The sequence below is a fragment of the Carcharhinus amblyrhynchos genome, unplaced genomic scaffold (assembly GCF_965287045.1).
Source record: "Carcharhinus amblyrhynchos unplaced genomic scaffold, sCarAmb.v2.hapA scaffold_92, whole genome shotgun sequence".
Lineage (NCBI taxonomy): Eukaryota > Metazoa > Chordata > Chondrichthyes > Carcharhiniformes > Carcharhinidae > Carcharhinus > Carcharhinus amblyrhynchos.
The window spans coordinates 1,262-123,772 of NW_027649832.1; the positions used below are offsets into that span (position 1 = coordinate 1,262).

Below are 122,511 nucleotides of genomic sequence, written 5' to 3' on the forward strand. Positions count from 1 at the left end.
TGCTGACTGACGGGTGTGTGTGTTTTGTTGTGCCTGTTGGGGGTGTGGGGGTGATGACTGACGGGTGTTTGTGTGTTGTTGTGCCTGTTGCACGTGTGGAGGGGGATTGACTGACGGGTGTGTGTGTGTTGTTGTGCCTGTTGGGTGTGTGTGTGTGGCGTTGTGCCTGTTGCGTGTCTGGGGGATGCTGACTGACGGATATGTGTTGTTGTGCCTGTTGGGTGTGTGTGTGTGTGGCGTTGTGCCTGTTGGGTGTGTGTGTGGCATTGTGCCTGTTGTGTGTGTGTGTGTGGCGCTGTGCCTGTTGGGGTGCGTGTGTGGCGCTGTGCCTGTTGGGTGTGTGTGTGGCATTGTGCCTGTTGTGTGTGTGTGTGTGGCGCTGTGCCTGTTGGGGGTGCGTGTGTGGGCGCTGTGCCTGTTGGGTGTGTGTGTGTGTGGCGCTGTGCCTGTTGGGTGTGTGTGTGTGTGTGGCGCTGTGCCTGTTGGGTGTGTGTGTGGCGTTGTGCCTGTTGGGTGTGTGTGTGTGGCGTTGTGCCTGTTGGGGGTGTGTGTGTGTGTGGCGCTGTGCCTGTTGGGGGTGTGTGTGTGGCGCTGTGCCTGTTGGGTGTGTGTGTGTGGCATTGTGCCTGTTGGGTGTGTGTGTGTGGCGTTGTGCCTGTTGGGGGTGTGTGTGTGGCGTTGTGCCTGTTGGGGGTGCGTGTGTGTGCATTGTGCCTGTTGGGGGTGTGTGTGTGGCGTTGTGCCTGTTGGGGGTGCGTGTGTGGCATTGTGCCTGTTGGGGGTGCGTGTGTGGCGTTGTGTTGGGGGTGTGTGTGTGGCGTTGTGCCTGTTGGGTGTGTGGGGATGCTGACTGACGGGTGTGTGTGTGTTGTTGTGCCTGTTGGGTGTGTAGGGGGGCTGACTGACAGGTGTGTGTGTTTGTTGTGCCTATTGGGGGTGTGGGGGTGATGACTGACGGGTGTTTGTGTTGTGCCTGTTGGGTGTGTGGGGGCTGCTGACTGACGGGTGTGTGTGTGTTGTTGTGCCTGTTGCACGTGTGGAGGGGGATTGACTGACGGGTGTGTGTGTGTTGTTGTGCCTGTTGGGTGTGTGTGTGTGGCGTTGTGCCTGTTGCGTGTCTGGGGGATGCTGACTGACGGATATGTGTTGTTGTGCCTGTTGGGTGTGTGTGTGTGGCGTTGTGCCTGTTGGGTGTGTGTGTGGCGTTGTGCCTGTTGGGTGTGTGTGTGTGTGTGGCGTTGTGCCTGTTGGGTGTGTGTGTGTGTGTGGCGTTGTGCCTGTTGGGGTGTGTGTGTGTGTGGCATTGTGCCTGTTGGGTGTGTGTGTGTGGCATTGTGCCTGTTGGGTGTGTGTGTGTGTGTGGCATTGTGCCTGTTGGGGGTGTGTGTGTGGCGCTGTGCCTGTTGGGTGTGTGTGTGGCGCTGTGCCTGTTGGGTGTGGTGTGTGGCGCTGTGCCTGTTGTGTGTGTGTGTGTGGCATTGTGCCTGTTGGGTGTGTGTGTGTGGCGTTGTGCCTGTTGTGTGTGTGTGTGGTGTTGTGCCTGTTGGGTGTGTGTGTGTGGCATTGTGCCTGTTGGGGGTGTGTGTGTGGCGCTGTGCCTGTTGGGTGTGTGTGTGGCGCTGTGCCTGTTGGGTGTGTGTGTGGCGCTGTGCCTGTTGTGTGTGTGTGTGTGGCATTGTGCCTGTTGGGTGTGTGTGTGTGGCGTTGTGCCTGTTGTGTGTGTGTGTGTGTGTGGTGTTGTGCCTGTTGGGTGTGTGTGTGTGGCGTTGTGCCTGTTGGGTGTGTGTGTGTGTGGCGTTGTGCCTGTTGGGTGTGTGTGTGTGGCGTTGTGCCTGTTGTGTGTGTGTGTGTGGCGTTGTGCCTGTTGGGTGTGTGTGTGTGTGTGGCGCTGTGCCTGTTGGGTGTGTGTGTGTGGCGTTGTGCCTGTTGGGTGTGTGTGTGTGTGGCGTTGTGCTGTTGGGTGTGTGTGTGTGGCGTTGTGCCTGTTGTGTGTGTGTGTGTGGCGTTGTGCCTGTTGTGTGTGTGTGTGTGGCATTGTGCCTGTTGGGTGTGTGTGTGTGGCGCTGTGCCTGTTGGGTGTGTGTGTGTGCGTTGTGCCTGTTGTGTGTGTGTGTGTGGCGTTGTGCCTGTTGTGTGTGTGTGTGTGGCGTGTGCCTGTTGGGTGTGTGTGTGTGTGTGGCGCTGTGCCTGTTGGGTGTGTGTGTGTGGCGTTGTGCCTGTTGTGTGTGTGTGTGTGGCGTTGTGCCTGTTGGGTGTGTGTGTGTGTGTGCGTTGTGCCTGTTGGGTGTGTGTGTGTGGCGTTGTGCCTGTTGTGTGTGTGTGTGTGGCGTTGTGCCTGTTGGGTGTGTGTGTGTGGCATTGTGCCTGTTGGGGGTGTGTGTGTGGCATTGTGCCTGTTGGGTGTGTGTGTGTGGCGTTGTGCCTGTGTGTGTGTGTGTGTGGCGTTGTGCCTGTTGGGTGTGTGTGTGTGGCATTGTGCCTGTTGGGGGTGTGTGTGTGGCGTTGTGCCTGTTGGGTGTGTGTGTGTGGCATTGTGCCTGTTGGGTGTGTGTGTGTGGCATTGTGCCTGTTGGGGGTGTGTGTGTGTGGCGTTGTGCCTGTTGGGTGTGTGTGGGGGATGCTGACTGACGGGTAGGTGTTGTTGAGGTGCTGTTGAGTGTCGTTGGCCGTGTATCACAACGAATGCACACGAGGGGTTTTCAGCTGAGCTGTGTGGATGTTCCTGTGTCTTGGTGCGCCCATTGACGTTTCCTGTCTCTCCTTGTGATTGTAGCTGTCACCCTGCGTACAGGACAGTGCCACTAAAGCAGGCAGAAGAGCCAGACGGGTCTCCGCAGGTTTCTCCGACGATTCTCTCGCTACGGACAGTGGCGTCTTCGAGGCGTTAAATAGAAGGTGATGAAATGATTTCCGTGTGGGTGGGAGAGACTGTGATCTCTTCCAAGTTCTGTGAATGGAACCTGTACATCGTAGGGTCTGGGAGTGCCACCAGACAGCCAACCCACCCTGTTAAAGTTTATTTGTTAGTCACGCTTACGTTAACGCTGCAATGAAGTTACTGTGAAAGTCCACTGCTGCACCCGGTGGACGTTTATAATGTGTTTGAGTGACGGTTTTAGGTAAATAGTGGTTGTCTCTCTCTCTCTGTGACGTTGTTAGTAGATACAACTCTTTTCTTTCATTTATTTGTGGGACACGGGTGTCGCTGGTTGGCCAACATTTATTGCCCATCCCTAGTTGCCCTTGGGGGGGCGGTGGAGAGCCAGCCACCTCGCTGTGGCTCTGGAGTCCCATGTAGGCCAGGCTGGGTAAGGATGGCAGATTTCCTTCCCTAAAGGACATTAGTGAACCAGCTGGGTATTTCCCACAGTGGTTTCGTGGGCATCAGTGGATTCTTAATTCCAGATTTTTTATTAATTGGTTTCAAATTTCACCATTTGCCGTGGTGGGATTCGAACCCGGGCCCCCCGGTGAGTTTCTGGATGAATGGTCTAGCGATAACACCACTCGGCCATCACCTCCCCCTCTTCCGCCCGTTCCATTCAGTTCCTGACGCGAGGTGACGGGTATCCCAGTAGCTGTGACAATAATAAATCAGCAGGGTTGGGAGACTCCAGTGGGACCTGTTTCGCCGGCTGCCCCACTGGGTGCCATGGCCTCTCCGTGTCTGGGGCAGCCAGGTTTCACCCATAGCGCCCCACTCTTGGGGAGTTGGCAGTCCCAAATCAGCTGGAGTGAAAGGGTTGTGGAGAGGGAGGGGGGGGTGGTGTTAATTGAGGCACCTCGGAGGTCGGGCGTGGGTAAGGGGAGGTGCCCCCGAGCATTGCCACCTTGCCAGTGCCAGACTGTGCCCCCTTGATGCTGGCCAGCGATGGGGGGGGGTCGGCAGACAGGGGGCCACTGCCGATCTCGGCACTGACAGATCAATGCGCGTGCAGTGGTCCCTCGGCACAACACTGCCGGCCTCTCCAGCTCTCCCCTCTCCAGCTTTTCAATGGGATTTATCCCGGTGCATTCTGCAGTGGGAGATTCATTTTGAAACGATTGCTGAAAAAAAAAACCCAGCAGGGATTTACTCTGGATTTTACTCAAATTCGACACTTAAGAATTTTGTTTCGAGAGAGAGAATTGCCCTCTGCGTTCTCATTGAGCCAAGGCTAACTGGAGACCTGCATGGTGTAAACACACCTCTGTAATAACAGCGCAATGTGCAAGGTTGCTTTATAATTTGTACTCTCGTATTTTTACTCGCAGGCCTGACGATGCAGACGAAGCTCTCTACGACAACAGTTCCACCACGTTTGACCCACCGCAGATTAAAATGGGACTTGTGTAAGTGTCCGTACTGGGATTGAAAGTGAAAAAGTAAAGTTTAGTTCTGGTCACAAGTAAGGCTTACGTTAACACTGCAGTGAAGTTACTGTGAAATATCCCCCCCGCCCGTCGCCATACTCTGGTGCCCGTTCGGGTCACACTGAGGGAGAATTTAGCATGGCCAATGCACCCTAACCAGCACGTCTTTCGGACTGTGGGAGGAAACCGGAGCACCCGGAGGAAACCCACGCAGACACGGGGAGAATGTGTGGACTGCACATACACACACACACACACACACACACACAGTGACCCAAGCTGGGAATTGAACCCGGGTCCCTGGCGCTTTGAGGCACTGTGCTGCCCCTTACTTAAGAACATAAGAACATAAGAAATAGGAGCAGGAGTAGGCCATCTAGCCCTTCGAGCCTGCCCCGCCATTCAATAAGATCATGGCTGATCAGTCGTGGCTCAGTTCCACATTCCCGCCCTCTCCCCATAACCCTTAATCCCCTCTCTTATCAAAAACCCATCAACCCGCGTCTTAAAAATATTTAGCGAGGCAGCCTCCACCACTTCAACGGGCAGAGAATTCCAGAGATTCACCACCCTTTGAGTGAAGAAGTTCCTCCTCAACTCCGTTCTAAACCGCCCCCCCTTTATCTTGAGGCTGTGCCCTCTAGTCCTGCTGTCTTTTTTGAGCGGGAAGAGCCTCTCCACCTCTATCCTATCCATCCCATTCATCATCTTATATGTCTCAATGAGATCTCCCCTCATTCTTCTAAACTCTAACGAGTACAAGCCTAGTTTATTCAGCCTCTCCTCATAGCTCAACCCCCTCAACTCCGGTATCAGCCTAGTAAACCTCCTCTGCACTCCCTCCAAGGCCAATTTACTTAATTGCTTACCTGGAGATTTTAGCCCATCTCTCCTTTTTGCTATCACTGGGAGGTGTATTTTCTTGAGATGAATCCTCAGGAATATCATGGCAACAGTTGAATAGCAATAGCTGGCTTAACAACACGTTTAGCAGTATGTGTGAAAATAGCAGTCAGTGGTCATGCAAACTCTCGACGATTTGAAAGGCGATGAAAATTAATGGGAAGGGTAACACAGCACGTTTCCAGTTCTTCAAGTGTAGGCACTCAGCAACGCACAGTTGTGCATCAGTAGCAGCGTACGTACAATCTGTGGGGCGGCACAGTGGTTAGCACTGCTGCCTCACGGTGCCAGGGACCCGGGTTCGATACAGACAGTGACTGACCCAAGCCGGGAATCGAACCCGGGTCCCTGGCGCTCGTGAGGCAGCAGTGCCGACCACCGTGCCGCCTGTGTTGAAGGCTGCATGTCCTCCCCGTGTCTGCGCGGGTTTCCTCTGGTTTCGTCCCGCAATCCAAAAGATGTGTAGGTTCGGTTGACTGGCCATGTCAAATCGACCCCAGCGTCAGGGGGATTAATGGGAGATATGCGGGAGTTACTGGAATAGGGCCTGGGTGGGATTGCGGTCATTGCAGACGCGATGGAGCGAATGGCCTCCTCCTGCACTGTAGGGACTCTGTTCTACACGACTGGACTAATAATCCAGAAAACATAAACTCATAGCCTCTCATCGTAACTCATGGATTAACTACCTGGCAATAATATCCTGATGATAGTAATTTATTATAAATGTGACCACACTTCTAATCTACTTCATTGACTGCCAAGCAAGCGCTTTGGGACATCCTTAAGTTGTGAAAGGTGCTATGTAAATGCAAGCCTCCCTTGGCATGTACGCTAACAGCATTTTTGTTTGATCTGAAGGTACGATCACCGAGATGAGTGCCTGATCATTCACGTTCTCCAGTTACGGAATCTGGGTGCCCTACAGGCGAAAGATGGGAACAAAGTGTAAGTTGGAAATTACGGCGGTGAAACCAAACCCTGACTCGCCGCCAGTTTTCTTTTCTGCGATGTCCTAACTGCGTTAGAGGTTGTGGGTGTTACGCCAAAAGAGGAGAAACAAGGTTTGCACACGTGGATTCAAACAGACGTTTTATTAAAGAGCTGCTCGTTCCAGCAGCGTACACAACTGAAAATAAGACAGCAGTCTAAGCACGCACCCTAATAACACCACCATCAAATCACGTAGCATAAGAAATAGGAGCGGGAGTAGGCCGTCTAGCCCTCCGAGCCTGCCCCGCCATTCAATAAGATCGTGGCTGATCTGAAGTGGATCAGTTCCACTTACCCACTTTCTCCCCATAACCCTTAATCCCCTTGCCTACCAAAAACCTATCTACCCGTGACTTAAATATATTTAGCGAGGCAGCCTCCACCACTTCAACGAGCAGAGAATTCCAGAGATTCACCACCCTTTGAGTGAAGAAGTTCCTCCTCAACTCTGATCTAAACTGCCCCCCCCCCCCCGACTTATTTTGAGGCTGTGCCCTCTAGTCCTGCTGTCTTTTCTAAGCGGGAAGAACCTCTCCACCTCTACCCTATCCATCCCCTTCATTATCTTGTAAGTCTCTATAAGATCCCTTACCGTCTCGTAATCATGCACCCCTTTTAAATATCTAACACTAATGTGATAACTTTCACTTTGTTAACTATCAGCATCAGATTGAGCAGGGGAGTAGACGAGAAATGAAAGAGGACCTTTTATGTGATGAGGGAACACTGATATTAGCTTAACATCCAGTGGAAAAGGCGTGGGCTGGGATCAGATGCCCAATTTGATGCTCCTTTAAAGTCATCAGGCCATTCAATGGGGTACTAACCCAGTTTGGCTCCGATTAGTGCCAGGAGCGGCACGGCGGGCACAGCGGTTAGCGCTGTTGCCTCACAGCGCCAGGCACCCGGGTTGGATTCCCGGCTTGGATTCACGCTGTCTGTGTGGAGTCTGCACATTGTCCCCATGTCTGCGTGGGTTTCCCAGTCCAAAGTCCAATGACGTGCTGGTTAGATGCATTGGCCGTGCTAAATTCTCCCTCAGTGTAACCAAACAGGCGCCAAAGTGTGGAGATTAAGGGATTTTCACAGTAACTTCATTGCAGCGTTAATGTAAGCCTCCTTGTGACTAATAAATAGAAATAAAGGTGGTGGCGTTAGACTAAAATTGTCCCTTAAAACTCGGACTACGCGTTAAACATGAATGCTTCTGTTCTCCTTTGCAGGTATATAAGGATCTCGCTGCTTCCGCTCGACCCAGGCACGACATATACCCTCTGCTCCAAGGCTGTAGACCTTCAGGCACTTCTAACATTCAGTGAATCGTTTCAGGTGCCCGTGTCGCCCAGCATGCTGAGGTTAAAGACTCTGCGGCTGGATATATGCTCCACTGATCAGCAAGCACAGGAAGAGTTATTGGTAGGTGCCGATTGCCCTGTCCCTGCTATTGATGTCCTTGTTCACGTTGCAAAATCGAGGTGTGAACTGGTTTCCCTTTCACATTGAAGCCAGCTCTGAGTAGCGGAGGCGAGCTGCCCACACTCCTCCAGCAGGTCCCGTTCACCTCTGGTCCCTGGCTTCCAGTGTATTGCAACCTTGCGGCCGTCCTCAGTCAGGACGTGAATTCACGTTTTAAGCGCTCCGTGGGCCCAGCGATGATAGAGCAGCGGCTGCGTATTAGTGTGTGACTTGCGGGGGGTAGTGATATTTCCAGGTGCTGTCCCTGTCCTTTCTGGGTGGTGGAAGCTACGGGGTTGAACGAGGCTGCAGTAGGAGCCTTGTCGAGTGCTGTAGACAGCGCAGACTGTACACTGCGGAAGGGGCAGTCGGATGTTCAGGCCAGTGGCTGAAGTGCTGACCAAGCAGGTGGTTCTGTTCTGGTTGGGGGTTTTTTTTTAATTCATTATTGGACACGGGCGTCGCTGGCTGGCCAGCATTTACTGCCGCCTTCTTGAGCCGCTACAGTCCACGCGCTGTGGGTCGGCCCACGACGCCCTCGGGGAGGGAAGTTCAACCCAGCCACTGCGAAGGGACGGCGATGTAATTCCAAATCGGGATGCTGCGTGGCATGGAGGGGAACTTGCAGGTGTTCCCATGTATCTGCTAGCCCGTCTTGAGAGCTCCTTGTGTCTTTGTTAGCCTCCGCACCCTAGATGACCAGCCTGCCGAACCGTGTCAAATGCCCCTCCCAAGACCTGGGCTCGAACCTGGTCCAGCGGGAGGGCGGGGGCGGGGGGGGGGGGGGTGGGGGGTGCGATACAACTGAGCCGTTATCGTGTCGAGCTTCTCGGACTGCGATAACGCAGCAGCGTAACGTGAGCGAGGCTCAGAATAGTTCTCCCAAGCCTCGATACGTCGGTGCGTCTAATCTCTAAATGTCTTTCTTTTGACTAGGGGGTTGTTCAGATAAGTCTGGCTGATTTTGAAAGGCTGAGTGGAATGTTGTTACAGTGGTACCAGTTGCTCACCTTCAGTGGTATGGGAACAATTGCCAAGTCCAAGAGCAGAGCTACTGAGAAGCTGACAGACAGCGAAATGAAGGTGAAGACTTATGTGCCAACTTATTGCAAAGCACGCCAGCTGCTGTGTTGAGCAGCTATTTACAAATGTAAAGTTTAAAGCCTTATTTGTTAGTCACAATGAGGCTCGTGTTAACACTGCAGCGGAGTTACTGTGACAGTTCCCCTCGAGGCCACCCTCCGGCGCCCGTTCGGGTCAACGCACCCTAACCAGCACGTCTTTGGGACTGTCGGAGGAAACCCGCGCAGACACGGGGAGAATGTGCGAACTCCACACAGACCCAAGCCGGGAATCGAACCCGGGTCCCTGGCGCTGTGGGGCAGCGGCGCTGACCACTGTGCCGCTGATAGTTCACGGCGCTGAAAAGTCAAGTCAAACACCAGCTCCGACCGATGTGAACCTGCTCTACAAACTGGTCGTTTGAGCAATGTTTCCCCCCCCCCTACCCTTTGTTATTCGGGCAGTTTTTTTTCCCTTAGTAGCTTAGAATCTCTACAGTACAGAAAGAGGCCATTCGGCGCATCGAGTCTGCACTGACCACAATCCTACCCCCATATCCCGACATATTTACCCACTAATCTCTCTAACCTACGCATCCCAGGACCCTAAGGAGTAATTTAGCCAATCAACCTAACCCGCACATCTTTGGACTGAGAGGGGAAACCGGAGTACCCGGAGGAAACCCACGCAGACATGGGGAGAATGTGCAAACTCCGCACAGGCAGTGACCCGAGCCGGGAATCGAACCCGGGCCCCTGGCGCTGTGAAGCAGCAGTGCTAACCCACTGTGCTACCGTGCCGCCCGAAAACAGTTTGGGCATCACTGCTGAGGGTGGCATTTGTTACCCATTCCTTGTGGCAGCGAACCAGCTGCTCGAACCATTACCAGCTTAGTGCAACTTGAAATGGTTTGATCCAAAACTCAAGAACACGGTTAAGTTGGTGTGGGCCTTGTGTTACGAATGGGCCAGACTGGGTAGGAATGGTATGTTTCCTTCTCTGAAGCACATTAGTGACCAGCTGAGAGACACTTTTCCTGGGTACCAGTTTTTATGTAGAATTTACAGCACAGAAACGGTTCATTCCGAGTTTATATTCCACTGGTCAGCACTGCTGCCTCACAGCGCCAGGGGCCCGGGTTCGATTCCCGGCTTAGGTCTGTGTGAAGTTTGCGTGTTCTCCCCGTATCTGCGTGGGTTTCCTCCGGGTGCTCCGGTTTCCTCCCACAGTCTGAAAGACGTGCTGGGTTAGGTGCATTGACCCGAACGGGCGCCGGAGTGTGGCAACTAGGGGAATTTCACAGTAACTTCATTGCAGTGTTAATGTAAGCCTACATGTGACGAATAAATAAACTTTACTTTGAGCTCTCTTCCATACTTATTTATCTAAACCTGCAAGCAAACCCTTCTGCTCTTTCCCCCTCACCACCTTCACTATATTCCCTTTAACTAGAGTCAAACTTGCAATTCTATCTGTGGAATTTGAATTGATATTCTCTGGATTATTAGTCTAGGCATCTTGATTGCTAGCTCAGTAACATAGCCACCACATTATAGAGCCTTCCGGCAATGTTTTTGGATGGCTAAAGCTTAGTTCGTAAGGTGTTTCACATGCCATTCATTTAACCATGAAAGCAAACCAAACGGAAAGCCATTCAGCCTGACCCTGTATGTACTTGCTCTTCGACTAAATACTAAGTGTTAAATTAAGGGTGGCACAGTGGTTCGCACTGCTGCCTCACTGCTCTAGGGGCCCAGGTTCGATTCCCGGCCTGGGTCACTGTCTGTGTGGAGTTTGCGCATTCTCCCCGTGCCTGCGTGGGTTTGCTCCAGCTTCCTCCCACAGTCCAGAGATGTGCGGGTTAGGTTGATTGGCCACGCTTGATTGTCCTGGGATGCGTCGGTTCGAGGGGTTAGCGGGGTAAATGCGTGCGGTTGTGGGGATAGTGTCAGTGCAGAGTTTATGGGCTGAATGGCCTCGTGCTGCACTGTAGGGATTCTGTGGTACTCCTGCCACTGCCAGCCCTGATCTCCAATCCCACCCCCCCCCGCCCCCCAGTCCTGATCGCCCCCTCACTCCCTCCTCCACTGCCAATTGCAGAGTGACGTTGCGTGGATGAACATGCTGACGTGTTGGTTTTTATCCGCTGCAGGACGCGGTATCCATGCTTTTAGCAAGGACAACAGCCCAGCTGGAGGCGGTGGAGAAACAGTTAGCAGAGGAGAGGGTGAAGTTGGAATGTACGGAGGAGGAAATCCAGGAAGAAATGAAGGAAGAGAAAGCGGAAGCCGTGTCAGAAAGGTACTTTGAAACGGTGGGGGCTCGCAGCCGATCAAGCATCAATCTAACTGTCTTTGCGGAGTCTGCACATTCTCCCCGTGTCTGCGTGGGTTTCCTCCCACAGTCCAAAGGTGTGCGGGTTAGGTTGATTGACCGTGCTAAATTGTCCCTTAGTGTCTAGGGGGACTCACAGGGTAACTATGTGGGGTTGTGTGGATGGAGGTTGGTACAGACTGGATGGGCCAAATGGCCTCCTTCTGCACTGTGGATATTCTATAATTCTATAGCTTCTGTGTCAGACTCCCACACAAGAGTGATCTGGGACATCCTGAGAAGGGTGCCGTTTAAATAAAACTCTGATTCTAAAACTGAAAGGCCCGATGTAGACCTCAGTGATTTAACTGGATCCAAGACTCAATAACGCAACTGGTCGAAATCGCAATTAGTGTGGACTCCAGCGATCCAGGAATTCTCTCAGTTCAGACAGCCGCATGTCTGTCAGCACTGAGCTGACTTGTCTTTGTACAGTGGAACAGTTTAAACGGTGGGATAATTTCGACGGGTTACGGAACGACTTTCTGCCGTCAGGTTAAGGACATAAGAAAGAGGAGCAGGAGTCGGCCATCTAGCCCTTCGAGCCTGCCCCACCATTCAATAAGATCATGGCTGATCTGAACTGGATCAGTTCCACTTTCCCGCTCTCTCCCCATAACCCTTAATTCCCTTGTCTGTCAAAAACCTATCTACCCACGTCTTAAATATATTCAGCGAGGCAGCCTCCACCACTTCAACGGGCAGAGAATTCCAGAGATTCACCACCCTTTGGGTGAAGAAGTTCCTCCTCAACTCTGTTCTAAACCGCCCCCTCCACTTATCTTGAGGCTGTGCCCTCTAGTCCTACTGTCCTTTCTGAGTGGGAAGAATCTCTCTACCTTTACCCTATCCATCCCCTTCATCATCTTATCTGTCTCTATAAGATCTCCCCTCAGCCTTCTAAACTCCAACGAGTACAGACCCAGTCTATTTAGTCTCTCTTCATAGTCCAACCCCCTCAACTCCGGTATCAGCCTAGTAAACCTCCTCTGCACTCCCTCCGAGGCCAAAATATCCTTGCGCAAGTGCGGCGCCCAAAACTGCACACAGTACTCCAGCTGCGGCCTCACCAATGCCCTATACAGCTACAGCAAGACCTCCCTACTTTTATATTCAATCCCCTTCGCTATGAAGGCCAGCATCCCATTCGCCTTCCTGACCACCTGCTGCACCTGCAGGCTGGGTTTTTGCGACAAACTAACTCGACCAATAATTCAGAGCCACCCAGCAGATCCATTCAGTTTGACCCTCCCTCCGCCTGTAATAACACAACAGTGTTTGAAACCAGCGATAATTTCAGAAAGTGCAACCCATTGAGATCATCTCTGGGGAGAAGGTGCCACTTAACTGTTCCTTTAATGTTCCTTCTATTCTTCTGAGCTTATTTTTACTGAGGGGAGGAGAACGAGTGTCAGTCTGGAGGAGGATGTTGACTTTAATAGGAATTAAGTGAGGGATGGAGGGTGGGGATTATGAGGAGTGATGAATTTCTCACTGGAATAGTGAAAACTGAAGGGTGATACAGTTGCTGCTTTTGTTTTGGATTCTAAAGGGATGAGATAATCTAGACCGTGCCGAGCTGTTCCACCTTCCTCTGGAACCGTAGAACGCGAGGACACGGACTGTATTTCAGGGTTAATCTGCAAGGCCAGTCAGTGGAAATCCAGCCCAATGATTCAGTGAGCAATGTGCTCCCTCGCACACTGGGCGACGTTTTTAGTTTGGACCCATTCAAATACAAATTAATTTGATTTCCGAACGCTCTGGGATGTTGTATTGCAAGCAATACACGGTAGCACAGTGGTCAGCACTGTTGCCTCACAGCTCCAGGGACCTGGGTTCGAATCCCGGCTCGGGTCACTGTCTGTGCGGAGTTGGCGCATCCTCCCCGTGTCTGCGTGGGTTTCCTCCCACAGTCCGAAAGATGTGCGGGTTAGGTTGATTGGCCACGTTAAGATTGCCCCTTAGTGTCCCGGGGTGTGTAGGTTGGAGGGATTAGTGGGTAAATGTGTGGGGGTATGGGGATGGGGCCTGGGTGGGATTGTGGTCGGTGCAGACTCGATGGGCCTCTTTCTGCACTGTATCATTCGATTTGAGACACGTGAGGCAGGGATTTACGGCCTGGTCAACGAAAATCTCTGTTGTCGGAGCCTCGGAGTCAGCACGGGCGAGGTGGTAGAACTCGAATAGTAGTTGGCAGCATGCCTGGGGTGGGGGAGCAGGTGAGAGTACTGGTATGGGTTCCTGAAGCTGCCCAGGAGCGGGGGGAGCTCCTTGGCTCATGTCTGGGTCTGTTTTAGTGCCATTGTTTCTAAGTTGTCTTACAGTTCCACAATAACCCTGTAGGAATTACAGCAAGCACCATGCTGACAGCTCAATCTTATTGGGGGATTGAACCAGTGACCTTGCCATTATTAGCGCCACGCTGTAACCATCTGAGCTAACCAGCCACCTCCAGGTTCTGTTTCAGACTAACTTAGAACATAGAAGCCTACAGTGCAGAAAGAGGCCCTTTGGCCCATTGAGTCTACACCGACCACAATCCCACCTCCCCCCCCCGATACCCCTACACATTTACCCGCTAATCCCTCTAACCTACGCATCTCAGGACACTAAGGGGCAATTTTAGCACGGCCAATCAACCTAACCCGCACATTTTTGGACTGTGGGAGGAAACCCACGCAGACACGGGGAGAATGTGCAAACTCCGCACAGACAGTGACCCGAGCCGGGAATCGAACCCAGGTCCCTGGCGCTGTGAGACTGCAGTACTGACCACTGTGCCGCCCTACTGGTGAAGATTGATTGCTATCATTGGCCAACAACGCCATTGCTGGTGCACCATGGGACTGCCAATATGGTAGGGAGTGAATTAGATGGAGCTTGGTCTTTATATATCTAATCATTGTGAGGAGTGACAACACAGTTCTTGAGTGTTCTTAACCCCGCATCAATCTTTTTGGCCCCTTTTTAATCGGGTTGTCAGTTTATTGACACAGTGTGCGGCTTTTGTTGACAAGTGCTAACCTTTACCCAAGTGCCACTTACGTTGTGTTGATTTGCCTTTCCCCAGGAGCTGGCAGGCAGAGTCCGTGGACAGTGGCTGCAGCAACAGTGCTCAGCTCAGCCCCCAGTATCCTGCGGTGGAGCAGCTGAGTGGCGTGGATGGAAATGGGAGCCAGCTGCAAGAGTTTGCAGAGCAAGTGAGCCAGTTTACCTCCATCAGAATGAGAGTCCCACGAATGAAGGTAGCCATCTGCCTTGACAGCCCTTTATGGTTTGGTTACATCCATTTAGGATCTGTGCACCGTTCGCGGCAGTGTTATACAGACGGTCTCCAAGCCAAATATGACAGTGGCACTGCTGCCTCACAGCGCCAGGGACCTGGGGTTCGATTCCCGGCTTGGATCACTATCTGTGTGGAGTTTGCATGTTCTCCCCGTGTCTGCGTGGGTTTCCTCCGGGTGCTCCGGTTTCCTCCCACAGTCTGAAAGACGCGCTGGTTAGAACCGTATAACCCTACAGTGCAGAAAGAGGCCCTTCGGCCCATCGAGTCTGTACTGAACACAACCCCACCCAGGCCCTACCCACTAATCCCTCTAACATCCCTGGACACCAAGGGGCAATTTCCTACCACGGCCAATCAGCCTAACCCGCACATCTTTGGACTGTGGGAGGAAACCGGAGTACCCGGAGGAAACCCACGCAGACACGAGGAGAATGTGCAGACTCCACACAGACAGTGTCCCGAGCCAGGAATCGAACCCAGGACCCTGGAGCTGTGAAGCAGCAGTGCTAACCACTGTGCTACCCAGGCGAGGTGCATTGACCTGAACAGGCGCCGGGGTGTGGAGACTAGGGGAACTTCACAGTAATTTCATTGCAGTGTTAATATAAGCCTTACTTGTGACTAATAAATAAACTTCACTGTACAATGGGGCGAAGGGCCTTTGTTGCGCTGTAAAACTCTCCGACTCGCTGGCTCCTCTGGTAATGAAACAGCGTGTACAATCTCTAACTGCACCTGAATAACATCTAGGTGTGGACTGGCAAGAAACAGGGTTAATACTAGGAAATAGCTAGTCTGAACAAAGAAAGTCCCCATTCACTTCCCCATGACTTTCAGCTCAGCACCTTCATTGTGTCGCCTCTGTCCCAAAACCCCACCCTTCCTTTCACCACCACCATCGGTATCACTGGGCAGGGCCCAACCAAACGCAGAACAGCCCCAGGGACCCAGGTTAAATCCCGGCCTTGGGTGACTGTGTGGAGCTTGACCATTCTCCCCGTATCTGCCTGGGTTTCCTTCGGGTGCTCTGGTTTCCTCCCACCGTCCGAAGTTTATTTATTATTAGTCACGAGTAGGCTTACCTTAACACTGCAATGAAGTTACTGTGATGTACTGGTTAAGATTGGCCACGCTAAATTGCCCTTTAGTGTCCCAAGATGTGTAGGTTAGGGGAATTAGTGGGATGAGTATGTGGGGTAATGGGGATAGGCCTGGGTAAGATGTTCCATTGGAGTCAGTGCAGACCCGATGGGCCGAATGGCCTCCTTCTGTACTGTAGGGATTCTATGATTCAACTTCTCTGAAGACTGGATCACCTTCTTAACCATCAAAGTCTCTTCACCAGTTACAAGATTCTGGTTGGAAGTGTGATGGGATTCTCACCTGGATAACAACAAGTGTGGAGCTTTGCACCATCCAGGGCCAAGCCTTTTGTTTGACTGGTGTCCATTGCCTCTGGACGCTATCCATCACTGCTGCACTGGGACGGAAGGATTAATGATCTGCAAGATTTATGGCAGCAACTTGGGCAGATTAACAGCACCTCCTGTAGCACCAAGAATAGCAAATTATTGTGGTAACGCCACCAATTCCAAATTCCTCCCCCCACCAAGTCCCTCATGTCAAGCAGTGGAGACCTTGGTTTTATGTCTCTTCTGGATGAGAGGCACCTCCAGCAGTACAGCACTCCCTCAGTGAATGTGACGAAGTGTCAGTTTAGATTCTGTGCCCCAGGTTATTTATTGATCACAAATAAGCTTACTTTTAACTCTGCAATGAAGCTACTGTGAAAAATCCCCTGGTCGCCACACTCCGGCGCCTGTTCGGGTACACTGCGGGAGAATTTAGCACGGCCAGTGCGCCTAACCAGCACGTCTTTCAGACTGTGGGAGGAAACCGGAGCCACCTGGGGGAAACCCACGCAGACACGGGGAGAATGTGCGGACTCCACACAGGCAGTGACCCGAGCCGGGAATCGAACCCGGGTCCCTGGCGCTGTGAGGCAGCAGTGCTAACCCGCCGTGCCGCCATCAAGTCTGAGAATAAGACCTCCGGACCAAGAGATGTGAGAGAGAAGCAGAGTGAATTGCCATCCGTGTTATTCTGCGACCAAAATGTTTTGGCGTTGAAATGTTTAAATCTACGCTTCTGAAATCACAAGGAGGCTTATGTTTCCGATCGATTTAATCGAGTCCTTACCCAGGTTTCAGATGCTGATGTTGGCATTAGGAATGGGGAGAGTTGTAAGTTCTTTGTTCGCAGGATGTGTTAAAATGTGTGACAGCTCTAATTTATATTCATTATATTGTCTTTAATTAACTACATGAATGGTGCAGGGAATGGTTACACTCATTGGCTCCACTGCTTAGCTGCATCGACCTGAACAGGCGCCGGAGTGTGGCGACTAGGGGAGTTTCACAGTAACTTCATTGCAGTGTTAATGTAAGCCTTACTTGTGACTAATAAGTAAACCTTTACTCGGTCATTGTTTAATGAAGCCAGAGGCTTCAGAAGGCATTTGGAAAAAGAAGCCAGTTTTGTTCCCCTTCTGGATAGTTTCACTGCACAAGTCATTAACCTGAAGTGCGTGATTTTGGAACTTGCTGTACAGTTACAATCAGAGGCAGCAACATGGAATGGAGAAGGCATGGTGTTCATTCCCACTGTCGTTATTGAGTAAGGGGAAAACTGACTGGACTGTAATTTCTGACAGGTTGACAAGGAGACCAACACCGAAGAGCCTTTCCCTGACGAGGTTATGATTCGGCCGAAAGAGAGGGGCGGCCGTCGCTCACGCGGTTCTCCGTTTGTGCGCAGTAGCACCATCGTCCGCTCACAGACCTTCTCGCCAGGAGCACGGAGTCAGTATGTCTGCAGGGTAAGTAGCAGCATAACACCCACTGTGATACCAGAAACACCACGATCCACTCGCTGCACTATGAACTGATAGATACCCATTATTATCCCTAATCGTAGAACCCCAGTTCAAAAGGAGACCATTCAGCCCATCGAGTCTGTACTGACCACACTCCCACCCAGGCCTTATTCCTGCAACCCCACATATTTACTCTAGCTAGTCCCCCTGCCAATGGGGAAATTTAGAATGGCCAATCCACCTAACCCGCACACCTTTGGACTGAAACCGGTGTCTCATCAGAAGTAACTCTTCAAATGCAGGCAATAAAAAATAGAACAAAACTTACCCCAACTTATAAATCAAAGAAAGGGTTTAATAAAGAAACACCATTACTCCAAACTTGGGGCCTCACCCTGGGCCACTCCAAGCTCCCCACAATTCCAAACAGGTTCTTATTTATAGTGAGTCAGCTGACTATCACATCATTCTGTAATTGGTTCCATGGTTTACTGGGTCAGCTGACCCTCACAGCTTGGTCACATTACATCCGATACAAGGTTGTCACCGGTTACATTCGAACAACCGGAGCACCCGGAGGAAAGCCCACACAGACACGGAGAGAATGTGCAAACTCCACACGGACAGTGTGCCCTTACTCTGAGGGAATTAATGATGTTCTCGCAATCTGCCAAGATTACCCTGCAGCCTCCAAGGATTAAAAGATTAATCTCTTGGGACACTGCTGTGAGCAGCCCTGGCAGGGGGAGAATATCATGAGGACGTTAAACTTTTTTATAACCTTTTCTTTAATCACTTTTTTGTTTGTGTTAATTCTACAAATATTGTCCTGGATCTCCGAGGAACGGCAGTCATGGTCGGATTTCCTTTCCACTCGGAAGCTCCCTGACTCAATCCCGCTCCACATTCTTTCTAGGGAAAACACATCCTTCAGGAGATAGGGATGTATAACTTCCCGCTCACTTTATTGATCCCCATATAATTTAGCGTCCAATTTACTGCAACAGTTTAATAGGTGCATGGACACAACGATCACCCAGATGTGAGTGCCTGTGCGCAATCTAACCTCAATGTATTATCGGATGAAGATTACAAGTTAGGTTCAGGAAATATGATCAACACATCAGCTGAGGTTGCTGCGTTACGGTACAGTGAAATTGCACAGGTACGAATAACTGCATTTTCCTCACCGCAGCTATATCGAAGTGACAGTGACAGCTCCACACTTCCAAAAAGGTCCCCGTTCATCCGGAACGCGTTGGAGAGACGCACTCTGCGCTACAAGCAGGTAAGCGGCATGGATAATTCCAAGGCAGAAGGCACTTGTGGGATGGAAGCACCCATCAAAACCACTGGAATGGACAGCAGGAACTCCTCTTCGACGCAGTCTATCAGGGTCTCTTATAGAAAATCTCATTTATTCCTTATCTTTACACCTCGTTAGATTCTCACGTCCAATAGTGCGTCCTTTATTAGCTTGAATATTAAAGAATGAAAGAAGCTGCTTACAATATTTTAACTTGAGATGTTCTAGTGCGCTGTCCAAACACACAATCTTGGTTATGTCACAGTGGACTCAGAAAGATGGATTAACACTGGAGTGTTTTGGGAGGTGAGAGGGGCTTAATTTTAAACTCCGAGGAGAGAATCTGTGTACCTAAAGAGTCGGAGTTGGGGTTATAATAATGACATTCGGAGAGACCTGCAGTTCCTGAGAGCTTGCCTCCACGCTGTTTTAAATGTAATTCGATCTGAGATTGCCACAACAGAGTCTTAACCTCCGTGCCATCAGTATCCGTGAAATCTGAGTTGGTTATTTTGGATTTTAGTCGGTTTGGGAATTTAATAAAAAGTGCATGAAGAATGGGAGGGAAGTCCCATCACCAGTCATGACTCAGTTGGTAGCTGTAGGTTCAGTTCCCGCTGCAGGGACTTGAGCACATAAACCTAGGCTGGCACTCCTGTGTAGGATGTGGAGATGCTGGCATTGGACTGGGGTAAACACAGTAAGAAGTCTCACAATACCAGGTTAAAGTCCAATAGACTTATTTGGTGTTGTGAGACTTCTTACTGTGTTTACTCCCGCGCAGTACGGAGGGAATACTTGAAATGCAGTCATAGAATCATTACGGTGCAGAATGAGGCCATTCTGCCCATTGAGTCTGCACTGACCACAGTCCCACCCAGACCCCATCCCCCGAAACCCCACATATTTACTCTTGCTAATCACTTGATACTAGGGTCCATTTAGCATGGCCAACAAACCTTAACCACACATCTTTCAACTGTGGGAGGAAACCCACGCAGACACGGGGAGAATGTGCAAACTCCACACAGACAGTGACCCGAGGCCGGAATTGAACCCGGGTCCCTGGCCCTGTGAGGCAGCAGTGCTGACCACTGTGCCACCGTGCCGCAGTCACTCTGCCCTCTCAGATGTACGTGGAAGATGCCGTTATACTATCCTGAAAAAGAGTGGGCCATTATTTATCCAAAAAGAAGCAATGTGGCCCTTATCTGGTTACTATTTGAAGGAGCTTCCTCCACTTAATTTGGCTGCGGCGCCACACACATCACGACAGCACTTCAGAGGTACCTGATTGGCTTTTTAAACGCATTGAGAATCCGGTGGTCACGAAAGGCGCTACATAAATGTAATTATTTTTCCCCTTGGCACCAACAAGTTGGCTGCTATCGATTTAATTTTCTGAGGGGCGTTTGTAAGTAGCACATGTGCTAAAAGGAGCAGGGAGGAGACAAATACCAACACGTGCAAATGACCAGTGGGCAGATCAAGCCTACCCCACCTTCACGGTGCCCAGTGCCTCATTAAGAGATGCTTCCTAATCCCTGCCTTTACCCCCCCACCAACAGCTATGTGACATTCTGGGACATTGCCCCAGTCCGTCACAGTCTATGAACAGGCACCCAGCCCTGGCATTGTTCTTCCCAATGTGGTCACCAGTCCAGTGAAGTAAGTAGGCCAGCTTTTTAAGTCTTACCTGACTGCGGTGAGTCCTTGCAGATGCCCTCTGGGCCTCATCTAAGGTGACGATATCAGCTTCCAGAGCTGGGTGTCGAATTCCCGATCTGGTCTAACCGGCAACCTGGATAATGACACAGCGCTGCCCTTTGATTGTGCTGAGTGGGTTTATTAACATAACGTGTGCTCCTTAACACTGTGAGCAGTGACATCCGTAAGATATAGGAGCAGAATTAGGCCATTCAGCCCATCAAGTCTGCGCCACCGTTCAATCGTGGCTGATGTTTTTCTCATCCCCATTCTCCTGCCTTTTCCCCACGATCCCTGATTAATCCGATCTGAATTGTAAAACGAAAACAGAGTGAACACTCATCTGTGTTGGTTAATCTGTAAAAGACAGCAGATTTAAGACCACTGGTTACACAGGTGGTGGTTGTCTTTGACTGAAGGTCGAGCTTTAAACTTTATTTATTCGGCTTACATTAACACTGCAATGAAGTTACTGTGAAATTGGGGACGAGGTAGCTACTTGAAGTATAGCAACTTCGATCTAAGAATGCACAAGCTAAGAATATAAGCTCAATTCTGAGAATAGAACCATATAATACCGAAGGAGGCCATTCAGCCCATCAAGTCGGAACTGACCACAATCCCACCCAGGCCCTATCCCTATAATCCCATGCATTTCCCTTAGCTAGTGCCCCTGACTCTAAGGGGCAATTTATCACGGCCAATCCACCTAACCCGCACATCTTCGGACTGTGGGAGGAAACCCACGCAGACATGGGGGGAATGTGCAAACGCCACACAGACTGTGACCCACGCCGGGAATCGAACCCAGGCTCCCTGGCGCTGTGAGGCAGCAGTGCTAACCACTGTGCCGCCACGCCATTCTTGGAGAACTGTACTGGAAGTGTGGGTTTTGTGTGGGAGGTTATGAATGGGGCTTAGAGCAACACAGAATAACCCAGGCGTTCCTTACCATGCGCGTCTTTCTTTTTTCCCTGCACACTGCAGCCGTCGTTCAAAACCCCCCTGGTCGAACACCCGACGCGGACATCCCTGGACTTGGAGCTGGATCTCCAGGCGTCCAGGACGAAACAGCGGCGATTGAACGAGGAGTTGAATGCACTGCGGGAGTTGAAGCAGCGGCTAGAGGAGAGCAGGCTTCGGGGGCAGGCTGACTTGCCTCACTGGATACTGAGGGACGAGCGATTCCGCAATCTGTTAAAGGAAGCAGAGAGACAGGTGTGGAGGGAGTCAACGCAGCCAGCCACGTCTCCTTGTCAGATTGTAATAGACGGCAGTGTGTGAGAAATAGGAGCATTGTAGAGCGATGAAGCATCAACCTCTCTCAGTATAGAATTATAGAATCCTACAGTGTGGATGGAGGCCATCGAGTCCGCACCGACCACAATCCCACCCTATCCCCGTAACTCCACGTACGTGCCCTAGCCCGTACCCCTGACACTAAGGGGCAGTTTAGCACAGCCAATCCACCTAACGCTCACATCCCTGGACTGTGGGAGGAAACCGGAGCACCCGGAGGAAACCCACGGAGACATGGGGAGAATGTGCATACTCCACACAGTGACCCAAGCCAGGAATCGAACCTGATTCAACCACTGTGCCACTCTTTCTAATCAAAACAAGAACAGCTTCTTCCCTGCTGGCATCCGACATTTGAACAGACCTATTTTATACTAAGTTTACTTTCTTTGCACACTAGTTACGATTGCAACACTACATTCTGCACCCTCTCTTTTCCTTCTCCCCTACATTTAAGTTAAGTTTAAGTATTAATGGCCAGAAGTAGGGTTATATTAACACTGCAATGAAGTTACTGTGAAAATCCCCTAGTTGCCACACTCTGGTGCCTGTCTGGGTACGCTGAGGGAGAATTTAGCACAGCCAATGCACCTAACCAGCATGTTTTTTTAGACTGTGGGAGGAAACCGGAGCACCTGGAGGAAGCCCACGCAGACACAGGGAGAATGTACAGATTCCACACATACAGTGACCTAAGCCGGGAATCGAACCCGGGTCCCTGGCGCTGTGAGGCAGCAATGCTAACCACTGTGTTAACACCCCTGAATTCTGATACAGGACAGTGCTAAAACTGTAGTCTATGAACGATATGCTTTCTCTGTAAAGCATGCAAGAAAATACTTTTCACTGTATCCCAATACATGTGACAATAAATCAAAAATAAGGACAAAACAATTCAATTTGCCAATTGTAAGGAGATGTTATAAATTTGGAGAGTAACACACATTGCTTTTGATTACCTCTGCTGAGTTGATCAAGTCTTGGAAATAATTATATAGCTGATCAGGTTATCAGGATTGGTTGCATATTAACACACAATCCCATTTACATGTCACTATCACACCAGCTGGATAAATTCTTTAACCATTCCAGGAAATATTGTCCGATAAGGAGCACAAAGGGTCACCTGGACTCGAAACATCAGCTCTTTTCTCTCCGTACAGATGCTGCCAGAGATTTTCCAGCATTTTCTCTTTTGGTTTCAGAATTCCAGCATCCGCAGGAATTTGCTTTTATTTTTGACCCCTCTACCTGTATCCTCGGGTCTTCATTTCTGATCCATAACTCGTGAGTCATTCCTGGGAAAGGGAAGTGGATGTGATTTCCAGTTGCCTTTATTAGGTTGGAGCATCTTCCCCTGGGGTGGGCTACAACTGAGCCCCTTTTACAATGGGCAGGGTGACCTCCTGCACCCGTTAAATGCTGGAGCTCCATTCTTCACCTGCCAGGGTATCCGGAGTGTGCCTTGAACCCTTCACCTTTTGGCTCCAGTCGTGGGAATCCTCCCGGTGAGCCAGAGCGTCACTCACCAAAGATTGTAGCTGTTGGAACAATGGATTGTATTTCAAGTAAAACTTGTTGGTACAAAGACTGGCGAATAGCTAACGCAGGGCAGTGCTGTGTTGCAATGAATTAAATACCGTCTTGAAACACTTTGCAGGCAAAGCAGACAAAGCCAGAACAGCGACAAGACCAAACAGCCGAGAAAATGTTGAAGAAAGCAGCGAAGGAAGTGTATCAACTGCGGGGTCAAAGCCAGAAGGAACCCTTGCAGGTTCAGTCTTTCAGGTAAGAATGACTCCAGTCACACTGACATGCAACAGTGTACAATGATGGTGTAGTCACCTGCCCAGTAATTCAGAAGCTCAGGCTATTGAGCTAGGGACTTGTCACAGTAAATCATAGCATTTTACAACACAGAAGGAGGTCATTCAGACCCTGTGCCGACAACAATGTTCACTAAAAAAAAAAGCAATCTAATTAGTTCCACCCTTGGTTTTTTTGCATGTAGCCTGCAAACCTTTTCTTTTCTAATACATATCCAATTCTGCTTTGCAAGTTGCCTCTGCTTCCATCGCCCCTTCAGTCAGTTTGTTTCAATCATCCTAACTTACTGTGTTCCAAAGAAAAGCCTCCTCAAATCCAATTGTCAAAATATCTCATACGTCTCCCCTATGGTTATCGCTCTTCCTGCCAGGGAAAACGAACTAAAAACTGTCTTCCAACCAGCCAGAGTTACAAACAAATCTCATTGCCTTTCTGCTGGGGGAAATAATAAAACTTTCTGGAGACGTTCACGGTTTCAAAGTGCACTCACCATTCTTTGCCACTACCTGGACTCGAGTGACTTGGTGAAAGGCCAGTTTTATCTTTAAAATGGTCCTGGAATGCCAGTTTGCCAAGAGGGGGAAGTAGCCAAAATCCATTATCTCCAAATGCTAATCTGTGCTTAAGAGAAATGTGCTCAATATCGATAATTGTGACGTGAAAAGCTTTCTTTCGAAGCTACAACGTGACTACCTGTACAACTCTTCAGTGTAGAAAACTGAGCTCTGTATAATGAATATTTATATATAACCCTCAGCTTGGATTGGGAATCGAGGAAAGACCAGTTCACCCACAGACCTAGCAGATAATGGCTCTGTACAAGAATTAAGCAATTAAAGGGATGGATTCAATCTTTTGTGTCCTATGTATTTGCACCATCAGACTCTTTCCTCTGTGCAATCACTTGGCTGCACATAAATCGGATTGTTTGTTTTAGCCTGAATGTAATGGTGTGTTATTTGCCTCCCTTTCAAAGTAGGTAGGAGAACGAGGTAGGCAGCTCAGTGCTGCGTGGTGTAGATAAGGTCTCCTGCATGTTGTCCCGTTTACTGATTAAGATGCACATTTCTCTTCTGAAGAGTCTCAGTCTAGTTGCAGCAACCATGGCACAAGGAGGGATCAAGACACACTCTGTTTACTAGGTGGCAAATGCCTCTTAAGCCTTGTCTAATTAATCTGGAAGCAGGCGGAGATTATACGCTAACACCCGCCTAATCAGTAAAGACTAAACAATGTCCAAATAAGGAGCCAAATGTATGTAGGAGCCTCCATTGGAAGATTGGTTTATTATCTGGGTTGATTCTTGGCTACATTCGAGCCTGGCCCCTCCTACATGTCCCCCAGGATTAGTGCCATTCCATCACAGCCTAATCATTTCCCATCCCCCATCTCACCAGTTGCCACCAGCACTCTGACCTTCCATTGCCTGTGAGCTGCCTGTTGCTTTCCGCAGCACACTGCCTCAATAGAAATACAACCAGGAATTTCCCTGACAGCTGGGACTGACCCTGAACAGTGTGTGTGGTTACAGAAGAGGCTACAGAGGGACATCGATTGGTTAAGTGAGTGGGCAAAATTCTGGCAAATGGAATATAATGTGGGCAAATGGGAAATTGCCCATTTTGTTCAGAAAAATTGAAAAAGAAACATATTACCTACATGATGCGAGATTACAGAGCTCCGGAGTGCAGAGGGATCTGGGTGTCCTAGTGCGTGAATCATAAAAGGCTGGTGTACAGATACAGCAAGTAATTAGGAAAACTAACGTTTATTCTGGTGGGAATTGAATGCAGAAGTTGGGATGTTATATTTCCGTGGTGCATGGCATTGGTGAGACCACATCCGGAGTATTGTGCACAGTGTTGGTTTCCATATTTAAAGAAAACTGTAAATGCATTGGAGAAGGTTTGCTCGGAATGGGTAAGTTGTCTTATCGGGAAAGGGTGGAGAAGTTAGGTTTGTTTCCATTGGAGTTTAGAAGCATAAGATTGAAACCTTTAAGATGCAGCGGGCTATTGACAGGGAGGACGTGGAGAGGATGTTTCCTCGAATCGAGAATCTAGAACGAGGGGTCACTGTTTAAATCTACTAAGACAGGGATGAGGAGAAATATTTTTTCTGAGGGCCATGAGATTCTAAAACTCTCTTCCTCAAAAGGCAGCACCGTGGTTAGCACTGCTGCCTCTCAGCGCCAGGGACCCGGGTTCGATTCCCAGCTCGGGTCGCTGTCTGTGTGGAGTTTGCACATTCTCCCTGTGTCTGCGTGGGTTTCCTCCGAGTGCTCCGGTTTCTTCCCACAGTCCAGAAGATGTGCGGGTTAGGGTGCATTGGCCATACTAAATTCTCCCTCAGCGTACCCAAACAGGCGCCGGAGAGTGGCGACTAGGGGATTTTCACAGCAACTTCTTTGCAGTGTTAATGTGAACCTACTTGTGACGAATAAATAAACAGTGGAATCAGAACCTTCAGCTATTTTTAAGACAGAGCTGGGTAGAATATTAACAAGGAGGTGAAAGGTTATTGGGGGGGAAGTCAGTGGGAACGTGGGGTCCAGATTACAATCTTGTGTAATTTTATTGAACAATGGAGCAGGTTCGAGGGGCTGAGTGGCCTTCTCCTGCTCCTAATGTTGGACCACCAGCGAGTGCGGAATGACGGAGGCAGCCCCCCTTGTACTAACAGTGTCCTCTTGTGACCTGGCTCGCCTCGGACTTTGAAGAGTGACTGGGTGTTTTTTCCTTCATTGCAGAGAGAAAATGGCATTTTTCACCAGAGCGCGAATCAACATACCTCCTCTACCCGCAGACGACGTATGACACTTTACTATATTTTAAATATGAAGTATTTATCAGTCTCAATTTTATTCATGTGAAGTTTTAAAAAAAAACCAGTAAGTGACTTTATTAAACACTTTTTTGCAAGGATTATTCCTATACACTTTTTTTTGTAAAAAGAAAAAAGAAAAAAAAAGCCTATATACTTATATATTATAAATATATATATATCTTTATATATATATTATAATTCTAGAATTGCAACAAGGCATGGTTCATCCTTGTTGCGGATTTAACATCTCTGAAGGAATGGTATTATTAAAAAAAATCAAACTAAGCTGTTGTATATCTGTTCAGTTTCTGTGTACTCTGTACGTGGGGTTTCAAAGGCTGGAAGATGGAAACAAGGCCAGCTTAATCATATCCACTGTAATATAGGTTTCTTATTTAAAAAAAATATTTTCCTTGAAGGAAATATCTCAGTTTTAGGTGTATTTTAAGACTATAAGGTTCTGCAGTATTTTGGGTGCTGGAATGAAATCTTAAGCTGGCTTTGTTTCTGTTACCTGATGTGAAAATACTATGCGCTGGATTATTAATGTTCCTTTTTAATATGTTTCAAGCCGCACACATAACCTCAGTGTTTTATATTACTCTGTGCCTTTACACTATATTGTAACATTGTATTCCTTATCACAACTGTGTATTGTATAAAAAAAAAATTTCGTAGTAACATCTTTCAATATTTTTACTATTAAAATTAAAAAAAAGCTTCTACCAGTGACTGTACGTGGAGTGGTTACTTTACCAAAACCTTTTTATATAAAAAAAAATAGAAGTGGGTGTTGCCAGAAGAAAAGAGGCGATTTTCGAACACTACTCACTTATTTATGATCTGCCTTCACTGACGTGTGTTGCGCACGTGTCAGTGTTTGTCCGATACGATATTCACTATCACCACAGCCTAACTGCTTCACGCATGCACCATTTCAGTCACCCGCAGTGCTTTAAATGCTGCTACCACTCTGTTATAGCCTGGGCTACCCTGTGTGGTGTGGGTCTGGACTCTACACACACACACCATGTTTTTCACACACACCATCTCTGCCCGATTTACAGGCTGAGCTTGCACTCCAGCAGGCTGCACCACACATTTGACGCAGATTGCAGTTTAAGCGGCCGTCTAAACGCATTTGCGTTGACTTAACGGGCTGCACGCCCGACTTTACAGGCACTTCCCTCCTTTACCGCAGGGTTTGCCCATCCAGAATTGGCCAGAAGCAAATTTGCTCCGTAAAAGTCCGATTTGGGTCCTCCCTCAGTGAGGATGGCTGAGGAGGTGAGTGCCGAGGGTCCGATGGTCCTCTGCTTGAGATCGGGGAGGGGGGGAGAGTGAAAGGGGAGTCCGCTGCCACTCTGCCTGTGATCAGTTGGGGGGAAGGGGGGGGGGTCCGCTGTCACTCTGTCTGTGATCAGTTGGGGGGAAGGGGGGGGGTCTGCTGTCACTCTGTCTGTGATCAGTTGGGGGGAAGGGGGGGGGGTCTGCTGTCACTCTGTCTGTGATCAGTTGTGGGGGGGAATGGGGGGGGGTCCGCTGCCACTCTGCCTGTGATCAGTCGGGGGGGGGGGAATGGGGGGGTCCGCTGTTACTCTGTGATCAGTTGGGGGTAAGGGGGGGTCCGCTGTCACTCTGTCTGTGATCAGTCGGGGGGGGAAGGGGGGGGTCCGCTGTCACTCTGCCTGTGATCAGTCGGGGGGGGAAGGGGGGGGTCCGCTGTCACTCTGCCTGTGATCAGTCGGGGGGGGAATGGGGGGGTCCGCTGTCACTCTGCCTGTGACCGTTCGGGGGGGGAATGGGGGTGGTCCGCTGTCACTTTGCCTGTGATCAGTTGGGGGGGGAATGGGGGGGGTCCGCTGTCACTCTGCCTGTGATCAGTTGGGGGGGGGAATGGGGGGGGTCCGCTGTCACTCTGCCTGTGATCAGTCGGGGGGAATGGGGGGGTCCGCTGTCACTCTGTCTGTGATTAGTCGGGGGGGAATGGGGAATGGGGGGGTCCACTGTCACTCTGCCTGTGATCAGTTGGGGGGAAGGGGGGGGGTCCGCTGTCACTCTGCCTGTGATCAGTTGGGGGGAAGGGGGGGGGTCCGCTGTCACTCTGCCTGTGATCAGTTGGGGGGGGAATGGGGGGGTCCGCTGCCACTCTGCCTGTGATCAGTGGGGGGAAGGGGGGGGTCCGCTGCCACTCTGCTTGTGATCAGTGGGGGTAAGGGGGGGGTCTGCTGCCACTCTGTCTGTGATCAGTCGGGGGGGGAATGGGGGGGTCCGCTGTCACTCTGCCTGTGATCAGTCGGGGGGGGGGAATGGGGGGGTCCACTGTCACTCTGCCTGTGATCAGTCGGGGGGGGGGGGGGGAATGGGGGGGTCCGCTGTCACTCTGCCTGTGATCAGTTGGGGGGGGGGAATGGGGGGGTCCGCTGTCACTCTGCCTGTGATCAGTTGGGGGGGGGGAATGGGGGGGTCTGCTGTCACTCTGCCTGTGATCAGTCGGGGGGGAATGGGGGGGTCCGCTGCCACTCTGCCTGTGATCAGTAGGGGGGGGAATGGGGGGGTCCGCTGCCACTCTGCCTGTGATCAGTTGGGGGGGGTCCGCTGTCACTCTGTCTGTGATCAGTTGGGGGAATGGGGGGGGGTCCGCTGCCACTCTGCCTGTGATCAGTCGGGGGGAAGGGGGGGGGTCCGCTGTCACTCTGTCTGTGATCAGTGGGGGGAAGGGGGGGGTCCGCTGTCTGCCTGTGATCAGTCGGGGGGAAGGGGGGGGTCTGCTGTCTGCCTGTGATCAGTCAGGGGGGGAATGGGGGGTGGGGGGGGTCTGCTGCCACTCTGCCTGTGATCAGTCGGGGGAAGGGGCTTGTGATTGGTGTGGGTTGTGGAAGGGTGGGGGGATAAGGGGGTCAGTAATGTTGTGGGGGGTTGGGGCAATGTGGGGGCCAGGGGGAGGGACATGGCAGGGAAGTGGCTTTCTGTCATATTTTTTCTTTACACGTGCGCAGTTGGAGGCGCCGATCGGAGCTGCAGGGTTTTGGGCGCGTGTATGCACAATTCGGACTCACTGATACTTATCCAGGCAGAGTGCGTGTGGGGTGGGGTGGGGTCCTGATCTCTGATACGGGGGGGGGGTGGAGGGTATGTTTTTGGATGGGGAGGATCTCATGGTAGGATGTGTAATGTTTGTGACGTAGTTAAACTTGGGGATGGCAGGGGGACTAATAAATTAACTTTGAGACTTCTTGCCTCATGATATTTTTAAAAACTGTCTACGGTTTGTGGATGGATTGGCTGCAACCTCCCCCCCCACCCCAGCCAAACTTGGAAGTGAGTGGAATGGAGTTGAATTTGAGATTTTTAAAACATTTTTATATCTCCGATCCCACAAACCTACTAATTATGATTTCATCCACAAACCTACTAATTATAACTTTCACACGGTCACCTATTTTGTTTATATAAATGATGAATAGTAGGGGGCCCAGCACAGATCCCTGTGATACACCACTGGACACTGGCCTGCAGTCACTACGTTAAGGAGTCTCACAACACCAGGTTAAAGCCCAACAGGTTTATTCGGTAGTAAACGCCGCTAGCTTTCGGAACGCTGTGCCTTCGTCTGGCGAATGGAGACTTCTCCACTCAAGCGAAGTGACGAAGGAGCAGCGCTCCGAAAGCTAGTGGCATGTGCTGCCAAACAAACCTGTTGGACTTTAACCTGGTGTTGTGAGACTCCTTACTGTGTTTACCCCAGTCCAACGCCGGCATCTCCCACATCATGACTGCACTCACGAAAGCAGCCTTCTGTCATCGCCCTCTGTCCCCTACAACTGAGCCAATTTTGAAGCCACTTTATTAAATTACCCTGTATCCCATGTGCATTTACCTTCTTTGCAAGCCTCCCAGGTGGTAGCTTGTCAAAGACTTTGCTGAAATCCATATAAAGTACACTTGTGTGTAAAGTGATTCAGCCCCTGGTTTTTCCCATGTTGAGTGTGCTTCCTTTTGTATGATGTCCTCTGCAATATTTACATCCAGCACTCTGGCCTTGATCTTTCCACTGTTTGTAGACCGTTCTTCCTTTTCTTCATTGTCTTATCCTTGGGTCGTCTCTTGGCAGAGCACAAAGCCTTGTCAGCGCCCCCATCAATACCCCGAAACTGATGGTTAACAATCTGAGCTTCCCCGAGAGTGAATTTCTCATCTCTGTGAAGGCGTGCTCTCACGGGCAGGATCTCCAAAGACACTGCTGACCATGAGAAGATCATCTTTCAGTGCCCAAGGTTTAGCTAGACATCTCGATATAGCCACCTCATGAACAATATTCTCACCTTTCTCCTGAGCTCCAGTGTGGAGCATGTCACGTTGATAAATAACATTGGTAGAGGGTTCAAAGTGAGTCTTCAAGGCCTCCAGAATTTAATTAGACCGCCTCGGTGACACAGTGGTTAGCACTGCTGCCCCCCCAACTCCAGAGACCTGGCTTCGATTCCCGGCTTGGGTCACTGTCTGTGTGGAGTTTGCACATTCTCCCCGTGTCTGTGTGGGTTTCCTCCGGGTGCTCCGGTTTCCTCCCACACTCCAAAGATATGTGGGTTAGGTGCATCGGCCATGCTAAAATAAGTGAACCAAGATGCGTCGGTTAGAGGGATTAGCGGGGTAAATATGTGGGGCTACGGTGATAGGGCCTAGGTGGGATTGTTGTTGGTGCAGAGTCGATGGGCTGAATGGCCTCCTTCTGTATCCTGTGACGAGGCCTCCCAAGGTTTGGGAAGTGGTTCACATTTTCCAGGATCTCACCATGGATATTAATCGACCGTGGGGGGGGTTTTTTTTTTGAAGGTGTTGTTTGGACGAGGATCTTAGTCTACGAGAGAAAGCCTCTCACTAAATATTCAATCGACTTTGGCCAAGGAATCAACAGTCACCTGAAGGTCAGTTTCTGAGTGAATGTATACACAAGCATCACCAGCTTATCGAAGCCCGTTGACTGAAGTTGGTGTGATTTTGGTTCTTGGATTGAAGGCCGTGAACCGTTTCCAGTTTGTTAAGTAAATTATCTTCACGCCTGTGGGAGGATAGAGTTGATGCAATGATACTGCCTCATTTGGCTCAGTTTTCACTGAGGTGGGGTCTGCAGTGATTCTGTTGGTGAGCATCAAAGTTTACATTTCATCGTCAAGCAGAATGGACAATGGCGGCAAATTTCTGAAGGCAGCCATAACTTGAGGGGGATAGAGTGGTCAGGGTCAAAGGCTTTCTTGAGGTCAGAAAAGGCCATTGAGTGTTGGTGAAAAGGTATTCACCTTGCACTGAGATCGCCAGCCCCGCTAACCTTTCCCAACCCGCCAAAGCGTTTCACTCCAGTGGGAATAACACTCACTCCCTACTTTCGGGAAGCGTGATCCCGCTGGAGTGAAGAGTGGGGAGGACAATCAGGGCTCCCAAGGGGGTCTAGAGGCAGGGTAGGTGGTGCCTCTGGGCATTGACACCCTGGCAATGCCCAAGGGCAAAGTGCCAATGCCCAGGGGGCACCCTGGCACTGCCCATCGGGCATGGGGCAGCGCCAGAGGGTGGGGAGGGTGGGGCCTGGAAGGGGAGCGGGGCCTGATGCGGCAGGGCCTAGGGGGCAGTTGAGGGCATGGGGATCCTACATTCGGGGGGAAGGACGGAGGCCAGCGATCAGGGTGAGGGTTGGACGGAGTGGGGGAGAGGCGATTGGCCTGCTGGGGGCCCTGGGTTCAATTCCTGGCTTGGGTCACTGCCTGTGTGGAGTTTGCACATTCTCTCCATGTCTGCATGGGTTTCCTTTGGATTTCCACAGTCCAAAGATGCGTAGGGGTTAGGTGCATTGGCAGTGCTAAATTGTCCCTTAGTGTCTTGGGATGTGTAGATCAGTAGGGCAAATATGTGTTGTGGTGGGGATAGGGCCTAGGTGGGATTGTTGTTGGTGCACACTCGATGGGCCAAATGGTCTCCTTCTGCACTGTAGGCTTTCTATGGAAAGGGTGGTTGGAGATGGAGCAGTAGTTTATAAAAACAGAGTGGTTAAGAGTTTTCTTGATGATAGCATATTTGAAGGAGAGTTTTCAAAGTGAACATCTCCAGCTTCTCTCATCTCTCCATGTAATTGTAATCTCTCATCACTGATAGAATTTGGAGTGAATCTCATTTACACCCACTCCACATCTTTGTTACTCTGTGCTCTCTCGACATGATGCAATACACTGAGGCCTAGCCTGCAGTGCTCTTGTTAAAGGTTTGGTTTCATGTTGATGCTTTTATACTCTATTCCTCTAGTAACACAATCAGAGATCCCATATACTTTTCCCACAGCATCTAGACTTGAACAGCCACTTTTAAACATTTGTGTACATACAGACCTTTTCCGGAGCATTTTATTCATTTTCCCTGTCTTCACCTCTCTGGCTAAACTATATCACTGCACAATTCTTAGCTTAAAATCACTACCTGTCTGTTCATTCTACTAACTTGTCCATTGTACCAGTCTGTCCATGTGTCTGCCCATTGTACCAGTCTGTCCATTGTACCAGATTGTCCATGTGTCTGTCCATTGTACCAGTCTGTCCATGTGTCTGCCCATTGTACCAGTCTGTCCATTGTACCAGTCTGTCCATGTGTCTGCCCATTGTACCAGTCTGTCCATTGTACCAGACTGTCCATGTGTCTGTCCATTGTACCAGTCTGTCCATGTGTCTGTCCACTGTACCAGTCTGTCCATGTGTCTGTCCATTGTACCAGTCTGCCCATGTGTCTGTCCACTGTACCAGTCTGCCCATGTGTCTGTCCACTGTACCAGTCTGTCCATGTGTCTGTCCACTGTACCAGTCTGTCCATATGTCTGTCCACTGTACCAGTCTGTCCATATGTCTGTCCACTGTACCAGTCTGTCCATGTGTCTGTCCATTGTACCAGTCTGTCCATGTGTCTGTCCATTGTACCTGTCTGCCCATGTGTCTGTCCACTGTACCAGTCTGTCCATTGTACCAGTCTGTCCATGTGTCTGTCCATTGTACCAGTCTGCCCATGTGTCTGTCCACTGTACCAGTCTGTCCATTGTACCAGTCTGTCCATGTGTCTGTCCATTGTACCAGTCTGCCCATGTGTCTGTCCACTGTACCAGTCTGTCCACTGTACCAGTCTGTCCATGTGTCTGTCCATTGTACCAGTCTGCCCATGTGTCTGTCCACTGTACCAGTCTGTCCACTGTACCAGTCTGTCCATGTGTCTGTCCATTGTACCAGTCTGCCCATGTGTCTGTCCACTGTACCAGTCTGTCCATTGTACCAGTCTGTCCATGTGTCTGTCCATTGTACCAGTCTGCCCATGTGTCTGTCCACTGTACCAGTCTGTCCATTGTACCAGTCTGTCCATGTGTCTGTCCATTGTACCAGTCTGCCCATGTGTCTGTCCACTGTACCAGTCTGTCCACTGTACCAGTCTGTCCATGTGTCTGTCCATTGTACCAGTCTGCCCATGTGTCTGTCCATTGTACCAGTCTGTCCATTGTACCAGTCTACCTGTGTCTTCCTGAGGTCTGGCACCATTCACCTCTTTGTCTATTGTTGCTCCGGCTCTCCTCCTATCTGCAGACTTTGATCCTGTTCATTTAATGCTGGGCGTTGTTTGGTAGTTTCACTGAGTGATCAGATAAAATGCAAAGCTGCACTCCTTCACCCATAGATCTGCTGGAACTCCACTCTCCCTGCAATTTACCTGCTCTCACAGGGGAAAACACTCCGGCATGCTTCTGATTCAAACTGGAAGGGAGAGGATTGGATTTTTTTAACACAGTTTGGGTGAAAAGATCATGCCTCCAGATTTATTTGAAGAGCTGTTCTGGTCGGATAGTGAGCCGTGGGCTGTAGTTCTGTATTTGCTGCAGTGTGACTGAGAAGCCAGGTTTATTCCTGGATTTGACAGGTTAGCACGGAGTCATGTGATGATTACCCTTTCCTGTTGGTGACAGCAGGACTCATTCAGCTGTGGGGAGGACAGGATGGCAGCAGGAGGCAGCGGGCTGCTGTAGATTGTGTGGCAGTGGCAAGGTAGGGCTGAGAGACAAAATAATTCCGATTTCCAACCCAAACAGAGAAGCAGCGGCTAAATCTACTGGAGGGTCAGCGAGGGGGAATCAAATTGCGAGACCATTGGCTGTGTAAAGACACTTGCCTGGGAGCAGGGCTGCGCTGGGATGTGTCTCTGCTCACAGCGATGCTCCTGTTTAGCAGCAGCCTGTGTGTGTGTGTGTGTGGAGAGAGTGGATGCCTCGCAGTGCTGAATGGGGGAGGAGGAGGCGGCGGCGGCGGCACCCTCAGTCTCAGGAGCACTGTGTGATTTCCCCATTCCAGATAGCAAATCTTATCACCGCGGGGCGTGAGGGAAAGTGAAGGAAGGAATTGTCCAAAGGCTGTCACTTGCAAGTCATAAAACAAAGGACCTTTGTAATATATATAAAAAAAACACTGGATGCTGCCCATTGTACCAGTCTGTCCATTGTACCAGTCTGTCCATATGGCTGCCCATTGTACCAGTCTGTCCATGTGTCCGCCAATTGTACCAGTCTGTCCATATGTCTGCCCATTGTACCAGTCTGTCCATGTGTCTGCCCATTGTACCAGTCTGTCCATTGTACCAGTCTGTCCATGTGTCTGTCCATTGTACCATTCTGTCCATGTGTCTGCCCATTGTACCAGTCTGTCCATATGTCTGCCCATTGTACCAGTCTGTCCGTATGTCTGCCCGTTGTACCAGTCTGTCCGTATGTCTGTCCATTGTACCAGTCTGTCCATTGTACCAGTCTGTCCATATGTCTGCCCATTGTACCAGTCTGTCCATATGTCTGCCCATTGTACCAGTCTGTCCATGTGTCTGCCCATTGTACCAGTCTGTCCATTGTACCAGTCTGTCCATGTGTCTGTCCATTGTACCATTCTGTCCATGTGTCTGCCCATTGTACCAGTCTGTCCATATGTCTGCCCATTGTACCAGTCTGTCCGTATGTCTGCCCGTTGTACCAGTCTGTCCGTATGTCTGTCCATTGTACCAGTCTGTCCATTGTACCAGTCTGTCCATATGTCTGCCCATTGTACCAGTCTGTCCATATGTCTGCCCATTGTACCAGTCTGTCCATATGTCTGCCCATTGTACCAGTCTGTCCATATGTCTGTCCATTGTACCAGTCTGTCCATTGTACCAGTCTGTCCATATGGCTGCCCATTGTACCAGTCTGTCCATTGTACCAGTCTGTCCATATGGCTGCCCATTGTACCAGTCTGTCCGTATGTCTGTCCATTGTACCAGTCTGTCCATTGTACCAGTCTGTCCATATGTCTGCCCATTGTACCAGTCTGTCCATATGTCTGCCCATTGTACCAGTCTGTCCATTGTACCAGTCTGTCCATGTGTCTGCCCACTGTACCAGTCTGTCCATGTGTCTGTCCATTGTACCAGTCTGTCCATGTGTCTGCCCATTGTACCAGTCTGTCCATATGTCTGCCCATTGTACCAGTCTGTCCATGTGTCTGTCCGTTATACCAGTCTGTCCATTGTACCAGTCTGTCCATATGTCTGCCCATTGTACCAGTCTGTCCATGTGTCTGTCCATTGTACCAGTCTGTCCATGTGTCTGTCCACTGTACCAGTCTGTCCATATGTCTGCCCATTGTACCAGTCTGTCCATATGTCTGCCCATTGTACCAGTCTGTCCATATGTCTGCCCATTGTACCAGTCTGTCCATATGTCTGCCCATTGTACCAGTCTGTCCATATGTCTGCCCATTGTACCAGTCTGTCCATATGTCTGCCCATTGTACCAGTCTGTCCATGTGTCTGTCCGTTATACCAGTCTGTCCATTGTACCAGTCTGTCCATGTGTCTGCCCACTGTACCAGTCTGTCCATGTGTCTGTCCATTGTACCAGTCTGTCCATGTGTCTGCCCATTGTACCAGTCTGTCCATGTGTCTGTCCATTGTACCAGTCTGTCCATGTGTCTGCCCATTGTACCAGTCTGTCCATGTGTCTGTCCACTGTACCAGTCTGTCCATTGTGTCTGTCCACTGTACCAGTCTGTCCATGTGTCTGCCCATTGTACCAGTCTGTCCATATGTCTGCCCATTGTACCAGTCTGTCCATGTGTCTGTCTGTTGTACCAGTCTGTCCATGTGTCTGCCCATTGTACCAGTCTGTCCATGTGTCTGTCCATTGTACCAGTCTGTCCATGTGTCTGTCCATTATACCAGTCTATCCATATGTCTGCCCATTGTACCAGTCTGTCCATATGTCTGCCCATTGTACCAGTCTGTCCATGTGTCTGTCCATTGTACCAGTCTGTCCATGTGTCTGTTCATTGTACCAGTCTGTCCATTGTACCAGTCTGTCCATATGGCTGCCCATTATACCAGTCTGTCCATGTGTCTGCCCACTGTACCAGTCTGTCCATATGTCTGCCCACTGTACCAGTCTGTCCATATGTCTGCCCATTGTACCAGTCTGTCCATATGTCTGCCCATTGTACCAGTCTGTCCATGTGTCTGTCCATTGTACCAGTCTGTCCATGTGTCTGTTCATTGTACCAGTCTGTCCATATGTCTGTCCATTGTACCAGTCTGTCCATGTGCCTGTCCATTGTACCAGTCTGTCCATATGGCTGCCCATTGTACCAGTCTGTCCATGTGTCTGTCCATTGTACCAGTCTGTCCATGTGTTTGTCCATTATACCAGTCTGTCCATGTGTCTGCCCATTGTACCAGTCTGTCCATATGGCTGTCCGTTGTACCAGTCTGTCCATGTGCCTGTCCGTTGTACTAGTCTGTCCATGTGTCTGCCCATTGTACCAGTCTGTCCATATGTCTGTCCACTGTACCAGTCTGTCTATATGTGTGTCCACTGTACCAGTCTGCCCATGTGTCTGTCCACTGTACCAGTCTGTCCATGTATCTGTCCATTGTACCAGTCTGTCCATATGTGTGTCCACTGTACCAGTCTGTCCATATGTGTGTCCACTGTACCAGTCTGTCCGTGTGTCTGTCCACTGTACCAGTCTGTCCATGTATCTGTCCATTGTACCAGTCTGTCTATGTGTCTGTCCACTGTACCAGTCTGTCCACTGTGTCTGTCCACTGTACCAGTCTGTCCATGTGTCTGTCCACTGTACCAATCTGTCCATGTGTCTGTCCATTGTACCAGTCTGTCCACTGTGTCTGTCCACTGTACCAGTCTGTCCATGTGCCTGTCCACTGTACCAGTCTGTCGATGTGTCTGTCCACTGTACTAGTCTGTCCATGTGTCTGTCGATTGTACCAGTCTGTCCATGTGTCTGCCCATTGTACCAGTCTGCCCATGTGTCTGTCCACTGTACCAGTCTGTCCATGTGTCTGTCCACTGTACCAGTCTGTCCATGTATCTGTCCATTGTACCAGTCTGTCCATGTGTCTGTCCACTGTACCAGTCTGTCCATGTGTCTGTCCACTGTACCAGTCTGTCCATGTGTCTGTCCACTGTACCAATCTGTCAATGTGTCTGTCCATTGTACCAATCTGTCCATGTGTCTGTCCACTGTACCAATCTGTCCATGTGTCTGTCCATTGTACCAGTCTGTCCACTGTGTCTGTCCACTGTACCAGTCTGTCCATGTGTCTGTCCACTGTACTAGTCTGTCCATGTGTCTGTCGATTGTACCAGTCTGTCCATGTGTCTGTCCATTGTACCAGTCTGTCCATGTGTCTGTCCATTGTACCAATCTGTCCATGTGTCTGTCGATTGTACCAGTCTGTCCATGTGTCTGTCCACTGTACCAGTCTGTCCATGTGTCTGTCCACTGTACCAGTCTGTCCATTGTGTCTGTCCACTGTACCAGTCTGTCCATTGTACCAGTCTGTCCATGTGCCTGTCCATTGTACCAATCTGTCCATGTGTCTGTCCACTGTACCAGTCTGCCCATGTGTCTGTCCACTGTACCAGTGTGTCCGTATGTGTGTCCACTGTACCAGTCTGTCCATGTGTCTGCCCATTGTACCAGTCTGTCCATTGTACCAGTCTGCCCACTGTACCAGTCTGTCCATGTGTCTGCCCATTGTACCAGTCTGTCCACATGTGTGTCCATTATACCAGTCTGTCCATGTGCCTGTCCACTGTACCAGTCTGTCCACGTGTCTGTCCACTGTACCTGTCTGCCCATTGTACCAGTCTGTCCATGTGTCTGTCCATTGTACCAGTCTGTCCATGTGTGCGTCCATTGCACCAAACTGCCCATTGTACCAGTTTGCCCACTGTACCAGTCAGTCCATTGTACCATTCTCGCCATGTGTAGAACATAGAACAGTACAGCACTATACAGGCCCTTTGGCCCACAACGTTGTGCCGAGCTATGTCCCATCCCAAGATCAAACTATCCCACTCCCTATCATTCTGGAGTGCTCCATGTGCCTATTGAAAGTTTCTAAAGTGTCCGACTCCACTATCACAGTAGGCAGTCCATTCCACACCCCAACCACTCTTTCAGTAAAGAATCTACCTCGGACATCCCTCCTATATCTCCCACCATGAACCTTATAGTTATGTCCCCTAGTAACAGCTACATCCACCCGAGGAAATAGTCTCTGCATGTCCACTCTATCAATCCCTCTTATCATCTTATAAACCTCTATTAAATCACCTCTCATCCTCCTCCACTCTAAAGAGGAAAGCCCCAGCTCCCTCAACCTTTCCTCCTAAGACCTACCCTCCAAACCAGGCAGAATCCTGGTGAATCTCCTCTGCACTCTCTCCAATGTTTCCACATCCTTCTTATAGTGAGGTGACCAGAACTGCACACGATGTTCCAAGTGTGGTCTCACCAAGGTCCGGTACAGTTGCAGCATAACCCCACGTCTCTTAAACTCAAACCCTCTGTTAATAAACACTAACACACTATAAGCCTTCTTCACGGCTCTATCCACTTGAGTGGCAACCTTCAGAGATCTGTGGATATGAACCCCAAGATCTCTCTGTTCCTCCACATTCCTGAGAACCCTGCCATTGACCCTGTAATCCACATTCAAGTTTATCCTGCCAAAATTAATCACCTTGCACTTATCAGGGTTGAACTCCATCTGCCACTTTTCTGCCCAGCTCTGCATCCTATCAGTGTCTCTCTCCAGTCTACAACAGCCCTCCACCTCATCCACTACTCCACCAATCTTGGTGTCATCAGCAGATTTATGAACCCACCCTTCAGGCCCCTCTTCCAAGTCATTGATAAAAATCACAAATAGCAGAGGACCCAGCACTGACACCGAGGGTACATGGCTGGTAACTGACCTCCAGTCTGAAAAATTTCCTCCACCATCACCCCCTGTCTTCTGTGAGACAGACAGTTACTTATCCAATCGGCCAAATTTCCCTCTATCCCACACCTCCTTTCTTTCTTCATGAGCCTACCCTGGGCACCCTTATCAAAAGCCTTACTAAAATCCATGTATACGACATCAACTGCTCTACCTTCATCTATACACTTAGTTACCCCCTCAAAGAATTCAATCAAATTTGTGAGGCAAGACTTATCCCTCACGAATCCGTGCTGACTATCCCGGATTAAACTACTTCTTTCCAAATGGTCATAAATCCTATCTCTCAGGACCCTCTCCATTAACTTACTGACCACCGAGGTAAGACTAACTGGCCTATAATTACCACGGTCATTCCTATTTCCTTTCTTGAAGAGAGGAACGACATTCACCACTCTCCAGTCCTCTGGCACAATCCTCGTGGACAGTGAGGACCCAAAGATCAAAGCTAAAGGCTCCACAATCTCATCCCTTGCCTCCGAAAGTATCCTAGGATGTATCCCATCTGGCCCAGGGGACTTATCAACCCTCAGGTTTTTCAAAATTGCTAATATATCTTCCCTCAGAACATCTACCTCCTCCTTCCTATCAGCCTGTATCACACTCTCATCCTTAAAAACATGGCCTCCCTCCTTGGTAAACACTGGAGAAAAGTATTCATTCATCACCTCTCCTATCTCTTCTGACTCCATGCACAAGTTCCCACCACTATCCTTGACTGGCCCTAACCTCATCCTGTCTGCCCATTGTCAATGTCTGTCCATTGTACAAGTCTGCCCGTTGTATTGGTCTGTCTGTCTGCCCATTGTACCAGTCTGCCCAAGTATCTGTCCATTGTACCAGTCTGTCCAAGTATCTGTCCATTGTACCAGTCTGTCCAAGTATCTGCCCATTGGACCAGTCTGTCCATTGTGTCAGTCTATCCAAATGTCTATCCATTGTACCAGTCTGTCCAAGTATCTGTCCATTGTACCTGTCTGTCCAAGTATCTGTCCATTGTACCAGTCTGCCCATTGTACCAGTCTGTCCATTGTACCAGTCTGTCCAAGTATCTGTCCATTGTACCAGTCTGTCGAAGTATCTGCCCATTGTACCAGTCTGTCCATTGTACCAGTCTGTCCTTTGTGTCAGTCTATCCAAATGTCTATCCATTGTACCAGTCTGTTTGTGTCTGTCCATTGTGCCAGTTTGTCCATTGTGCCAGTTTGTTTGTGTCTGTCCATTCTACCAATCTGTCCATTGTACCAGTCTGCTCATTATTACCACTCTGTCCATGTGTCTGTCAAGTGTATCAGTCTGTCCATTGTACCAGTTGGCCATGTCTTCCTGAGGCCTGGCACCATTCACCTCTTTGTCTATTATCGCTCCGGGAAGTTGCAGAATGACAAATGAATAAACCACTGTGTTTCCAGGGAGTGGGGGGATGAAAAAGCCAGCCCACCTGCTGGCTATATATCTGCGGATAGCAATCTCTTAACCTGGAGCTCCACTCAATTTAAAAGGTAGTCAAGATATTAAACATCAGCGGTAAGAATGAACTGCAATTTCCTTTGTCTCTGAGCAACAAACCATTCATTTGGAGAAATGTGTGCCTGAGGATGGTGTGTTTTTTTTAATGGAAATCGGATTTGTTTTTTTCCTGATGTTAGTTGTTGCAGCTGTATATTTAGGTTCAGTGTTCCAGACAGTGTTCTCTGTCTGTAGCAGATTCCTGTCTGGTTTGGTGGACAGAGATTCTGAGCTTCTCATCTGTCTTTGAGAATTGGAATTCCCTCTCAGCACCTCACAGCTGAATCCTGCTTCCCACTCCCAACCACTGATATTTCTAATAACCACAGAATCCGTACAATGCCTTCGACCCAACAACAATCTTATCCCCATAACCCCAACACTTAATACCCTGCTAATTCCCCTGACACTAAGGGTCAATTTAAGCATGGCCAATCAACCTAACCCGCACATCTTTGGACTGTGGGAGGAAACCGGTGCACCAGAAGGAAACCCATGCAGACATGGGGAGAATGTGCAAACTTCACTCAGACCCGAGGCTGGGATTGAACCCGGTGTCCCTGGCGCTGTGAGGCAGCAGTGATAACCACCCCATAAGTAAGGGCAGCTACTCACTCTGCAGTTCCCCACGGTCATTTATTAAACACAGGAGTTCTTGTGGCCCAGTAATAACAGCCCTACTTCCGGCTCCGGATTCAAGTCCAACGTCAGAGCTCGTTGACACGGAAAGAATGTTTGGAACACAGTTCAACGGTCCAATAATCAGCTCAGGAGTTCCTCCACCACTTCCTCCGCTTATTCCCCAATGGGAATAGAGCGTGTGAAGATATGCTTAAAAAAAAAGGATTGAGTCTGCGGCCAGAATTCTCTGACCTTGTCGCCACTGCCAGTGAGGTTGGAGAATTTGGCACGCAGCCACATCTCCGTTCACTGCGGCAGGACCAGAGAATCCCGCCATTGTGAACGGCTGGAGCATCCCAGCCATGATCCCTCATGGCATCCGTGACCCAGAGGGTAGGCAGCCGATCTGATGCCACATGGTTGACAGCAAGTTATTGTGGGAACTTTACGGATTTGACCAAGAGTAAAGCCTGCCCGAAATGTGAAGGTGTCCAACTTCCCAAGTTAATATGTTTATTCATTCGTCACAAGTCGGCTTACCTTCACACTGCAATGAAGTTACTGTGAAAAGTCACTGTGGACGGCACGGTAGCACAGTGGTTAGCACTGCTGCTTCACAGCTCCAGGGACCTGGGTCCGATTCCCGGCTCGGGTCACTGTCTGTGAGGAGTTTGCACATTCTCCCCATGTCTGCATGGGTTTCCTCCGGGTGCTGCGGTTTCCTCCCGCAGTCCAAAGATGTGCAGGTTAGGTTGATTGGCCATGCTGAAATTGACCCTTAGTGTCCTGAGATGTGTAGGTTAGAGGGATTAGCGGGTAAAATGTGTAGGGGTGTAGGGGTAGGGATCTCCTACGCTCCAGAGGAAAAAGTCCCAGTCTATCCAGCCTCTTCTTACAACTCAATCCATCAAGTCCCGGTAGCATCCTAGTAAATCTCTTGTGCACTCTTTCTAGTTTAATAATATCCTTTCTATAATAGGATGACCTATTTCACTTTAAAAGGTGGCATCCAAGAACTGAGATTACAATCTGGGTGTAAAATTGTCGATGTTATGGAAAAAGCGATTTTGTAACATAACTAGTGAGCACAGGAAAAGGTTTATTTATTAGCCACAAATAACGCTTGCATTAACACTACAATGAAGTTACTGTGAAATGCCCTTGGTCGCCACACTCCAGTGCTTGTTCGGGTCAATCACCTAACCAGCACGTCTTTCAGACTGTGGGAAGAAACCGGAGCACCCGGAGGAAACCCATGCAGACATGGGGAGAATGTGCAAACTCCACACAGACAGTGACCCCAGCTGGGAATCGAACCCGGGTCCCTGGCGCTGTGAGGCAGCAGTGCTAACCCACTGTGCTGCCGCTGGGCTCAAACAAGTAAAGGCCACATTGGGGGCTGATATCCACACAGAAAGGACCAGCGTTTGGGAGGAACTTCCAAAGTGGTGGGGAGGGAAAATATTTAATAATTTACAAGGAAGCTATTAGGTTCGGTAATGAGTGTGAGGCTGATCGGAATGGATAAGTTGCTCCTCGTTGAGTGTCTTGTGTCAGGGACGTCATTCTAGATCCTTCTTTTGTTTGATTGATATATGGATGTGAAATTGGCACTGAGGTGGTGCCAGTGAAACAGAGTGCAATCAAGGTTGTCGGAGGGGTTTGCTTTCTGTATGGTTTAACCCGGTGCCAGAGTTGTGCCAGCTTCTAGATGGTTTTTCTCTTGTGACTTTGCAATTACACATTGCATAATATCCAATCTTCAGAAGCACCGGGGGGGGGAACAGAGTTTCCAGTTGATATTTGACACACCCATAGAAAAAGGGTGTGCTTTCATATATAAAGTAAATTGCACTTATTCAGCAAAGGGAGCCTCTCGCAGGTTGAGACAACGTGACAATTCATAGAATCCCGACAGTGCAGAAGGAGGCCATTCGGCCCATCGAGTCTTCACCGCCCACAATCCCACCCAGGCCCTATCCCCGTAACCCCACATATTTACCCTGCTAATCCCCCTGACACTAAGGGTCAATTTAGCATGGCCAATCGACCTAACCCGCACAGGGTGGCACTGTGGTTAGTACTGCTGCCTCACAGCACCAGGACCTGGGTTCGATTCCCGGCTTGAGTCACTGCCTGTGCGGACTCTGCACATTCTCCCCGTGTCTGTGTGGGTTTCCTCCGGCTATTTCCTCCCACAGGCCAAAAATGTGCAGGTTAGGTGCATTGGCCATGGGAAATTGTGCCCCTGGATGCGTAGGTCAGAGGGATTAGCAGGTAAATGTGCCGGACTATGGGGATAGGACTGGGCTGGGATTGTTATCGGTGCAGACCCGATGGGCTGAATGGCCTCCCCCTGTGTTAAAAGTCTTTGGACTGTGGGAGGAAACTGGGGGAAACCCACACTGACAAGGGGAGAAAGTGCAAACTCCGCACAGACAGTGACTTGAAGCTGGAATTGGGTCTGGGTTCCTGGCGCTGTGAGGCACTCTCCGTTCACCTGACGAAGGGCCAAACCCCCAAAGCTTGCGGGTTTGCTATCAAATAAACCGGTTGGACTTTAACCTGGTGTTGTGAGACTTCTTACTGTGTTTACCCCCCGTCCAACGCCGGCATCCCCACCTCATTTAAATTCAGCGGGCATGCTGCCAAGTAAGCGCATTTTGCCAGGTTGAAGCCTGAAAACAGGGCCACAGCTGCCATCAACAAGAGAACTGGTAAGGGAAATGGTCCCAAGATGGAATTGGCCAAGATTATTTTTGTGGGGGCCCATAAGAACCTAAGAAATAGGTGTAGGCCTTTTGGCACAATCAAAAAGATTATAGCTAATTTTCCGCACTTTCCCATATCCTTTAACTCCCTTGGTATTCAAAGATCTATAGATGTCTACCTTAAATATATCTAATGACTCGCTGTATTTTAAGAAAAACTTCCTTTCCTTAAGCCAATGTGCAGAGTGCTCAGCACGAGCCCTTAATCGATCTCCTTGCCTGCTCCAAAAACAAAACAGTTCAAATTTAGTTTGAGCCCAATTCATGGTGCCCACGAGAGAAACATATGAGACCCAAGCTTGGATTGGCCTGGACAAGTTGCCCCTCAGTGCCCAAGATGTGTGGGTTAGGTGGGTTATGATGGGGGAGATTGGGTTGGGTGGGTTGGGCTGGGGTAAACACTGTAAGAAGACTCACAAACCTGTTGGACTTTAACCTGGTGTTGTGAGCATTCTTACTTAGGTGGATTAGCCATGTGGTTCCAGGGCCAGGGTGGTTGGGTGGGCCCGGGTGTGATGCAGACTAAGGTGGCCCAGATGGTCTCTTTCTGCGCTATGAGGATTCTATAGAAACTGCAGGAAAAGGCATCGTACCCCATCTTAGGCTTGATCCGATACTTGCAGGTACCACACTTGATCTGAGCCAAAATGTCAAGAAAAAGCACTGTCTCTCGGGCAGGGAATCCCAAAGATCTAGAATACTTTGAAGAAATTTCACCTCACCTCAGTCCTAAGTGGTCAGTCTTATTCTGAGACTGTGACTCGGAGTTCTAGACTCTGTTCCAGGGAGAACAGCTTCCCAACATCTACCTTACCAAACCTCTGAAGAATGCTATAAATTTCAACTAGACCACTTCTCATTCTCCTAAATTCTAGGATGCATAGGCCTTATTTGCTTAATCTCTCTTCATAGGCCAATCCCCTCATTGCAGGACTCAGTTTAATGAACCTTCATTGCACTCCATCTAAGACAAGCATATCCTTCTTCAGGTAAGGAGACCTGAACAGTACACAGTTTTCCAGCTGTAGTCTGACCATGGCCCACACTGATACAGTAAAATTTAGTTTTCCCTTTATACACCAATTCCTTTGTAATAGAAGCTTACACACACTATTTATCTTCCTAATTCCTTGCTGTAACTGAATGTTAACTTTTTGATGATTTGTGCACAAGGACAACCAGATCCCTCTGAACACGAACAGTTCCCAATCTGAACATAAGAAATAGGAGCAGGAGTAGGCCATCTAGCCCTTCGAGCCTGCCCCGCCATTCAATAAGATCATGGCTGATCTGAAGTGGATCAGTTCCACTTTCCCGCTTTCTCCCCATAACCCTTAATTCCCTTGTCTATCAGAAATCTATCTACCCGTGACTTAAATATATTCAGCGAGGTAGCCTCCACCACTTCAACGGGCAGAGAATTCCAGAGATATCTATCATTTTTAACAAAAAAAAAAGTTTTTTAGCAACGTTTCCCCCCAAAGTGGATAACTTTACTCTTTCCATCACCAAATGCCATCTGCAATATTCATACCCACCCCCGCCCACTTGTATGTAGGCCCTTGTAGACTCTCTACATCACCGACTCTCCCACCTAACTTTGTGTCAGCAACAAACTTAGTTACGTTTCAACACATTCCCCTTATAGACCTCAACTCATTCTGAGCAAAAATGACCTACATTGTTTATTACAAGAATGTTGTATTAAGAAAAAAGGTGTTTTCGGGTTTTAAGCTGTTGCGGGCTTTGATGTCATTCTTTTAATCGATCGCAACTTTACCCTTCAAGTAATCCAGACCAAGTCACAGAGCTCTCTTAAACAGCTGTTTAATTCCAGCTCTGTAGCTCAGACTCTGGAAAGTCTCAGGTCACAGTCTGTAACTAGCCAGAGTGCAGGATTCAGAAATACACAAGCAATTATAGTTTCAAATTTGATTACAAGTAATTAGCATATACCAATCGTATTGTAGGAGTTATCTCAATCCACTCAGAGTTATTGATTAAGGCTACATCATTCAAGCATTAAAACCAATCACAATCACCTTATGCTTGCTTAATTATAATATCCAATCAAAGTGAATGACTTAATCAATCATTGTTACAAGTTATGATTGTCCCAGTTTGTGCCTTTTTTAATGGTTAGTTATTAGTGTCGCAAACAGGCTTATTTTAACACTGCAATAAAGTTACTGTGAAAATCCCCAAGCTGCCACAGTCCTATTTGGTTACACTGAGGGAGAATTTAGCACGGCCAATGCACCCTAACCAGGTGCAGGGAGGAAACCGGAGCCCCCGGAGGAAACCCACACAGACACGGGGAGGAGGTGCAAACTCCACTCAGACAGTGACCCAAGCTGGGAATCGAACCGGGGTCCCTGGCACTGTGAGGCATTGGTACTAACCACTGTGCCAGCCTAATATCATTCCCTTTTTCCAGTTACAGATGTTTGATTGAATGAGTTTTCTCAGATTAATAGTCTTGGTGCTTATCTGTGAAGAATCTTATATTATAAGACCTTTTTTTCCCATAGCAGCTTATGTGATTGTGTGATAGTTAACCCTTTCATACGCTATTTTTTTTTTGTTTTGGTATGATGATGCAAAATAAAAAGTAAGCTCCAGGTTTATTCACTGCTACCAAAAACACTTTCACGGGATAGTCCTCTGTAATAGTCAATTAATGCAAAGTATTTGAGAGAGAGAAACGGTTACAAAGAGCAAGTGAGGCATTTTTCTCTGAATGCCCAGGGATGTTGTTGATCGCACTCACACAATCTGGCAGTCCCAGGCTTTCGGAGGCCGATCATACTTCCTTTCCTTGATGGATTTCACAGTTGACTTAAAGTGTTTATATGTAGAATGGTAAGATTATAAAACAGCAGTGGGCTTACTTAGATAGACAGGGTGCCTACACTGCCTGAACAGAAATGTAGCCCAGAGAGTTGTTTTGGAAGTTAGAGCTACAATTAATCTAAAAGCATTCAGTGAACCCTGAAAGGCTAGGTCATTGTGGAGATGTGTGGAGCTTCAGAAAGCTTGAGTGTTTCAATTTATCTGTGTGGTTTCTGGGTGTGGGTGTTCTGCAGCCAGGGAAAAGCTGATAGCGGAATTTAGGTAGCAAAGTTGTCCCTGTTAGCTGGCTCTTGGCAAGTCCCGGGAACTGTTTGCTAGTTCTTGAATGATGATTGCCGCTGTGAAGCCAGGAGTGCCAATGGGGATTGTATTAAACAAGGAATTTTTTTTTTTTGGGGTGGCACGGTAGCACAGTGGTTAGCACTGCTGCTTCACAGCTCCAGGGGCCTGGGTTCGATTCCCGGCCTGGGTCACTGTCTGTGTGGAGTTTGCACATTCTCCTCGTGTCTGTGTGGGTTTCCTCCGGGTGCTCCGGTTTCCTCCCACAGTCCAAAGATGTGCGGGTTAGGTTGATTGGCCGTGCTAAGAAATTGCCCCTTAGTGTCCTGGGATGTGTAGGTTAGAGGGATTAGTGGGTAAATGTGTAGGGGTATGGGGGTAGGGCCTGGGTGGGATTGTGGTTGGTGCAGACTCGATGAGCCGGAGGGCCTGTTTCGGCACCGTAGGGTTCTATGTTCTGTGCAGGGGAAGTCCTGGGGAGCTGAGGAGGTGGCAGCAGGTCACCGGCTCTCTGTCGGAGAGGGTTAGGGCTCAGGAGAAGCCATGGGAACCATTTATCCCGACGTGTAGCTGGGGAGATGGGAGCTTGGTGAGATCTATGTCAGTACCAGTCCAGTGAAGCCAGCAGATATTAAAAAGCTGAAGGTGCGTCAGTAACCGGAGTGCATATACAGGGAATGGAGTCTCAGCAGCACCCTGAGAGATGTGCCGTTACTGAGACAGTCCGATTTGGGGCAGCTTTGAAAGAATTCAGATGCTTGAAAGTTTGCTGAGAAATCATAGGATCTGTCTTGGTCGCATTTGCCAATTATTGTCCACTGTGGGGTGTTTGACTGTAATTTACCTGATGATTCACATTTTACCCCTGAGCGTTAGAGCGAAAGATAGAACTTGTAAATTGTTTTATCTTTTAGACCTTGTTACTCTTTGTTGAAACCTCTGGTCTTGTGGCTTTCTTCAAGAGTCTTCAAACTCAAGTTTCTGTCGTGCAAGCAAAAGGTATTAGTCCCGAGCTGGATCTTACCAAACAACTAGGGGATCTAGAATTAAATTCATAGAGTCGTAGAGGTTTATAGCATGGAAACAGGCCCTTCGGCCCAACTTGTCCATGCTGTCCCTTTTCAAACCCCTAAGCTAATCCCAATTGCCTGCATTTGGCCCATATCCCTCTATACCCATCTTAGCCATGTGACTGTCTAAATGCCTTTTAAAAGACAAAATTGTGCCAGCCTCTACTACTACCTCTGGCAGCTCGACCCAGACACTCACCACCCTCTGTGTGAAAAAATTGCCCCTCTGCACCTCTCCCCTCTCACCTTAAACCTCTGCCCTCCAGTTTTAGACTCCCCTACCTTTGGGAAAAGATATTGACTATCTAGCTGATCTGTGCCCCTCATTATTTTATAGACCTCTATAAGGTCACCCCTCAGTCTCCTACGCGCCAGAGAAAAAAGTCCCAGTCTATCCTGTCTCTCCTTATAACTCAAACCATCAAGTCCTGGTAGCATCCTAGTAAATCTTTTCCGCCCTCTTTCTAGTTTAAAAATATCCTTTCGATAATAGGGTGACCAGAATGGTACACAGTATTCCAACTCCTGTATTCAATATTCTGACCAATGAAACCAAGCATGCCAAATGCCTTCTACACCACTCTGTCCATCTGTCACTCCACTTCTAAGGAGCTATGAACCTGTACCCTTATCAGGCCTAGGATAGTAACACAGGAAGTTCTGAGTCCTGCTAGCGAACTGATTGGAGGTGTTTTGCAATGCGATCTCACAATTTGCGTGTAATCTCTCTGATGTAGAGGGAGGCCACATCCTAAACAGTGAATACAGTAAGTGTATATTGATTCATACCCAGTGGCCATGCTGGTACTAACTAGATCCCTCAGCCACTGCTAATGCATCTTAATAACATTCACTCTGCCCCTATGTGAGCTCTTCCCACATTGGGGAAATCATTCGCCCCCCCAGGGATCTGACAGACAACAATGATTGTGAGTGTGATGAAGAGATCTGCTCTGCAGTTTTATGTCCTGAATTGAATGCGTACTGTGGAGGATTGCTTATTTAGAAGCATAGAAACCCTACAGTGCGAAAGGAGGCCATTTGGCCTATCGAGTCTGCACCGACCCCAATCCCTATCCCCATTTAGTTGCCCTGCTAATCCCTGTAATCTGTCACATCCCGGGACACTAAGGGTTAATTTAGCATGTCCAATCGACCTAGCCCGACGCATCTTTGGAGTGTGGGAGGAAACCGGCGCATCTGGAGGAAACCCACGCAGATACAGGGAGAATGTGCAAACTCCACACAGACCCGAGGCCGGAATTGAGCCTGGGTCCCTGGCGCTGTGAGGCAGCAGTGCTAACCACCATGACACCGGGGGCAATATTTGTTCGGAAATCAAATGCAGTTTACTGGGTGATAATGACGCTGGAACAGGCGCTCGCATCAAACATAATGTACATTTTAAAGCTGCGCAATAAATCTGGGGAAGAATAATTGCTGAGTGGCTCCTGTCTTGACATATTCCCCGGGAATGTCACTGCTTAAGGCCCTCCAATACTCGACCAGTTTATCATAAATGTGAGATGACGGATGTGGTGAATAAGGGGGTGTTATGGAGGCTGTTTTGAAATTGTGGCATTGCGTCCTGTGAGTTCAGAGTGATTGTGGCCATTAGCAAACCCCAGTCTGAAACCATTAATGCCTGCGTGTCAGTACAGGCGCTCACAAAAGACAAGCAGAGCATCAGAGTCATTGGTTATACGTGCGGTTGCATAGCAACATCAGAATGTTGTCCCTCGCCCCAGTCACTCGGTAAAATTAATGCTGCGTGCATCTTTGGCTACAGTGCATGGTTAAAGGAGCTCTGTTCTCATTGTTAAACAGGAGGACGTTAAAGGTGTGTGTGTGTGTGTGTGTGTGTTTGTGTGTGTGTGTGTGTCTGAATCTGTGCCAATCTCTTCGCTCCGTTGCAGCTCTGAAATTCTGCTCCGTGACAGTGTTACAAATTACTACAACAAGTCTTTGCATTTATATAGCACTTCAATGTGGCAAGACATTCTAATGTGCTGCGCAGGAATGTACGCAAGTGTAAAATTGGTACCCGGTGAAAGAAACCTCATCACAGCGGCAGGTTTGAAGGAGTGTATTAAAGGAAGAGGACTTTAGAGAGGGAATTCCAGGCGGATGAAGGCTTGGGAACCATTGGCGGGGCAAGAAGACTGCAAAAAACTACAAAGTGTCGCGAACGTAGCCCAGTCCATCACGCAAACCAGCCTCCTATCCGTTGACCCCACCTCCCGCTGCCTCCAAAAAGAGAAATATGGTGATTAGTGGGACAGCACTGGTTCCCCCTGGGGGTCACCCTTGACCAGAAACTAAACTGGACGAGCCGTCTAAGTACTGTGGCTACCAGAGCAGGTCAAAGGCTTGGAATCCTGCTATAACTCATCTCCTAACCACCCCAAAGCCTGTCCACCATCTAAAAAAAAAGTTTACTTATTAGTGTCACAAGTTGGCTTACCGTAATAAAGTTACGGTGAAAATCCCCTAGTCCCCAGTGTTCGGGTACACTGATGGAGAATTTAGTATGGCCAATGCACCTTAACCAGCACGTCTTTCAGACTGTGGGAGGAAACTGGAGCACCCGGAGGAAACCCACGCAGACACGGGGAGAATGTGCAGATGCTGCACAGTCACCCTCGCCAGGAATCAAACCCGGGTCCCTGGCTTTGTGAGGCAGCAGTGCTAACCGTGTGCCAGAGTGCCACCCTGCAAGGTACAAGTCAGGAATGTAACGGAATACTCTCCACTTGTCTGGATGGGTCCAACAACATTTAAGAAGCTCGACACCATCCAGGACAAAGCCACTCTCTTGATTATGACCCCTTCCTCCACCACCGGCCAACAGTATCAGCAGTGAGTGCCAGCTACAAGATGCACCGTAGGAAGTCACCAGGGTTCCTTGAACAGCACCTTCCAAACCCACAACCACTTCCATCCAGGAGAACAAGAACAGCAGATACTTGGGAACAGTGTGCGGTCAGTTAGAGTGTAATCGCTGGATGATGGTGTGCAGAGTGAGGTCAGTCAGAGTGTAATTGCTGGATGGTGCTGTGCCGAGTGAGGTCAGTCAGAGTGTAATTGCTGGATGGTGCTGTGCAGAGTGAGGTCAATCAGAGTGTAATTGCTGGATGGTGCTGTGCAGAGTGAGGTCAGTCAGAGTGTAATTGCTGGATGATGCTATGCAGAGTGAGGTCAGTCAGAGTGTAATTGCTGGATGATGCTGTGCAGAGTGAGGTCAATCAGAGTGTAATCGCTGGATGGTGCTGTGCAGAGTGAGGTCAGTCAGAGTGTAATTGCTGGATGATGCTGTGCAGAGTGCGGTCAGTCAGAGTGTAATTGCTGGTTGAGGCTGCAGAGTGAAACCGGGGTTAATTCATATGTAAATACTCGATAAAGACCCTTCTCAACTGCAGGGAATTTCTATTGTTTTGTAGAGTCCCCCATCTCTCTGTCAGGAAATGGATTCTGAGTCAAAGCTCAGAAATATCCTTGTGTGGTGGTGAGGTAACTTCACACTTGACACTATTTGTCACGGCGCAGGAAAAATCTGAAGTATTTGAATCCAACATTTAGCTACAGACGGCACCAACCGCAGGAATGAACAGATATGGATCACAATTTCATTTCTCTCCTCTGGCGAGGGTTTGTCTATAATACATATGTGATTAGCTTCTGCTGTCAGAAGATGATAGCACAGGGACAGGCCCTTCGGCCCTCCAAGCCTGCACCGACCGTGCTGTCCGACTGAACTAAAACCCCCCTATCCTTCAGGGGACCGTACCCCTCTATTTCTATCCGATTCGTATATTTGCCCCTTAACAGTCACTGTTGTATCTGCTTCCATCTGTCAGTGAGGCATCAATTTGGGACCAGTGACCATAATTCCATTAGTTTTAAGAAAGCTATGGGCAACGATAGGCCTGGCCCAAAAATTAAAATTCTAAATTGGGGGCAAGGCCAATTTCGATAGTATCAAGCAGGAACTTTCAACAGTTAAGTGGGGGAGCCTGTGGGAAGGCAGAGGGACATTGAGTAAGTGGGAGGCTTTCAAAAGTGTGTTAACCAGGATTGAGGGTAAGCACATTCCTCTTAGAGTGAAGGGCGAGGCTGGTAGAAGTCGGGAACCCTGGATGACTTGGGATATTGAGGCCCTGGTCAAGGAGAAGGAGGAGGCACAGGACATGCATCGACAGCCGGGATCAAGTGGATCCCTTGAAGCGTATAGGGGGTGTAGGAGTAGAGTTGAGAGAAAAATCAGGAGGGCAAAAAGGGGACACGAGATTGTTTTGGCAGATAAGGCAAAGGAGGATCTGAAGAGCTCCACAAATACATAAAGGGCAAAAGAGTAACAAGGGAGAGAGTAGGGCCTCTTAAGGATCAATAATGTCACCTATGCGCGGATCCTCAAGAGATAAGAGAGATCTTAAATGAATATTTCTCGTCAGTATTTACTGTTGAGAAAAGCATGGATGTTAGGGAACTTGGGGAAATAAATAGTGATATCTTGAGGAGTGTATATATTACAGGAAAAGCGTGTCAAGGTAGATAAATCCCTGAAACCTGGTGGTGTGTCCCAGGACATTGTGGGAGGCGAGGGAGGAAATTGCGGGTCCCCTAACAGAGATACTTGAATCATCGATAGTCACGGGTGAGGTGCCTGAAGATTGGAGGGTGGCAAATGTTGTGCCTTTGTTTAAAAAGGGCTGCAGGGAAAAGCCTGGGAACTACAGGTCAGTGAGCCTCGCATCTGAGGGGGGGAGGTAAATTGTTGGAAGGTATTTTGAGAAACAGAATCTACAGGCATTTAGAAATGCAAGGACTGATTAGGGACAGTCTGCATGGCTTTGTGAATGGAAAACCCAGTCTCACAAATTTAATTGAGGTTTTTGAAGGGGGAACCAAGAAGGTAGATGAGGGCAGTGCAGTTGATGTTGTCTATATGGACTTTAGCAAGGCCTTTGACAAGGTACCGCATGGTAGGCTGTTGCTTAAGGTTAAATCTCATGGGATCCAGAGTGAGGTATCTAAATGAATACAAAATTGGCTTCTTGATCGAAGCCAGAGGGTAGAGGGTTGTTTTTCAAACTGGAGGCCTGCGACCAGCGGTGTGCCTCAGAGATCAGTGCTGGGTCCACTGTTATTTGTCATTTATATTAATGATTTGGATGAGAATATAGGAGGCATGGTTAGTAAATTTGCAGATGACACCAAGATTGGTGGCATAGTGGACAGTGATCTTGATCAATTGGGCCAGTGGGCTGACGAATGGCAGATGGAGTTTAATTTAGATAAATGTGAGGTGATGTATTTTGGTAGCTTGAACCAGGACAGGACTTACTCAGTTAATGGTAGGGCACTGGGGAGAGTTACAGAGCAAAGAGATCTAGGGGTACATGTTCATAGCTCCTTGAAAGTAGAATCACACGTAGACAGAGTGGTGAAGAAGGCATTCAGCATGCTTGGTTTCACCGGTCAGAACATTGAATACAGGAGTTGGAATGTCTTGTTGAAGTTGTACAAGACATTGGTAAGGCCACACTTGGAGTACTAAGTACAGTTCTAGTCCTATTCTCGAAAGGATATTATTAAACTAGTAAGAGTGCAGAAAAGATTTACTTGGATGCTACCGGGACTTGATGGATTGAGTTATAAGGAGATATATTGGATAGACTGGGACTTTTTTCCTGTGGAATATAGAAGGCTGAGGGGTGATCTTATAGAGATCTATAAAATGATGAGGAGCGTAGATCAGCTAGATAGTCAATATCTTTTCCCCAAAGGTAGGGGAGTCTAAAACTAGAGGGCATAGTTTTAAGGTGAGAGGGGAGAGATACAAAAGTGTCCAGAGGGGCAATCTTTTCACACAGAGGGTGGTGAGTGTCTGGAACAAGCTGCCAGAGGTAGTAGTAGAGGCGGGTACAATTTTGTCTTTCAAAAAGCATTTAGACAGTTACATGGGTACGTTGGGTATAGTGGGATCTGGGCCAAATGCGGGCAACTGGGTTTAGTTTAGGGGTTTAAAAAAAAGGTGGCATGGATAAGTTGGTCAAAGGGCCTGTTTCAATGCTGTAAACCTCTATGGCTCTATAATTGAGGCCTTTAATGGCCACTTCAGGGCCTAGTGGTGGCATTGCTGAGAGCTTACCTGAAATGGGAGAGGCTGTGTCCAAGTGCCCTGTTGTGGTTTCACTGGACTGGCTGGAGTTGGGTAAAGAAAGGCCTGATTTACCAACCCTTCATGCCCACCTTCCCAAGCTCTCCCCACCTCTGCGATTCCCCTGTAATCCCTTGCTGGTACCTTCCAGTCAGGCCTTAATGAGATTTTCGACTTACTTTGAAGCCTGGCTCCATCGCACAACACTCCCCGCAGGGTCTCGCTGCAGTCCCAGCTGTGGCCACTACTATCAGTGGCACTGTTGAGCCGAGAGAGCAACGAGCCATTTGATTGGCCAGCTGCTCTTGGAGCTGGGCCTACCTCTGCCACAAGGATGGGTGGTCCACCTCAAACTACTTAAAATGGCCGTGGGGTGAGCTTACAAAGCGTAAACAGACTTGCCCTCAAAGTTTATACCCATGGTCAGTGATGCTGCCTCACCCATTGTAGCCAGACCAATATCTGGGGCTGGTGGGGAGGTGATGGTCTAGTAGTGTTATCGCTTGACTATTAATCCAGAAACTCAGCTAACGTTCTGGGGACCCGGGTTCAAATCCCACCAAGGTGGCCGGTGGAATCTGAATTCAATAAAAAATATCTGGAATTAAGTATCTATTGATGACCGCAAAACCATTGTCAATTGTCAGAAAAACCCATCTGGTTCACTAATGTCCTGTAGAGAAGGAAATCTGAGCTGGTCAGACCCAGTAAGGAGGCAGATGTGACTCCAGAGTCACAGCAATGTGGTTGACTCTCAACTGCCCTCCAAGGGCAACTAGGGATGGGCAATAAATGCTGGTCAACCAGCGACACCCATGTCCCACGAGTGAACCAAAGAATCTTCAATTTATATAACACCACTAAAATCGATTATTCCAAAGACTTCAGAGGAAGATAACTGTTGGAATATAATTGCACTGTGCATTATTGTTAATATAGTAGACCATTAGGAGTGGCACATTGGTCAGCGCTGCTGCCTCACCGCGCCAGGGACCTGGGTTCAATTCCTGGTTTGGGTCACTGCCTGTGTGGAGTCTGCACATTCTCCCCATGTCCGCGTGGGTTTCCTCCAGGTGCTCTGGTTTCCTCCTGCAGTCCAAAGTTGTGCGGGTTAAGTTGATTGGCCATGCCAAATTGTCCCTTAATGACAGAGGGACTAGCTAGGGTAAATGCATGGGGTTATGGGGATCGGGACTGGGTGGGATTGTGGTCGGTGCAGACTGGATAGGCTGAACGACTGTGGGATTCTATTAAGAGCATAAATTATTGTAACGGGTTTTGCGTTGCTGTCCGAATGTTTTCTTTGCATTTAAATATATATTATTTGTTTAATTTTTTTTTGGCCTCCTTGTCAACAGGACCTGGTATGGCAGCAGGAAGTGAGACCAATGGCTCAGGGAATCTCATGGACTTCCTCGATGAATCAGTCCCAGAGGTGGGAATGTACGAGGACTTCCACACAATCGACTGGCTGAGAGAGAAGTCCCGTGATACCGACAGGCACAGAAAGGTGCGGGTTTTTAATGATTTCGTTTCACCTTTCGAAGCCAGGCCAGCATTGAAAATCCAGCTCTCGTCGCTAGTCGGGTGAGCTGCTTTCTACAGTGCTGCGCCCTGTGGAGTATCGGTGCTTCACGGTGGAGGGACGTGGGTTCGATTCCCGGCTTGGGTCGCTGTCTGTCTGGACTCTGCGCCTGTATTTAAACGTAGAGAAAAATGTCCGAGCAAAACCCCGTTAAAATAATTTACGCTGGTAATACGTGGTCCGCTATGTTAACAGGAATGTGGGTTTCCTCCGGGTGCTCCGGTTTCCTCCCACAAGTCCGAAAGACGTGCCAGTTACGCGCATTGGCCGGCTGGATATAGCGCTTGGGCAGAATGGGATCAGAGGTTACAGGGAGAAAGCAGAATTAGGGTTGGATGATTAGCCATGATCGTAATGAATGGCGGAGCAGGCTTGAAGGGCTAAATGGCCTCCCTGTGCTCCTATCTCCTATGTTTCTCTGCTTCTAACATGCCATCGGAATGAGAAAGAATGTAGAGGAATGTGTCCAGCGAATGCGTCCAGTGTGAGGTGAGGTGCCCTTGATATCGAGGGCCATTAGATCAAGTGTGGCATCAAGATGTTAGATAACATTGAAATCAATGAGAATCAGGCAAATCCTGGCTGGGACTGTATACAAAGGCTGTTGTCTGAAATTGAACTGGACCGGCTGTACGTTGGGTGGCACAGTGGTTAGCACTGCTGCCTCACAACTCCAGGGACCCAGGTTCGAATCCCGGTCACTGTCTGTGTGGGGGCTGCACATTCTCCCCATGTCTGTGTGGGTTTCCTCCAGGTGCTCCGGTTCCCTCCCGCAATCCAAAGATGTGCGGGCTAGGTACATTGGCTAAACTGCCCTTTGGCGTCAGAGGAAATATCAGGGTAAATATGCGGTGTTAGAGGGACAGGGCCTGGGTGGGCTTGTGGTGGGCGCAGACTCAATGGGCCAAATGGCCGCCTCCTGCGCTGTAGGGACTCTATAACTCTGTATGCTGCCCTCAGTCAAACGCATCTTTGATGCTGAGGGAGTCGCTCACATCTGACCTTTGGAGTTCAGCTCTTTCGAGAATGCTTGAAGCAAGACTGTAACGGGGGCAGGGAGCTGAGTAACCAGTCCAGTGAGAAGGCTCACAGCACCAGGTTAAAGTCCAACAGGTTCATTTGGTAGCAAAAATCCACGAGCTTTCGGAGCGCTTTGGAACCCAAGCTCAGCAGGTTATGGGTAATCAGGTACTGCTTGGTAGCACTGTTGATGAGCCTTTCCATCGCTCTACTGATGATCGAAGGTGAACTATTGGATGGTATTTAGCCGGGTTGGATTTGTCCTGCTTTTTATGTACAGGGGACACCTGGGCAAATTTCCACACTGCCGGGTAGATGCCAGTGTTGGAACTGTAGTGGAAGAGTTTGGCTAGGGGATAAGCAAATCCTGGAGTCTTCAGTACTATTGCTGGGACATTGCCTTTGTAGTACCCAGTGCCTCCAGCCACATTGTGTGGTTGAGACAGATAGGCTAGAGGGTAGGAATGGCAGGTTTCTGTTCTCTGGACGACCATTAGTGAGCCAGACGGTTGTTGGGACAATTTTGTGGTCACCATTACTGAACCGAGCTTTTTGATTGCAGAGTTACTAAATCCAGATTTGAACTCCACCTGGGATTTGAACCCTCAGAGCACTAGTCCTGGGCCTCTGGATTACTAGTCCAGTGACATTACCGTGTCACTCTCCAGCTCGTGATGGAGAGATGCCGGCGTTGGACTGGGGTAAACACAGTACGAAGTCTCACAATACCAGGTTTAAACCTGGTGTTGTGAGACTGCTTACTGTCCTGCTCCATGGAGAGCTGGCATGGGTTCAATGGGCTGAATGGCCTCCTGTGTCATTATAACTCTATCTGTAAAGTAATGCTTTAGATTTTAACTGAATTCTGATAGGCTCAGTTTGCATATTCCTTTGATACCCCCATTTGGTTTTATTTTCGAATCAAGTTAAATTGGAGGGGTTTTAAGCAAAGGATGTGGAAGGGGAGGGGACGGTGGGGGTGGTTGGTAATTCACCTCCTCATCTGTTCCCTGTCAGTTTGGTTCCAGGACAGTTTGATGTAAATAAACCTGCAATGGTGGCACGGTGGTTAGCACTGCTGCCTCACAGGGCTAGGGACGTGGGTTCGATTCCCGGCATGGGTTACTGTCTATATGGAGTTTGCACATTCTCCCCGTGTCTGCGTGGGTTTCCTCCCACAGTCTGAAAGACACGCTGATTGGATGCATTGACCCAAACAGGCGCCGGAGTGCAGCGACCAGGGGAATTCCACAGTAACTTCATTGCAGTGTTAATGTAAGACTCACTTGTGACTAATAAATAAATTTTAACTTTGACAAACATTTGGTACAAAGTTCCTTTTGAAAGCAGCACTTAATTGGATAACTAACGGAAGTATGTTATTTTCATTTTTATTGCATTGATTAATAAATTAAATCAAATCTCAATGATCAAATGTTGCCATGGGCACAAACTGAATATTTTCTCTGCACTCTACAGCATGAATATGGAATCGCAGTGAATATCAGGATAGTGACCTGGGGTCACTGTCTGTGTGAAGTTTGCATGTTCTCCTCGTGTCTGCGTGGGTTTCCTCTGGGTGCTCCTGTTTCCTCCCACAGTCCAAAGATGTGCAGGTTAGGTGCATTGGCCGTGCTAAATTGCCCCTAGTCTCGGGGGATTAGCAAGGTAAATATGTGGGGTTATGCGAATAGGGCCTGGGTGGGATTGTGCTGGCCTGGTAGGCCGAATGGCCCCCTTCTGCACTGCAGGGTTTCTATGATTACATGAAGGCAAATCTTTCTTATGGATATACTGGGTGGAATTCTCCACTTTCACACTAAGTCCAGCAGCACCTTTCCTGCTCGTGGTGGGACCCCGCACCACATTCTGCGCTTGAAACCTTATTAATTATACACAGCCGAGGCCCCCTCCTCATCTGGTGGGCCGTAAGCCAAGTTGTCCACCTGCCCTCGACTGAGGATTGGGAGTGGTTTAAAATTCAGCAAAGGTGGGTAAGGGATTGACTGAGAAGGGGAAAATAGAGTATGAAAGTAAGCTAGCGAGGAACATAAACGAGTAGAAGTTTCCCCCAGAAATGGGGGAACTCATAATGAGGAACAAGGAAATGGCTGGGGAACGAAATTTGCACTTTGCTTCTGTCTTTAGAAAACATGAATAGTCTACCAGAAGTCCTGAGAAGCACAAGTTTTAGTGAGGAGTTGAAAGGAATGGTTTTGGGGAAATGAATGAGATTAAAGACAGATAAATCTCCAGGGCCTGATAATCTTCATCCCAGAGAATTTAAGCCCTAGAAATAATAGATATATTGGTCGTCACTTCCCAAAATTTTCTGACTGTGGAATGGTTCCCACAGATTGGAGGGTAGATAACATAAGTCCACTATTCAAAAAGGGAGGGAGAGAGAACACACGGATCTATAGACCAGTAAGCCTAACATCAGTAGTATGGAAATTGCTAAATCTATTATCAAGGGTTTCATAGCACTGCATTTGGAAGGCAGTGTTATAATCAGACAAAGTCAGCATGGATTTACGGAAGGGAAATGCTTGACAAATCTACTGGAATTCTTTGAGGATGTAACTAATAGAGTTGACCAGGGAGAACTGGTAGATGTGATTTATTTAGGCTTTTAACAAGGTCCCACCTAGCAGATTACTATATAAAGTGCATAGGATTGTGAGTAGTGTCTTGAGATGGATGTCGGGGGAAAGGTGTCCTTGATATAGAGGGAGTACAGCGAAGATTTCCAAGGCTGATTCCTGAGAAGGCAGGTCTGTGATATGAGGACAGACTGAGTTGGTCAGGGTTATATTCATTAGAGTTTAGAAGAGTGAGAGGGGATCTGATAGAAACTTATAAAATTCTAACGGGGTTGGACAGGGTAGATTCAGAAAGAGTTAACGTAGGCCTTACTTGTGACTAATAAATAAACTTGAAACTTTATATTCTGACCTTCTGACTCAGGGATGGGGCCTGAACCCTGACCTTATGCCTCAGAGGTGGGGCTTGAACCCTGACCTTTTGTCTTAGGGGTGGGGCTTGAACCCTGACCTTTTGTCTTAGGGCTGGGGCTTGAACCTTGACCTTTTCACTCAGGTTTGGGGCTTGAACCCTGACCCTCTGCTTCAGGGTTGGGCCTTGAACCCTGACCTTTTGCCTCAAGGATGGGACTTGAACCCTGACCTTCTGACTCAGGGGTGGGACTTGAACCCTGACCTTCTGACTCAGGGGTGGGGCTTGAATCCTGACCTTCTCCCTTAGGGGTGGGGCTTGAACCCCGACCTTCTGACTCAGGGGTGGGACTTGAACCCTGACCTTCTGACTCAGGGGTGGGGCTTGAACCCTGACCTTTTCCCTAAGGGGTGGGGCTTGAACCCTGACCTTCTGACTCAGGGGTGAAAGTTCAACCAGCTGAATCAAGCTATGCTTCCCAAATGTTTTCCATTGCCAGTTACAGGTTGTTTGCCCCATTGTAAATAGACCCAACATGCACCAGCCTAAGGCCGAAACAGAACTGGACATTAATTGGATACAATGCAGTTTATTTTACAGTAATGATGCCTACAATGAGAACAATCCAACACCTCATCGATCTACCTGTATTTTCAGATCACAAGCAGAAGTAAAGAGTCGCTATGGGAACGTATCAAAGGCTTGTTAGATGCCTGGTCAGGATGGGTGGTGATGTTACTGATTGGACTGCTGGCAGGTACGTGATCACGGTGTCTCCTTCCGATAGCATATTATTTCAATTCATGTGATCACTTCGATTGGGGAGGCGGAGAGAAGTTTACCCGAATCTTGTTCCCCTTATTGCCCCAGAGTTTTTCCAATTTTTTTGACTCCCTCAAGATATTACCCAGCAGCGTGTCGGGGAGCAGGGTGGGGTTACAGTCCAGTCATAATTTGAATCGGGGTGGTTATGGGGGCACAGTGGTTAGCACTGCTGCCTCACAGCGCCAGGGACCCGGGTTCGATTCCCGGCTGTCTGTGCGGAGTCTGCACATCCTCCCCGTCTTTGCGTGGGTTTCCTCCGGGTGCTCCGGTTTCCTCCCACAGTCCGAAAATGCGTGGGTGAGGTGGATTGGCCATGCTAAATTGTCCCAGAGGTTTGTAGGTTGGGTAGATTAACCATGTTACGGGGAACAGGGCGGAGGGGAGGGCCTGGGTGGGGTGCTCTTTTAGAGAGTTGGTGCAGACTCGATGGGCCAAATGGCCTCTCTTTCTGCACTGTATGATGCTCCAACCATTATGAATATGGTGCAGGCCTAATGTTTTTTTCCTTTCTGGCTATTTTTTGTGTAATGTCTATACTTCTTTCGCTGTCCCTTTAAACTCAGCAACCACTACAACAAAGTCTAACCTCAAGTACCCCAATCAACCAGCTTTTCCATTCTCTTTGTGTCTCTGTATACATTAAGTGCACATGCGGCTGGAGATAAGAATAGTCCTTTGGAAATATCAAAAAAGAACTTTATAGAAACTGAACAAACAAAGCTAACCTATTTTCAAACAAACACCAAATGGCCTGTCAATCAAAGCAAAGGTTTTTTTTAAACTCTAACAAAAATAGGCTGTCACTGAATGTTTAAAGGGCAGGGCATTTAAAAATTTCACAAACACCAAATGGCCTGTCAATCAAAGCAGTCCAGCAGAGTTTTGTTTTAAGAACTCTAACAAAAACAGGCTGTCAGTGAATGTTTAAAGGGCAGGACATTTAAAAACTTCACAAACACCAAATGGCCTGTCAATCAAAGCAGTCCAGCAGAGTTTTTTTGTAGAAACTCGAACAAAAACAGGCTGTCAGTGAATGTTTAAAGGGTAGGGCATTTAAAGACTTCAGATTGTGACACTTATAACATAAATTTGTTCGAAAAAAGTTAGCACTGTTTATATTGTTTCTATAAAGCTCTTTTTTTGAAATTTCCCAAGGGCTATTCTCGTGTCATTCTCCCAAGATGTGCAGGTTAAAGTTAAAGTTAAGTTAAGGTTAAAGTTTATTTATTAGTCACAAATAAGGTTTATATTAACACTGCAATGAAATTACTGTGAAATTCCCCTATTGCCACACTCTGGGGCTTGCTCGGGTCTTTACACCTAACCAGCCACGAATTTCAGAATGTGGGAGGGAACCGGAGCACCTGGAGGAAACCCACGCAGACACGGGGAGAACATGCACACTCTTTGGCTTGTGTAGAGCTTACTTTGTTTCTTCCCCTCTTACATTCATTAAAAATTCATTCTCAGTGATCCAAGCCGGGAATCGAACCCGGGTCCCTGGTACTGTGAGGCAGCAGTGCAAATCACTGTACCACCGCGTTGCCCACCTCAGCAGGTTAGGTGGATTGCCGTCGCTAAATTGCCCCTCAATGTTGCTGGCCTTCATAGCGAGGGGGATTGAATATAAAAGTAGGGAGGTCTTGCTGCAGCTGTATAGGGCACTGGTGAGGCCGCAGCTGGAGTACTGTGTGCAGTTTTGGGCGCCGCACCTGCGCAAGGATATTTTGGCCCTGGAGGGAGTGCAGAGGAGGTTTACTAGGCTGATACCGGAGTTGAGGGGATTGAACTATGAGGAGAGGCTGAATAAACTAGGCTTGTACTCGTTAGAGTTTAGAAGAACGAGGGGAGATCTCATTGAGACGTATAAGATGATGAATGGGATGGATAGGATAGAGGTGGAGAGACTCTTCCCGCTCAAAAAAGACAGTAGGACTAGGGGGCACAGCCTCAAGATAAAGGGGAGGCGGTTTAGAACGGAGTTGAGGAGGAACTTCTTCACTCAAAGGGTGGTGAATCTCTGGAATTCTCTGCCCGTTGAAGTGGTGGAGGCTGCCTCGCTAAATATTTTTAAGAAGCGGGTTGATGGGTTCTTGATAAGAGAGGGGATTAAGGGTTATGGGGAGAGGGCGGGAAAGTGGAACTGAGCCACAACAGATCAGCCATGATCTTATTGAATGGCGGGGCAGGCTCGAAGGGCTAGATGGCCTACTCCTGCTCCTATTTCTTATGTTCTTATGTTCTTATAATGTCAGGGGGACTAGCAGGGTAAATAGATAGGTTTCTGATAGACAAGGGGAATTAAGGGTTATGGGGAGAGGGCGGGAAAGTGGAACTGAGCCACGACAGATCAGCCATGATCTTATTGAATGGTGGGGCAGGCTTGAAGGGCTAGATGGCCTACTCCTGCTCCTATTTCTTATGTTCTTGTGTTCATTGGGGCCTATGGAGGAAGATGATGGAGTTGGAGTATTGGAGTATCGAGTATAAAAGTTGGAGTGTTATGGTAAGGTTGTATAAGGCATTGGTGAAGCTGAATTTAGAGTATTGTGTACAGTTTTGGCCACCTAGTTACAGGAAGGATGTAAATAAGGTTGAAAGAGTACAGAGAAGGTTCATAAGGATGTTGCCAGGACTTGAGAAGCTGAGTTACAGAGAGAGAGATTGAATAGGTTAGGACTTTATTCCCTGGAGCGTAGAAGAATGAGGGGAGATTTGATAGAGGTGTATAAGATTTTGATGGGTATAGATAGAGTGAATGCAAGCAGACTTTTTCCACTGAGGCTTGGGGAGAAAAAAAACCAGAGGGCAAGAGTTAAGGGTGAAAGGAGAAAAGTTTAAAGGGAATATTAGGGGGGGCTTCTTCACACAGAGAGTGGTGGGAGTGTGGAATGAGCTGCCGGATAAAGTGGTAAATGCGGGGCCACTTAACATTTAAGAAAAACTTGGATGGGTTGATGGATGAGAGAGGGGTGTGGAGGGATAGGGTTCAAGTGCAGGTCAGTGGGACGGGGCAAAAAATGGTTTGGCACAGACAAGGTGGGCCAAAAGACCTGTTTCTGAGCTGTAATTTTCTATAGTTCTGTGGAGTGGCCATGAGTTGGCATTGAGCTGGTATAGAGGGTGTGAGAGCTTTGGGTGGGTCCTCGGCACTCACCTGGGCCTCTGTGTTAATAACTCCAGTGATATTACCACCATCTACCCCAAATTTAGATCAGTCATCGAACGCTCGCAGCCCCGATATCACATAAGGCAGTCTTTAGTTATGTATTTATTCACATCTTTTTTTAATAGCTAAAAGTACTTCATGGCTCTTTCCTCGTGTGGTACTTACCTTTGTTTCTACCCCTCTTCCGGTCATTAAAAATTCACCCTAAGGGATACAGGTGCTGGCATTGCCAACATTATTCCCCATCCCGAATGGCGTTGTGGATATGGTGGTCCGAATGTGGTCTCCCTGCTCCTGCTGTGGTATCGGAGAGGATTCTGCCCCAGCCACAGTGAAAGGATGGTGGTCCAGTGCCAAACTGAGATGGTACATGTCTTACTGATAGAATCATACTACCCCTGCAGTACACAAGGAGGCCATTCTGCCCATCGAACCAGTACCGACCGCAATCCTACCCCGGCCCTATTCCCGTCACCCTACACATTTACCCTGCTGACCCCCCTGGTCAATTTAGCACGGCCTGTCCCCCTAACCCGCACGTCTTTGGACTGTGGGAGGAAACCGGAGCGCCCGGAGGAAACCCACGCAGACACGGGGAGGACGTGCAGACTCCGCACAGACAGTGACCCGAGGCCGGGAATTGAACCTGGGCCCCTGGCACTGTGAGGCAGCAGTGTTAACCACTGTGCCACCGCGCCGCCCCCCATCATATTCCCAAGCGTGGCCTTTCCAGACGGAGGAGATTGTGGGTTTGGGAGGTGCTGTTGAGGAGATCTTGGCGATTTGCCGCAGTACGTCCCACAGACGGAGGACCCGCTGCAGCCTTGGCATGCTGCCCTTGGAGGGAATGGATAGTTAAGCTGGCAGATAAGCGACCAACGTACTGGTGAAAACGCCAGCGGACCTTTGACCATCGGACTGGAGCGCGAGCTCCCTCCGTTTCTCCCCATATCTAAAGTAGGTGACGGCCGCCATTACAAAATGGAGCTCCATTTGCTGGTTTTAATGTTGTGCTTTGTGCCCCGCCTGTTCAGGGACGCTGGCTGGCGTGATAGACCTGGCTGTCGATTGGATGACGGACCTGAAGGAGGGAGTCTGTTTGGCTGGATTCTGGTTCAGTCACGAACAGTGCTGTTGGACGTCCAACGAGACGACCTTTGAGGACAGGGACAAATGCCCTCAGTGGAAGACATGGTCAGAGCTCTTGGCCGGCGAGCCAGAGGTAAGGAAATTCGGGGATCCATTCGCCTCTTGGACTTAGACATTGCAACGCACTGTCGCACCCACAGCTCTGAGCTTCAAATGTAAGCATGCCCCACACATCTTACCCTCATCACCCCTCATTCCCTCCAAGCCATCTCATACGCCCCCCACACACCCTCCATGCCAACTCCATTGCCACTTACCCAGTATTCACCATGGCCAATCTTCAGGACCCCCTGTGTAGATGAAAAAAAAATTCGAACAATCCAATACCGCCCCCACTCCTAACACTTGATAATGTCAAAAAACAGCCATCCATAATATACATTCAACCTCAACCGGTTAATATGTCAAAAAGACATGCATCTATTCGGACCCCCAAATCAAAGATTTACAAACTTTCAATAGATCTTCAAATTGTTAATGAAACAGTCTGAATCCCCTTCTATTGCACTTGAAACACAGCCAAGCATTCACAGCGGCAGAATTCTCTGAATATATGGTTTTTACCTTGAGTTTGTACCTTGATCTGAAAGCTTTTCTAGTGCGGCACTCCCTCACTACTGAACACCAGTATCAGCACTCACAGTATAACACTCCCTCACTACTGAACACCAGTATCAGCACTCACACTGCAGCGCTCCCTCACTACTGCACCCTAGTATTAGCACTCAGTGTAGCGCTCCCTCACTACTGCACACCAGTATCAGCACTCACACTGCAGCACTTCCTCACTACTGCACCGTAGTATTAGCACTCAGTGTAGCGCTCCCTCACTACTGCACACCAGTATCAGCACTCACACTGCAGCACTTCCTCACTACTGCACTGTAGTATTAGCACTCAGTGTAGCATTCCCTCACTACTGCACCACAGTGTCAGCACTCACAGTATAGAACTCCCTTGCTATCATACAGCAGTGTCAGCCTGGATTGTAGCACTGAGCCCCAGGTGTCACCCAGTGGATTAAGATGTACTGTGGAACAGGGAACCATTATTGATTTTTACAATGCTATGATATGTACAGTCTGGTGGTGTTGTGTGTAGCACCTCTGAGTCAGACGCTGACATAAAGGTGCGTTAATAATGTGGCCAAACAAATTGGGCAGGGCCTTCCAACCGTGCTCTCCCCAAGACCGGAAAATCCCACCCGAGGTCAGCGGACCCCCTTCATTGCTGGTACCCCACCTGCTACGATCGCCATGGTGAGCAGATGGGAATATTCTGCCTATTTGTGTGAAGTATACAGTGGAGTATAAACCTAAAATCCATCCAACGCTCACCAATGGCAGCTGGTAAGTGCGAGAGAGATTCCTGGTCAGTCGTGTTGGAAAGAATATTGGAGACGAGACCCTCACTGTCCATAACTCCAGACTACAACATGTAAAAGTGTATGTTGTCACCTCAACTTGGACTCCCTCATATGAACTGTAACACACCCCCAGAGAATCCTAGGCAGCTAGATTGTTGTTCGTGATTGGAAAATTGCTCACTATGTCCTGTGGGCGGCACGATGGCACAATGGTTAGCATTGCTGCCTCACAGCACCAGGGACCCGGGTTCAATTCCCGGCTTGGTTCACTGTGCAAACTCCTAACAGACATTCTCCCCGTGTCTGCGTGGGTTTCCTCCAATTTTCTCCCACATTCTGAAAGACGTGCTGGTTCGGGTGCATTGACCCAAACAGGCGCCGAGTTGTGGCGACTAGGGGACTTTCGCAGTAACTTCATTGCAGTGTTAATGTGAGCTTTACTTGTGACTAATAAATACTTTTTACTTGTAACACCTCAGGTAGCTTTACCAAGGACTTGTGAAAGCTATACTCCATGCAAATAACATTTAACTTGTATCTAATATTACTGGGGAGGCAATGTGTAGTGATATTATCACTGGACTATTAATCCAGCTAACGTTCGGGGGGACCCGGGTTCGAATCCTGCTGCAGCAGGTGGTGAAATTTGAATTCAATAATTCGCACAGAATTCACACGGACAGTGACCCAAGCCGGGAATCGAACCCAGGTCCCTGGAGCTGTGATGCAACTGTGCTGATTGTAAGTGGATTTTAGTCTTTTTCCCAAGTAAAGAATAGCCAACCACAGATTTTGCATGGTGCGTACTGTATGTTGGAAACTAGAAATTAAATGTAAGTACTCATGTCTGTGTTTCTTTAATCCCCTCAGGGCGCTAGTGCGTACATACTGAACTATCTTATATACGTTCTCTGGGCTTTGACCTTTGCCTTCCTGGGAGTCTCGCTGGTTAAGATGTTTGCCCCCTATGCCTGTGGCTCGGGAATCCCAGAGGTAGGTGCTGCTCCAAAGAGATTAAAGCTATGTTTTGTATTTCAATGCAGCGACTCTTTACCCTGCCACGGTTGCTGCTGCCTTCTACATCACAAGAACTATCACATAGAAGATAGGAGGGCCCTTGGAGCCTGCTCCACCATTCATGGCTGATCATCCAGCTCAGTAGCCTAATCCTGTTTTATCCCCCGTAACCTTTGATCCCACTCACCCTGAGTGCGATATCCAGCTGCCTCTTCAATACACTCAAGTTGAGAGATTGATTTGATTTATTATTGTTACATGTACTGGGATGCAGTGAAAAGTGTTGTTTCTTGCGCGCTATACAGACAAAAACATAAACAGATAACGCTGGAACGTCTCAGCAGGTCGGACAGCGGCCGTGGGGAGAGAACGGAGCCAGCGTTTCCAGTCTGGATGACCCTTCCTCAGAGCTGAGAGCATGGAGAATCAGCGGAGGTTTATACTGTGAGGGTGGGGATGGGGTGTGTGGAATGGAGCAAAGGGAATGTGAATGAGGAAACAGGAGGTTGAGAAGGTGCTATCAGAGGGTCCATTAAGTGATCAGAATGCGAGAATGGCAGAAACGGGGGAGGGGGGGATGGTACAGATTGTTAAAGAACTGCCTGAGGAATGTGGCAGCTGCCCTGAAGTGTTGGGGGGGTGCAAGGAGGAGAGCTGGAATGGAGAAGTGGAAAGATGGAAGTGAGAGAGAAGGATGATAAAATGGATGAATGAAACAAAATGGGATAAAATAATCAGAAATGGGAATGAAGGTGGAGGAGAGAGTTCATGCTCTGAAGTTGTTGAACTCTCAATGTTCAGTTAGGAAGGCTACACAGTGCCCAGTCGGAAGATGAGGTGCTGTTCCTCCAGTTTGCATTGGGGTTCACTAGAACATTGCAAAAGGCCAAAGATAGACATGTGGGAGGAGAGCAGGGTGGTGTGTGGAAGTGGCAAGCGATAGAAAGGTCTGGGTCCTGCTTGCGGACGGACCGGAGGCGTTTTACAAAACGGGCACCCAGCCCGTGTTTGGTCTCTCCGATGTCGAGTAGATTGCACTGGGAGAACCGCTGAGGGAGTGAGGGAGAGTGGGTGAGAGAGAGCGGGCGAGGGAGCGAGGAAAATTTGGTGAGACAGAGCGGGCAAGGGAAGTGAGGAAGAGCTGGTGAGGGGGCGAAGGGAGTGAGGAAGAGCTGGCGAGGGGGAGTGGGCGAGGCTAAGAGGTTTTGGGAGTGAACTCTGGAGTTTTGGGCCTGAACGGTTGACGACACTGCTGCGAATGATTGGTTTATGAAGTGAGAGATGCGAGAGGGGAGAATGGAGAAGACTGTGGGAGATTGAAACGGACAGTTAACCGATACGTGGAACCTGCCCTGACCCGTCCAAATCAGTTTTTAGTTGACGTTGAACATTTTTCAGCTTGGAATAAATATTGGTTTGGTAAAATAAAGAGCTTTTTGTCAGCTGTGTTTCGGTGAAGGTTTTGTGATGTGTTTGCCTTCCTCGTAATCAGCTTAAATCCAATCTTTTTCAGATTAAGACCATCCTTAGTGGCTTTATTATCAGAGGTTATCTGGGGAAATGGACATTGCTCATTAAAACAGTGACCCTGGTGTTGGCTGTGTCGTCAGGCCTAAGTCTCGGGAAAGAAGGACCCCTGGTTCACGTGGCCTGTTGCTGTGGCAACCTCTTCTGCTGCCTGTTTTCAAAGTACAGTAAGAATGAAGGGAAGAGGAGAGAGGTAAGTGGTAACTTTAACTTAGAGGAGAATAGCTCCGGTAATGAATAAAACAGAACCTGGATGAGAGAGAGGATCAGCTCGGAACTGGAATGAGGAGTTCATCGTCAAATGCAGATGGAGACAACGTTAGAGATCTGGTTCCAAAATGTGTAGAAGTTGGTGGAATGACTCCAAAAATGCCTTGACGTCGAAGGCAAATGAAGTGTAGGCCATCCAGTCCTTCAAACCCTTTCACTCAAGTCAAGGCTGATTTCTTAGAACCGTAGAACATTCCAGCACAGAAACAGGCCTTTTGGCCCTTCTTGGCTGGGCCAAACCATTTTTCTGCCTCGTCCCACCTGCACCGTATCCCTCCACACCCCTCTCACCCATGTACCTGTCCAAGTTTTTCTTCAATGTTAAAAGTCAGCCCACTTTCACCACTTCATCTGGCAGCTCATTCCACACTCCCACCACTCTCTGTGTGTGAAGAACCACCCCCCCCTCTCTAATATTCCCTTTAAACTTTTCCCCCTTAACCCACGTTCTCCCCTAGCCTCAGTGGAAGAAGCCTGCTTGCATTCACTCTATCTACACCCATCATAATCTTACACACCTCTATCAAATCTCCCCTCGTTCTTCTCCAGGGAATAAAGTCCTAACTTCATTTAGCAGCCACCGGCCGCTAATTCTTGACAAGACCTGCCTGAGAAAATAAACCTATTCATTTCAATCTTGACAATGTCGACTCCGCATTCACAGTCTGTTTGGGGAAGGGAGTATCCATTGAAAAATTAAATGGGGAGAGAGAGAGACAGAATGTGATGTGTGGTCGTGCAGGGACACCCAAATTCATTGCCTATTGCCACAGACAAGGAATTGGGAAGGACGTGATTAAAAGCAGGGGTTCAGATCGTGCGTTCGTTTTACTGGTGGAAGTTCTAGGGCATTATTAGTGGAGAGATGGGTAAGTTTGTCACCGACGACACGAAGGTTGGTGGTGTTGTGGATAGTCTGGAGGGATGTCAGGAGTTGCAGCGTGACATAGATAGGATGCAAGGCTGGGCGGAGAAGTGGCAGATGGACTTCAACGCGGATAAATGTGTAGTGGTCCATTTTGGCAGGTCCAACGGGATGAAGGAGTACAATATCAAGGGTAGGAGTCTTAGCAGTGTTGCAGAGCAGAAGGATCTTGGGGTCTGGGTCCATAGGACTCTTAAATCGGCCTCGCAGGTGGAGGATGTGGTGAAGAAGGTGTATGGTGGACTGGCCTTCATTAATCGAGGGATTGAGTTTAGGAGTCGGGAGGTAATGCTGCAACTTTATAAGACCCTTGTCAGACCCCACTTGGAGTACTGTGCGCAGTTCTGGTCACCTCACTACAGGAAGGACGTGGAAGCTATTAAGAGGGTGCAGAGGAGATTTACAAGGATGTTGCCTGGATTGGGAGGCATGCCTTATGAGGACAGGTTGAGGGAGCTAGGACTCTTCTCCCTGGAGAGACGAAGGTTGAGAGGAGACCTGATAGAGGTGTATAAGATGTTGAGAGGAATAGATAGGGTGGATTCTCAGAGGCTTTTTCCCAGGGCTGAAATGGTCGCTACGAGAGGACACAGGTTTAAGGTGCTGGGGAGCAGGTACAGAGGAGATGTCAGGGGTAAGTTTTTCACTCAGAGGGTGGCGAGTGAGTGGAATCGGTTGCTGTCGGTGGTGGTGGAGGCGAACTCGCTGGGGTCTTTTAAAAGACTTCTGGATGAGTACATGGGACTTAATGGGATTGAGAGTTATAGATAGGCCTGTTGGGTATGGACATGATCGGTGCAACTTGTGGGCCGAAGGGCCTGTTTGTGCTGTAGTGTTCTGTGTTCTATATTATGGAAGTTGTTTGTCTTTCTTGCAGGTACTCTCAGCTGCTGCTGCTGCTGGCGTCTCTGTTGCGTTTGGTGCTCCCATTGGTGGCGTGCTTTTCAGTTTGGAAGAGGTAAAATACATTCCTGCCGAGAACTACCATGTTGTTATATATTTAAGTGGCTGCATGATTGCTTTAAGGTCGCATGATTTGATGGTGATCTCACTGGGGTGTTACACAGGCTCCTGCTTAGTTCCATTTTCTACTCCGTACAGGCAACAGCTCCCATGATAAATCTGCTGTGATGTTGAATCTAAAGTTTATTTATTTGTGAGGCTTACATTAACACTGCAATGACGTCACTGCGACAATCGGCTAGTCACCACACTCCGGCGCCTGTTCGGGTGCACTGAGGGAGAATTTAGCATGGCCAGTGCCCCTAACCAGCACGCTTTTCAGGCTGTGTTGGAAACCGGAGCACTCGGAGGAAACCAGACATGGAGAGAAGGTACAGACTCCACACAGGCTGGGAGCTCCCAAGCTGGGAATCGAACCTGGGTCCCTGACGTTGTGAGGCAGCTGTGCTAACCCACCATGCCACCAAGTATCAGGAACCCCTGCGTGTGTATGAATCTGTGCTATAACTCTGGCGAGCTACATGTTTACCGTTTTGTGCCCAAAAGCACGGCGAATATCCAATTTAATTCAGGGTCGTGGTATTATTTCTCGCTGCTTTTGATAAGAGACTTCATGTTTCGTATCTGATTAATTCATTTGAAGCACATCACTCTCAGTCCTACAGCATGCCTACAAGTATAGAAACATAGAAGCAGGAGGAGGCCATTTGGCCCTTTGAGCCTGCCCTGCCATTCATTTTGATCATGACTGATCATCAAGTTCAATATCCTGATCCCCCCCTTCCCCTCATATCCCTCGATTCCTTCAGCCCCAAGAGCTATATATCTAATTTCTTCTCGAAATTACACAACATTTTGGCCTCAACTACTTGCTGTGGGAGTGAATTCCACACATCCACCACCCTCTGGGTGAAGAAATCTCTCCTCACCTCAGTTCTAAAAGGTTTCCCCCTTATCCTCAAACTGTGACCCCTCGTTCTGCTCCCCCCACACCATCGGGAACATTCTTTCTGAATCCACCCTGTCTAATCCTGTTAGAATTTTATCAGTTTCTATGAGATCCCCTCTCACTCTTCTAAACCCCAGTGAATATAATCCTAAGCGACTTAGCCTCTCCTCATGTGAGGGGCCTCTGTCAGTTTATAATTTGGGTTTACCCTTGGCTGGCCGATTAAATTGAGACCCAGTGACAACCAAGCTCAATCTGAAAGATTTTAATTGTAGAATCATAGAAACCCTACAGTGCCGAAGGAAGCCACTCGGCCCATCGAGTCTACACCGAACACAATCCCACCCAGGCCCTACCCCCACATCCCGACATATTTTACCCGCTAATCCCTCTAACCTACGCCTCTAAGGGGCAATTTTAGCATGGCCAATCAACCCAACCTGCACACCTTTGGACTGTGGGAGAAAACCCACACAGACACGGGGAGAATGTGCAAACTGCGCACAGACCCAAGCCGGGAATCGAACCCAGGTCCCTGGAGCTGTGAGGCAGCAGTGCTAACCCACTGTGCTACCCTGCCGCCCTCAACTTTGCTGATGTTTGTCCAGCTCTCACTTCTCAGTTTTAAATGGGGGCTGCTTGAGAAATTTGACCGCGAGACGCTGATTTTTTTCATGTGCCGGGGAATGTCCTAAATTCTCAAAGTGGCGGGCAGGGAACTCACGTCATTACAAGCTGGGAATCCATTGTCCATCGCAGTGACAAGTACCAAAGGCTCCCCGATGGTCACAGCCCAACACTCAGCCATCATTACCCCTCCTCCAGCCCAGCTGCAGATTAAACCCACCCTTGTCCAACCCTACCTGATCACTTCCTCACTTACCCCAGGGAACAGCACCCGAATTCACAGCACCATTTCTGCGTAACTCGTGGAAGTAAAGACTGAAACACAAGGGCACCGCAGGTTTTACCTGGGGCGGCACAGTGGTCAGCACTGCTGCCTCACCGCGCCAGGGACCCGGGTTCGATTCCCGGCTTGGGTCACTGTCTGTGCGGAGTTTGCATGTCCTCCCCATGTCTGCATGGGTTTCCTCCGTCAGTCTGAAAGACGCGCTGGTTAGGATGCATTGACCCGACCAGGTGCCGGAGTGTGACGACCAGGGGATTTTCGCAGTAACTTCATTGCAGTGTTAACGTAAGCCGACTTGTGACACCGATCATAGAATCCCTACAGTGCAGAAGGAGGCCATTTGGCCCATCGGGCCTGCACCGACCACAATCCCACCCAGCCCCTATTCCCTTAAACCCCCACATATTTACCCTGACACTAAGGGGCAATTTGGTCTGGCCAGTCAACCTAACCCACACATCTCTGGACTGTGGGAGGAAACCGGGGCACCCAGAGGAAACCCACGCAGACACGGGGAGAACATGCCAACTCCGCACAGACAGTGGTGAATGAAAGTTTTCATTTAACCACTCAGGCCTAAAATGATGCCCCCTAATTTCAAGGGCAGGCTGCCAAATTATTGCTTTCACCAACCGATGAATTGAAGTGTGTGTGAAAATGAAAGTGTGTCATATCTCTTCCTCGTCTGGCCCTGAGTGGTCAGCGGGGGAGTCACAGTATCTGCATCGTCACAACCATATTGTAAATCAGCTAGCTTCTTTTGTCAATCACAAGTAAAGCTTACATTAACACTGCAATGAAGTTACTGTGAAATTCCCCTAGTCACCACACTCCGGCGCCTGTTCGGGTCAATGCACCCTAACCAGCGAGTCTTTCAGACTGTGGGAGGAAACCGGGGCACGTGGAGAAAACCCACGCAGACACGGGGAGAATGTGCAAACTCCACATCGACCCAAGCCGGGAATCGAACCTGGGTCCCTGGCGCTGTGAGGCAGCAGTGCTAACCACTGTGCCACCGTGCCGCCCTGGGTTTGAACAGCGCTGTGCCATGTATGCTGATCTCTCACTGGCTCCAGAGCTGGTACAATCCATCTGGGGCGCCCCTGGGTTAGAGAAGAATGAACCGTGTCCTTAGCCAGCCAGTACAAAGCCGTTTTAATCGTGGGCACAGATGTCACAATCGCCAGGTTTTCCGAGAAAGCGAGCGAGAGAGAGGGGTAACTCCAAAGATTTGAACCATAGAACCCTACAATGCAGAAAAAGGCCCTTCGGCCCATCGAGTCTGCACCGAATACAATCCCACCCAGGTCCTACCCCCATATCATACCCACTAATCCCTCTAACCTCCCCTACCCTGGACACTCAGGGACAATTCCTTAGCACGGCCAATCAGCCGAACCCCGCACGTCTTTGGACTGCGGGAGGAAACCCACGCAGACACGAGGAGAATGTGCAAACTCCACACAGACCCGAGCCGGGAATCGAACCCTGGAGCTGCGACGCAGCGGTGCTAACCCGCCGCGCCGCACTCTGGCGAAAGCACTCGGAAGCCGGGTAGGCGAGAGAAATGTTAACGCGGGTGGAATCTGCTCCTGTGTTGCAGGTCAGCTACTACTTCCCGCTGAAGACACTCTGGAGATCGTTCTTCGCTGCTTTGGTCGCCGCGTTCACCCTCCGCTCCATCAACCCGTTCGGCAACAGTCGCCTGGTGCTGTTTTACGTGGAGTACCACACGCCCTGGTACATGGCCGAACTGGTGCCCTTCATCCTGCTGGGGGTTTTCGGAGGCCTGTGGGGGACGCTTTTCATCCGCGGGAACATCGCCTGGTGCTGGAAGCGCAAGAACACCAAGCTGGGGAGGTACCCGGTGCTGGAAGTGATCGCCGTGACCGCCATCACGGCCATCTTCGCCTTTCCCAATCAGTACACCAGGCAGAGCACCAGCGAGCTCATCTCCGAGCTCTTCAACGACTGCGGAGCACTCGAGTCCTCGCAGTTGTGCGACTACATCAACGATCCCAACATGACGCGGCCTGTTGACGATATACCCGACAGGCCAGCGGGCCCTGGGGTCTACGCTGCTCTCTGGCAGCTAGCCCTGGCCCTGGTTTTCAAGATCGTCATCACCATATTCACCTTTGGCATGAAGGTGAGGGCTGGTAACAAGTGCCTTGAACTGCCTTCGACGTTTGTACGACCCCCATCAGCGTGGGCCGAAAGACTTTGTTTATGAGTCGCTGTTGCTATGAAAATCACCGCACTTTTTGGCTCCGTGCGCCTAACCAACACTGTGGGGGCGGAAACCGGAGCACGCCCACGCAGACACGGGGAGAATGTGCGCACTCGGGGACCCAAGCCGGGAATCGAACCCGGGTCCCGTGGCACTGCGAAGCCTTTCAGATCGCAGCAACGCGCTGAGTGGAAAGAAATTGCTGTCATTTCATAGAAAGATCGTAGAAACCCCGACAGTGCAGAAAGAGGCCCTTTGGCCCATCGAGTCTGCACCCAACACAATCCCTACCCCCACATCCCTACATATTATACCCACTAATCCCTCTAACCTACACATCCCTAGACACGAAGGGGCAATTTCTTAGCATGGCCAATCAACCTAACCCGCACATCTTTGGACTGTGGGAGGAAACCGGAGTACCCGGAGGAAACCCACGCAGACACGAGGAGAATGTGCAAACTCCACACAGACAGTGACCCGAGCCGGGAATCGAACCCAGGACCCTGGAGCTGTGAGGCAGCAGTGCTAACCCACTGTGCCACCGTGCCTCGTTTCCCATCCCATCCAGTTCTTGGACATTCACCACCCTCTGTGTATTAAAAAAAAAGTTGCCTCGCACATCTCCTCCGAACTTTTCCCCACGCCCCTTAAACTCATGTCCCCTGGCACTGCCCTAAGAAAGACCATCTGACTGTCCCCTCTGTCCATGCCACTTGAATAATCTTAAATCTTTCTCCCCCGCTTACCGATCTTCTGCAAGTCAGCACAGCTTGTCATTCTGAATCGCTTTATCCGCCTTCTCTGCTCCAACGATAACGACCGCCTTTCCGTCATTTCTATGGGCAGTATCATTAGATTGCACCCTGTGTAATGGTTACATTACTGCTGTAAAATTTACTTCACCCCGGCTTACTCTTTATTTTATATTTGTTGCGGATTGAATGAAGAGCAGAAGGATTGAATAGTTGTTCAAACTTGGGTAGTAGCGTTACCCAAACCTGGCCACCACTGGAGGGCAAGCAGTTGTTTCCGTCACTGTTAGAACCACAGAATCCCAACAGTGCAGAAGGAGGCCGTTCGGCCCATCACGTCCGCACTGACTCTCTGAAAGAGCATTTTCCCCAGGCCCAACCCCTTCGCTCTACACCCCCCCTCCCCATTACCCCGTGCGTTTACCATAGCTAATCCACCTCATTTACCCATCCTGCAACGCTGAGGGAGAACTTAGCACGGCCAATCCATCTAACCAGCACATTTTTGGCACTGAGGGGGGAAACTGGAGCACCCGGAGGAAACCCGCGCAAGCACAGGGAGAATGTTTAAATAGCCGTAAAGGTTAAAATAAAACGGTCTGCCAACTTTAGCTGTCCAGATAACTTATTATCTGCAATTTTTTTTTTCTAAGGAAGTTAAACTGAATAGACCCATCTACAGAAGTTGGAGTGCCAGTATTATTTACCACTGGAAGAACTGATAGATATTCGGTTTGATTTGCTTTGTTTACTGACACCTCAAGAGACTTAAACATCGTTAGCGTACTTCGTGTTAAGGGCGGTATGGTGACACTGTGGCTAGCACTGCTCTCTCACAGTGCCGGGGCCCCAGGTTCGATTCCCGCCTTGGGTCAGTGTCTGTTTGCACATTCTCCCCATATCTGCGTGGGTTTCCTCCGGGTGCTCCAGTTTCCTCTCACAGTCCAAAGATGTGCCGGTTAGGTGGATTGACCGTGCTAAATTCTCCCTCGGTGTACCCGAACAGGCACCGGAGTGTGGTGACTAGGGGAATTTTGCAGTAAAGGTGTGCGGGTTAGGTGGATTGGCCGTGCTAAATTCTCCCTCAATGTACCCGAACAGGCACCGGAGTGTGGTAACTAGGGGAATTTTGCAGTAAAGGTGTGCAGGTTAGGTGGATTGGCCGTGCTAAATTGTCCATTGGTGTCAGTGGGACCAGTTAGGGCAAATGCATGGGGTTACGGGAATAGGGGCTGGGTGGGATTGTGGTCAGTGCAAACTTGATGGGCCGAATGACCTCCTTCTGCACTGTAGGGATTCTATGATTAAGTGTTAACAGTGCCCTATGGTAGAGTAAAATTTATTTATTCGTCACAAGTAAGGCTTACATTAACAATGCAATGAAGTTACTGTGGAAATTCCCCTAGTGGCCACACTCTGGCGCCCGTTTGGGTCAACGCACCCTAACCAGCACATCTTTCAGACTGTGGGAGGAAACCGGAGCACCCGGAGGAAACCCATGCAGACACGGGGAGAATGTGCAAACTCCGCACAGACAGTGACCCGAGCCGGGAATCGAACCCGGCTCCCCGGCGCTGCGAGGCAGCAGCGCTGACCCACTGCGCCCCCACGTGATGCACGGAGGAGTGGATGGTGCTGTATTTAATTCTCATCGTTCCTGCAGATGCCGTCGGGACTGTTTATTCCGAGCATGGCTGTCGGGGCAATAGCTGGTCGAATGGTGGGCATTGGAGTGGAGCAGATGGCCTACCATCACCACGACTGGTTCATCTTCAGGAGCTGGTGTAGGCCCGGGGCTGACTGTGTCACACCCGGCCTGTATGCCATGGTGGGGGCTGCTGCCTGTCTCGGTGAGTAACTTGCCCTTGACTTTTGTGCGTGAGAGAGAGAGAGAGATTGTTCTGCTCCAAAGCCAACGTTGATCTTATTGATCCCTTTCCGAATCTCTTGATTACTGTGAAATTCCTCTAGTCATCACGGTCTGGCGCCCATTTGGGTCAACGCACCCTAACCAGCGCGTCTTTCAGACTGTGGGAGGAAACCGGAGCACCCGGAGGAAACCCACGCAGACACGGGGAGAATGTGCAAACCCCACACAGACAGTGACCCGAGCCGGGGATCGAACGCGGGTCCCTGGCGCTGTGAGGCAGCAGTGCTAACCACTGTGCCACCGTGCCAGCCCTAGTGTATAAAAGCAACTATTTCCGGTTCTGATACGAGAGAATGTAACTACTTCATCATTAACAACAATTTGCATTTATGTAGCACCATTAATGGTAGCCATGATGTGGAGATGCCAGCGTTGGACTGGGATAGGGACAGTCAGAAGTCTCACAACGCCAGGTTAAAATCCAACAGGTTTACTCGGAACCACGAGCTTTCAGAGCGCTGCTGCTTCCTCACTTACCACCTGATGAAGGGGCAGCACTCCAAAAGCTCGTGATTCCAAATAAACCTGTCCGACTTGAACCTGGTGTGGTGAGACATCTTACGGGACCATTAATGGTGTAACTAATCGCAAGGCGCTGCGTAAGAGTGTAATCGGGTAAAGGAATATTGACACCAAAAGAAGATCCGAAACGGGGTGAAAAGATTGAAGAAGTCCCTTGGAGAGGAGACAGAGAGGGAAGAGGAGCTCTGGAGGAGAGTTTAAACAGACAGTTGAAAGTATGACCAGCAGCAGTGGAGTAAGGGAAGTTGGAGAGAGCAGCATGGGAGAAGTGCTGAGTTACATAGAATTATAGAACCCTACAGTGCAGAAAGAGGCCCTTCGGCCCATCGAGTCTGCACCGAACACAATCCCACCCAGGCCCTACCCCCATATCCCTACATATTATACCCACTAATCCCTCTAACCTACCCATCCCTGGACACTAAGGGGCAATTTCTTAGCATGGCCAATCAACCTAACCCGCACATCTTTGGACTGTGGGAGGAAACCAGAGTACCTGGAGGAAACCCACGCAGACACGGGGAGAATGTGCAAACTCCACACAGACAGTGACCCGAGCCGGGAATCGAGCCCGGGACCTTGGAGCTGCGAAGCAGCAGTGTGAACCACAGTGCCGCCAGTATTGGAGGGGAGGGTGTTACAGGTGACAAGGTTCCAGAGATGGAAGGAAGATTTGAGTGGAAGGGTGAGAAGTTGATCCTGTGTCACGCTGCCGTTAGTCAGAATCATTTGAGTGGAGAAGTTTCGAAGTGTCTCATTGTGTCTGTTCCCCATGCAGGTGGAGTTACCCGTATGACAGTGTCCCTGGTCGTGATCATGTTCGAGCTAACCGGGGGTTTGGAGTACATTGTCCCATTGATGGCTGCGGCGGTGACCAGCAAGTGGGTGGCGGATGCCTTTGGCAAAGTGGGCATTTACGAAGCACACATCCACTTGAACGGTTACCCTTTCCTGGACTCGAAGGATGAGTTCAGGCACAGGACGCTGGCGACGGACGTCATGAAGCCGAGACGCACGGAGCCTCCGCTCTCGGTGCTGACCCAGGGCAGCATGACCATGGAGGACGTGGAGACTCTGATTAAAGAAACCGATTACAACGGCTTCCCTGTTGTGGTCACCAAGGAATCGGAGCGGCTCATCGGCTTTGTCCAGAGAAGGGACCTCATTCCTGCAATAAGTGAGTTGATCGGCTCGGCACCCGTTGCCTTGACGTTGAATTTGGGCTCCGGATGCAGCTCAGAATTGGGAATTGGGCCTGGTAGCTGCTGCTTTTAATGGGTTACGTTTCATGGTTACATTCCAGCCTCCTAACCAGGGGCGCTGGATTCCAGCCCTGCTCAGGATGGTCTCGGCGAGTGGATACTGGAACTCCGGCTCTGAATCCCGGCCTTGTGTCCGGCACTGTACTCCTGTCCAGTTGTATGGGTGCCTTTCCCATCCCAGTACTCCTCCCCTCACCCACTTCCCACTCGCTCACTCCCCCCTCACCCACTTCCCCCTCACCCACTTGCCCCCCTCACCCACTGCCCCCCCACCCACTGCCCCCCCACCCACTTGCCCCCCTCACCCACTGCCCCCCCACCCACTGCCCCCCCACCCACTGCCCCCCCACCCACTGCCCCCCCACCCACTGCCCCCCCACCCACTACCCCCCCCACCCACTGCCCCCCCACCCACTGCCCCCTCACCCACTGCCCCCCCACCCACTGCCCCCCCACCCACTGCCCCCCCACCCACTGCGCCCCCACCCACTGCGCCCCCACCCACTGCCCCCCCACCCACTGCCCCCCCACCCACTGCCCCCCCACCCACTGCGCCCCCCACCCACTGCCCCCCTCACCCACTGCCCCCCTCACCCACTGCCCCCCTCACCCACTGCCCCCCTCACCCACTGCCCCCCTCACCCACTGCCCCCCTCACCCACTGCCCCCCTCACCCACTGCCCCCTCACCCACTGCCCCCTCACCCACTGCCCCCTCACCCAGTGCCCCCCCTCACCCACTGCCCCCCCTCACCCACTGCCCCCTCACCCACTGCCCCCCTCACCCACTTCCCCCCCTCACCCACTTCCCCCCCTCACCCACTTTCCCCCCCTCACCCACTTTCCCCCCCTCACCCACTTTCCCCCCTCACCCACTTTCCCCCCCCCCATTCCCGTAACCCCACACATTTACCTTGCTAATCCCCCTGACATTAGGGTCAATTTAGCGTAGCCAATCGACCTAACCTTTGAACTGTGGGAGGAAACTGGAGTACCTGGAGTCTCTATGTCAGCCACTCACTACCACCCCCCCCCCCGCCCACTCCTGGGGCTGGGGTGGGTGACACACAGACATGGGGAGAATGTGCAAACTCCACACACACACACACACACACACACACACACACACACACACACACACACACACACACACACACACACACACACACACACACACACAGCGATCCGAGGCTGGAATCGAACCCGGGTCCCTGGTGTTGTGAGGCAGCAGTGCCGTGCCACTGTATTGCTCTCAGTCCTGACCCAGAGCAGTATAAGACATACCCAGCCGCCCCCACAACCCCCAGGAATTTAGTCAACAGAATAGCATTTGCAAATAAAGGACTGTGATCTGTCAATTATAAGGGCTTCCCTGTTGTGGTCACCAAGGAATCAGATTGGATTTGTCCAGGGAAGGGATCCCATTCCTGCAACGAGTGAGTCAATTCAGCTGGGCACCCGTTAACATTGCATCAATGTCAGGAATCAAAAGTTTGCAGTGCGCGCAAAGCTGTACTGATGGCAGTGTTACTCAGTGTGAGCCGATGGGGGATCGCTGGTGGAGGGGTTAGTGTGTGGCTGTCAAAGGAAGGCTGTCCCAAATTTGGTTCAACCCGTTGACAAAAGGTATCTGAGTGTGGCGGGCAGGACGAACCCAGATTGGATGCTGGTCTGGGTAGAAACACGATGCGGAGATGCCGGCTGGGGTCAATGCAGTCAGAAGTCTCACGACACCAGGTTAAAGTCCAACGGGTTTATTTGGTAGTGAACGCCACTAGCTTTTGGAGCACTGCTCCTTCATCAGGTGGGTGGAGAGTTCTGATCACAAACAGAGTTCTGATCGTATAAAAGACGCACTCAGTTTACAGAACACGGATTAGAATTCGAGTCTTGTCATGAGCTCTCCACTCACCTGACGAAGGGGCGGTGCCCCAAAAGCTAGTGGCGTTTACTACCAAATAAACCTGTTGGACTTTAACCCGGTGTTGTGAGACTTCTTACTGGGTAGAATCACACATTGGGCGCGGGTGAAACTGGGGAAGGAATCAGTCTGGCTTCTTCGTAGAATCCGTACGGTGCAGAAGGAGGCCATTCAGCCCATTGAGTCTGCACTGACCACAATCCTACCCAAGCCCTATCTCCCTATCCCTATGCATTTACCCTCGCTAGTCTCCCTGACACTAAGGGGCAATTTTAGCACGGCCAATGCACCCTAATCCGCATATCTTTGGACTGTGGGAGGAAACTGGAGCACCCGGAGGAAACCCACGCAGACACGGGGGGGGGGAATGTGCAGACTCCACACAGACAGTGACCCGAGCCGGGAATCGAACCCGGGTCCCTGGCGCTGTGAGGCCAACCACTGTGCCATCTTGCCATCCCTCTCTTCCTCCCTCTCCGATTCTGTCTCCCGCTGGCAAGTGAATATTTGTGACGGTGGGAGTGGGATTGGTTATGATACACCCATCGGACGCTCGTGGTCTCTTGTATTTGCTGCCTCGGACCGTTGGCACTGAGGGTATTAGGCATTTGGTGATGCCCTTCAGAAAGGAGAACACTGTTTGGGCGTTGGGAAGTGGGGGGCGGAGGGGATATTGTGGCGTGTAGTGTGTTGAGGGGTGCGTGGTGAAATCAAAACTAAACGGATAAGAGTACTAAAATTTTCCTCCTTCAGTTTTTGATTTCTTTTTTTCCTACCCGTGTTAGAGAACGCAAGGAAGGTACAAGATGGAGTGGTCAGTAACTCCATAGTGTATTTCACCGAAGATCCCCCCCCGTTGCTTGGTAACAGCCCCTGCCCCCTCAAACTGCGGAGGATCCTCAATCTGAGCCCCTTCACTGTGACGGATCACACGCCCATGGAGACGGTGGTGGACATCTTTCGTAAGCTGGGCCTCCGACAGTGCCTGGTCACTCGCAGTGGGTAAGTAATTGTTGACAAGCCGCAGTGCCAAGTCTCCTGGCTTCTCCCAGGATATCCGTCCACAATGAGAAGGGTCCTCACTGATACCGAGCCACTAGCACCATTGTCATCATTAGGATCCCAACGGGGCAGAAGGAGGCCATTCAGCCCTTTGAGTCTGCACTGATCACAATCCCACCTATTCCCGTAAGCCCACGTATTTTCCCTGCTCGTCCCTGACACTAGAGTCAAGTTAGCATGGCCGTTCCCGCATATTTTGTGGGAGGGAACCAGAGCACCCGGAGGAAACCCACGCAGACACGGGGGGAATGTGCAAACTCCACACAGCCCCAAGCCGGGAATCGAACCCGGGTCCCTGGCGCTGTGAGGCAGCAGTGCCAACCACTGTGCCACCACATATGAAATGTGGCTGGCCAGGAGTCTCTCTCGCTCTTATTGCCAGCCTTTGGCATGTATTGAAAGCTCTTGCAGGTTGATACGCAACCTGTTAGGCCACATTATGAACCCTTTGCCATCAGGTCCCGGGGTGGGATTCGAACCTGGAGCTCCTGGCTCTGGGGCGGGGACACCACCCACTGCGCCACAGGACCTCCAGAGTAGAGGTTTATGATATTTTCCAAAGACCAACAACGTGCACTTATGCGGCAGCTTTAATGGGGTACGGCATCCCGAGATGCTTCCGAGAGTGTTATCAAACATTTGAGAGATTGGGACGGATGTCCACGAGCCCCGGTCGGGGAGAAATTGGGCTTGGGAACGTCCTGAAGGAGGTGGGAGAAGGGGAGAGACACGGCAGGGAAGCAGTGACTGATGCCAATGTGATTGCGTGATTAAACTTGAATGGCGGAGCAGGCTCGAGGGGCCAGATGGCCGACTCCTGCTCCTAGTTCTTATGTAAACTCGGGAGTGGGATTTGAACGTGGCACTTTGTCATTCGGAAGGGAGAGTGCTAGCGTTCGCAACAGCCTGCTGGTGCTTAGGCGGCAATGCACAGGAGTCCAGAGTTAAAGTCAGAGGTCCTGGTGATGGGGGGGTAGCAATAATGCTGATAAGGATGGATTGAACGTGGCACATTGACAAGCTGTTATCTGAATGTGGAGTGCAATCCCAAACTGTGTGAGGGGAGTACATAAGAGGATGTACTGGTGGTTCCCCTTTTTGGTGGGGGTGAGGATCCAAGTGGTATGTCTATTTATGTTTACTGATGTCTCCTTTTACATCCACAGGCGATTTGGTCTGCCTTGTTGGCCAATAAGGGGCACACACGCGGTGGGTCATGCGAGGGTTGCTCTTGGATGTTGCTTCAGGAGTTGCCTAGTGTTTCACGTCCGTTAGTGTACACTTAAACCGGACCAATTGACGGGCAACACGTCAGCTCAGTGACTATCACTGTCTGCTGTACAGTTACAGGGACCCGGGTCGGATCTCCGGCTCGGGTCAATGTCTGTGGGAGTTTGCACATTCTCCCCGTGCTTGCGTGGGTTTCCTCCGGGTGCTCCGCTTTCCTCCCACACGCCAAAAACTTGGTTGATTGGTGTCAATAAATTGTCCCTGAATTGGATCTCCCTTAAACTGGCGTCCATACAATTCCCTAAATGTGCACCCCCTTTATTGCAGGGTTCCACTAGTGGTGGACAGAATTGTCGACGATCGACGAAAGACTTGAATAAGGCACTCAGTGAGTGTTAAAGTGGGCAGCACGGGCTTGTAGGGTCAAAGGGCCTGATTCCTGATTCTTGTTCTTTGGTGTACTTGCCACTTGCAAGATGGTGGTGAATTTGGAGGACACCATCAATGTTGTTATCAACGCTTCCTGAGGCCAACGCAGTATGGGTCGCAAAGCCTTCATTGGCAATGCCTTTGCCAACACAAGCCCCCTGCGCAATGGCCCTCTGGCAAACACAGGGCTTTCTAACGCCATCAGATCATTCTTCTCTACCTTGACCCACATGCAAGCTCATCAGTTATTTTCATGTAATTATTACATGTACTTTTCTTTTCCCTTCTCCTTACAGACGTCTCCTGGGCATCTTAACGAAAAAGGACGTACTGAGGCACATGGCGCAAATGGCGAACCAGGACCCTGAGTCCATTATGTTCAACTGACACCCGACCTGCCCACTTGTGCCGGCCTTGCCCAGTTCCGGTTCCAGTTCCGGAGGGCGAAGGGGGGCAAAGCTGAAGTCTCGGGACGTGGTTGAGTGAACTGAATTCCGATCACTCGATCAGCGAGAGAAGCAGATGAGCCCAGGACAGGGAGCGATCGGCGTTGCGCTGGAGGAAGAGATGAGGACAGACTCACCCGTGGCCAGTTTGTTGTGTTCTTCCGGACCAACGAAACCAAAACCCTCAACTCTTTTGCCAGGTCGGGTAACGTGGCAGATGACGCACCTGCTATGGACATCTCAACTGCCCAGCTATGTCTGAGAACTGTGCCCACTAGGTGTAAAATAATAGAGATTAATAAATACATAGCATGTTGATATCGGTCAGTGATGGAACGGACTACAAGACTACTGGACGAGGCAAAATAGGGAATAATTCCAAAGTCATGTTTGTTCGTGATTATCCCAGAAAATGTCAGTGTTAAAGACTTTTCCTTATTTACCCATTGAGTTCAGAAGGTGAGGGTATCTGTGTAAGATTATATTGTATTTGCATCAACATGTCACATGGTTTTACAATATGGAAACTAGGCACCTAGTCCATAGCTCTATCCTGGTGTTTATTCTCCACCCGAACCTTTTCCCGCTGTATTTGACTGTACGAGTGTGTCTTTCCCTTTGCGTGTTCAGCTCCCTCTTAAACGTATCTGTGTGAACAAACACAGCCCCAGCCTGTGCAACCTCCCTTTTAGCACTGATATCATTGTGATGCAATCCCCCGCCCCAGGCTCATGCGCCCTTCCTGGGAAAGCCCAGGGCTGCAAACAGTCACCAAGATCTTGCTGCCAGTCACGCTGGCGCGATCTTACCGTCCTGCTGATGGCGCAGCCCTGCTGCGGGTTTCTGGTGGCACAATGTGCATTCAGTGGGAAACCCTGCTGACAATGGCGGAACAGTAAAAATCCTGCCTCCGGTGAGTGGTGCATTGCTTCTAGCCACCGTGAAACACACCGCAGAGTGGGAGAAATATCCTTCCCATTGTCCCAGATAGGGTCTAACCAGAGTTTTATACAAGTGCAGTATAACTTCCATCCCTTTGTATCCTCATCCTCACGAGCTAAAGACCAGCATTTCATTAGCCTATTAACTTATGTGTAGAAATATATAGAACATTTGATTTGAGTTGATTTATTGTTGTCACATGTATTGGTGGGCATTGAAAAGTACTTTTTCTTGTGTTGGGACATCTTGTCGAAGTTGTACAAGACGTTGCTAAGGCCACACTTGGAATACTGTGTACAGTTCTGGTCATCCTATTATAGAAAGGATATTATTAAACTAGAAAGAGTGCAGAAAACATTTACTAGGATGCTACCAGGACTTGAGGGTTTGAGTTATAAGGAGAGGCTGGATAGACTGGGACTTTTTTCCCTGGAGCGTAGAAGGCTGAGGGGTGATTATATAGAGTACTACAAAATAATAAGGGGCACAGATCAGCTAGCTAGTCACTATCTTTTCCCAAAGGTAGGGGAGTCAAAAACTAGAGGGCATAGGTTTAAGGTGAGAGGGGAGAGATACAAAAGTGTCCAGGGGGCAAATTTTTCACACAGAGGGTGATGAGTGTCTGGAACAAGCTGCCAGAGGCAGTAGCAGAGGCGGGTACAATTTTGTCTTTTAAAAAGCATTTAGATAGTTACATGACTAAGATGGGTATAGAGGGATATGGGCCATACACGGGCAATTGGGATTAGCTTAATCATTAACAAAAAAAGGTGGCATGGACCAGTTGGGCCAAAGGGCCTTTTTCCATGCTGTAAGCCTCTATGTCTCTATCGTATGCTGTACAGACAAAGCATACCATACATTGAGTAGGAAACGAGAGCGTGCAGAATGTAGAGTTACAGGTCATAGCTAGGGTGCAGAGAAAAACCACCTTAGTGCGAGTTAGGTCCATTCAAAAATCTGACAGCAGCAGCAAAGTACTGTTCTTGAGGTAACTTGTGCTCAGAGAATTCCTCATTGTGCCAAGTGATAAGTTTTACAAAATAGTGCTGCTAACCCATAGTGATGGAGCGAGGGTGAGGTGGGTGGTGGGTGGGGAGGGGGGAGTGGTGATCAATGGTGTCAGGACCCTTAGGATTTTCACAAACAAGTGGATGCGAAACCTTGCGCAAAGTGATCCCATTGTGTGAAGTGTTGGGTGGTAAAATGGATAGCTTGGTGCTTAACGTACAGACTGAGGTCATTTAGTTGCAGTTTAAAGTTTAGAGTCTATTTATTAGTGTCACAAGTTGGCTTGCATTAACCCTGCAATGAAGTTCCTGGGAAAATCCCCGAGTTGCCACACTCCGGCGCCTGTTTGGGAACACTGAGGGAGAATTTACCATGGCCAACGCATGTCTTTTGGACTGTGGGAGGAAACCGGAGCACCCGGAGGAAACCCACGCAGACACGAGGAGAACATGCAGATTCCGCACAGACAGTGACCCAAGCCGGGAATCGAACCTGGATCCCTGACGCTGTGGGGCAGCAGTGCTAACCACTGTGCCACTAATGCATAGAAGAAGTGATTGTGCCTATTTTTTTAAAGTTTCTCCCTGATATCTTTCATGCACTTTGGATTGTGGAGCTCGCTTCATTTTGTTATGGACAAAATCGACCAACGGTTGCCTCTGGTTTAACCGTTGCCCTTCCCGATGTTAGCGTGCGTGGATATCCATATCCCATTGCTGGTCCCTGTGGAGATACACAGATTCTTGATTCTGAATTTCACCCTGAAGATATTGCGGCCTCGCTACTCCACACTCCCACAAAGAGGGTGATCTGTTTGACTCCTGTTTTCATCTCTCCATGGGCTATTAAGTTGACCCCAGTGTGCCAAACTACAGCAGAGTTCCTGGCGACTGGTCCTGTCCCCATCTCTGTGACTGTTTGCAGCCCTACAACCCTCCACGATGTCTGCACTCCTCCAATTCCAGACTTTCCTACGCATTGCTCCTCCATTAACGGCTGTGCCTTCATCTGCTTAGACCTTGAGCTCTAGAATTCCTTCCCTAATTCAGCCCTCCCTCTCTACCTTTCTCTTCCTTTCAAGCCACCTCTTATACCTACCTCTCTGACCGAGCTTATGGTCATGCACCCCGATACTTGCCTTAGCGATCTTGGCATCCATTCTCCTTTTGTCCGATGATGCTCCAACTGCCCAAAAAGTGTGATGTAATCGTCTGTTTCTGACTGTAACCAGTGGCCAGTTTGCAGAGCAGGAACACCCTGAAGGATTTGCGATGACATTGGAGATTCTCCTGGACACCAGAAAATTCCCATTTTGTATTATTAACAAGAACCGTAGACCTTAGCCAGTGGTGGAGAGTTTACCAATTTTTTTTATTTTGGAAAACTTTTGGGTGTTGTGTCAAGAATTTATCTTCATAGATTTCTGGGAAATAAGTAAAATAGCACCGTGGTATTTGTTATATCTGTAACTTTACTAATGACTGTAAAAATAAGCTGAACTAGCTAATATGCAGTGATTTTTAAGCTGTATCACCTTGATGTTAGTGTACAGACCCGTGATACTGTCCTTTTCCAATTCCATTCTCTTCTATTCAGCTATTTATTTTAAAATGGGTTTAAAAAAAGTCCACGAAAAGCGGAGAAAAAGGAGTTCGAGACAAAAATACTAAATTCTCACACCGTATTGGCGTGGTCAGCGTGTTCAGAGATATGCTTCAAAACCCATTCTAGGGTGTAAGAAAACTGGCTGTGTTACCGGTCCACTATCTCTTGTTGCAAGAACGTAAGAACTAGGAGCAGGAGTTGGCCATCTGGCCCCTCGAGCCTGCTCCGCCATTCAGTAAGATCATGGCTGATCTTTTCGTGGACTCAGCTCCACTTACCCGCCCGCTCACCGTAACCCTTAATTCCTTTACTGTTCAAAGATTTACCTATCCTTGCCTTAAAAACATTCAATGAGGGAGCCTCCACAGGGCAGGGAATTCACAACCCTTTGTGTGAAGAAGTCCCTTCTCAACTGAGTCCTAAATCTGCTCCCTCTTATTTTGAGGCTATGCCCTGTAGTTCTAGTTTCACCCGCCAGTGGAAACAACTTCCCTGCTTCTATCTTATCTATTCCCTTCATAATCTTATATGTTTCTATAAGATCTCCCCTCATTCTTCTGAATTCCAGTGAGTATAACCCCAGTCGACTCAGTCTCTCCTCATAAGCCAACTCAACTCCAGAATCAACCTAATGAATCTCCTCTATACCCCCTCTATCTGCCGTTTCTACACAGATTTCCACTCCCTTAACTTTTTCAGTGCTGTTCACTGTTTCAAAGGTTAGATGTGGGTCTCTGAACATAAGAACATAAGAAATAGGAGCAGGAGTAGGCCATCTAGCCCTTCGAGCCTGCCCCGCCATTCAATAAGATCATGGCTGATCTGTCGTGGCTCAGTTCCACATTCCCGCCCTCTCCCCATAACCCTTAATCCCCTCTCTCATCAAAAACCCATCAACCCGCGTCTTAAAAATATTTAGCGAGGCAGCCTCCACCACTTCAACGGGCAGAGAATTCCAGAGATTCACCACCCTTTGAGTGAAGAAGTTCCTCCTCAACTCTGTTCTAAACCGCCCCCCCTTTATCTTAGGGGCTATGCCCCCTAGTCCTACTATCCTTTCTGAGCGGGAAGAGTCTCTCCACCTCTATCCTATCCATCCCATTCATCATCTTATATGCCTCAATGAGATCTCCCCTCATTCTTCTAAACTCTAACGAGTACAAGCCTAGTTTATTCAGCCTCTCCTCATAGCTCAACCCCCTCAACTCTGGTATCAGCCTAGTAAACCTCCTCTGCACTCCCTCCAAGGCTAAAATATCCTGACTACATGTAGGGATTCAATTCAACTAGCGTCAGAGCTTCATATCTACCAGTGTTCTGTTTCATCAGAAACTTTGAGGCATTTGAGGATGTGAATGAAGATTACACAGTCCCATTTATTTGCTTGTGAAGATATAGGTTTGCACTTTACGTGTCGAGACCCAGTGTGTTTCCCGCCTGCTGCTGTAAACGTCAGAACAGCAGTGCAAAGCAAAATGTCTCCATTAAAGCAGGAAGGAAGAAGCCCAGTTTAAAATCGGTAGAGGCCAGATTTGGAGCAATGCCGGGAACTGGAAAGTTGGAGGAGGTTGTCAGTTGGGAGCGCACACTCGCCTGTATCAGAGGATTGTGATTCCGGTCTCAAATCCGGGGAGTTGAGCACAAAATCCAGGCTGACACCCCAGCGCAGCTCTGAGGGAGAGCTGCGTTGCCCCGCTTTGTGGATCCTGTCTGCTATTTTGGGTCAATGTAAAATGGGGTGGCACGGTAGCACGGTGGCGCTTCAGAGCGCCAGGGACCCGGGTTCGATTTCCGTCTGTGTGGAGTTTGCACGTTCTCCCCGTGTCTGCGTGGGTTTCCTCGGGGTGCTCTGGTTTCCTCCCGTCTGAAAGACGTACTGGTTAGGGTGCGTTGACCCGAACAGGCGCTGGAATGTGGCGACTAGGGGAATTTCACAGTAACTTCATTGCAGTGTTAATGTAAGACTTGTGTCTAACAAATAGATCTTCTTTCTTTAAAGATCCATGGCATTGCTTTGAAGAAAATCTCCTTCGATGTCCTGGTCAATATTTATCCCCACCTTAGTTCCAAACCTTAGGGGCCTCAGGCCATGGTTGAACTCTGGAATCCGAGGTGCCTCCCACATCGACTGTTGAGTCAGTCTTTATGTCCAGTATTGTTAAATACATACCTTCAGCAATCCTTTATTTGAAGCCTCACATATGACATCCCCTCTCTACCCACTCACGATCACAATCTTGTCAGGGGCAGGTAGCATCTCAACCTTTATGTGGGCCATCATCAAGAGACCAATAGACATAGGAGCAGAATTAGGCCACTCGGCCCATCGCGTCTGTTCCGCCATTCAATCAGGGTTGATATTTTTCTCATCCCCATTCTCCTGCCTTTTCCCCATAACCCCTCACCCCCTTATTAATCAGGAACCTATCTATCTCTGTCTTAAAGACACTCAATGACCTGGCCTCCGCAGCCTTCTGCGGCAAAGAGTTCCACAGATTCCCCACTCTCTGGCTGAAGAAATTCCTCCTCATTTCTGTTTTAAAGGATCGTCCCTTTAGCCTGAGGTTGTGCCCTCTGGTTCGAGTTTTTCCTACTAGTGGAAACATCGTCTCCATGTCCACTCTATCCGGGCCTCCTGTACATTTCAATAAGATCCCCCCTGTCATCCTTCTAAACTCCCAACAAGTACAGACCCAGAGTCCTCAACCGTTCCTCATACGACAAGCTCTTCATTCCAGGGATCATTATCTCCTCTGGATCCTTTCCAAGGCCAGCACATCCTTCCTTAGATATGGGGCCCAAAACTGCTCACAATATTCCAAATGGGATTTGACCAGAGCTTGGGGTCTTAGCCAGGTTCCTGACCTCTCTCTTTGTTCCTGCTCTTTCTGCTGACAATGGCTGCCCTTTCCAGCAATGCCCATATCCCATAAAGCAATGAAAAATATTTGTCCTGGAACAGTCATAACATCTTGGGGGTCTGTACTCTTTGAAAATCCATGCACTGATCGGAGGATCAGGAGGAAACCCACGCAGACACGGGGAGAATGTGCAGCCTCCGCACAGACAGTGACTCAGGTGGGAATCGAACCCGGGTCCCTGGTGCTGTGAGGCAGCGGTGCTGACCTCTGTGCCAGCGCGCCGACCACATCTCATGCCAATATAAAATGTCAAACCCTCCACTGAGAAGGTGCTGCAGGGAAGCCCTCAAGGCAGAGTGGAGAGTTCCAATTCGAACTCTCTGGGCCACCCACATGGCACCTCGCTGGGACAAATTGCATTTTCGGCTACCCTGAGAACATATTGTGCCACCCCCTTCTAGAACCACTGCGTGCTTCGTTCGGATACTCTGTGAGTTCGGAGTGTGGGGTCACGTACAGGACTGACTGGGTGAGGAACTTCTCCAAAGAATAACCAGTGAGCCGCACAGGCTGATTTTATATGAAAACATTACTGCTAATGGGTCTGAATCAGATCCAAATCATAATTGAAACATGAAAGCTTCTTGCCTTCACTTCCATTATCCTAATGACCTCTTCCATGTCTACAAGCTCTCAAGTTTTTGGTGTTGCTCCAATTCTGATCTGATGTGTCTCGCTCTCTAATTATCCTCGAGGAGTTGTGTGCCTTCAGCTGTGTAAGCCATAAGTTCTGAAAGTTCCTGCCCAAACCTCTCCATCTATCCCTCCTCCTTCGAGCCATCGCCCATTTCTTTCTGTAAACTGTTTCCTCGTCTCCCTCTTTGGCTCTTTTGTCTGATTATGCTTCTGTTGGTGCTGTGTGTGCGTTCGGCTCTGTACATAATTGCGAGGTGTTGCTAGACGGAATGCGACTTTTGACAAAATAAATGATTTGATCACAAAAGAGTCTCTGGGACCACTGGACCGGGTTCTTGCCAGTGGCTGCCGCTTTGTGCTTCAGTCAGTGCAGGCAAAGGTGGGCGGCTGTAAAAGACTTGGGAAAACTGCAGCGGAGAGGGCTCCAAGGTAAGGTTGACTGCAGGCTGGTTCATACCATCGCGGATGATAGTCATGCCTGCTACGGGGAGCTGTACTTACCTGAGTCCTTACCCAGAGTCGGGGATCTCACACACACAAGTGCACGCCCTGTAGATCAAAAGGCTCCCTGCTCCCAATCTTTTCCAATGAACATTCACGTTATCTCATTTTGGACAACCCACGTGTATGATTTAGGGCAGCGAGCACAGGGACCCGGGTTCAATTCCCAGCTTGGGTCACTGTCTGTGTGGGGTCTGCACATTCTCCCCGTGTCTGCGTGGGTTTCCTCCGGGTGCTCCGGTTTCCTCCCACAGTCCAAAGATGTGCAGGTTAGATGGATTGGCCGTGTTAAATCGACCCTTAGTGTCAGGGGGACTAGCTAGGGTATATGTATGGGGATAGGGCCTGGGTGGGATTGTGTTCGGTGCAGACTCGATGGGCCGAAGGGCCTCTTTCTGTGCTGTCGGGTTCTACGATTCTATGATCCCACAGCTAACGGATCAGATCTAAGCTCTACAGACCTGCCAATCCACTTGAGAATGGTAGTGGGCAACTAAACAACTCATCAGAGGAGGAGGCTCCACAAGTATCCTCATCCTCAATGATGGAGGAGCCCGGGACATCAGTGCAAAAGATAAGGTTGAAGTATTCGCAGCAATCTTCAGCCAGAAGGGCCAAGTGGATGATCCATCTCAGCCTCCTCCAGTGATCCCCAGCATCTCACTTGCCAATCTCCAGCCAATTTGATTCATTCCACTTGATATTGAGAAACGGGTCGTTACTGAAAAAGAAATGGGCCCTGACAACATTCCTGCAATAGTACTGAAGATTTGTGCTCCAAGACTTGCCATTCTCCTAGCCAAGCTCTCCCAATACACTTACACTGGCATCTACCCAACAATGTGGAAAATTGCCCAGGTACGTCCTGTATACAAAAAGCAGGACACGTCCAACCCAGCCAATTACCACCCAGTCTACTCATGATCATCAGTGATGGAAGGGGTCATCAACAGTGCTGTCAAGCAACACTTGCTGAGCAATAACCTGCTCAGTGAGGCCCAGTTTGGGTTTCGCCAGGGTCACTCAGCTCCTGACCTCATTACAGTTCAAACAGGGACGAAAGAGCTGAACTGAGGAGAGGCGAGAGTGACACCCCTTGACATCAAGGCCGCATTTGACCGAGTGTGGCTTCAAGGAGCCCTGGCAAAACTGGAATCAGTGGGTAGCAAGGGGGCAAACTCTCCGCTGGTTGGAGTCATAGAAAAAGATGGTTCAGTCGTCCCAGCTTCAAGACATCTCTGCAGGAGTCCCTCAGGATAGTATCCTAGGCCCTAAAATCTTCAAAAGTTATCAATGGCCTTTTCTCCGTCATCAGGTCAGAAGTGGGGATGTTCTCCGATGATTGCACAATGTTCAGCGCCGTTCACAACTCCTCACACACTGAAACAGTCCATGTTCAATTGTAACAAGGTCAGGACAATACCCAGGTTTGGGCTGACAAGTGGCAAGTCCACTTCAATGCCAGGCAACGACCATCACCAGCAAGAGACACTCCAACCAGCACCCCATGACATTCAATGGTGAAACAATCATTGAATCCCCCGCGATCAACATCCGTGGGGTTACCATCGACCCGAAACTCAACTGGACTCTGGCTACAAAACCAGATCAGAGGCGAGGAATACTGCGGCGAGTAACTCACCTCCTGACTGCCCAGAGCCTATCCACCATCTACAAGGCACAAGTCGGGAGTGTGATGGAATACTCCCCACTTGTCTGGATGGGTGCAGCTCCAACAACACTCAAGAAGGTTGGCACCATCCAGGACAAAGCAGCCCTCTTGATTGGCACCACATCTACAAACATTCAATCCCTCCACCACCAACGCTCAGTAGCAGCTGTGTGTACTATCTACAAGATGCACTGCAGCAATTCACCTTAGACAGCACCTTCCAAACCCTGGACCACTTCCATCTAGAAGGATAAGGACAGCAGATACATGGGAACACACCATCTACAAGTTCCCCTCCAAATCACTCACCATCCTGATTTGGAAATATATCGGCCGTTCCTTCGCAGTCGCTGGGTCAAAATCCTGGAATTCCCTCCCTAACGGCACTGTGGGACAACCCGCAGAACATGGACTGCAGCAATTCCAGAAGGCAGCTCACCCACCACCTTCTCAAGGGCAACTAGGGATGGGCAACAAATGCTGGCCAGCCAGCGATGCCCGTGTCTCACGAATGACTAAAAAAAGAAACACAGGGTGATAAATCATACATAGCACACCAGTGTAAGCAGTCTGTACCCAATCTGTGCGGGCATTGCTCCCACTGGCAAACTGGTGGGCCTCAATTTGACACCTTGGGGGAGATTTTCCGTCCACATTCGCCTGAAAGCTGGAAAAGCCCGCCTGAGATCAATGGACTTTTGCATGGTCTGTGTCCCCGCCCACTGCGATTCCTGTGGCGGGCAGGATGCCCTCGTGTCTCCACACAGGTAGCTTGGCGTCATCCATGGATGAGGCCCAAAGTTCTTTTCCCCTTGGCCTTTTGCTTCAGAATTGTACGCTGCCACCTTCGATTCCATTGAGTTTGGAGTAGATCAGTACATGAAAATTCCAGGATAGGAGGGAATTGCAACTGTGCAACCTGTATTCTTGATGGCATTTTGCCTCTCTTTAGTAGTTAACCCTGCCAGTTATGTTGAGTCCTTCCTGTTAGACCAAGAACAATCAGCTTTTGTATGTGGCTTAGTGTAAACCTCAAAACACTCAAAAGTGAAATATCTGACATGACATTGAATTGAAATGACCACACATAACTATTGATTTCAATTGATTAGATTTGATTTATATTTATAGTAAGGGGGCTGAGGACACAGCCTTGTGGGGCACTGGTGTTGAGGATGGTCTTTTGATTTGATTTATTATTGTCACATGTATTAACATACAGTGAAAAGTATTGTTTCTTGCACGCTACACAGACAAAGCATATTGTACATAGAGAAGGAAAGGGGAGAGTGCAGAATGTAGTGTTACAGTCATAGCTAGGGTGTAGAGAAAGATCAACTTAGTGTAAGGTAGGTCCATTCAAAAGTCTGGCAGCAGGGAAGAAGCTGTTCTTGAATCAGTTGGTACGTGACCTCAGATTTCTGTATCTTTTTCCTGACGGAAGAAGGTGGGAGAGAGAATGTCCGGGGTCCTTAATTATGCTGACTGCTTTGCCGAGGCAGCGAGAGGTGTAGACAGAGTCAATGGATGGGAGGCTGGTTTGTGCAACGGATTGGGCTACATTCATGACCTTTTGGTTGTCAGTGAGGAAGAATGAGGAATACATTGTCCCTGCTTTGAAACATGATCGGGTGAAAGCCCGATTTTCAATGTTTACAGCAATCTCGCAGATTTAGCTGCAATATTCATCAATTAGCTTGTGATTATTTGACTTGCTCCTCATGAGTGACAGAGGGACCGTTTGTGTTTGCGAATAAGCTGAACATGATCAATCTGATAGAGATCTAGAACATTCCTCAAGTTGCACAGGCTCATTGTCTAACTGAGGTGCTATGTCTTACATGGTAGAACAAGTCTTTTGGAACCAATTCATCTCACCAAAACTCCAGATAACTGACCTTCCAATTCTTGAGAACAGATTTAGCTAACACTTCAACAGAACCCTGATTGCTTCAGGCTGATTTTTGATCCTTCATATGGTTGGATCTCAAGCAATGATAAGACAGAGTACAGGAATGAGAGAGAATCTGGTGAGCTGGTGTGCTAACAATAATCTCTCCCCCGATGTCAACAAAATGAAGGAGATTGCCATTGACTTCAGGAAGCGTACTTCTCTCTACATCAATGGGGACGAAGTAGAAATGGTCGAGAACTTCAAGTTTGTAGGTGTCCAGATCACCAACACCCTGCCCTGGTCCCCCCCATGCCGACACTATTGTTACGAAAGCCCACCAATGCCTCTACTTTCTCACAAGACTAAGGAAATTTGGCATGTCAGCTACGACTCTCACCAACTTTTACAGATGCACCATAGAAAGCACTCTTTCTGATTGTATCACAACTTGGTATGGGCTCCTGCTCTGCCCAAGACTGTAAGAAACTACAAAAAGTTGTGAATGTCGCCCAATCCATCACGCAAACCAGCCTCCCATCCATTGACTCTGTCTACACTTCCCGCTGCTTCGGCAAAGCAGCCAGCATAATTAAGGACCCCGGACATTCTCTCTTCCACCTTCTTCCGTCAGGAAAAAGATACAAAAGTCTGAGGTCACATACCAACCGACTCAAGAACAGCTTCTTCCCTGCTGCTGTCAGACTTTCGAATGGACCTACCTTACACTAAGTTGATCTTTCTCTACACCCTAGCTGTGACTGTAACACAACATTCTGCACTCTCTCCTTTCCTTCTCTTTGTACAGTATGCTTTGTCTGGTTGGTGTGCAAGAAACAATACTTTTCACTGTATGCTAATACATAAGACAATAATAAATCAAATCAAATTAATGCGAACTTGATCACATCTGTTTCGAGAGTGCAACAGTAAGTGTGGTACTGTTAATTGAAGGAAAATTTTTGCTTAAAGTTATTCCCATAGGGGACATTTGTGATAGCTTTGCACATCGCGGTGGTGCAGTGGTCAGCACAGCTGCCTCACAGCTCTGGGGACCAGGGTTCGATTCCCGGCTTGGGTCACTGTTGGTGCGGAGCTTGTAGGTTCTCCTCGTGTCTACGTGGGTTTCCTCTGGGTGCTCCAATTTCCTCCCACGGTCCAAAGTCGTGCTGGTTAGGTGCATTGGTCATGCTAAATTTACTCTCGGTGCACCCGAACAGGCGCCGGAGTGTGGTGACTAGGGGATTTTCACAGTAACTTCATTGCGGTGTTAATGTAAGCCCAACTTGTGACGCTAATAAACCAACCGAACTAAACCTCAAGGCATCAAACAATTTCCACTTCTTCGATTGATCTCAAGACTTAATATTCACAAGAGGTTACATTTTCCTATTGTAACAGCTCTGTGAGTTATCACTCGGTGAGCAATCTCATCCAAAGATGTAAGGAGTGGGAGGGGAATTAATCTGTTGCATTGCGTACGTGCTTAGTGTGGCAAGATCTTCTTGTGATCGCATTGACGTGCTTTGTTGTTTAGCCAAGGAAAAGCTCTACAATCCAGTTAACAGCAGCAGTACACAGCATTCAGATGTCTGTCATTAGGTGTCTAATGGCACATGGAACAGTTCAGTGTCTTTGGTGGTAATCATTTGGTAGTGTTCACACCTCTTGAGATGAAGCTGAGAGTTCAAACTCCAGATCAGACCGAGATTGACACTCTAGCACAGGCCTGAGGGAGTGCTGCACTGTCTCAGGTGTCGTGTTTTGGAGCCGATCTGTTAACCCAAGATCCTGCCTGCCCTCGTGAGTGGATGTAAAAGATCTCGGGGCGCAATTTCAAAGGAAAAACAGTCTCCATGGAATTGTAGAATTCTTACAGTGCAGAGGGAGGCTAATCAGCCCATCAAGTCTGCACCAACTTTCTGTAAAAGCATTTTACCCAGGTCCACCGCCCCCCCCCGTCCCACTCCTATCCCCATCCTATCTTCGTAGCCACATTCAGCATGGCCAATCCACGTAAGCTGCACATCTTTGGGTTGTGGGAGGAAACCGGAGCACCCGGAGGAAACCCTTGTAAACAGAGAAAGAATGGGTGGCACAGTGGTTAGCACAATTTCAATCTCGGGTTACTGTCTGTGCGGAGGCTGCAGCCAACTTGTTTACAGGAAGGATGGAGTGGCAGTGATAAGATAATAATGAGATAATTTGTTTTTAGGGAAGCTGGTCGGGAGATAAAGAATTGGCCGGAACATCAGGAATCTTCTGCAAGATACGGGGCATGGGATCTTTCATATCTAATCAAGAGGGCCATCTCAGTTCAAAATCTCATCCAAAAGACAACGCCCCTGACATCGCAGAGCTCCTTCCCTGACCTAAAAGATGGAATATCAACTCTTGCAGCCGGACTTGAACCCACAACCTTCAGAATTACCAGTGAGAATGTGACCACTGAGCCATTCTTGTTCATAAAACTCTTTGATTTGATTTATTGTTGTCACATGTGCAGTATTGTTTCTTGCAGACAAAGCATACCGTTCACAGAGAAGGCAAGGAGTGCAGAATGTAGTGCTGCAGTCATAGCCAGGGTGTAGAGAAAGATCAACTTAATGCGAGGTAGGTCCAATCGAAAGTCTGACGGCAGCAGGGAAGAAGCTGTTCTTGAGTCGGTTGGTACGTGACCTCAGACTTTTGTATCTTTTTCCCAACGGAAGAAGGTGGAAGAGAGAACGTCTGGGATGTGTGGGGTCCTGAATTACGCTGGCTGCTTTGCCGAGGCAGTGGGAAGTGTAGACAGGGATGGGAGGCTAGTTTGCATGATGGATTGGGCTACATTCATGACCTTTTGTAGTCCCTTGTATTCTTGGGCAGAGCAGGAGCCCATACCAGTGCCCTGTACAGTTGAGGCCGCAGCTGGAGTACTGTGTGCAGTTTTGGTCGCCGCACTTGCGCAAGGATATTTTGGCCTTGGAGGGAGTGCAGAGGAGGTTCACTAGGCTGATACTGGAGTTGAGGGGGTTGAGTTACGAGGAGAGGCTGAATAGACTGGGCTTGTACTCGTTAGAGTTTAGAAGGATGAGGGGGGATCTCAGTGAGACGGAGAAGATGATGAATGGGATGGATAGGATAGAGGTGGAGAGACTCTTCCCGCTCAGAAAGGACAGTAGGACTAGGGGACACAGCCTCAAGATAAAGGGGGGACGGTTTAGAACAGAGTTGAGGAGGAACTTCTTCACTCAAAGGGTGGTGAATCTCTGGAATTCTCTGCCCGTTGAAGTGGTGGAGGCTGCCTCGCTAAATATATTTAAGACGTGGGTAGATAGGTTTTTGGTAGGCAAGGGGATTAAGGGTTATGGGGAGAGGGCGGGAATGTGGAACTGAGCTACTTCAGATCAGCCATGATCTTATTGAATGGCGGGGCAGGCTCGAAGGGCTAGATGGCCTACTCCTGCTCCTATTTCTTATGTTCTTATGTGATATAACCAGAAAGAATGCTTTCTATGGTGCATCTGTAAAAGTTGGTGAGAGTCGTAGCTGACATGCCAATTTTTTTTAGTCTTGTGTGAAAGGAGAGGTGTTGGTGGGCTTTCTTAACTATAGTGTTGGCGTGGGGGGACTAGGACAGGTTTTTGGTGATCTGGACACCTAAAAACTTTCTGACTGACTTATAAAGAACTTGTACAGGCATCATTAATTCACTGCTTAAATGTGTGTGTAAAATTGATGGCCATATTTTTATATTCATTCATTCATATATGCACATTTATAGGATCATAGAACAGAATCATAGAATCCATAGAACAGTGCGGAAGAGGCTATTTGGCCATTGAATCTGCACCGATTTTCTAACAGAATATCTTACCCAGACCCTCACTCCCCTGGCTTTTCTAAACTGCAGCACAGAATACACTTCGAAAGCACTTATTTGTCCGAAAGGCATGTGCCGTGAGCCTGAAAGGCATTCACCCTTACAATCTCCGTCAGAACCGATAACATTGAAAAAGTGACTTGAATTTCCAGAGACCAAGGGATCACATGACAAGATTTCAAGTTTCAAGACTTATCCTGTAACAAACAAACTAAAAACAGCATTGACTAAACATGATTTAGCAAAGTGAAGAGCGCAGTTGGTGTTAAACGCTCGCTATCCCCAATCCCAGAAGGGATGCCTGCTCACAAATATCTTTTGCAATTTGGTCTAATGCGAGGGAAGGGGTATAGGCCAATAAGTGATGTCCCCAGATGTTTTTGTGATGATTCTAAACAATATAAATGCTTATTATGTAATAAAACCCGCAACAAGAAAGTCAACTAGATATTACATCAATGGCTACAGACGTTTTCCTTAAATTGACCCAGTTCCAAATCCCACTTTCTTCCTAACTTCAGAGCTATGCTGTACCTCATGTTAGGCAGTACTCCAGTGCTCAGCTGTGAAAACTGAGGCAAAATATTATCATAGAACCCTACAAAGAGGCCCTTTGGCCCATCGAGTCTGCACTGACCACAATCCCACCCAGGCCCTACCCCCATATCTCTACACATTATACCCACTAATCCCTCTAACCTACACATCCCTGGACACTAAGGGGCAATTTCTTAGCATGGCCAATCAACCTTTGGACTGTGGGAGGAAACCAGAGTACCCGGAGGAAACCCACGCAGACACCAGGAGAATGTGCAGACTCCACACAGACAGTGACCCGAGCCGGGAATTGAACCCAGGACCCTGGAGCTGTGAAGCAGCGGTGCTAACCACTGTGCTACCGTGCCGCCCGTATTAGCTTAGCATTTCAGCCATTTCTGCATTCCCTGCTATTAATTCCCCAGCCTCATCTTCCAAGGAACCAACATTCATTTAAATTACTCTCTTCCATATTGTACACTTTTGCTGTCTATTTTTTATATTTTGTGCTAGTTTTCTTTCATAATTTCCTTTTACTTTTATTATTTTTTCATGGCCCTTTGATCTTTAAAAGCTCAATCTTCCAGTGTGCCACTGTCTTTTACAATACGATATGCCTTAATCTTTGTCTTTGTGTTATCCTTAATATCCTTGCTTAGCCATGGAAGTCTTTCCTCACTCTTACCATCTTTCGCCCCCCTCTGGAATGTATTTTAGTTGGGAAAAATTGAATATCTCTTTAAATATCTGCCATCGTTCATCAACTCTCTCATCTTTTTGTCTCCCCACCCAGTCCACCAGGGCCAAATCTGCCCAACATAATATCCTTTCTTTAAAAAGTTAAAGTTGACTTATTCGTCACAAGTAAGTCTTACTTTAACGCCGCAATGAAATTATCGTGAAATTCCCCTAGCCGCCACACTCCGGCGCCTGTTCGGGTCAATGCATCTAACCAGCACGTTTTTCAGAGTGTTGGAGGAAACCGGAGCCAACCCACACGGACACGGGGAGAACATGCAAACTCCACACACACAGTGACCCAAGCTGGGATTTGAACCCAGGTCCCTGGTGCTGTGAGGCAGCAGCGCTAACCACTATGCCACCAGAATGCTAATGTGGGATTCCAGTTTCTCGCCCATAAATTGAGTTTGAAATTCTAGCACGCTATGATCACTCTTCCCTAGAGGATCCTTAACTATGAGATCATTGATTTGTCCCACCTCATTACTTAATGCCAAATCCAGAATAGCCTGCTCCCTGGTTAGTTTCACAACATATTGTTTCAAAGACACAACCTCTGACGCATTCAATGAACTCTCCCTTGAGGTTACCCTTCTCAACTTAATTATTCCAGTCAAATGTGTATGTTGAAATCACCCATGATTATTGCCATACCTTTCTCTCAGTATTTCATGGTTTATATGTATCCCACAGCAGAACTATTGTTTGGGGACCTGCAGATTACTCCCACCAAGGACTGCTTTCCCTTGTGATTTCTGACATCTACCCAGACTGATTTAATGGGCCTTATTTTGATTCCAAGTGCTGGGTGGATTTAAAACTGGGAGTGTTTCCGATCTGACTTTCAGACCCGTTCGCTGGCTCTCCCATACGCACTCTGCCTGAAAAAAAAATCAGCGATTCCAAAATGTGCTACCCAAACCTGTGGGTGGGGTTTAACCGTGCCCGAAACCCTGCAGCTCCGATCGGAGATCTCAACTGCGCATGCGCAGAAAAAAAATGATAGAATAACCCTTCCCTACCACATCCCTCCTGGGCTGGGTAATGCCCCACTCCCACAACACTACTGACCCCCTTATCCCCCCAGCAACCCCCCCAACCGATCTCAGGCAGAGTGTTCCCCCTCCCTCCTTCCTCCCAGACCCACCTGCACAAGGCCCCCATCTCCTCCTGACTCCAATGGCTATATGACATCTCCCTCTCTCCTGTACCCAATCATTGAGGAACTGATCTCCAACCCCCACGCCCCCCTCATTAGCACCCCTGCAAGCGCTCACTTGCCTTCCCCCTTCAATGCCAACAAGCGGACTGCCTGGAACTTGCCGGAATGTTCTGCCCAGCTGCCTGCAGCTGATCTGCCCTAACGAGGGGAAGCTCCACTAAATCTCCGAGGAGGGACAGGAATGCAGGTAGGCCGTGCGGGAAAAGAGTGACCAAACGCTCAGATTCACCTCAGGAGGCTGCTGGAGGCAGTAGAGGTGAGGTGGGACACCCTCTTCCCCCCCCAGCAGGACGCAGACTGGTGTTGGGGGGGGGGGTGGCGCTGATGGCAATGCGGCCTGGGGAGAAGTCACTGCCTCAATCCGTGTCCCCAGAACAAGGAGGAGGTGCCGCCAAAAAAAAAGTCAATGTCCTCATCCGGGCAGCAAGAGTGAGTGCTGTCTAATATCCTGGAGAGGGTGAAGACAGGGGGTGGTGAGCCAGGCCTCCGGGTCCTCCCTTCAGGAGCTGTCCAGGGAAGGGGAGATCCAGGCTGTCAGCGACAGCCTGCTCCAGCTGGAGTCAAGACGTGAGTCTTCCACTCAATTCGAGGCAACCTCCCAGGTGCATGGGTTCTGGGTGTGAGGGGCAAGGTTTAAGGACAAAGAACAACACAGCACAGGAACCAGGCCCTTTGGCCCAACGAGCCTGCGCCGCCCATTTTGACATTGTGAGTTCCCTCTTCTATCTATGACCTTTGTCTACCCCTATTGGACTCCACAATAAAGGAACCATAACCAGATTGAGGGACGCCTAATTTAAGGACAATTTGTTACGCCAATCAGCCTAAGAGCACGTTTTTGGGGTGTGGGAGGAAACCGGAGCACCCGGAGAAAAACCCACGCAGACACGGGGAGAATGTGCAAACTCCCACAGACACCGGCCCAAATCCACAGCTTCTTGCGGTCCTGAGGCCCATGGCTGAGAGGCTCGAGAGCGTGCAGGAGACCCAGCGGCAAAGTGTTGAGGCTACAGCAGCAACCCTTGAGAAGGTGGCCCAGTCGCAGGGGGTCATGGCTGAGGGGTCCAGTCTCAGAGGGTCCTTTCTGTGGCCATTGACAGGTGGTCCCTGACTCAGGTGGCCATCGCAGAGGCACCATGGGTAGGTCGCAGATGGTTCTGGACTGGCAGGGTCAGGTGACACTGGAGCTTCTGGAGCTCACTGCAGAAGCACCAGCGTCCCACGGAGCGACCCAGAGGCCCCACAGGAGCCCCGAGGGAGGAGGACCTTCCAGCCATGAGACTGTGGCTGTGGTTACACCTTCCAACTCCCCGCTTCCTGACACCGGGGCACCTCAGGGGCAACGGGATGAAGAGGGTGTCATGGAAACGTCCCAGATACCTGGAAACCGGCCAGGGCCCTCCAGATCCGGGGCCTCCAGAGGACACCCACCTCGTGCATCACAGGGGCGAGGTAGGCAGCTGGCCTCGACCTCCGATTCCGGGGAGTCACTGAGATGTAAGGTTAGAAAGTTATGTTTGCACTAAGATGGCACGGGTGAAGGGGTGCACTGGTTAGATAGATTTTTAAACACCTTAACACTTCCCGTTCACACCTTGTTATGTTGGAACTTATTATTTAAACACCTCTATTGTCAACACTAAACCTTTCTTCACCACCCACCTGTGACTAGGAATCTTCTTCCATTAATGGTTTCCGGAGGGATGCTTCATGTTGATGTCAGTTGGGGAGGCCCCTCGACGCTGTGTCACTGGGAAAATAAAGCCATTGCTTCCCCAGAACCCACGAGCGATTCTCTCCCCTCCCCCACCCACCTCAGGGCCCCGTATTGGGGGGGCTTCAGATCCCTTACCCGCTACACAGATGTGGGCCCAGGGTGTCAACGTAGAACTCAGGTAGGAGTCAGACTAGTTTGCACTAGTGCATCATCAGAATGGTGCCTAGTAAGTCATCAGCAACCTCCTGCCTGCCAAGGAGAGGAACCTCTTTCTCTTCGTGGGTTCTGTAGGGGGCCTTGAGGGTGACCTGCGTGCAGTCGATGACCCCCTGCACATCAGGCATCCCCGCAATGGCACCAAATCCTGGGCCTGGTCCAGATTAAATTTGATGCACTGCTCAGCCTGGGCATACATTCTGTGACCTGCTTGACACAAGTATGCACTGGGAAATGCCACATACATCTCCGCTGGGAGTCTGGAAGGACAGTAAGAAGTCTCTCAACACCACAGACTTCTTACTGTGTTTACCCCAGTCCAACGCCGGCATCTCTACCATCCGAAAGGAGCCAGATGCATAATACATTTAACTGGTCGTCGCATCCGTATCGGGTATGGTCCCGATCCCGTCCATTGTAGGGCCTTAGTAAAGGGAGAGGTGGCGCGGAGGTGGGCAGGGATCACGTTACTTGCCCCACGCCCAACTTTACCAAGTTTTCACGCCCAAAAACGGGCAACACTTGATGGTCAAAATCGGGCCTGGAGTTAATGTTTCGAGTCCATACAGACAGGCTGGAAACATTCACTGTCTCTCTTCACAGATGCTGCCAGACCTGATGAGCCTTTCCAATACTTTCTGTTTATATTTCAGATTTCCTGCACCCGTGGTAGTTTGCTGTTATTGTAGTCAGCTTTCGAGGGTGTTCGAAGGAGGAGTGTTGGGCAAGGCTCTGGGACAGCTCCCCCGCTCATCCTCAGTTTGTGTCACCAGACCTCGAACGTCCTCCTGCTCAGTGCCTTGGTTGACTGAGACGGTCAAAGGGCGATGCTCCAGGAATTGGCGTGGGCCCATTTTCGGATGTGCGATAGGCCGTGCCCGAACTGGGAGGATGGCGGATCGAGATAAGTGAGTCTGTCAGCCGTACTCGCTGTGAGGGATTGGTGCTGATCGCCCCCAGCAATGTCCCCCCCCTCTCACCCCCACCCCCATCCACCCCTCCACCCACCCCCCACCCATCCTCCCACCCATCCTCCCCCCCCCCCACCCGTCCTCCCCCCCACCCATCCTACCCCCACCCACCCCCCCACCCACCCCACCAAACCCCCCCGACCCACCCCCCCACCCATCCTCCCCCCCAACCCCCCCACCCCCCACCATCCTCCCACCCATCCTCCCCCCCACCCACCCCACCCCCGACCCACCCCCCCACCCATCCTCCCCCCCAACCCCCCCAACCCCCCCACCCCCCACCATCCTCCCACCCATCCTCCCCCCCAACCCCCCCACCCCCCACCATCCTCCCACCCAACCCCCCCACCCCCCCACCCATCCTCCCCCCCACCCCCCCACCCATCCTCCCACCCATCCTCCCCCCCAACCCCCCACCCCCCCACCCATCCTCCCCCCCCCACCCCCCCACCCATCCTCCCACCCATCCTCCCCCCCAACCCCCCCACCCCCCACCCATCCTCCCACCCATCCTCCCCCCAACCCCCCACCCCCCCCACCCATCCTCCCCCCCAACCCCCCCACCCATCCTCCCACCCATCCTCCCACCCACCCCCCACCCATCCTCCCCCCCAACCCCCCCACCCATCCTCCTCCCCAACCCCCCCACCCCCCCACCCATCCTCCCCCCAACCCCCCCACCCATCCTCCCCCCAACCCCCCCACCCATCCTCCCACCCATCCTCCCCCCCAACCCCCCCACCCCCCCACCCATCCTCCCCCCCAACCCCCCCCCACCCCCCCACCCATCCTCCCCCCCCAACCCCCCACCCATTTTCTAGATTGCTTCTCTACACTGATTAGACTAAAAGTCTGAATCATTTTTATACGAGTGAATTTATCCTGATCCTGTTTACTAATTTAATCCTTTGGGTGAGGCTTTCGCTGTGTCTAGTGTCTCTGTTTAGGACCATGTTTCTCATCAACCAAAGCACACGTTACTCCTGTAATGATTATTTCAAATGGACCCTAGCGCTTAATCCTTTTTTTAAAATCAGATATTAGTTGTACCATAATCTTATTTGGTAAATTTAGATTTTCTCTTTTTCAGCTTAATTCATCCAATCTTTGTATTGTTGTTGAATGACTCACTTGTTCTTTTAAGAATGTAATTGGGTTATTAAGTCTCTCGTGCATTGATAGACTTTTCCCTTCATTAACTCCCCCATGATAATATCTTCTGGGAGATGCGTTGCTCTATCAGTCATCTGGGAGTTAATCCTGATCTCCGAGATGGAGAGACTCTTTGTCTTAATAGGATTGCAATGTAAAGCCTGCACCCAATTATTCCCTCCTTCTAATATGGCTTTAGTCACACTGTTTTTCAATGTTCTGTTCCTTCGTTCTACCAGCCCTGAGCTCTGTGGATGATATGGGTAAGTGAAATTTCTGTTTAATCTCTAACATTCTACATCCTTCTTGCAGAACTCTCCCAGTGAAATAAATTCCCTGATCTGAGTCCAATTTATAGCCTTCCCCATCGGGGTATGATTTTCACTGGCTAGTATCAAAGTCTCACAACACCGGGTTAAAGTCCAACAGGTTTATTTGCTAGCAAACGTCACTAGCTTTTGGAACGCTGCTCCTTCATCCTGACTTTAACCTGGTGTGGTGAGACTTCTTACTGTCTTTACCCCAGTCCAACACTGGCATCTCCACATCATAATATCAAAGCCACGGTCTTGACTGTTGCATGGAAATGCTTCTAACCATCCAGTGAATTGATCAGTAATCACTAAGCAATCATTTTTCCCTTTCTTCTGGGGTAAAGGCCCTGTAAAGCTCATTTGTAAGCTTTTCCATGGTCCCTTGGGTCTGGGCTGGTTTTCCACTTTTATTTTGCACTTTTGTCCCGGTTCTACTCGAGCACACTGAATGCATTTTTGCAGAGCTTGGCAATCATTTCATAGAGTCCCTACATTGCAGAAGGAGACCATTCAGCCCATTGAGTCTCTCCCATTCCCTTCCACCACCGGCAATCCTTCATTCAGGTGGTCATTTTATCTCAGCTAGTGTGTGCTGCTCCATGATATAAATTCATCAGTGTTGCTTCCAGAGCAATCATTTTCTTATCTTTCCTCCATATTCCATCCATTCTTTCTTTCCTCCCCATTCTTTCTGTCTTTCTCTTCTTCTGAGACTTGTCCTCGTATCTGTTTTATGTCTAATTCAATATCATCTTTAATTTGTGTAGCAGCTATATCAGCTGATTGGATCTCCTCTAACATGTGTTCTCATAATCTTTCAGCTGCTAAATCTGCTTTGTAATTCCCTTCTTAATCCTTCTGGTGATTCATTTGTGTGCTTGAACTTTGATCACAGCTGCAAAGCTGCTTGAATCAGATGTTTGATCAAAGTTTCATGTTTAACGTGTCCTCTGCTGGAAGTAACAAACCATCGTCTTTCCCATGCAGTCATGTACTACTCCAAACGCATATCTACTGTCTGTGTAACATTTACTCTTTTTTCTGTTCCCCACGTTAAAGGTCTAGTTAGAGCTATTAATTCTGCTACTTGTGCTGACTTTCCTTCTGGAATTTGTTTTCTTGCTACTATTGTTCCTTCCTCATTTACTGCTGCCTATGCAGTACATGGTGCACCATCTATGTATTTCCTGGATCCCTCTACGCATTGATTAATCACATTGCTCCCTGATAATGGTTCTTCTGATATGCCTTCACTAACTTCTTCATTGATCGCAGATCCATGTTCACTCCCCTAGTACTATGAGTCCCCCAGCTGGGTTATCTCTCACATCCTTACTGGTTTAGAAACATAGAAATCCTACAATGCAGAAAGGAGGCCAGTTGAGTCTGCACCAACCACAATCCCATCCAGGCCCTATCCCCTTATCCCTACATATTTACCCACTAATCCCTCTAACATATGCATCTCAGGACACTAAGGGGCAATTTTAACGCAGCCAATCAACCTAACCCCTACATCTTTGGACAGTGGGAGGAAACCGGAGCACCCGGAGGAAACGCACGCAGACACGAGGAGAATGTGCAAACTCCACACAGACAGTGACCCGAGCCGGGAATTGAACCCGGGTCCCTGGAGCTGTGAAGCAGCAGTGCTAACCACTGTGCCACCCATGCTTATTTCCGCATGCTTATCCGCTGGTAAGAGATTAGCTCCCCATTTTGATTTTCTTCCAAATGAGACTCCTTTTAGTCTTCCTGCTTCTAACAACTGTATAATGCTGTGTGGACTATGAAGGGTTATTTTTCCCATAGTATGATTGGTTCAGAGACAGCTATGGCCCAAGATGCGCAAACTAAAGCTCTTACACATCTATACATTCCTCTAGTAACTGAATCTAATTGTGCTGACTAGTAGCCTACTGGTTTCAATTTACCTCCATGTTTCTGGGTGGCTACAAATGCTCGTATTCCATCACTTTCTTGGCAAATAATGTGAAATGCCTTGCGGAGATTTGGTAATCCTCACACTGGAGCCTGAGCTGGGGCTGACTTTAAGCCTGTTAAAAAACTTGTATTTCCAATTTATCTTTCCCATTATTTTTTCTCTACTCTCCTTTGATCAAATCCTGCAGTGGTTTTTCTAATATCGCACAATCTTCCTCAAAATTCCTGCAACAGTGGAACAACCCGAACACTTGTCTCACTCCTTTCGCTGTGTGTGGTTGTGGAACGCATAATATAGCCTTCTTTTGATCTGGAATTTCTTTCCTGCCTTGTGAAATGACTTGTCCCAAATATGATACCTTCCCTTATCCTAACTGAGCCTTGAGTTTGAGTGAAGCATTTTGAATTGCATGAGATACTGTATGTTTTGCCAAATGCCGTGTGTTGTGATTGTTTGAAGCAATTATGTATGTATTGTAGAATGGTAGTTATAGATGGATACCCTACAGTGCAGAAAGAGGCCCTTTGGCCCATCAAGTCTGCACCGATCACAATCCCACTCAGGCCCTACCCCCGTTTCCCTACACATTTACCCACTAATCCCACTAACCTACACATCTCAGGACACTAAGGGGCAACTTTAGCATGGTCAATCAACCTTAACCCGCACATCTTTGGACTGTGGGAGGAAACTGGAGCACCCCCCCGTCCCCCAATGCAGACACAGGGAGAATGTACAAACTCCACACGGACAGTGACCCGAGCCGGGAATCGAACCCAGGTCCCTGGAGCTGTGAAGCAGCAGTGTTAACCACCGTGCCGCCTGTTCCTGCGTATTTAACAGGCTTGATTAGTCGTGCCATGTGTTTGCGAAAAATGGCCGGACTATTGTAAAGCCCTTGCGGCAGACATGTCCAAGAGTACTGTTGGTGTCCCACTGTGAAGGCAAATTTATATTGATGTTCTTTTGCTATTGGGATGGACCAAAATCCATTGGCCACAACTAAGGCAGTAAAAATCATTTGATCTGTCCCGATTGTGTTAGAATGCTAGCTGGATTTGCAACTACTGGGTGAACCTGTGCTGCATGTCAGTTTACAGATGTGTCAACCTATAACTGCAAACTGTTTTATTTTAATTGGCCAGAGGCAAATTAGAAGTAAAGACTGGTTTTGTCACTGCTCCTTATCTCTCAAGCTCTGAAATGATGCATTAGCCAGCTTCCTCAGTTTCTTGTTTGAGAGGATATTGTCAGTGAGGATGTTGTCAAAAAGGATAGTGGGAGGAGAGGTAATAAGCCGTGGATAACGAAGGAGGTGAAGGAAAGTGTTAAACTAAAAGCAGAAGAATTTAGAGTAGCTAAGAGTAGTGGGCGAGAAGAGGATTGGGAGAGGTTTAAATGTCAACAAAGATTGACAAAGAAGTTGATAAGGAAGGGTAGGAGAAACTATGAAGCTGGGCTAGCGCTTAATATAAAAAAGGATAGCAAGAGTTTTTATAAATATATAAAAAGGAAGAGGCTGGCTAGGGTGAATGTTGGTCCTTTAGAGGATGAGAAAGGGGACCTAGTGGTAGGGGATGGGGATATGGCTAAGATATTGAATAACTTTTTTGTTTCTGTCTTCACGGAGGAGGACGTGAATAATTTGCCGGGTGTTAGCGATGGAAAGGTGGTAGGACTGGAGGGCCTGAATGACATTACTGTCACTAGAAAGGCGGTGCTCGACAGACTGGAGGGGCTGATTGTGGACAAGTCGCCAGGACCGGATGGAATGCATCCGAGGGTTCTGAAAGAAATGGCGGAGGTGATAGTGGATGCTGCTCCTATTTCTTATGTTCTTATGTATGTAAGGAGGACGAACATCTGCCTGGATTTTCTCTGGACAGACAGCAATACATCCACAATCCTGTCTTATGTATTGCCCTTATTTCTGGGTATCGTGCTGCTATCCCTTCCCAAAGTAATGCGAATGGGATGTTGGCCTTTACAGTGAGGGGGATAGAATATAAAAGCAGGGAGGTCTTGCTGCAACTGTACAGGGCACTGGTGAGGCCACAGCTGGAGTACTGTGTGCAGTTTTGGTCGCCGCACTTGCGGAAGGATATTTTGGCCTTGGAGGGAGTGCAGAGAAGGTTCACTAGGTTGATACCGGAGATGAGGGGACTAGCCTATGAGGAGAGACTAAATAGACTGGGTCTGTACTCGTTAGAGTTTAGAAGGTTGAGGGGGGATCTTATAGAGACATATAAGATAATGAAGGGGCTAGATAGGGTAGAGGTAGAGAGATTCTTCCCGCTTAGAAAGGATACCAGAACTAGAGGGCACAGCCTCAAAATAAGGTGGGGTGGGCAGTTGAGATCGGAGTTGAGGAGGAACTTCTTCACTCAAAGGGTGGTGAATCTCTGGAATTCTCTGCCCGTTGAAGTGGTGGAGGCTGCCTCGCTAAATATATTTAAGTCACAGGTGGATAGGTTTCTGATAGACAAGGTAATTAAGGGTTATGGGGAGAAAGCGGGAAAGTGGAACTGATCAGCCATGATCTTATTGAATGGTGGGGCAGGCTCGAAGGGCTAGATGGCCTACTCCTGCTCCTATTTCTTATGTTCTTATATTCTTATTGTTCTTATATTCTTATTCTTGCATTCTTATTCTTATTATATCCTTATTCTTATCCTTTCTTCCATTTTATCTTGAAGGCTGAAATCCCTGCAGTCCGCTTTTTTTTACCCCACTTGTTTTGTTGGAAAATTCAATTCCATCGAATTATTCCTGCTCTTGCGGCAATAGTTGCTCCCAACTGTTCTAATAAATCTCTTCCCAGAATATTTCCCTCCTGATTTTGACACATCCAGATTTGAATTTGTTCCCCTTTCTCTATTTCTAATCTAATTGGAGACCTCAACATTGCAGTTTTTGCTCCCCCAGCCACCTCTTTCGCAATATTGTTCGTTTCTGTAACTGGCAAATCCAAATTTATTAATGAAATAGAAGCCCTGATGTCCACCAGCATATTACATTTACATTCCCCCTAACACTGCTCCTACATACATAGGGGGATCTTCCTTTTTGTCAGACACTAGAGGCGCTACTAGTCATTGTGCATTCGTTAATTTCCAAATCTTTTCCGCAATGAAAGTTGCTGAATCCTTTACCTATTTCTCATTTTGCATTTTGACCTTAGGGTGGCACAGTGGTTAGCACTGCTGCCTCACAGTGCTAGGGAGCCGGGTTCGATTCCCGGCTTGGGTCACTGTCTGTGCGGGGTTTGCACATCCTCCCCGTGTCTGCGTGGGTTTCCTCTTGGGTGCTCTGGTTTCCTCCCACAGTCTGAAAGATGTGCTTGGTTAGGGTGCATTGACCAAACAGGCACCAGAGTGTGGCGACTAGGGGAATTTCACAGTAACTTCATTGCAGTGTTAATGTAAAGCCTTACTTGTGACTAATAAATCAACTTTACTTGTCTTTTGCGCTTATTTTACTATTATGATATCCTTCACTGCCTCCACTTTTTTGCCCAGCAATTTACCGTGCAGTGACCTATGTTACTGCAGTTCTTTCATTGTTTTCTATCTCTCCCCATTCCACTCTGACAGTCTTCCGCAATGTATCCTTTCTTTCCGTAGGCACAACAATTCCTGATCTTCTGTGTCATCAGTTTTCCTGATACATGTGTGGGGGTTTTCTCTGACTCCTGTTCTCTTTCCCGCTCAAGTAAATCCTCAGCTTTCTTTGCCCAATTAATTATGTCTCTGTACGGTTCCCCCGTCAGTATCCCCGTCTGATGATACGAATCAATTCTGGGCTGAATCCATTTGTCAACAATTGGAAAAAAAAGATGTCATCATCACAGCTCAGTTAATTGATTCTGCCGTTATCTACACAAGCTCTGAGTTTTTGTTTGACATATCCCTCTGCTGTCTGGTCTGCTTTTTGTCTAATTACTGTTACCCTAATCCAATTTGTAGCCCCCATTCCCTGATGCTTTCCTTAACGCAGTTTTGGAAGCAATGTATTTTGTGTCATCATCTGTCCCCCAATCTCTGTTCATAGAATCCTACAGTATAGAAGGAGGCCATTTGGCCCATCGAGCCTACACCGACCACAATCCCACCCAGGCCCTATCCTCCATAACCCCATGCATTTACCCTAGCTAGTCCCCCTGACACTAAGGGGCAATGTAGCATGGCCAATCCACCTAGCATGGCAAATCCAATTTAACCTAGCTAGTCCCCCTGACACTAAGGGGCAATGTAGCATGGCCAATGCACCAAACCCGCACATCTTTGGACTGTGGGAGGAAGCCGGAGCACCCAGAGGGAAACCCACGCAGACACGGGGAGAAATTCCACACTGACAGTGACCCGAGCCGGGAATCGAACCCGGGTCTCTGACACTGTGAGGCAGCAGTGCTAACCACTGTGCCACCTCTTTAATGCATTGGGTAACATTTCCTTTAATAAGTGCTCTTACATCATCTAAAGTGAAATAATGCAGCAGTCTAACTTCATCCCTTAGCTCTCAAAAGGTTACATTTTTGTGGTTTTTCAAGGGCAATAATGCTTCTGTAATTATTTGCTTATTGGAGGGAGACAAGGGAACTTCCTCAGTTACAAAAGGAGATCTCACCCTTCCTCTGCAGGAACGCTGTACCCTTGTCCTAATGAGAGCCATGAACTTTTCAAAATCTTTTCTCTTTAGTTTATTCCCCCTGTCACCACTAGGTGGGGCTTCGTCCTCAAAAATTTTTCATCTTCTCAAATTGAACATTATAGAATCCCTGCAGAATAGAAGGAGGCCACTCAGCCCATTGAGCTGTACCGACCACAACACCCCCAGGCCCTATTCCTGTAACCCCACATATTCACCCTGCTAATCCTCCCTGACACTAAGAGGCAACTTAGCATGGCCAATCCGCCTAACCCGCACATCTTTGGACTGTGGGAGGAAACCGGAGCACCCGGAGGAAACCCACGCAGATATGTTTAAGAGCGCAGTTAGAATGGAACAAAAAGAATTAGCATAGCTTTTACCAATCAAACCACTTAAACATGACAAAGTATAATTCTCAACAACTGTCCTTCTCTGTTATTCCAATTTAGCTTTATCGTCACAGGAATTAATCCCTTCCTCAGAACCATTTAACACCAAGATCAGATATGCTTTGTGCAAATGCCAAATTTCCAGCCAGTTAACACCTCTGGAGAGAGATCCAGACAGGCACCTATCTTCTGACTCACACAGCAGACTCTCAGATAAAGATGTCATCAGAACTTCAGAAGTATACAGCGAGTTTTTGGCAGATCCCAGTCTCCAGACTTCGGAGAGTGCAATGGTTAGTCCTCTCTGCAGCTTCCAACCAGTAACTGAGTTGATTTTTCTGTGTCAACCTTGCTCCACCCAGTCAATCAACTGAATGAAGCCTCACTCTGAAATATCCCAGGGGATGAGACTGAAATAAGCTCATTGCATTAGTTCTGATTAAAATATTGCCCAATTAAGATCAATTATGCTGCTGCAGCATCAGTAGAGGATGCTGGTTATTGACCCAGCTGCACCGATGATAAAAAGACTGCTAAACTGATCCTGCACAAAAACCATGACAAATACGTTGCTTAAAGTCACAGTATCGTCACACCTGACCATAAGAGAATGACATTGCCAACAGTTTAATTGAAACAGAGAAAGTACACTCACCTGATGAAGGGGCAGCGCTTCAAAAGCTTGTGCTACCAAATAAACCTGCTGGACTTTAACCTGACGTTGGGAGATTACTTACTAGAAAATAGCAGTAGGTCATTCAGCCCACAGAGCTTGTTCCTCCGTTCAACTTGATCACGGCTTATACTCTATAATTGCTCTCTCTCCACACACCCATCCATGCCTTTGATATCAAGAAACTAATCAATCCCTTTTTTAAAATAAATTCAGTGTTTTTGCCTCCATAGCTTTAAGTGGTGGAAAATTCCCTAGGTTTACAATCCTCCAAGTGAAGAAATTTCTCCTCCTCTCATTCTTAAGTGACCTACCTGATTTGGTGAGACTGTAGACTCCTGTTCTAGACTTTCCAGCTAGTGGGAGCAGCATCATCTGTCCAGTCCTATCAGCATTTTATACATTTTACTGAGATGCCACTTAAGCGGATACAGGCCTAGTCAATTCAATCTGTTCTCAAAGACAATCCTGCTATCTCAGCAATCAGTGAGCCATCGTTGCGCCCCCTCTATTGTAAGTATATATTTTCTTAGGAAAATACTCCCTGTGTGGTCCCACCAAGGCGCTGTACAGCTGTACTAAGACATCCTGACTCCTGTACGCCGGTCCTATTGCAATTTAACAATATACAGCTTGTGTTCCTAACCACTTGCTGTATCTGCATGCATATTTTCAATGGCTGGTGTACAAGGATACCCTGCTATATTTGTGCATTAACATTTCCCAATTTATCACCAGTTAGTAACTCGCTGTCATTCAGTTTTTTTCCCTAACCAAAGTGGTTGACCATTATCCACCTTACAATGCATCCGCCATGAATTTTCCCGCTCACTCAATTAAATCTCCTTAAAGTTTCTTTAATACCTCCACAACACTCACAGTTCCACCTATTTTTGTGTAATCCACAAACTGCAAATATATCATAGAATCCCTACAGTGCAGAAAGAGGCCATTTGGCCCATCAAATCAGCATTGACCACACTCCCTCTCTATTTATGACTGTTACCCCTTTGTCAATCTCTGCCTAGTGTCCACACATTGCTATCCCTCTATCGAATCCCTATGGTTCCACCCCTTCCCCCAAGACATAATTCCCCTCCTAATGCCAGTTCTCTTCAGCTCTGATGGAGGGCCATCTGACCTGGAAAGGTTCGCTCTGTTCTCTCTCCATAGATTCTGTCAGACCTGTTGTGATTTTCCAACATTGTCTGTTTTGTTTCAGATTCCACACCCTTTTAAATTGATTTGATTTGATTTATTGTTATCACATGTATTAACGTACAGTGAAAAGTATTGTTTCTTGTGCTATATAGACAAAGCATACCGTTCGTAGAGAAGGAAAGGAGAGAGTGCAGAATGTAGTGTTACAGTCATAGCTAGGGTGTAGGGAAAGATCAACTTAATTGCAAGGTAGGTCCATTCAAAACTCTGATGGCAGCAGGGAAGAAGCTGTTCTTGAGTCGGTTGGTACGTGACCTCAGACTTTTGTATCTTTCTCTTGATGGAAGAAGGTGGAAGAGAGAATGTCCGGGGTGCGTGGGGTCCTTAATTATGCTGGCTGCTTTGCCAAGGCAGCGGGAAGTGTAGACAGAGTCAATGGATGGGAGGCTGGTTTGTGTGATGGACTGGGCTACATTCACAACCTTTTGTAGTTCCTTGCGGTCTTGGGCAGAGCAGGAGCCCACACCAAGCTGTGATATGACCAGAAAGAATGCTTTCTATGGTATGGTGTGGTGTAGAAGCCGGCGAGAGTTGCAGCAGACATGCTAAATTTCCTAGTCTCCTGAGAAAGTAAAGGTATTAGTGGGCTTTCATATCTATAGCATCCGCATGGAGGGACCAGGACAGGTTGTCGGTGATCTGGACACCTAAAAACCTTGGTTGGACACTCTCTATTGGTTAGATTGAATGCATTGTTTAGAGTGAATGTGCCAATACAAGTTTGCATAACAGTTGTATTAACTGATGGAATTGTATTTAACAGAGATGTGTCCTCAGTTTGTGGCACTGAAATATTTGCAGATGCCTTATTCATTGAATTCTGCAATGAACACTCACACATCATCAACTAAGTATCGATATTTAAAGAGGACTGCTACCTTCTAGAGTGCAGTAGAACAGAGAGACCCTCTAACATTTAGAATTTAATTACTGACAACTCACAGTGGAGTGAAGGACATCATTGAAGCAATATAAGATCACGGAATGAGGCTGATGGCGTTGGAGTGAATGATGTAGGGTTGCCGGCGTTGGACTGGGGTACACACTATAAGAAGTCTGACAACACCAGGTTAAAGTCCAACAGGTTTATATGGTAGCAAAAGCCACTAGCTTTCGGAGTGCTCGCTCGAAAGGAGTGGCGAGCGCTCTGAAATCTAATGGCTTTTGCTACCATATAAACCTGTTGGACTTTAACCTGGTGTTGCTGGAGTGATGAGCAGGATTGGTGGGGAAGTACAGCCTCTAATTCTATTACTTAATTCGATCATTATTGTTCAGTTTTCTTTTGCAATTTGGTGACTGTGTTCCAGAGAAAAAAATATAATCTACCAACATCCTGCCGATGTTGTAATTACTTTGCTTATTTTTTTGAAGTTGAGCAATTTTGAAGCTTCCATATCCCCAGGGGTGATCACAGCAGGTATAAATTCAAGGCTTTGGCAATGCAATGCCTCAAACTTTAATACAGAGAGGTTGCAGCTGTCTTAATATCACATTGTGCTGACAATGCATCTTCCAGTTCAAATGGTGGCAAAAATATTCTATACACTGCTTGCACTTATCGGTGTTCCTGGTAAGTGATTAGAACAATTGAAGTTCTGTATATCTGCATCCGTTCTCTGCTATTAACCTGTGAGAACTAGTCAAGAAGGCAAACAGCATAGCTTGCCTTCATCGGCCGGGGCACTGAGTTTAAAAAATTGGCAAGTCATATTGCAGCTTTATAGAACCTTAGTTAGGCTGCACTTGGAATATAGTGTTCAATTCTCATCGCCACACTACCAGAAGGATGTGGAGGCTTTGGAGAGGGTACAGAAAAGATTTACCAGGATGTTGCCTGGTGTGGAGGGCATTAGCTTTGAGGGGAGGTTGGAGAAACTCGATTTGTTCTCATTGGAATAATGGAAGTTGAGGGGTGACCTGATAGAGAGCTACAAGATTTTGAGGGACATGGATAGTTAGAAGCTTTTTCTCAGGGGGCATAGGTTTAAAGTGCAAGGGGTGGGGGGGGGACAAAGTTTAAAGGAGATGTACAGGGATGGTGGGTGCCTGGAACTCGGAGGAGGTAGTGGAAGCAGATACGATAGTGAGTTTTAAGGGGCGTCTGGACAAAGGCACGAATGGGATGGGAATGGAAGGATATGGTCTCTGGAAGGGTAGGGGATTGTAGTGCAGTTGGGCAGCATGGTCAGTGCAGGCTTTGAGAGCCAAAGGACCTGTTCCTGTGCTGTAATTTTCTTAGTTCTTTGTTGTTCTTTGATAATGCTACATGCTGAATTAATGTTCACCGTTATACAGACGTTTCATTTTCTGTAATATTATTTGCTGGTGTCCCATGTCTTGAGCTATCTGTGCTGTTTTTACTTATTTTTCTCTAAATTCATAATAAACCTACATGTATAACTCACTGAATTTCAAGTTATTGTACTAATGGGGGTATGGGTTATGTGAAACTAGATGTCGACCAAGTTAGATATTAGTGGGAATCAGATCAGAAGCACACTGAGTGTTGGTACCAACCAGAATTATATACCGTGGTACAGTGGTTAGCACTGCTACCTCACAGCACCAGGTTCAATTGAACCCTGGTCCAATTTCAGCCTTGGATGACTGACTGTATGTAGCCTGGACATTCTCCCCATGTCTGTTTGGGTTTCTTCCGGGTGCTCTGGTTTCCATTCACAGCATACGTTGATTGGCCATGCTAAATTGGTGTCAGGTGGATTAGCCAGGGTAAATACCTGGGCTTCTCGATATCTCTTTTCAAAAATCTCACAACACCAGGTTAAAGCCCAACAGGTTTATTTGGAATCACGAGCTTTCGGAGCGCTGCTCCTTCATCAGGTGGGAGCCTCTATCACTCTCATCTGACAAAGGCGTAGCAGTCCGAATGCTCCAAATAAACCTGTTGGACTTTAACCTGGTGTCGTGAGACTTCTTACTGTGTTTACCCCAATCCAACACCAGCATCTCCACATCTTTTCTCAAAATAAAATTGAACTTCTCAAACATGTGCCAGCTAGTTGTTGAGATCTCAGCGAAACAACATCAGTCTTAAAGTATTCTGGTCATCCGTCATTTTTGTTTACATTCCCGTTCCTCTAAACTCTAATTCTTTCATTTGATTGTTCTTTGGAAGTTGCATTGCTGCTTTATATAACTTGAGAATGTGTTCCCCTGAAATCCCACGACCATATGGAGACATGAAGTTTCCGAGCATTGTTTGGCAACATACTGCTCGGAACAAGATGCAGAAAGTGGCATTCAGCGCAATAACACAACCTTACATTGAAATGTTCATTAAGCCAGTAACAAATTCTAGTATTTCTATGCATTCAGTGCGCTCTCAATGTGGATTTGACTGTAAAAGCCCCATTTTACCATTTCAATCCTAGGTGCTGAACCTGGGTATAATTCAGATCCGACTTGGGAACCTGTTCTCAGGCACCCCGATACGCACTTAGCCTGAAAGCAAGTTGTGAGTCTGAATCGCGCTGTGGGTGGGGCTTATCGCGCCCGAAACGCTGCTGCTCCAATCAGAGCCTTCAACTGCGCACGCGCCCGAAACAGACCATCGCCGAGCGTGTCTGTTTCACGCCAAATCTTGACGGGCGAACGCGACGATGAAAGAGGAAATGTTGGTACGTTTTCAGGCCTTCTTCTCATTAAATCAATTTAAATGCATGCAAATTGATGTCACGCCCATTTCGGGCGCGGTTCGGATTGTGACTATTTTCGGGCCTTGGTAAGGTGGGCGTCTGCTGGCGCGGATCGCGCTGATCACTTCATGCCCAACTTTACCAAATTTTTGTGCCTGAAAATGCACGTGGCGCAATGGTAAAATCGGGCCCTAAATGTTGCAATTATCTTTCTACTTCCCGATTTCAGATCCTTTGTGGGAGTGGCGATCCCAGGACTGATCTCTCTGGAGCACCACATCCCACCTTCCACCAGTTGGAGCTTTTAACCTCTGCTCCGTGGTCTCAGAGTCAGTTTGCTGTCTATTCTGCACCTTCTCTACCACAGCGGATGATGTAATTGTTCCAAAACTTCCATCTATCACGATCTTGTCCCATTCCCTTAGCTGGTACAAATCCGTTTGAAGCCTCTTTGTCCCTCCCACAACTCGCATTCCCAGATAGATTGAGTCATCGGCAGATTTGGAAGGAGATCTTACTGCCATATATTCGAAACATTATGAACATCTGTGGCCCGAGGAGGGGTTCTTGCGGTTCCCCAGTGGAACCCTTCTGCCAACCTGAAAGTGGTCCATTTGTTCACACTTTCTCTGTCCCGATTATTTAACAATTCTGAAAACAGTGTCCCGGTTGTGTGTCGAAACTACCTGCCCCAACTTAATTGAATGCCGTCTACTCAAAAAAAAACAAAATAAAAAACATCTGCCGGTTCTCCATTTGCTATGCTGCAAGGAACATCCTCAAAATAATCTCCAGCCGATTTACTAGGCAACAGTTTCCTTTCAGAAATCTGTGACAGTTTCACTAATCATACCTTTAAGTATAAAGATTCAATGAAATCTTGATTTACAGTGGATTCAAACTTCTTCCCTGCAAATTATCTCAAACAAACAAACCTGTGACTGTAACAAAGTTATGACAGTATTCTGCACTGTCTCGTTTCCTTCTCTATGAATGGTATGCTTTGTCTGGATAGCACGCAGGAAACAGTATTTTTCACTGTATGTTAATATATGTGACAATAATAAATCAAATCAAATCAGACCCAAAACTTTCAACTTTCTCTATCTCTCTATTCTTAAATAATGAGGATGGACTCACTTCTAGGGTGAGCATAGCTGCCTTCCGAGCAGTTGACCCAGGTTCGATGATAGGTTGAGAGAGCTCGGCCTTTTCTCCTTGGAGAGAAGTATGAGGGGTGACCTGATAGAGGTGCATAAGATGTTGAGGGGTATAGATCGGGTGGATTCTCAGAGGCTTTTTCCCAGGGCTGAAATGGCTGCCACAAGAGGACACAGGTTTAAGGTGCTGGGGAGTAGGTACAGAGGAGATATCAGGGGTAAATTTTTCACTCAGAAGTTGAGTGGAATCGGCTGCCGGCGGTGGTGGTGGAGTCAGATTCAATAGGATCTTTTAAGAGACTTCTGGATGAGTACATGGAACTTAGTAGGATTGAGGGTTATAGGTAAGCCTAGTAGGTAGAGATGTTTGGCGCAACTTGTGGGCCGAAGGGCCTGTTTGTGCTGTAGTTTTCCTATGTTCTATGATTCCTGGGCATTGCATTGAGAATTTATTGTGGGCCGCACAGTGGTTAGCACTGCTACCTCACAGCGCCAGGGATCCGGGTTCGATTCCCGGCTTGGGTCACTGTCTGTGTGGAGTTTGCACATTCTCCCTGTGTCTGCGTAGGTTTCCTCTGGGTGGTCCGGTTTCCTCCCTCCGTCTGAGAGACGTGCTGGTTAGGGTGCATTGACCCAAACAGGCGCCAGACTGTGGCAACAAGGGGAATATCACAGTAACTTCATTGCAGTGTTAATGTAAGCCTTACTTGTGACTGATAAATAAACTTTTCTAATAAAGCCACTCCTCCTTTTGCAACTTTTTCTCTGCTGCTGACATCCAGTCCTTATTGTCTGATTTAGACACGGAGAATGTTTGTTCAGAAATGTCCGATGTATTTTATTCTGCCCTCTCTCTCGCTCTCTTGCAGTGAATTTATTGGGAATTGTTGTCCTGTCCCGGGGAAAGTGTGGCCTCTCTACCTGCACAACTCAGTACCTGATGGCCATGGCAGCGGCGGATCTATTGTACATTATCACTCAGGTTATACTGAACCATATTAATGCTTATTATTTCCCAACATCTTTTCTTAACCTTACCCATGTGTGTAGCGTTAAAGGTGTCCTAACCAGTGCCGCCAGGGAGTGTTCAGTGTGGTTCACCGTCACCTTCTCCTTTGATCGCTTTGTGGCTATCAGCTGCCAGAAGCTGAAAACAAAGTATTGCACCAGGAAAACTGCGGCTATCGTTCTGGCAACAACTGGCATATTTTTCAGCGTAAAGAACATCCCTTATTACTTTACGTATGGAGCTGGGAAGATAACTGACAATGAACCATGGTTCTGTGATACAAAGGCGATCTATTTCACTGATCCGAGATGGGTGGGATTTTTCTGGTTTGATAAGATCTTAACCCCATTGCTTCCTTTCGCTTTAATCCTGTTGATCAACGCACTGACAGTCAGGCACATTTTAGTGACCAGTCGAGTCCGTAAGGGACTGAGGGCTCAGAATAAGGGAGACAATCGCAGTGACCCAGAGATGGAGAGCAGAAGGAAGTCTATGATTTTACTCTTCACCATATCTGGCAGCTTCGTACTCTTGTGGTTCGTTTACGTGATTGAATTCTTATATTCTGACATCAGGGGATTAGGTTATCTCACGGATTCTGAA

The 122,511-nt window shown here is 48.7% G+C and overlaps 2 protein-coding genes across 3 annotated transcripts; both read left to right on the plus strand.

The window, feature by feature from the left end:
• Positions 1-2,773: 2,773 nt before the first annotated feature.
• On the plus strand, positions 2,774-26,993 carry LOC145338087 (protein WWC3-like; the record flags this gene model as incomplete). The annotated part of the gene is made up of 12 exons (XM_080182870.1): positions 2,774-2,895; positions 4,255-4,332; positions 6,118-6,204; positions 7,473-7,665; positions 8,641-8,787; positions 10,919-11,067; positions 14,213-14,387; positions 17,142-17,306; positions 18,499-18,591; positions 21,304-21,534; positions 23,276-23,403; positions 26,192-26,993. Coding segments are annotated over 12 exons (1,635 nt in total), but the record flags the coding sequence as incomplete, so codon positions are not given.
• Positions 26,994-34,163: 7,170 nt separating this feature from the next.
• Positions 34,164-85,268, plus strand: clcn4 (chloride channel, voltage-sensitive 4). Of its 2 annotated transcripts, none has more exons than XM_080182843.1 (12): positions 34,164-34,206; positions 56,231-56,382; positions 61,090-61,189; positions 65,461-65,648; positions 67,812-67,934; positions 69,472-69,678; positions 71,558-71,638; positions 75,106-75,651; positions 78,151-78,337; positions 79,718-80,116; positions 82,907-83,123; positions 85,139-85,268. In XM_080182843.1, the coding sequence occupies exons 2-12, from the start codon at positions 56,239-56,241 to the stop codon at positions 85,227-85,229; spliced, it is 2,283 nt and encodes a 760-aa protein (XP_080038969.1). In that variant the 5' UTR covers positions 34,164-34,206; positions 56,231-56,238; the 3' UTR covers positions 85,230-85,268. The 2 variants fall into 2 exon arrangements, with proteins under 2 accessions (XP_080038969.1, XP_080038968.1); XM_080182842.1 differs by lacking the exon at positions 34,164-34,206 and adding an exon at positions 34,254-34,331.
• The last annotated feature ends 37,243 nt before the right edge of the window (positions 85,269-122,511 follow it).

Excerpts from the sequence above, each read along its gene's own strand:
- clcn4 (XM_080182843.1), top strand. The coding sequence starts at position 56,239 with ATGGCAGCAGGAAGTGAGACCAATGGCTCAGGGAATCTCATGGACTTC. Across the intron at positions 67,935-69,471 it reads GTGGCTCGGGAATCCCAGAG|ATTAAGACCATCCTTAGTGG; the intron begins GTAGGTGCTGCT and ends AATCTTTTTCAG. Across the intron at positions 78,338-79,717 it reads GGGGGCTGCTGCCTGTCTCG|GTGGAGTTACCCGTATGACA; the intron begins GTGAGTAACTTG and ends TTCCCCATGCAG.